General features: G+C 45.8%; 4 protein-coding genes across 8 annotated transcripts; 2 read left to right on the top strand and 2 right to left on the bottom strand.

Annotated features, from left to right (window-relative positions):
• The first annotated feature begins 40,585 nt into the window (after positions 1 to 40,585).
• On the top strand, positions 40,586 to 53,226 carry Smpd3 (sphingomyelin phosphodiesterase 3). The gene is made up of 7 exons (XM_051169067.1): positions 40,586 to 42,279; positions 46,992 to 47,067; positions 47,169 to 47,324; positions 49,489 to 49,578; positions 49,764 to 49,827; positions 50,761 to 50,923; positions 51,179 to 53,226. The coding sequence occupies exons 1-7, from the start codon at positions 40,963 to 40,965 to the stop codon at positions 51,278 to 51,280; spliced, it is 1,968 nt and encodes a 655-aa protein (XP_051025024.1). The 5' UTR covers positions 40,586 to 40,962; the 3' UTR covers positions 51,281 to 53,226.
• A 1,511-nt stretch (positions 53,227 to 54,737) lies between these two features.
• Prmt7 (protein arginine methyltransferase 7) lies at positions 54,738 to 97,725 on the bottom strand. Its single transcript, XM_051169083.1, has 17 exons — positions 97,586 to 97,725; positions 94,425 to 94,461; positions 90,666 to 90,815; positions 82,958 to 83,066; positions 74,720 to 74,832; positions 69,068 to 69,309; positions 68,719 to 68,899; positions 64,981 to 65,108; positions 64,112 to 64,247; positions 62,943 to 63,026; positions 62,481 to 62,528; positions 61,575 to 61,664; positions 59,967 to 60,128; positions 58,788 to 58,862; positions 55,867 to 56,027; positions 55,134 to 55,230; positions 54,738 to 54,949 (listed from the first exon to the last, which is right to left on the bottom strand). The coding sequence occupies exons 1-17, from the start codon at positions 97,678 to 97,680 to the stop codon at positions 54,779 to 54,781; spliced, it is 2,079 nt and encodes a 692-aa protein (XP_051025040.1). The 5' UTR covers positions 97,681 to 97,725; the 3' UTR covers positions 54,738 to 54,778.
• Positions 97,726 to 99,478: 1,753 nt separating this feature from the next.
• On the top strand, positions 99,479 to 109,016 carry Slc7a6os (solute carrier family 7 member 6 opposite strand). The gene is made up of 5 exons (XM_051169080.1): positions 99,479 to 99,703; positions 99,804 to 100,070; positions 105,516 to 105,725; positions 107,470 to 107,590; positions 108,871 to 109,016. The coding sequence occupies exons 1-5, from the start codon at positions 99,512 to 99,514 to the stop codon at positions 108,999 to 109,001; spliced, it is 921 nt and encodes a 306-aa protein (XP_051025037.1). The 5' UTR covers positions 99,479 to 99,511; the 3' UTR covers positions 109,002 to 109,016.
• A 4,678-nt stretch (positions 109,017 to 113,694) lies between these two features.
• Positions 113,695 to 142,622, bottom strand: Slc7a6 (solute carrier family 7 member 6). 5 transcript variants are annotated; one of them, XM_051169071.1, is made up of 11 exons: positions 142,541 to 142,622; positions 141,116 to 141,242; positions 130,889 to 131,447; positions 120,379 to 120,504; positions 118,237 to 118,381; positions 117,454 to 117,577; positions 117,120 to 117,223; positions 116,432 to 116,528; positions 115,441 to 115,590; positions 114,429 to 114,612; positions 113,695 to 113,965 (listed from the first exon to the last, which is right to left on the bottom strand). In XM_051169071.1, the coding sequence occupies exons 3-11, from the start codon at positions 131,409 to 131,411 to the stop codon at positions 113,871 to 113,873; spliced, it is 1,548 nt and encodes a 515-aa protein (XP_051025028.1). In that variant the 5' UTR covers positions 131,412 to 131,447; positions 141,116 to 141,242; positions 142,541 to 142,622; the 3' UTR covers positions 113,695 to 113,870. The 5 variants fall into 5 exon arrangements, with proteins under 5 accessions (XP_051025028.1, XP_051025027.1, XP_051025030.1 ...); XM_051169070.1 differs by lacking the exon at positions 142,541 to 142,622 and adding an exon at positions 142,343 to 142,449; XM_051169073.1 differs by lacking the exon at positions 142,541 to 142,622 and adding an exon at positions 142,314 to 142,334.
• Between the last annotated feature and the right edge of the window lie 210 nt (positions 142,623 to 142,832).

The raw sequence follows: 142,832 nt of genomic DNA, 5'->3' as shown, positions 1-142,832 counted from the left end.
ACTTGTTTATCTTCCAATGGCAGGGACTTCACAGGTCACCCAAGTCCACATGCTGGCAGAGCCCTGAGTCTGGGTACATAATCAGGTGGCTAGGTGGGGAAGGAGTTCTGTCTTCGTTTGCCTCTGCCAGTGCCCTTCTTAGCCTGTTGGCCAAACCAGGCTCCATTTGGCTCCAGGTGAGTGTCAGGGGGAGTCCCATGTTGGATGGTAGAGAAGACTCAGGCCCTTCTGAAGAACACCTTGGGGAATGTGCCCATTTGTCATACAAAGGAACTGAGGCTCGCAGGTGAGGAAGTTGCTTAGGCTTTATGCTTGGTGTATAGCGGCTGGTAAGGACTCTTATCCAGGCCTCCCTATCAGTACAGCCCACACATTCTGCTCATTGGAAAGCACTTACTTTCTGTACTTGTACCTGAATTTAACACCCATGAGGGAAAGTACAGAAAAGATTATCACCAGCTGCTTCCAAAAGGGGATTAAATCCTTTTTTGGATTCTTCCTAATGTGCAGCCGTGTTCTATGACTAGCCTAGAATTCTCTGAGTCCACTTAGCTTTTTATAGTTTGACCTTTGCACAGGAAAAACTCAATGATTTCTCACTATTTTGAATAAATGGAAATGGACATGTTTTTCTGGATGATTAAAGAATAAAAACCAGAGCCTACCACTGTTCAAGTCCTCTGGAAATAATTTCTCTTGGAAGATGAGGTTCACAAAACTATCTTTCAGGTGAGCCAAATCCTTCCTCATAGCAGATACCTGGTAAACCATTTGTTTATTTCTACTCTTGACACAGAAAAGATGGAAGCTATATTGTGGACACAGAGGCAGAGCAGGGCTTGACCTGCCCTTCAAAGTGGCCAAAGCCTTGGATGTCAGACCAAGTACATTGTTCCTATAGTGTGCTTTATAAAAACATAGAGGGGAGCTGGGCGTGGTGGCGCATGCCTTTAATCCCAGCACTCAGGAGGCAGAGGCAGGAGGATCACTGTGAGTTTGAGGCCAGTCTGGTCTACAAAGCAAGTCTAGGACAGCCAGGGATACACAGAGAAACCCTGTCTCGGAAAAAACAAAACAAAAACATAGTGGGACAATGATAGCATCACCACCACCATCAGAGCTTCATCCACCTGTTGTCAAAGCAGGGCACAGTAGCACACACTTGCTGTCCCAACTACCTGGTAGACTGAGGCAGGAGGATTTCTCTTTCTTTCTTTCTTTCTTTTTTCTGAGACAGGGTTTCTCTGTGTAGCCTTGGCTGTCCTGGACTGGCTTTGTAGACCAGGTTGGCCTCAAACTCACAGCGCTCCACCTCAGGAGGATTTCTTAAGTCTTAAGAAGTTCAGGGCCAACCTAGAAAACTTAGTAAGGCTATGCTTCAAAGTCCAAGAATAAATGCATAATAAAGCAAGCTTTCTTCATACCCATTCACAAAGGACTGGGGGGCAAGCCAAGGGTGGGGGGAAAAAGTACCATTAGTATCATGAGCTGAGATGCTCTCTGCAGCTCACTATTTTTTGGGATCAGTAAAAGTAATGGTTTCTTAAAAGACTGTTAGGAAATCAGTGAATTTAAGATAATGGTTATATTGTTGGTGCTTAATAAAGGTGTTCCCATCTCCTCCTCAAATGCATAACCTTTCAAAGCATATGCTATGCACCACCCTGCTTCTTAGGCAACTAAGATGGAATGTTATTTTAAAATGTCTTGTTGACACCAGAAACCTTATTATGAAAATGTAGGAATTGTAAACTATGGGGTCTAAGTGAAAGTTAGGAGTCTATCCAGGCCAAGTTCTCACTGTGACCTTGTCTATTTGAGATTTTCAGAGCCATTTGCCTTGTGGCTTTTAGTGTGTGTGTGTGTGTGTGTGTGTGTGTGTGTGTGTGTGTGTGTGTGCGCGCGCGCGCGTGCGCATGCGCGCGCACGTGCACTGCGTGCCCGCTTTGTTTCTTAATGGAAACCAGGAAAAAAATGTTTACCAGAGTGCACGGAGGCCTCTCTTTACAAGCCAGCCTGTGGGAATTAGAGGTGCTGATGGCAGCCAGCTTAGAGCTGCAGGATGCTTTCAGCTTACTTCTAGACTCACATCTCTGTTTGGGGAGATAGGTATGGCTGGATATCTGTGGGATTTCCTCATCTTGACATTTGCTGTTTGATGATATGTGACTGGGTCACTTGTGGGACTCCAGGACTGCCAGATGATGTTGGGTTTCCTCCGTGCCACTCTCAGGAATTGTAGACGGCAGTCAGGAATGACACAGTAGACTGGTGCTGGCTATTAGACAGTGGGTACTCTCAGCTAACAGGCTCATGTTGAAGAACCTTGACAGTCCTCATGACCCACTCATTTCTCTAATCAGTGTTTCATACCCTTCCCTCCTTATTTCTTTCCCAGGGAGCAGCCAGGCCCTCCCTAGCCTCATCTACTGAACACAGTGCCTCTGCCTCTCCAGCCTCTTGTACTGCATTTTTCCAGCAAGCCTCCTCCTTTCTGTAATTTCCTGGTTCTAAATTCAGGCCCTCCTCATGGCTCTATCTCTGGGCTCATTTATCTGCTCAGCAACACCAGCCCCGCAGGCCACCCATTCCCTAGTGAACACCTCTCTGACATCTCGCCTCAGCTCTTCAGATCCAGGCCCACATTTCCAGGTGATTGTTGTCTTCTCAAACTCAGTGTGTCACAAACTGCATTTGCTTCTCCCAAATCTACCTTTCGTCTGCTGCCCTCCCAGCCATTCCAGCTAAGCCTCTCGAGCCTCTGTCCCAATGATCTAATCATAACTATCCCTTTACTTGGGTCCTCCTCCTAGCCCTCAGCACTTTTGATAGCCACCAACTCTTAGGATCCCCAGAGTACCATGGCCACTTCTTGGTGCCACCAGAGCAAGTTGAGAGCTTTATTTATGGGAATAAAACATGATAACATATAGGGCTTACTTTAGGGACCTGGCTCAACAAGGATGCTCAACACACTGACTGTTGGTCCTTCATTCCTTGTGTGCCTCATGTTTGATCATTATTTCCATCTGCTCAGGTTCAAGTCCTGTGGGCAATTTGCCATCATCAGCACCAGTTTGGTGCTTTGTTTCTCTGTCCCTCTCCAATCTTTCTCTTTCCCTCCATCATGCTTGTGGGGATCCTACCCTTAAAATATGCAGGGGTACAGCTAGGAACAGGTCAGTACTGTTTCTGAGGTTCCCTTCCTTTTCAAGGCCCTTCTAAGCCCAGATAGGTCTTTTATAGTCAAAGTCCAACATCATATTGCATTTGTTGGGCACTTCATAACTGCCTGGCTCCTACTGAGACGATCCACTGAAGTGTTTGTTTTGGTAAAATGCTGGCAGATTTAATTACTATCATCAAGCATTCCAAAAAACGATCCCTACTAAAGAATAACTGTTGTTTGTTATGTTGTGGATTTTGTTCCTGTCTTTAGTTTGTGAGACATCATCATCCCCACTAACTGAATCCTGACTAGTCCCAGGACAATACCCCATGCATATTGAGAGTGGTGATCTTGCCCTTAGAGCTCTCAACCTGTAGGAGACTCAGCAATGGCTATGTTCTTTGGATGCCAAATGTACCAGGCAGTGTCTGTACAGACCAGTGACATAGAGCACAAACTCTACTTTAAGGTAGACCAGATGTTTTGAATGCTGAGATCTGGGTCAGTGACTTTGACTCAATCACACCCGAAGTGATTCATTCATCAGCAATAAACTAACTAATCTAGAGCTGCCCCATGTCCACTCAGATAGTAAGTGTGTCTATTCTCGGTACTGCTTTTTTTTCCCACTAAAAAATTCAAAATCAGTCTTTTCTTTAAAAAAGTTCTTTTAGATTTTTTTTCCAACTTCCCTGAAGTTGCCACTACCTCACTTTATAAATTCACAAATAATCCAATAGGCTTGAGTGAGCACACTTTGTCCACATTAGTTGCTGGAGCTCTGTAACTAGTTACATTTTCCTTTTACTTTGGGTTCCATGAATCTCCAAGATACATTTAGAACTTGGTAAGATTGGCATTATATGGCTGGGGCTCTAGCTGAGTGGTGCAACACTTGTCTAGCTGCATCAGGCCATAGGTTCACTTTTTGTTTTTTTGTTTTTAATGGCCATGTTGTGGTAGCATACTCTTTTAATCCCGATACTCAGAAGGCAGAGGCAATAGGTCGCTGTGAGCTTGATGCCAGCCTGGTTTAGTTATCAAGTTCCAGGACATCCAGGGCTATGTAGACCTTGTCTTCAAAACAAAATAAAACAAGAGTGGCCGTTGTGCTTAGAAATGTATATATTCATTCTCCTTTCTCTTCAAAATTGGGTTCACTGTCAAATCTTTTGTTACAAGCTTCTACTAATCCAGTTTTGATGAGGGGAAGAGAATAAATCAAGTCTCTTTTAAAAAAAAAAAAGAAAGAGACTCTAAATAGTCTTTTAAAGGAGGTTATTGATCATTTAAATTATTCTTTTCCAATGAAGATTCCTTTAATTTATGGCCATGGGCAGGCTTGCTGCTCTTATGTGATGTTGTCTCAGACATGAATTTTGTAAATTGATGGGGACAGCTCTTGTTGCCTAAGTTGGGTTTTCCCTAAATGCCCTTAGGCAATCTATAGATAAATCAATGCACCTCACCAAGCTACATTTATGGTTAAGCAATAATTATAGTGTGCCCAGATGGAGGCCTCAAATGTTTGCCTCAAGCAAGATGTAAGTCCCCTTTAATATTTTCCTGGTCAAGCTCCTGCCCTATTTCTGGCCTCCACTACTGAGTAGTAATCTAAAGACGTTAATGTAGAAACAGCCTGGAATACCCATCCAATTTTAGAAGATTCCCCTGGCAAGCATTAAATCCTCAGCCTCCACACCCTACCCCCAAAGCCTTGGCGATTTGCTGAGAGCAACTTTCATTCCTACCAGCTGATTGTGTTCAGCAAATGTTTGTAAATGTCCATGGCCGTTTCTCTTCCACACTACAGTGAGCTTCTACCCCCTGAAACTGTGTTTTCAGAGTCTTTTGTGTCTCCTAATGGTGCCTGGAACATTTTGCACATGATAAGGAACTCAAATAAAATGAACAATAAGCGTCCCAACCAGCTTGAGCTTTTTACACGACTCTCAATGAAAACCCTGAACCACATCAATGTCTGATAAAGGCTAACATCTGGAGATGCCAGTGGCAGATGCCCAATTATGCTGAGCCTGACACATGGTGGGGAGTCGTTTGGAACTCCACAACATTGCTCAGTTTTGCCTGCTGCTGCTGCTGCTGCTGCTGCTCCAGGCTATGGGCTTCCCCTTTCCCAAGGCACAATCCTGGTCCAGACAGTCCTGAGACTGCCTCTCAGGTGACCACTGCCATAAGCCTCACACCTGAAGATGAGGAAAGCTGGTTAAGCTTATTTTCTCCTTCACTTTTCCATTTCAAAAAATACTTTCTATAAAAAAACTATTAATTATACCACAGGCACCATCAAATGCACCAAGCGATAACTAAATGTTAGGAGGTTGACATGTATATTGTTTCAAGTCGCTTCATGATTTATTATCTAATTTAGATAAATGGCAAATAGTGATATTATAATAGCCTCTTTTTATTCTAGTTTATGCCTCATTGTCTCTGGGTATAGAATAAGAAATGAATCATCAAACAGGCCCCATGGGAAGATCATTAAGAGCATAGGCTCTGCTGGGCGGTAGTGGCATACGCCTTTAATCCCAGCACTCAGGAGGTAGAGGCAGGTTTGAGTTTGAGGCCAGGCTGGTCTACAGAGCATGTTTCAGGACACCCAGAGCTACACAGATAAATCCTGTCTGGAAAAACAAAAACAAAATTTTAAAAAGCATATGCTCTTAGTGTCAGATCCTTAAGGGTTCAAGCCCATAACAAAAGCTGCCAATACAAGAAAGGCTGGGTATGATTGAAGTACATTGTATACATGTTTGAAAATGTTATGGAAAAATCCCTTATTTTGTATCAATAATATAAAATAAAAAATTTTTTTAAAGGGGATAGGGCTAGAGAGATGTCAGCAGTTAAGAACACTGGCTGCTCATCTAGAGGACACAGGTTCAATTCCTAAAACCCATATGGTGACCCACAACTGTCTATAATTCCAGTCCAAGGGAATCTGGACACGTGTGTGTGTGTGTGTGTGTGTGTGTGTGTGTGTGTGTGTGTGTGTACACATATATATATACAAAATAAGAATGAAAAATGAAAAAGAAAGACAGTATTAAAGGGCTTCTTATTCCGTAACAAGGCTGAGGATTAGTGATATAACTACTTGACACTGGCTGGCACAAAATACGTGTTCCACCTGTGCTAGGTGTCACTCCAGGGGCCAGGCCCTGCTAAATGAGGAACATGTATGTGCCTCCATCACCCTCTAAACTGTATGTGGTGGTGAGGATGGTGGCAGAGTGAGGATTTTACTGCTCCTGAACACCATTTTCATGTAAGAATGGAGTAGGTAGACGTGAGGCCAGGAAACTGCTACTTCTTAGTCAGATCAGTATGAAGTCAATTTGTGCTTTGCCTACTTCACCTCAAGCCAGGCTGTTTTGGCTATCTCACATGCAGCAGTGAAAAGCCAGCACCTATAGTGTGCCATCCTATAGTTCAGCTGATATCTCCAGCGCCCAGTGCCAAACTACCTCATTTCTAACAGAGAAAAGGGGCTTTGGGGCCACAAATTTCAACCAAAGAGGTCACCATTTTCACGTGAGTTTGGTGAATTCCTGGGCCTCTCTCTTAAGGAGGCCTGCAGAGCTAAGTGAACTGAATAGTCCACACAGATGAGAAGATGCAAGACAGTCACAAATCCCAAGGCTGTGATCTCAACTCTCTTCCAAACAACTGCCTAGAAAAGAAACTCTGTTCCTACTCAAAAATAGGTCTGTATTAGCAGATCTCAGAAGAAAATTCTACATGCTATACAGCCCTAAAATTAGTGTGGCAGAAGAGGAGATTCCCACTGCGGAGTTAGCAAATGTCTGGGTAAGAGCCAGATTCTGTCCCAGCATGACCCATTACAAGTCTGAACATTGTATAACTAAGGTTTCAGAGAGCAAACTCAGGTCATCGTTTGGAGTTTCCAAGATTGAGGTCCTTCACAGTGCTGTAAGTCACTGCAGTAGGTTAGTTAGGCCCCAATACGCTCTCCTTTCTGGTTTGGGTGGAAGCCTTTATGACAGCATACTCCCAGATATGGCACTGCTGGCTATCATATTTAGTACTGAGCTGGGCTGCAAACAGTAGCCTGGTGTGGGCGGGAGTTAGTACCTAAATGACATAAAGACTTAAGCACAGAAGGAACTCAAACACATCCTTTCAGCTCTGCTTCTAAAGGTTGCTTGCCAGAAACTCCTTGTACCCCACCCCGTGAACACCCAATTTTGCAATTGCTAAGGTGCAGCCCTCAGGGATCCCAGGAGAAAAGAACAACAAAGTCAGGGATAATTCTTCTCAGGCTCCATTCATACTGCAGCCTCGCCAGAACCTGGTTGTTCCCTGCAAAACAGTGCATGGGCTTTGTGACAGCTCTTCTCCTGATAGGCTTGCCCCACCTCACCCCACGACTCCTGTGTATGTGGTCATCCTCTAGTCACAGGTGCTAAGTAAGTGCAGCCACATGATAATGGAGATCTGCTCTCCTCTGTCACAAGACAACCATCACAGTGATCTTCAGGGATCTGGTTTGGAGATGAGTCAAGGTAAAATCATTGTACAAACAATCAAACCTCAGAAAATCCATCCTAATTCACTTCACTTAAAACTTTCGTTTTCCATAAAGGATTAGACTAAGAAAGAATTTAATCACAGCAAATCCACTTCCAAAATAGTTACAGATCCCAAGATCAAGAAGAGTGATTAGAGGAAAAGACTAAAAACTCCCCGATGCTGAGACTCCTGTTAGGTACATAACTATCAAACTGCCCTTGCAGACACCGAGAGTAGCCCACTTCTGAGGCTGAGGCATGTTCATCAGCATTGTCAAACACAAATGAAGACAGAGATGGAGGTTGAGCCAAGGATAGGCCACTACTCTTCATCAGGGATTAGTTCTGACCTGCAATTAATTTGTATCATCTGCTCTGAGGCAGGCAAAGTTCTGGAAGTCATGTATACAGCCACAACAAAACAGATGTGGCGTTGCTTTACATCCCAACAACAACAACAAAAAAGACAATATAAAGATGCAGACTGTGTTAAGTGGTGATGTTGGGAAAGAAACATGAATCAGGGAAGGGGTCAGAGGGTGACTTAAGAGTCACTGGATGCACAGAGGCGGGGGCAGGGAAGGCAATCCTGAGGAAATAGCAGGATAAGTGACCTGAATACCCTAAGGTAGTGAGTTGGGCTGGGGGAAGGTTATCCCTGGGGCCAATGCAGAATACTTGTCACTCCAAGGCCTCTCTCTGGGAAGGTCTGAGACTGGGGCCCTCCCCAGTAGTGAAGTGAGTTCCCAGACAGCAGGCCTTCTGGAAGTGAGATGGGGTGGGAATGGACCTGGCAGGGAAAGATATCCCAAGAGTAGAGTATTACAAGAGCAAGGCCCTGGGGGCTGCAGAGGGCCTAGGGCTCTGTGTTCTGTGCCCTGACACAGCATCTGCAAATTCACTGTATAAACTCAGGAGACAAACTAGCTCATCATCATTACAGGAACACTGCTATCCAGCAAATCAGCAGAGCACATCTCAGTCCCCAAGAGTCATTCTCGTCCTTCTCAGCATCTTCCTGGAAGCCTCCTCACTCAGCATACCCCTTCCCAGGGGAACAACATTATGCTTGGGGGGTTACTCTCCTGACTGAGATACAACTTCCAATAAGAGAAAGCTCTGGCCAACTGACACCTCAGATACTCAGTTCCAACATCTACCATGCACGTAAGCCATCATTACCAATGAAACCACTGACCCCTTCACCAGAGTAAATGGATCTTCTGGCTCTAATGGATCTTCTAGGTAGGACTTCTCCAGCTGGTTCTAAGGTGAAAATCCCAGCTGGGTTATGATTCTGGCCTGGAGCCTGGTAGCCCTTAGCACTTAAAGGCAGGCCCAAGATATCATGTATTACCCCCATTTTTCTAGGAGATGGAAAATAAAACCTGAAGAGGTGGATGCCTAGCTTCCAGAGTTCAATAGTGGAGGCAGAGCATGATGGAACTGGGAACTTCTTATAGAAATTGGACCTTATCAGCTGGGCTCAGTGGCGTACTTGGGAGGCAGAGGCAGGTGGCTCTCTGTAAATTCAAGATTAACCTGAACTACATAGTGAGTTCTATTACAGCCAGAGCTACATAATGAGATCCTGTCTGAGAGAAAGAGACAGAGAGAGAGAGAGGCAGAGAGAGACAGACAGACAGACAGAGACAGAATGAATTAGAAGAGATCAATATCTAACCCTGTGGGATGAAGGAGAGTCACAGCCTGCAGGGAGAGGTAGAAGGCTGTGTGTCTCAATAAGGGATGCTGGGGTTCACAAAACCTTGTTGCCTCTCAGTGGCTCCCAACTATGAATTAACAGACAAGTGTCTAGTGTGGACCTGGGCTTGCTGTGGGTCAGCTGGGACAGCAATGGGGAAGGAGAGCAGGGATAAACTGGAACCTGCTCCTGTCCTAGCCCTTTGGTTTACTTGCCTTGATGAAATGCTAAAGGTCTTTGGGGAGCAATTATATGATTCTAGATAATCTATAACGTATCTGGCTTAGCAACCTTGCCTCTGTGAAATCTGCCCTAAAACTCCCAGGCAGTACCAAGACTACATTGGCCTTCTAATAGGCCAGGAGGATGGGGGACACAGCACAGGCGTTGGGAATATGGAACCAGGAGTCCTATAAGCTACTATATACAGGTCTATATCCCCCCCCCCCACACACAAAACTTTGCCCCAGAGCCTACCTGCCCTCCCAGTAGCATCTCCCTTATCCCATGATCTCTGCTGTATTCCATAGTCCAGTCAACTTCTATTCCACTTACCAGTGCATTTGCCCAAAGTCAAGCTCTACATGTCTGCCTCTCTGTTAGACATTACCATTGGTGTTCAGCAAAACCAAAAGCATTGACATAATCCACCACTGATAACTGGATAACTGGCTGCTGACATTCAAAGAGCAAGTAAGTCAGCTACAAGCTGAAGGGACCCCCACTCTTCAGCAGTAGGTCCTTCTGCCGACCACTGGGACATCTCAAGTAGACTGGTCAGAAAACAAGTGATACCAAGAGAGTCTGTGGAAAGTACCCAGAATCTGCAGCATGACAATTCAGAAGTCCAATCTCAGTTCTGACACCCACTGACCTGAGTGCCTCAGTTAAGACTGAGCTTCTGAGCCGGGCATGGTGGCGCATGCCTTTAATCCCAGCACTCGGGAGGCAGAGGCAGGCGGATCGCTATGAGTTTGAATCCAGCCTGGTCTACAAATGAGTCCAAGATGGCCAAGGCTATACAGAGAAACCCTGTCTCGAAAAACCAAAAAAAAAAAATAAAAAAATAAAAAATAAAAAAGACTGAGCTTCTGGCCGGGGTGGTGGTGGAGCACACATTTAATCCCAACACTCAGGAGGCAGAGGCAGGCAGATCACTGTGAGTTCGAGGCCAGCCTAGTCTACAAAGTGAGTCCAGGACAGCCAAGGCTACACAGAGAAACCCTGTCTCAAAAAACAAAAGCAAAAAAAAAGACTGAGCTTCTGTATCACCGTCCATGTGATACAGAAAGGTTGCAAGGATCACAGCTCCTGTCTCTTCAGTGCCCTGCACTGTCAATAGCACAGAGTACACCCACTGAATATAACCATTGGGAGACAGATGAGGGAGGGGCATTGAACATGGCCCTCAGACAGGCCTCTCCAACCTGACTCTGTTCTGCCTACCACACCTTTCCTAAAATCCTCTTCCCTATCCCCTTCCACACTAATCTCAGTAACTTCCTTGTGCCTAGACAGGGGCTATTTCTCTGACCTTCCTCCATCTTGGTACAGCTACCACCTGTGATGGTAGCCAGGGGTGGGCTGTTTCTTTTTAAATATTTATTTATTTATCATGTACACAGTGTTCTGCCTGCATGTACACCTGCAGGCCAGAAAGGGGCACCAGATCCCGTTATAGATAGTTGTGAGACACCATGTGGTTGCTGGGAATTGAACTCAGGACGTTCAGAAGAGCAGCCAGTGCTCTTAACCTCTGAGCCATCTCTCCAGCACAGGTGGACAGTTTCTAAACCTTAGCTATGGGTCCCATTTCTTCATCTACCTGGCATTACTATGAAGACAGGAGACCAGGAAGGGGTCACAAAAGTTCAGTCTAGTGCAAAAGCAAGAGATTCACAGGGATTGGAGATCAGGGAGGACTTGGTCAATAAAGTGTTGCTTCGTAAGCACGAGGACCTGAGCTCAGATGCCCAGAACCCACCTGAAGAGTATAACAGCACACATCTGTAACCTCACTGCTGAGAAAGAAACAACTGAATCCCTAATCTCATGCAGCCTATCCAAATCAGTGAGTTTGGTTCAGATTCCATGAGAGACCCTGCATCAAAAATTAAAATGAAAGACAATACAGAAGGACACTCAACATCAACCTATGACCTCCAATTGCACCCAAATATGCACATTACATATACCCTTCCCCAGTCACAACCATCCAATAATCTGATTATCATTTGACCTCTGTAATACCCCTATGCCATAACAAGCTAGAAGACTCTCCCATTCAGAGCTAGCCAGAAGTTTTTTTTTTTTATGTACATATGTTCAGCAATAGTACTTCCACATGCAGGAGGGGCTGGAATGGCCATACACTGGCTGGTCTTTTAGGTTCAGGTTTTGAGGAGTTGGTTTGTTTCAGTTTTATGAGGCTTGTTTGTGCTTTAGTGTTTTGAGGCAAGGTCTCCCTCTGAAGCCGACTTAAATTCACTATGTAGCCCAGGGTAGCCTTGAACTCAACTGTGATTCTCCTGCCTTAGACTCCTGAGTTCTGAGATTATAGGTATGAGCCACCATGCCCATCTAGGTTCAGTTTTGAGCAGAACATCAAATCCAGGCATCTAAATACCTTTGTCATGGTCTGTGGGAGATGACCATGGCAGAACGAGGCTGCAGATTTACATGTAGCTATCTAAAAGATGCTTCCACATGGAATAGAACCTATGGATTCATGTACCTGTAGCATATGGTACAAAGATCATTTCCACTCAAGTCTTAGAACTGTCAGAAAATGCAAGCTTAGTCTTCTTGTCTGAATTCAATCCTACCTTCACAGCTGTCTAGCCACAGAGCAGCTTCTGCACCTTGATAAATGTTACTTAGAGCCACCATATTGAATTAGGAGCCCATTATATCTGATTTACCCTGTAACAAGGTTAGGTCCATTTCCTGGGATGTAGCAGAAAGGCCTAATGGCCACCAAGCTCATCCATAATCATCTTTTAAAATTACAGCCCAAATCGGTCATGCTGACAAGGGCCTTCAACCAAAAGGGACAACCCAACAGGGCTGGCAGGGCTTGGCAATAGGCACCATAGTTGCTGGCACCTCATCAGAGATTTTGCTCCTTATCCAGATTCTGTCATTCTTGACGCCTATATGTAAGGGCGGCTCCTTCTAGAGACTGTCAGAAGCAGGATATAGAACCAGGAGATTCTGTGGCAGAATGGGTTAAGAACAGCCCTGGTTTAGGAATCAGATGGATTCAGGTTCAAATCCTAGTTCCTCCACTATGATGGTGAACATCATGTTTGATCCTTCTGGCATTTCAGGTTCCTCATCTACAAAATGATAGATAGTAGCTGCCCTGCTAAAATATTGATTGGAAGGCTGATGACCTTTGCACCAACGCCCAAAGAGCAGGAGACTAGGGTAGGAGGGGCCCAGACTGATTTAGCATTATCCCTGAGATGATACAGGGCTTCGGATTCATCTTGATGTCCCTGGTGTATGTAGGCTTAGATTTTCTACACCTTAAACACTTCAACCTCACTTCCAACCCACCAATCGGACAAAGAATGCTAATAGTAAAAAAGGGGTTTTGGACCTGTTTAGATGTAGTTCCTCCAGCCAATACCACTCTGCGTTGTAAAGATATGGGCAGTCCAGTCCAAGAGCCAACACCAAACAGTCACACAAATCTGTAGCAGCAGCACAATCCAGAAGAAACTGCAAGGTTCCACTGAATTGGCACAAGTCAGGGGAAGCAGCCAGAATCAGCCGGAGTACCACAAGAAGTTCTCTGGAACATTTCTTTCTGACACAAGAAGTTCTCTGGAACATTTCTTTCTGCGAAGCAAAGACCCCTGAAGACTAACAAAGACCAGTGAAGTGTTGCACGGAAGGGTAGCAATGTAAAAGCCTTTTCCCACTGTCTGTGGAGTTCTAGTTTGCTTGTTTGTTTGTTTGTTTTTCGAGACAGGGTTTCTCTGTGTAGCTTTGGCTGTCCTGAACTCACAGCGATCCACCTGCCTCTGCCTCCCAAGTTGTGGAGTTCCATTTATACTCTTCCAAGTATCACGAGCCCTCTCACGTGTCTGCTCTGAGCAAACTATCACACACCTTCTCACAAGATCTCATCCAGAAAAACAACATGTGATACAACTGAGTCTTCAAAGCAACAAGAAACTTCCACTTCAGGTGTGCTGTATTTGTAACATGGAGCCCCTCCCTAGGTATAGTTACAACAGAAGTAATGTCAATACCTAACTACTGGTACTCAGATCAGTGAAACAGAAAAACCTGGCAGGCTGGGCAAGATGTGGCTAATTGGCTCTGAATCACTCAGTCAGGAAAAAGACCGCTGTGTACCTGCGCTGCACTATATCCACCGCCTCTGGAGAGGAGCAAGCTGAAAAGCCTTTCCATGTGGGTATCTATGTGAAAGGTAGACACTCCATGGGCCAGGAAGGAATGCCTCCAGCTCCTACTCACTTCCATCCCAGTCCGCAGATGGCTGCAGGGCATGCCTGGCAGTGTTACTCGTTCACAGCTACAGCTTGTGGGCCTTGCGTCCTTCATTCATAAACAGAGCAAAGTGGTGACTACTGCAAAGATGTACCATGGGGCATTAGGCAGAAGGGCATTGGAATTCAAATGGTGACCCTTCTGCCTCTCCTACCTTGACCTCTACTTTAAAGCTAGATAAGGAGCTAGGCCGAAGGAGAGGCCAGCTATCCTCGTCTAGGAGGCAGGGCCTCATGCTTCAGTGCTTTTGAATCCTGAAGTGACCCTCCAATGCTTTTACGAGGGACACTTCTCTGGCTTCAGCATGTGAATTCACATCTAAAAAACCCAGAGAAGCAGGCAAAGGTAGGCCAGAGGAGGCCTAGGATTTGCTTTCTTTGTTCAGAGCCAACAACTACAGACTCAGTATTTTCAAATGTTTGAATCAACAGCAGAGAGACTGTTTACCAATATTTAAAAAAAGAAATGTAATTAGAAGTTGGTGAACCCCAGTGTTCCTGACCACAGATGTCAAAGGCTTCCTTGACTTGGAGGGACGAAATGAAAAGCAACCACAGACACCATTGCCATGGCATACTCTGCCACAAATACCACTTGACAGCCGCTCCCCACTGAGACTCATAAAAGATTCTGTGGCTAATGGAATGGCATTTCACATATGGCTATGTCTTTTTATTCCTAGGTAGTTTTCTTTCCCAACTTGGGAATATGGGGATTCTATTTTAAGAACAATAATTACTGTCCAATTTTAATGTAACTAACATGAACAAAAACACAACTTTGAACTGAGGAAAAGAAGCAAAAGCAATTTGTGAGGTACATTTATTTCTGGCCAAGAGAAGTGAAGAGCCAGTGTTTGGGTAGTTTCTGGAGAAGGAGGCAAAGGCTAGCCACACTGCCTCAGAGATGCCAGGCCAGGCCACCTCAGGCCAAGGCTTCCCCCCTCTTCCAGGCTGAAAGAGGTAATGTGAGGTGGCAAAAACAGAGTAAGAGATTTAGCCACAGCTTTGACACACAGTTCTCTCATCCCAAGGACTGCCACGCAGGGCCCTCCTTTTCAGCTATTCTAAGAAGAAAAGAAAAAAAAATGAGAACTGAAGAAGAACAGTGTTACATTTTAGCCTCCTCCCCTGAGATCCTCCCCCTTTCCCAGTGCTCTTTTTGGCTCTTCTTTCCACCCTAAACCAAAACTGGATGAGCCCCAAGTTCTTGACCTTTCCTCCACCCCCTGGTTTTCTACGTGCTGGACCTGAGAACAGATATCCATATCAACAGCTTTACCTGACCTCTGCATGATGCAGCTCTGACACTGTCTAGCACAGCACCCTTGGATGATCTCTTTCTTTCACAAGGCCCTCCCATCACAGAACCAGATGGTACACCTCCCTGTGGAGGGGCATGCTTGAGGCACAAGCATTACTCTCTGCAGTCATTCATCCTCACAGCCTTCCTTACCTGTCTGCAGGTGACCTAGGTAGGAGTGTGGGCCCAGCCCTACCACAGCTCACCCCTGGATAGGGCCTCTCCTCAAAAGAGTGTTGGGGTGAAATTCAAGTGAGAGTGCACTAGCTAGATGAGGTGTCAATTCCAACTGGAGGAAGGGACCTTGGGACAGATGGCCCTGAGAACATATAGATGACAGTAAGATTGGCAAAGAACAAACCAGAGGAGGTGTGTGGCTGCAGAGTCTTACCTGAGGCCATGAGAGTGGGTCAGCTGGGAGTGTGCTCAGCAGTGTATGGGAAGGTCACAATGGCTTGTGCATACAGAGGTAGGGATCAGGAGGCAAGGCTGACAGGCCTGGTAAGTGGTGTGGTGCTTGGCCAGGGTATTGCCTCCCATCCCACGGCCTACAGCAATAGCTCTTCCTGATTTATGCATTCCAAGGTACCCTCCTCCAGATCCCCTAGGACAGCAGAAGATAGAGCTGTTCTCACACACTCAAGAACTAATAATAAATGACATCAGCATCTACCTCGAATCCCTCTTAGACAGACCTAAGTGGCAAGAAGGAAGGAAGGGAAGGGAGTTTCCAGCAAGTTTTCCCACTGCTCTGGGGTGTTTCCTCCTTGCCTGTGACCATTCTGTTTGTTAACCATTCAGAGTCATCAGGATAGGGCTTCAGAGAAGTTTTACCCATGGAGTCTAGGTTGTGTCAATCATAGCTATGTGACTCTGGGCAAGCCACTTGAATTTCTACCCAACTCTGACTCTTAGTTTTCCTCTCTGAGGCTAGGGACAGAACTTCTCAACCACTCCAGCTTCTAAAGCAAGAAACACACATGAAATGTTCTTAGCACATGGTAAGCACCCCCAAAATATTCTTGATGATGACAGTGATCTGAGCAGGCTGCCAGTGCCGATACCACCCACATGAGTTCACATAAGACCTCTAGCCTGCAAGGCTTCACTTTTGGAAGTCTTTCTTGATGACAAGCAGCCTAATTGATGCATTAGTTCCAACAGTCAGGAGCAGTTGCTCATGGTTCCCACTGTGCTCCTGGTATGTACAGAGAGAACTGAACCTTTTGGTGACTGACATGCCACTCTGGCTAGAACTCATTTTATTTCTTCCATTAAGGAAGTTTTTTCAGGGGCTGAGCCTTGCTAGGGTTGGTCATCTGTTCTCAGCTCCAGTAAAAGGCTTAGGGATAGAGCTAGAGAGATGGCTTAGTGGTTAAGAGCTCTTACTGCTCTTGCAGAAATCCCAGATTGCACAATGGTACAACCCTAAGGGCCATCTCCAAAATTCCAGTCCCCAGGGCCCACATGGCTGCTCATAACCATCTGTAACTCCAACTCCAGAGGATCTAATGCCCTCTTCTGGCTTCTGTGGGCAGCAGGCACACATGTGGTACATAGGCATACTTCAGGCAAACATTCACACTCATAAAATAAAATTAAAACTTAAAAGAAAGAAAGAAAGAAAGAAAGAAAGAAAAGACCCAGCTTCAACTGGGTCAGGTGGCACACACCTTTAATCCCAGCACTGGCAGGCAGAGGCAGGCAAATCTCTATGAGTTCAAGGCCAGCCTAGTGTACAGAGGGATGGCACTGTCATTGTGGAGAGCCAGTGGCGAGTGCTCACAGTCAAGCATGTGTGAATACAGCTGGAAACAGTCATCACATAACAGCTGATATGTATCAGAGCATCATCTTAAGATGTGTCTTGGAGCACAGTGGTGCAATCCTAGGGACCATCTCCAAAGTTCCAGTTTTTGTATTATTCTAATGTGCCTAAGTTTTGCACTATCAGTGTTTACAGCTTAGGGTTGGTTCACTAGCAGAGTAGTGCCACCTCCAGGTTCATTAGCACGTCAAAGCCTGCCTTAGGCTTGGCTCATATTTGAGCAACCTTGTGGCTGGCTCCTATCTTGCAGACATTACATTATTCCAAGTCACACAAAATGGTCTTCAAGTTACACAAAATGGTTTCACTTAGGTTCCTAATAGATGCCAAGTGGACCACCCAGGAAAGTGGGTGCTCCTGATATGTCTCTAGGGAAGAGAAGGACTAGGAGGCTAGGTCCACACAGTGAGTTGGTGAGAGGAAAAGAGGGGTAGGAATGATGCTGGAGAGGGCGTGGAGACCAGGTAGAGGAGTTGTCCTGTGGGCAGTAGATCTGAGGAGGCTGGTCAAGAGCAGAAGGTCACACCCCCAAATCATGTAGGGCTCATGGGCTTGGATGGGGAATGATGACAGAGGCCTGATAGAGGCAAACCAGCATGTGTGCAAACAAAAAGTAAAGGGGCCTTGAAAGAAGGTGACCGTTTAGGAAGAATGGAGAGTAGGACTGAAAATGGACTCTGAGCTAACAGTGATTGGCCTCGACTCTAGACAGCATAGGTCGAAGGGAGGGAGGGGCTCAAGGTGGAGTCCACTGCTGAGGTGGATGGACAGCCCACCCAGGCTGGGCACATTTAGAGGGTCAACAGCATTTCACTCTTGCCTTTTTCTCAGCAGCCCCCCCCCTTTTAACTGCTACAATAGGAAACCAAATATTTGTCACCCTTGTGCTGAAGAGCTAATCTAGGGCCTCACCCAAGCTAACCAAGTGTAGCACCCTGAGCTACAGGTTCACCCACCTCAAACAAAATACTACTTTCTTTCTTTTTTCTTTTTTTCTTTCTTTTCTTTTTTTTATTTTATTTTATTTTTTATTTTTCCGAGACAGGGTTTCTCTGTCCTGGACTCCCTTTGTAGACCAGGCTAGTCTCAAACTCATGGCAATCCACCTGCCTCTAACCACTCCCCACACCCCAGTCCTGGGATTAAAGGCATGTTCCACCACACTAAGCTCTTTATAATTTCTTAATATAGTTTCTAATTTTTAATCTGAAAAAAAAAAGTAGGTGAGATATTTCTTTTCCTTCCTCAAACAGAAAAGACAAAGTTACCTATACATGGTCTCTCCTGTATATGAATCTCTAGACTTTTGTTTCCTTTGTGTTAAAACAAACAAACAAAGAAACATAAAACAAAAATAGTTAAAAGGTATGAGAGCTATTGGTTTAAGGAGCCAGGCCTAAGTTCATCTGTCCTGATTGGCTTGCCACTCAGGGGCTTAGGCTAGCCCAGTACTTGGCAGATCTTTACCTGCGGGACTGAGATCTCCCCTCAGAGCTGGAGGACTTGTTCTAATCCTTGGGATGATGACATTTTGATAAGGTTTTAAAAAACGATTTCACTTTGCAAGACAAACAGCTAATAAAATAGATTCTTTTTTGGTAACCACCCATACAGCAATCAATCTGTCACTCGAAAACCTGGCTCCCAAGAAGTGTGAAATGAGGCCACTCTGGAGTTCTGTGGAAACAGAGGGCCAGAGAAACCTTCCTCTCAACCAGATTCCATTTGCCCTCCAAACAGGGAGAGTGCAGATTCAGAAAACAGGAAACACAGCTAATGAGTTGCTCACTCAATACTGACTTTGGGAGGATGTGGTGGTGGTGGTGGTGGTGGGGGGGGCGGTTAGGCAGTACTGTCTGCTTTCAGCCTGCCATCTACCACCTGTGTCTTTCACTCTTTTCTATCTTATGCCCATTGAGCAACAGCAGCAAAAGCATTTCCCACTCAGGGCTGATGGAGTGAGTCACACCCCAGTGGCCTCTTCTGTGTTACAGCCATTCAAGCAGGAACTTAAAACAAAGGGTCATTTCAAAACCACCAGCAAAAGATCAATAGGACAAGCCTCAGTCATAAGATGTATCACCTCTGTGTCCATCTGGGGCCAGCTAACTCCCTCATTCTGTTCCCAACTCTGTCTGGATGCCTCTAGAGGTTTCTGTCTATATTGAGGGAAGAGAAAAGGGAAGACAGAAGAAATGAAGGGGCGGAGGTGCGGAAGGAAAGAAAAAGAAAAAAATGTCGTATTGCACACAGAGTATAGCTGAAATTCTTTCCATTCTTTTTACGAATAAGACAGAACAAATGAATTATTTAGTCAGATACATCCCCCAAAGCAGCCCTAACTGAAGACTCTGGATGTCACTGTCCTAAACAGCTACAAATGCTAACTAATGAGCAGTATCTATACACACTAGGCCCTCAAGAAGTGTCAGTTAACTTAGCGTTAAGTGATGGATTCTGAGCCAGCACTGGGCTCACACCTGTGATCTTAGCACTTGGGAGGCAGCTCACATCTGTGATCTCAGCACTTGGGAGATGGCTCACCCCTGTGATCTCAGCACTTGGGAGGCAGCTCACATCTGTGATCTCAGCATTTGGGAGATGGCTCTCACCTGTGATCTCAGCACTTGGGAGATGGCTCACACCTGTGATCTCAGCACTTGGGAGATGGCTCACACCTGTGATCTCAGCACTTGGGAGATGGCTCACACCTGTGATCTCAGCACTTGGGAGATGGCTCACACTTGTGATCTGAGCACTTGGGAGGCTGAGACAGAAAGATGGCCTTGAATTCAAGGCCGACCTGAGCTAAAGAGTGAGACTGTCTCAGCAAACACACCCCCAAGCGACCAAAAAGATAGATTCTGAAAAGTCTGAGGAACATATAGAAAGAACTTGGTAACAACTTTAAAAGTCCTGAATGAAAAAAAAAAAAAGAGGCACAGACCAGAAAGATGATGGCTGTAATTCCTAGGTGAAAACATAAAAGAACTGAGAAACACCTGAAAGGAGTAACTGAGAGAAAATTTAAACAATAGAACAGAGGAGTCAGTGGTGATGGGGATGAAGTCACACATCAAACCCAAAATGTAGGGGATAAAAACAGAAACAAATAACTGATTTGGAAAATGGGAAGGCACTGTAGTGATAAAATGAACATGCAGGGAGGCAAAGGGCAGCACACAGAGACTGTGGGATCCAGCCCTCACAAGTAACCAGCACACCACACCTCCACCCTAGAGCTAAAGAACATGCATGGCCCTTTCACGTCTGAGAAGAAGAGAGGAGAGTTTGCTGGCTAAATTCTTGAATTGTAAAATACCCACTAAAAGTTAAAATGGAGGAAGATACACTTTTTTCTGAAACTGGGCAAGAATGACAAGAGAGTTTACATCACAGATATTGAAGACACACTGAGCTCAGGGAAAAAGGTGATTCTAACATGTGGGTTTTATCTCAGTTATAAGCCTAAACAAGATCAGATCCGTAAAGTAGGAAGAAATAGTCATGTACAGGGGCTGGGGTGGATCAGTACACAGTTAAGCTTTTCAAAAGCCAAGATAGATGTCTGCCTTTTTATAAAGGTGTAAAAGACAAAAGCTACCTTATGTAACAAGAATTAGAATTAGAATGAACCAACTAAAGAAGAAAGAAAAAAAGATCTGGCAAAATGTTGTCACTCTAAAGACTTCATCTACACTCTAATAACTCCCAGTTTCTGTACCAGCCCAGACCTCAGCTCTGAGTCTTACCGCAGGCACATAAATAATGCATAATGCTCAACCCCTGGGTGGGGAGCAACTGTCAGTAGTTGCCTGAAGTGGGAAAGCTCAAAATTGTCCTCCTAGCTGCCCAGCCAGTTTACCCCTTAGTCCCACCCATTATATCAGTCTGCTTCTCCTGCCATGAAGCTCCTACAGGCAGGGTGGCTTAAACAAATGGCATTTATTTTCTCATAGTTCTGAGATCAAGCTCTAGCTGATTCCAGTGAGGGTTCTCTTCCTGGCTTATATAGACAGCCACTTTCTCTGTGAGCCTCCACAGCCTCCACAGGGTGTGAATATTCTGCAGTATCTCTAGTCTTAAAGAAACAGTAATCTTGCCCATTGGTGGTGGCGCATGCCTTTAATCCTAGCACTCAGGATGCAGAGGTAAGCAGATCTCTGTGAAGCCAGCCTGGTCTACAGAGTGCAATCTAGGACAACCGGGGCTACACAATGAGAAAAACTGTCTCGCAAAAGCAAATAAATAAATAAATTTTTAAAAAGAAAGAAAGAAAAGAAACACTAGTCTTATCTGATCAGGGCCCAACCCTTATGATCTCATTTAACTGTAATTACTTCCTTATCAGCCCTGTCTTCAGTTACAGTCACACTGGAGGGCTAGGACTTCAACCTATGTACTTAAAGAGAGGGACACATTCGGTTTTAGATGTCCCACACGTATGTGACCACTGTTCCTGCTTCAGCTCCTGCACTGGTCTTCCTGCCCACCCCACACCCCACATTCCATGTAGAATTATCTTTCCAAAATAGACAACGGACCACTGGGTACCTACTAAGCACTTCTAATATCATAGCATCTCTTTGCATTCTCCCAGCGAAGATGTCTCAGAGAGGCTAAGTGAAGGCCAGATACTCAGAGTCAGATCTGAACCCAAGCTAGGCTCTGAAATGCATGTTCTTTCCATAGTGCAGTCAGTCCAAGCATCTGAAAGGGTTCTAGATCCAAATACGCAGGGCAATTAATGGTGGGCAGATAAGTTTGTATATAATATAACCTCAGCTTCTCCTTCATCAGTACTTAGAGCAAAACTGATTTATTTTCTGGTTCCATTAAGAAACCCAGGACCTCTGAGTTGCTACTTTTTGTTTGTTTGTTTCTTTTGTTTTGTTTTTGTTTTTTGAGACAGGCTTCTCTCTGTGTTAGCCTTGCCTATCTTGGACTTGCTTTGTAGACCAGGCTGGCCTTGAACTCATAGCGATCTGCCTGCCTCTGCCTCCCTGAGTGCTGGGATTAAAGGCGTGCACCACTACACCCAGCTTGAGTTGCTACCTCTTTGCAAATGACAGGTTAATATTGTTTAACTCAAACTGAAAATCTATGTTTCCTGTTAAAGAAGAGTTCCTATATATGACTTCAACTATGTGTTAATAAATACACTTGTACTTTTAAGGGTAGAAATTTTACCAGAATGAGATAACAAATGAAGTACTGCTTTGTCTTAATTTTCTGCTAGCTGATGGTCTAGCCTCCATTCACTGCGGCAGGGGTGCTGCCTCCATCCTCCCGAAAATCAAACTGAGTCAACCGAGTGAGTCTCTCTCAGTCCCCCCTCCCCCCCCCACACAGAGTTCTTTAGACACTGCTAGATGTGAAGGGCCATTCCTCTCCAGTATTTTTCTAGCAGTTTCTCTGGGCACTTCTGCACACTCAGCCCCCAACAGTCACAACCAAATCACACATAGGCTGCCTGAGTGTGCTCACCTTTCTTCTTGCCTTGGCGTTGAGGTCATTCTTTCTGCAGCCATGACATCAGAGTTATCTTTATTTTGTTGTTGTTGTTTTAAGTACAAACTGAGGCTTGGAGAGGTACTCTGCCTGAGCTGCTGGTGATTCTGGGGAACAGTCCATTCAACTCCAGTTGGTTTCGTTATCCAGGAGAGGCAGAGGCATTCAGGAACCATGATTGGAGCATCCAGGGATCATAGGCTCTCTTGGAGCTACACATGCATCAAGGGTCACCCCAGGTGCTGGTCTGTGGTCTAAGGGCCTGTGGGCTCCATGGCCACCTGGTGGACAGGCAGACAGGCGCGTGTCTAGACCACTGCTCACTCTTCAGACACTACTTTGCTGTGCTGGGTAAATGGCCCACTTTCCATGTGTGCTCCCCCCTCCCAGGCCTGCCCTGCCCCATTCCAGCTGCCTATTTAAGCTAGAGGCCCTGACTACCAGCCAGACACAGCCAGCTTCCAGAACCAGGAGAGTAGTGCAGCCGGCTCCACTCACCCAGGAATGAAAGGTCCTTCTGTTTCGCCATTTCCAACTGATGCCATTTCCAACCGGTGTGTACTAAATGATGTCGCAGAGGGGGGTTGTGGCAAGAACTGATTCTGCCTCTATCCGGGAATATATTGAGATATAGTTGGCAAAGGGGGGCTCTGATTGGATTTTTCCATTTCTGTTGCCTGACTTGACATGACCCCATTTTCAAAGAGGAAGAAAGGCTGTAGTTTGTGAAGGGACAGAGGAGAACGTATTTCAAAACAAGGTCTGACTCAAAATATCAATTATCTATCTCATACATTTTTTTCTTTTCTTATGAAAAGGGACCTATAATGTCAAGGTTACCAAGATTCAATTTCCCTTCAGAAACTTCTCCTTGGAAAATACATGCAGAGAATTTTGGGAGAAGGAAGGAGCTATGCAATTGGTGGGGGACAATTTGGTAAATTATAGGAGGTCAAAGCTACTTGATAGGCATTTTACTGAGAGACATGAGTGGGCTCCTCCCTCTGTGGCTGTCTTGAGTCCTGGGGATTGTTCTGGTCGCCACTGTGGTTTCCTCATCTCCTTTCAGGTCCTAGCTGTCTTGATGTTCCCTCTCCAGCAGGAAGGACTGCCCAAAGGGCAGTGGGGGCTGAGTCACATAGGCTCTGGTGGGTGAGGTGGAGCTTGCCTCCTTTAAGTCTACTTTCAGAGGTTTGCTAGCCTGTGTTCAAGGGGAGAGAGGCAGGATTCCAAGGATAGGGATCAGGGTCTCCTCCAAGAGGACAGATCAGCAAGATAACCTCTCAGTTTCCATTGGGATGGATTCCAGCAAATGGAAGTGGGGCATCTTCTCTCTGACAGAAAAGGCCAGGGTACCACATGGAACTGGGGCCTCTGAAGAATTCAGAGTCATGATGAAAAGCACCTGGAACTATTGGCTTCCTTCTTCCCACCCTGATCTGGGATCACCAAATACTGATGTTCTCTTGATGCTAGCCATGGTGAGCCAAGATCCTGTATTATCCCCCCATGTTCCAGGGAAAGGGCATTAGAGACCCAAAGGCTAAAAGACCAGGACCTTCAGCAACTGGACAGCTGGACAGCTGGACTAGAAACAGCTTTCCCTTGGAGCCTGTATCTTAACCAGAGGGAGCCAAGCTATGAGAAAAGACAGTCCCACCAGAACTTTCAAGATGTACCTGGTCGAGGGATAAAGATTTCAGATTCATTCAATGACAGAGTATGGCCTTGGGGGTCTGTGAAGAATGTGGTAGCCCTTCTCAGGATGTATGGATAACACAAGGGCTTAAGACAGTGCAGGACAGTGGAGCTGAAGAAAGTGGAAGGCAGAAGGAGGGCTTCTCTGGCTGTATTAGGTAGGGGCTGCGCTTGAGAGACTGGGATCAAGAGAAAGGTGGTGACAGCTAAGGATTGGCCAGTGATTTGGAGGCATGGCCTCACGAGGAGAGAGGACAACTTCCCTAGGGCATAGGGCCAGGATCCCTGGGCTGGGGAAAGGGTGTAGGGAGCCTGTAGCTTTATGTCCAAAGGCCTCCACTCACAGAATATCCTCTGAAGACATGTACCCGCAGAGTCTTCCTTCCGCTGTTCTGTCCTCCTTCCTTAACTGCTACAAATCCCTCTGGTTCTTCCTCCCAATTCTGCTTCCTCCTTGAACTCCAGCCAAGGTGGCCACAAACCCTCTTTCCTGACCAGGGTCAGCCTCAGTGCACTCCCCTGTTTCCCCACTCCACCCCACCCCATCTCGGATCTGTGGGAGGCAAAGATTACAAAGCTTCCAGAGAGTGTTCTGATTGTTCTGGCTTCAACTGCCAGATCAAATCTAGGCCCACAGTAGGGCTCTGAATTGGCCTCTTTGCTGCGTCCCTTTCAACCTGCACACCAAGGGCCTGCCTGGGTGCAGCAGTCCACGTGGAAGGGTCATCCATCTAACAAGGAGGCTTTCCCACCTGTCAATCTTCTTCTCACTTTCTATCACATAAACCCCGCCCTCATCCCCTCTGGCTGCACTTCTGCTAGGAGAGCCAGCCCTCACACCCAAGTCCTGGCGACAGTGAGGGTGTGGTAGCACCTCCAGGTGAGGCAGACACTGAGGTCTTTGTACCCCAATCACCTATGTGGCTGTCTTGTTCCACCATGAATGGCTCATTTCCTTTTAGGTCCTGATTCCTTGGACCTCTCTTCTCTATAGGAAAGGACGGACACAAGACCCAAGTGGCCCCTCCTCAGGTAAGACAGACTTCAGGAACTACAGGAAGTGGACTCTAGGATTTGCCTCATGGCTACTTGTTTTACTTTGTGGTATTGCTTTCTTTCTTTCTTTCTTTTTTTTTTTTTTTAGTTTTAAGGTTTTTAGATAGGGTCTCAGCATGTAGTGCAGACTGACCTGGGGCTTACTTACATGAACACACTTGGCAATGGTTATGTATAAATATTTTTATATAAAGAGGTACTAGGTAAAATTAGTTAAGAAAAAGTTCTGCTGTTCCATAAAAAGGGTTGAAATTGATGGCTCTGGGGTAAGAAATTTATGCAGGCTTGCCCTCCTTTGTAGTGACAGCACAAAGCAGGAGTGGCTGCACACCCACACCCGTGGATAAAGTGTGAAGAAGAAAAGCACCTCAGGGTAGAGTAACAAGTGTCCCCAACAATGTAACCAGATATCATTGCCCACCAACCTATAAAATAATAATAATAATAATAATAATAATAATAATAATAATAATAATAATAATAATAACAACAATAACTTTTTACTCTAAAACCCAGAATTGGTAAGGGTATTGTGAAATAATCATTCTCAAGTAATTGGCACACTGACACAACATTGATAGAAAACAGTTTGGCAACATTTATCAGAGGCTTTAAAGTTTACTCATTTGCTCAAATTCATACCAGAGAATTCAAACTACTGAGTATTCAGAATCCAGGGATAAAAGCAGATACTAGGAACACAAAGTGACCCCTATAGTCAAGAAACTCAGGCCAAGAGACAAACAGCAAGACCACTATAAGAACCTTTCCCAAATACTGACAGAGCAAATGTTTTCTAGGCTGCCAAGGAGGTCACCAGGCTGGGAGCAAGGAGATTTAGGGACCCATGTAGTTGTGACTATATAAAAAAATAAAAGTGGAAAGGATAAAGCCATGACCCCACAGAGAGGAATAAAGGTCACTGGAGCCCACACTAGAGGAATCTTTAGGAGAATAAAACAAAGCTGGGATTTTATCCTATGGACACTGAAGGGGAAGGACATGGCAGACAGGCCAGGAGCTAAGTTACTCTTCCCCAGGACTCAGGCTGCATGTGAGGGGCCCGGTGCTGGGTGCGAAGATGTTTGCTTATCATCTATGCTCAACCTTTGTGAGAAAGGGGGATTGGAGCCAAATGATCCAGCTGCTACCTCTCGGGAATTGCCATTTTTTTTCTCCAATCAGTTTCCTCATCCGTACAGTGGGTCAACTGTACCCGTTGGGTGGCTGTGAAGTATCAAATGTACCCTTAGTGATGAGAACATGTTCTCTGAAGTGACAACTGCCCACATGGTCCCAAAAGGCAGATCAATTACTTCTGCTTTCTATGCTTATTTTCAGTCTCCCCCATGTCTTTGCTGTGCCCTGGTTCTTGGCTGTGCCCCATCTCAACATATAGAGAGAAAGGAAAGAAAGAGCAAGAAGTCTGGGGTCCTGAGTGGCTACACGTGGACTCACAGGAGCTGGCTTGCTGAAGCCATTCTAGCTGTGGTTCAAAGTCCTTCGTGCACAGGGCTGTCACCTGTCAGGCAGGTAGCAGGCTTCCTGTTACTTTCCCACTAGCCACACAGCTTGGGGCAGATGGCAGTGGAAGGGGCACTGACCTTGTTCCTCATCAGGCCTCAGAGTTAGGAAACAGCGCCCTCATTCTCTGGGAGGAATGGAAGAATGCCATGTGGGCAAGGAGTCCTGAGAGACAGCCCACCAGACCCCACTTGCTTGAAAGTATGGGATGTTCAGACACTGCTTTAGCCTCCAGTAAGAAAAGGAAAGGAAGAATAGGTGTGTGTGTGTGTGTGTGTGTGTGTGTGTGTGTGTGTGTGTGTGTGTGTGTTCAATAAAGGCCTTCATTTGCTTAATCCCTGTTTCCCTACTCTTTGCCCTATCCTGTGGCATCATCCTCCTTGGCCTTGCTTTGTTCTCAAGACTGCTTCTCCTTAGAGCCCTTGGCCAAATCTGGTTTATGGATTGCAAAGTTATCCCCAAAGAAACAACTGCCAAGACAGATGTGTTTGTTTTAGGCAGACCAAAGGGTGGTGGTGATCTCCAGAGCCATGGATGGGAACTGATTGAGAGTGAGGAGCATCACTGTGCTCTGAAAGCTGACCTCCTCTGCTGAAGCCACATCCGTCTGCACAGATGAAGGCTGAGGCACCCATGCCTGCAAAGGCTCCATGGGAATGTGCTCAGGTCTGAGCTCCTGAGGCTCCAGAAGTAGGAAACATAAAAGTCAGGTTGCTGGGCAGAACTTGCCTTTCCCTGCTAAGTTGATGGAGCATCAGCCACTAAAGGGCTTAAGAAGAAGCAATGTCGTTGATGTAGTCTGTTGTGTAGTCTAGAAAGATCGCAACAGTGATCAGGGGAGCTAGGGGAAGGGGCCAGGCTCAGGGAGGTCACATGAAGCTTCTGTCGTTTGTAGTGGGAGAGGCCAAGGCAGCTGGGCATGGCTGTGGGAATCCAGCCCAAGGGCTCCAGAGGAGTACTGTGGGCTAGTGAGAGGAGGCAGGATGTGAAAGAGGCCCATTGCTCAGTGACTCCTTGATGGATAGAGCTGGTGTTAGAAAAACAGAAGAGGAACTTGCCAAATACACGAGGTCAAAGGTCATGAGGCACCTGGGCTGGCTGTCCCTTAGGAACAGATATCACCTGAGGAGGTTTGGGAGAGACAGGGGCAAGTATGGCATTAAGACGGTGTCAGGGGGGCATCTAAGAGCTTTGAGAAGGAACAGTTGTGAAGGCAAGAAATATGGTGGCAAAGGACTAGGGACAGAAAGTAGGGAAATAGAAACCAAGCCACTGAAAGCCCCTGAGTCTCTCCCTTTCCTCCTCGCTCCCTTCTTTCCTTTTCCTTCCTGTGCAGGGTGTTGGATCCAGGGTCTTGAGCACACAGAGCACACAACCACTGGGCCACACCTCCAGACCCTGGACCTAATTTTTATTGCTGTTTGTATGAAACAAGGTCTCACCACTATGTAGCTGGGCCAGCCTAAAACTGTCCTGCCTTAGCCTCCCTAGTGTTGAAAGTGTGTGTATCATTAACACCCAGCTTCCTGGGATTATTTCTTAAAGCCTTTCTGACCAGAATTGCATGAAATGTGTTTCCATTAATGCTGATGTCTCTTTTGGAGATTTTCTTTTCAAAACTTACCAGCAAGTCCACCCCAGTACACTGCCCATCTTTTTCTAGGGATGGGAGTGCAGCCTCAAGCTGTGCTGTCACCAACTCACTCAGCCAGTCAGAGTGCAGGTTCTGATACCACCAACATGTTGTGAATGCTTCTGTAGGTTAGCCTGAGCTACACAGTGGGTGCCCTATCTGGATAGTGTGTCTTAAACTAAACAAACTGGGGTGTGGATGGAGAGCTAGCTCAGCAGTTAAAAACATTAGTTACTACTCTTCCAGAGGACCTGGGTTCAGTTCCCACCACCCCACATGGCAGTTCATAACTGTCTGTAACTTCAGCACCAGGGGATCCAATTCCTCCTCTGGCCTCTAAGGGTATCAGGCATGTATATAGTACACAAACGTGCATGTAGGCAAAATACCCATACATATAAAATAAATAGCCAGAACATGGAAACAGCCTACGTGTCCCTCAGTAGAAGAATGGATTAAAAAAAAACTGTGGTACATTTACACTATGGAATACTACTCAGCTATTAAAAACAAGGAATTTCTGAAGTTTGTGGACAAATGGATTGAACTAGAAATTATCATAATGAGTGAGTTCACCCAGAAGCAAAAAGAATTAAACAGTATATACTCACTTATATCGAGACACTAGTCCAAGGGGTACGTCCCCATGAAAAACTTTACCTACCAGGAAAGTGGGTCAGAGGGGAGGACATCCTATTGAGACTTTAGGTGTGAGAAGCCTGGGAGAATGAGGAAATAGAAGGATCCAGAGGGTCCTGGAAAACTACAGGCGGGTCTGGGCCCTGGGGTCCTCCTCAAACTATGGCACCAGCCAAGGAAAATATAGGCAGTAAACTTCGAACCCCTACCCAGACTAGCCGATGGACAGGACATTCTCCACTGTTAAGTGGAGAAGGAGATCTGACTTTCACACAAACTCTGGTGCCCCATATTTGACCGTGTCCCTTGGATGGGGACGCCTGGTGGCACTCAGAGCAAGGATAATAGGTCACCAAGAAGAGACTCAATACCCTATGAGCATATACAGGGGGAGGAGGTCCCCCTCAGTCACAAACATAGGGGAGGGGAATAGGGGGGGAAGTGGGAGGGAGGGAGGAATGGGAGGATACAAGGGATGGGCTAACAATTGAGATGTAATATGAATAAATTAATAATAAAAAAGGGGGGAAAAGTAAAAATAAGGTAAACAAACAACGTAGGGGAACTGACTGAGTACAAAGTCCCCTCTCATGCCCACATTACAGAGCTAGCTCTCCCTGTGTCTGTCTTCTTCTTGCCTCTAGGTAGTCACTGTGATCACTGAAGAGGTGGTCCTGCCAGGCAGGGCTTTCTGAGTGGCTCCATTCTTGTGTCCCTGTCTCTTTGCTCTACCTGCCTCTCCCTTGCTCACTGTTTGCCCTGCCCAATACCCAGCACTCTCCTGTCCGTACACCCTCTAGAGCACACCTGTACCTTCCGTACATGCCTGGTCACCAGCATTCTTCACGAGCTTACAGTGTACTACCCCGAGAAGTCATGTCTGACTCTGGCACCCAAGTTTCCTGTTTGCCTTCTCGGCCTTGGCCCTGTCCACCATCCAACAGCACTGACCCCACAGTATCTGGCCACACCCAACATCTTGGCTTTGACTCAGAGTATGAAGCATAGGCTCTTGGCTCTGCCTCAATATGTGTCCACCTGGGAGGACCTGATGCTGCCTCCCACCTGTCTTCTGCAGGCCCTGGTGGCCTCTCCACCAACCTCTCAAACTGACCCCTCACAGAGGTTTCTGTGCATTCACATGGATTTTCTTCTCTGTGTCTATGGATTTATTGTCTATTGGTATTAAGCTGTTTCTCCCTGAGCAGAAAGTCTCCACTGAAAATGAAGAGATTAAGGCTCATAAGTCCCAGCACCCCATGATCCCAGAGGATCTGGGCACAAGGCAGGGGTGGACTTTGTGAAGACTAAAGAGTGGGCCTCCTGCCTAGTCTGCAGTCTGGGCAGAGGGACATGACTATCACTATTGAAATGGAGATGAAGAAAGTGGAGTCCAGAGGTAGATCTGGCTGTAGTCCTAGAGAGCAAAGCCTGTCGCTCTTAAGACTGTGTTCTGGACTCAAGCAAGGAGGTCAATTATACAGCAGACCTTGACTTCCTCAGCTGGTCACGGTGGGATGACCTGTGCTGCAGTCATTAATTAGAATGTGGGTTACAGATTGGCTCAGTTAGTAGAGTGCTAATCTAGCGGGCATGAAGGCCTTGGTTCAATCTCTTCAATTATATATTGTGGTGGCTCATGCCTGTAATCCCAGTATCTGAGAGGTGGAAGTAGGAAGATCAGAATTTCAAGGTCATTCTTAGCAACACAGTAAAGTCAAAGCCAGACTTGGATATAATCTAAAAATTAAAGATGTCTTACTTGTCCCATTACATGGGGATATCTGGGGCCCTTGCCGATGGAGTAGCTTCAAACACTGAAGGCCCATGTGGCAGAAGAAGAGAACTCTATCTCACACCTGCTGTTAAGTGCTTTGTCTCACAAGGGAACTAGGAAATGCAACCTAACTAGAAGTTTGGAGAGATGTGTGGGCAAAGGGGACAGTCTGCCCAGATGTTTACCCAAGTCACTATTGTGTAGAAATGTACCTCTGTCCACACTAACAATCTGAATACATATAAGTGCTGCAACCAGAGCCAAGAATTCCTGCATTATCTCTCATAAGTGCAGGATTTTAGACTCAGTACTCAGCAAGGAGGCAAAAAGACTGTAAGTCAGGGGCCAGCCTGGGCTACAGGGGCGGGGGATGGAGAGATGACACTGGACACTTGGAGGTGTGAGCTGAGCAGAAGCAATGGAGGAGCATTGCTTACTGGCTTGCTCCTCATGGCTTTCTCAGCATGCTTACTTATAGAATCCAGGACTATCAACGCAGGGGTATCACCAGCCATGACAGACTAGGCTCTTTCCCATCAATTATTAATTAAGACAATGCCCTACATTCCTGTCTATGGTCCAGTCTTACAGAGGCCTTTCTCAATCGAGGTTCCCTTTTCTCAGATGACTCTACTAGCTGTGTCAAGGTGACAAAAAACTAATGAGTACATCATGTAAAATCAGCTGTGGCAACACATATCAGTAACTCCAGCACTAGAGACAGAGACAGGCAGAGTCTAGGGGCTCACTGGCCAGCCAGCCTGGCCCAAACTGTGAACTCCAGGTTCAGTGAGACTTAACTCAAAAAAAAAAAAAAAAAGATTGAGGAAAAAATTACGTCGGCCTCTGGCCTCCAAACCTACCCTCATGGACAAGCACACCCACACAGGTGTGTGAGCATACACACACATACTTTCACACACACAAACATGTATATATAAAACAACAAACAAAAATGGAGCCCTGTTGGCCCTGACAATCATAGCCAACACCCATAACTCAACAGTCAAAAGCAAGTATAGACAGGGCCACTGTCACCAGCTGACACTGTTGAAAACCAGAGCCTCTGAAGACCCTTAGTGTTGAGGATGGAACACGGAAGAACCGCAGAGTCTCAAAAGCTCCATTTTGATACAGACAAATGACTGGTTTGCAGTCTTAAGACCACAGCAGCCCTCAGCTTCCTCCAAGTATATAGATTGGTGTAGGCCTTACCTATTGTGTGCAGCCCCTCTTAATGGAAGGGATTTACGGTCGGTTCTCTTGGAGCCAAGGGCCTCCTTACTGGTGTATGCAGGAGTCCCTGAATATAGCAGTGGCCAGGGGTGAGAATCTTTGAAAGGGCCCAAAAGTCCTTGACCCTCAGCAGGGAATGACCTCAGGAGTGACCTCACCCGACTCAGCTGCCAGGGCTGTAGGAAGGTTGGTGATATGCTGCGTAACAGATTTAATTTGCTCAAGGGTTAATCTCTGCATACATTCTCTGGTACACAGTTTGTTAAATGTTCTTTGCATAGAAAAATTTTGGCTGGATATGGAATGATCCTTTGGAAGAATGTCAACAAGTCTGTTCTGCTTCAGGAAGGGCTGTTATCTTCATCAGTGCTCGCAGGGCCTTGAGATGCCTGCATGCTGCTCAGTCAGGCAACCCATTTCAGAAAGAAATTCTGTATTTGAACCTAGGCTGACCACACAGTCTGCAAAAATCCTAGCATTTGTGTGGACTTGTTTAAAAGTCTCCTCCTACAGAGAGCATGTTGCTCTTTCTTCTGAAGCAAAGTATATTCTCTGGCTTGCTTGGCTCTCAAAGCATTGACATTAGCCTTTGTGTCTGGTCAGGAGCTTTGCTGAGAGGACTCAGCAACAGGGTCTGAGAGATTTGAGACTCTTCTTGTCACTGTCCCCCTGACTCCTGGGACTAGATGGGGGCATGCTAGAGCCAGTGGTATTTCCTTCACAGCTGACCAGTTAGACAGCCCCTCTCACCAGGAGGCAGTAACATGACGGGCTGGGGAGTTCCAAGAGCACCTGCTGAGACTGTTCTCAAGTCTGGAATCAGATCCATACTCCAGCATCCAGCAGCTCAGAACTCTAGAGGCCACAGGCTCAGGCCTGGCTACATGCTCAGCTGAGTGAGCTGACCCCTGAATCAGGTCTGCTCCAGTTCTGCCTGTTGATGCCCACGTCGGGAAAGGCCTGTGAGCAGAGTGGTCTCAGAGCCCATCCTCATGGCAGAGAAAGCCTTCACTCCAAGTCTCCTTTGACATACTGGTCTCAGCCTCCCATGGGCACAGGGCTGACAGATGCCCTGTGGCTCTGTTTTAGCCAACTTCATAGGATGGATCTGGGCCAGGCAGGTTCCTACACATAATATCAGGAACCATGGGAGTGAGAGGAAGCTCAGGCAAAGATTTAGGACCCAGCTACATCCCAGCTTCCCTAGCAATGACCTTTGTAGTCACCTATGGCTAAATATGGAATGGTAAGCCATAGAAATTGGAGTGGCCAGAGCCAGGCGTGGTGGCGCACACATGTAATCCCAGCACTCGGGAGGCAGAGGCAGGCAGATCACTGTGAGTTCAAGGCCAGCCTGGTCTACAAAGTGAGTCCAGGACAACCAAGGCTACACAGAGAAACCCTGCCTCAAAAAGCAAACAAACAAACAAAAAACCAAAACAAAACAAAAAGAAAGAGAAAAAGAAATTGCAGTGGCGAGATTGGTTGAGCATGCTTGCAACACTGCCATACACACTGACCTAGCTTGAGATTTGCTTTCCAAGCACATACTAGTTGGCTTCATCTGTGCTTTCTGAACTCTGCCATGGAAATGCCCAGGCTGGCTGGTAGAAAGAACACCTCAGAGCTGCTCCCACCCTGTTCCTATTCTCAGAAACCACATCGTGAATTAATAGCTCCCATGGAAAGTTTCTTTTTGAAAATTTTATAGACCCTTGGCCTGCACTTGGCTTCTACAGAAGCCTATGACTCTGGTTTATACAAGCTGCTCAGAACAGGCAGCTCTATTACAGCCCTGCCAGGTGGCAAGCTTTGCACATCTCTCACAGTGTCCTTACCCCATCTTCTAGAAGAGCAGGTGCTGTCTGTAAGGCCAACTGGCCCTATAAGAAAACTTTGAAGCCTCTGGCTATATCTTCAGCCTTTCTCCCCTCCCCACCCTTTTTGTGCTCAGAACTAAACTCAGTGCTTCAAGATGCTCAATAAAATGGTGGCGCACGCCTTTAATCCCAGCACTTGGGAGGCAGAAGTAGGCAGATCACTGTGAGTTCAAGGCCAGCCTGGGCTACAAAGCAAGTCCAGGACAGCCAAGGCTACCCAGAGAAACCCTGTCTCAAGAGAGAGAAAGAAAAAAAAAGATGTTCAATAGCCCAGTTCTTGAAGGGACTTTGAGGCAAGGAAATCACCATTGTTGTGTTGCTAGTGATAATACAGAAGCAAGACAGGCTCTGCACTTCTAAGTGCTGCAAATGCTCACCATCTCCACCTGGCTCAGCAGCTCTGAACCTGTTGGTTGTGACCCCTTTGGGGAGGTCGAACATCCCTTTGACAGGGGTCACATATCAGATATCCTACACATCAAATATTTACATTATAATTCATAAAAGTATCAAAATTTCAGTTATGAAGTAGCAATGAAAATAAATTTATGGTTGGGGCACCACAACATGAGGCGACGTATTAAAGGGTCACAGCATTAGGAAGGTTGAGAAACACTGAACTAGCCCAAGAAATTGTCATCCACACCTAATATAAAAGTCAACTAAGGCTCAGAGCATCCCTCAGTCAACTTGCCTAACATCCACCAGGACCCCTGACTTCACAGAGCTTGTGATTGCAACCTCTGTCTGTGAGCTAGCTGCAAGGGATGCCTTGCGGCACACAGACCTGCAGGGACCCTCGACTCCAGAGGACAGCTCTACTCTGCCCAGTGCACAGTTGGGGGCTGTACAGGAGTTATGCATATCTGAAAAAAAAACTTAGCTTTAGAAAGATCACATACCTGGTATACATAGATAAAGCAAAGCCTCTCTGTGGTATGTGACAGAAAAAAGTGACTAGAGCAAAGAAAGGGGGTTTGCTGACCCACGAATTAGAAAGTCTGCAGGCTGTGTGGCTTCAGGCAGAGATCAGAGCACAAGCATGTTATGAATATGAAGGCTTGGCCTCTGCATTCTAGCCTTAAGGTCTGTTTCCCTCGGAGCCAGATTCATTCTCGGGGAAGGCTCTAGAAGCTGCAGGCTCTCAGTGTGGCCTTCCATCTCAGAGAAAATCTACACTTCTTTCCTAAGGGGTCTGACAAGAGTTCCAGGGAACACTTAGAATCATCTCAGTGGTGTCAAGGGACTATGATGCTGGTAGGTGTGCCTGGCTGTTATATCACCTTAGAGTAGGGCAGGGCAGTGTGTTTGCCATTGCCAGAAAAGTGAAGCAGACTGGGAAGATGCAGGTGAAGCTGGGTGCTTTGGGTTGAGAACTATGAACCGGTATTTACCTGTGTCTGAGGGAGTCACTGCTACAGCATGTGTTTTTATGCTAGACCCCAAACCCCAATTCTGTCTGGGATATGGATCTTTCAAGCCCCTCTCCCAACTCAGAAAAGCATCTGTCTCTTGTCAGTCTTTCTGTCCTCCTAGCGATGAGCTGATTCCAAGTTTCAGCAGCTCAGAGCTCACGTTGCCATGCCAACTCCTCCCCGGCAGCATCTAGGCAGAATGGGCTGGCCTGATCTCACTGCGGCTGGTGAATGCAGGCACATTCAGGTAATTGGATTGGAGCGATCCACAGGCCTTTCCTGTGGAAACCTGGGGCTTGGTCCAGCTCTTGTTTAGACTCAAAGACTTGGAGGACATTTTGCTCCAAGACTCCAAGCTTATAGTGGGAAAGAGGGCACAGCAAACCTGAAGGTCGGAAGACAGGTAGTACAGGAGGGACAAGCCCCAGGGAGTGTCAAATGTTCAGAGACTCCTCAGAGATGGCATAGGTTTCCACAAGGGGTCAGGACATGCTTTGGCCAGAACTGATCTGGCTTTTTCACCTTCTCACTGCAGAAGAAATTCAAAGTCAGTACCCACCTAGGGCCCTTGGAACTCCTGTGAAGGTGTGTTCTGTGTATCAGCCAACCAGGTCCATCTCCCAGGGCTGCCAGTCTTGCGGCCTGGTCACTTGGTGTTCAATGGGAACAGTACTATTTCCCACAGTTTGCCCAGACAAGACCATTCCTAAGGATTCCCTTCACTGGTGAGGGAAGATCAGCCTCTGGGCCAACATGCAAGTATCTAGGGTGAGCTCTGGTTTAACACAGGTTTCTGAGCAGCCATTGTTGCTTTCCCGTGCTGTCCTCACACAGGTTACAGATTAGGGGTCAGGTGCCTTCAGTGCTGGCAGGCTAACCTGTATGAACAGCCACATTGGAGGTGCTTACTGTTGATGCCTCAGGCTGCTCAGAAACACTTGGGACTATATTTTTAAGGTCCTGCAGAGAATTTGTCCACCTTTCTCTTTTCCACATAGACTGAGGGTTTTCTGGGCTCTCAAACATCCCAAGGCTAAATTCTTCTACCTGTATCAATCTGTGACCCACAGAGCTCTCTGTCCTTTCTGTTCATCCATAGCCCAGGCCATTCCTCATTGCCAAGGAGAGGAGCAAGTTAGTTAAGGCTTCGGCTTTGGCCCAAACAGTGTGAGTGGCACCTGTGGGGATCCTGAAGGCACTCTGGTTTAGTTAGGGTCCTGGAAGTCCTGTGGGTGGGTTCAATTCAGCCCCTTATTAATGCAGAAAACACAAGCTGGGGAGAGAAGATAGGCCACACTGGGTGGCCTCAGGAAATAGGGGGAAGAAAGCAGGAGTGTGGCCCTTCTAGTCCTCATGGTAGCCCTAGAGGTAGGCACTGCTACCCCATATTGCCAGGGTGTCCCTCGGGCTAGCCTGACTCCCAGTCTGAGTGCAAGACTGAGAAGCAGGTAAGAGAAGAAAGCCTGGTCTCCACATTTAGGACAGAGAGGCTGGCTCCCAGGGGTCCTGCCACGGGGCACCGTATAACTCCCAGTCATAACCCCACAGCTCATAATGAAGGGATCAGGGTTCCTGTTAGGATCCCTGAGAACTGAGGGCCGGAAAGTATTCAGCTCAGCTATATAGACCACGGTAAGGAGGGAAAGAGATGTGTTTCCTAGTAACCCTGGGGATAATACATTAGGATTTGCAAACCCTAAATGATCCACCTAATCTAAGAGGCTGAGGTGCAGACGCTCAGCATACATGGCCTTGAAAGGACCCGCTGCCCCCTAAGAGTCCAAGACAGGATGATGCTGAGCATGGGATCCTGTGTCCAAAGCCAGAGTCTGTACCTGACACAGACACGAGTCTCACCCCCCTGGACAGTGTAGACAAGGGAGACAGCACGGTGCGGCCGAGCACCTGCCTGTACTGACTATACAAGCCTGGGAAAGCCACATCCTCCCATGGCCACTCCTCTGAGCACTTGGAAACTCTGGGAAGTTGCCAGCCTCTCATGTTTAACTGCAGCACTCCTCTTTTCATGAGCAAAGTATAGATCAGACTAATTAATGTGTGCTGTTTGTTTACCCTCCTTTCATTTCCCTGAGACAAAATAATTATCCAGAGCTTCAGAAACAACCTCATCTGTGGCAGTCCTTTCTGTGTCTCCTGTAGCAGCAGCTTCTGTGTGTAGACAAGGAAGCAGGGCAGGATAGGGCAGGGCAGGTGATAACAGCCAAGAAGGTCCTCCTATTCAGGGCACTGCAGAGGATCTGCAGTGCCAGTATGGAGGACTAAGGGACTCAAGACTGCCTCAGTTTAAGGGATCATTGTAGTAGCACTGCTCCCACTAGTCGCTGGAGCTACTACCCCAGATCCTTCACTCCACCAACCCTACAAATGGAGACCCAAATCACACTAAGCACAGGACAGGCAGAAAGATCACTGGGGACCAGAGAGCTTTGCCAGAAGGGTTTCTGGGCTCACAAGGGTTTCTGGGAGCAAGTGGCAGCTGAAGATGGATTCTCTCTCCTCCTCCCCTTAGAGCCCTGTCCCAGCCAATAGCTGATCCCAATTAGATCAGTGTTAGGGTTAAGCCACATGTGGGGGGGGGGGGGACAGAATGGGTTATTTTTCTCAGGAAGATTTTGATGAAGTAAAGCCTGACCCACACGGGTGCTTTGGCCACTGTGTGGACACTGCAGTGGCTCTTAGAGGTGCAAACATACCTCCTTCCTGATCCTTTCTCCATATGTCATCTGTGCAGCCCACAGGTCAAACCTGACCCTTACTACAGAAAGACTGACTTCACAAGAGCTTCCCCACTTAAGTGAGCATTCCTATCAGCAGTCTGTTCACTCGTTCCTTAATGGGTTGTTTCTGAATTTGTTATTTCCATTCCCAAACAGGCTGGCTGACAAGCAAGGCTGGGCCTCAGACAGACTTGATTTGCATAAAGCTTATGCTAGAGAGAATCCTAGATACAGCTCCAGCTCCAGGCCAAGTGATAGCCTGGAGTGGAGAGGGGCTGTGGTCACAGAATGCCTTGGACAGGGTCAAGGAAGACTCGCCTGAAGAGAAGTCTCAGCTGAGCCCTGAAGGGTACAGATGGGATGACAGGAGTCAAGAAGAAAGTTGCAGGCCACAGCCATGAGCAGGTGCAGAGGGATCTGGCAGCAGCCGCAGCAGGGAGGAAGACTGGCTGGATTCAGGGTGGGAGGGGGAGGGCCACAGAGACAGGAACACAAAGGGCCCCAGACTCAGAGATTATGAGCCTAGACTTTGTCTCACAAGACAGTGGGGTCAGTAGACGGAGAGAGGAGAGGAGGAAGGGAATAAAGAGAGATGTTAAGTGGATCCTTTTGAGTACTGCACAAGGGTAGGGGAGGTACTGGTGACCTTAGACAACAGTAATGAGGAGGAAGGAAGGAAGGAGACTTGGGAATGGGTCTGCCTAAGACTCTGGGGTGATGTGCTGGGTGTGGGAGGTTGCTGGAGTGTCTTTCATTGAGAAGTCCTTACTTGGCTGTGCCTGTTACTACAAACTCTGACCTGCCAGTGTTGGCTTCAAAGAGACTTACCTTGAGGAAAGCAAAATCTCTGTGCTTCTTGTTCATGCATGCATGAAGCCCTGGCTGCCACTTACCAGTCCACTGATGGTTTTGTGTAGAAACCCACCTCTCCCACCACTGGGGGAAATGGCTGCCTTTTCTTGGGCACTAGCATTATGATTGACCTCTTCATTTATCCTATCTCTGAAGCACCTGCCACTTTTGCCTGTAGGCTCCCTGTGTAGCTCCTTCCCTTTTGAGTCCCCTCATTCTCTGGGGATGTACACATGTTCCAAAGTGCATGTACAGGCTGTTCTGTGGGACAAGCACCCCCAGTGGAAGTACCTATGCCACCTGGGCAAGGAGGTGACGCATCCTCCCTAGAAAGCTAATATTTAAGCTGAGTCATGGAGAGGGTGAGGGAACAAGAAGCAGGGCTATGGGAGATCCTCAGTGTGAGGTCCTGGTACCACTGTCAGACTAGGAGAAGAGTCTAGTAGGATGACAGGTGCACAGACTGCAGGCTGGCTGAGGAAGTGTCCCTCAGCCAGTGGAGAGGATGGAGGCTGACAAAGCTGACGTATTGTGACACTGTCCCATACTGAGATGTTTCATCGGGGGCAGAGGGACAGGTAGGACATGAGGACTTGGGAGAGTAGTATAAATGATATCTGGGTCCCTAGCTTGGGTGACCCAGGTCTCAAGAAAGAGGAAAGAATGCGGGGCCAGGATGAATGCCGGTAGCCTGAATCCAGACCTGCTGAAGTGTCAGGGACAGAATTAGTGTTAGATCACACTGAACTTACCTGGCTGGCCTGGTAACCAAATTAGAGTGCATGCATCCAGGATTTTCCCCTCAGGATGAGCAGTGTGGGTCCCTGGAGGCTGGAGAAACACAAGACTCCTGACTTTATGGACTCATAACCAGCACAGTTCATGTACCTGTCAGCCTACTGTAGGTGTGGCCAGGCCTGCTCTGAGAACTAATATGGCTCAGTACAGGCTGGGGCACTGAGGATAGACATATTTAGGTGGCTGTTGGCTTTGTCTGAAGCTGTATCTTGGAAGGCAAGCTAGAGAGTTAATAAAACTTTGATCTACACAGCCCCAAGAAGCTTCTTCAAGCGTCCAGAAGACGGTCAGAGTCCCTAAAATGGAATAAGCTGTTCAACTGGTGAAGCAGCCTATGCCTGGGCCCCCACTGCCTGGGGTTCTGCCAGAGCACTGTGGGGTAAAGCACAGAGCTCAGTCTACAGCTCAGGAAGCCAGACCATATTGCATGTGGAGGAGGCGTCCTTGTTCTTCTATCCAGCTAGCCACACTGCTCTCTGCCCTGTAACCTTTGGCCCCTTTGTCTTTCCTGGCCTAGTTGGCACTAGATAAAAGGTGAGCATGTTTGCAGTTCCTCTAGCCAAGGCCACTGCCCGCCCATTTTAAACACACCCCTAGCTCCCAAGGGTTTCACTTGCTTCTAGCCAGTGTCAATCCAGGTATACTCTTCGATCCTAACACACCCCTTTGTACCCATAAAGCTACGCTCTTCTGAAAACATGGGCCGTTTTTAAAGCAATTAAGTTACAGAATCAAGACAGCCAGTTAGGGACAATCATACTAAGTTGTTGATTCCAAGAAAAAAATATACAGGCAAATGGAATGTTCTGGGCATTCTTCTGGCCCCTAAACACTCCATGCAAAACTGATTCCCTGGTTTTTAGAACAGCCTAATTTAGTAAAGGCCTCCCGTTTTCTCTTTTCTACAGGTTCTCATCAAGCTTTGGCATCTTAAGCATGGCCCCTTGACGTGAACCATGTCTGTCTGCGGGACACTTGCCACTGATCATCCAGAGTCACATCTCGCCAGGAGGTGATCGGTCCTCCTCTCGTCCCCAGCTTGCCTAGCCCTGCCTGGGAAAGTGCTGCAGCTGCCACAGACACCATGTAGTAGGGCCGGCTGCGGCGCCCAGTGAGCTGCAATGGTTTTGTACACGACCCCCTTTCCTAATAGCTGTCTCTCCGCCCTCCACGCTGTGTCCTGGGCCCTCATCTTCCCATGTTACTGGCTGGTGGACCGGCTGGTGGCCTCCTTCATACCTACCACCTATGAGAAGCGCCAGAGGGCAGACGACCCTTGCTGCCTACAGCTGTTCTGCACTATACTCTTCACGCCAGTCTACCTGGCTCTGCTTGTGGCTGCACTGCCTTTTGCCTTTCTTGGGTTCATCTTCTGGTCTCCCCTGCAGTCTGCCCGCCGGCCTTACTCCTACTCCCGGCTAGAAGACAAGAGCCTAGCTGACGGGGCAGCCCTGCTCAGTGAATGGAAGGGCACAGGGGCTGGCAAAAGTTTTTGCTTTGCCACCGCCAATGTCTGCCTCCTCCCTGACTCACTGGCAAGGCTCAATAATGTTTTCAACACCCAAGCACGAGCCAAAGAGATTGGGCAGAGAATCCGCAATGGGGCCGCCCGGCCTCAGATCAAAATCTACATTGATTCTCCCACCAACACTTCCATCAGTGCAGCCAGCTTCAGCAGCCTGGTGTCGCCACAAGGCAGTGATGGAGCCAGAGCTGTTCCGGGGAGCATTAAGAGGACAGCCTCTGTGGAATACAAGGGGGATGGTGGGCGGCACCCCAGCGATGAGGCTGCCAATGGCCCAGCCTCTGGGGACCAGGCCGATGGAAACCTGGAGGACAGCTGCATTGTGCGAATTGGTGGTGAGGAAGGAGGCCGGCCACCGGAAGCTGATGACTCTCCTACTGGGAACCAAGCCAGGAACGGAGCTGGTGGAGCCCCAAAGGGCCAGACGCCCAACCACAATCAGCGGGATGGGGATTCTGGGAGCCTGGGCAGCCCCTCGGCCTCCAGGGAGTCCCTGGTGAAGGCACGGGCTGGGCAAGATGGCAGTGGCAGCGGAGAACCAAGTGTCAACAGCAAGCTCCTATATAAGACCTCAGTGGTGAAGAAGGCAGCAGCACGAAGGAGGCGGCACCCTGATGAAGCCTTTGACCACGAGGTCTCGGCCTTCTTCCCGGCCAATCTGGACTTCCTGTGCCTGCAGGAGGTGTTTGACAAGCGCGCGGCTGCTAAGTTGAAAGAGCAGCTACATGGCTATTTCGAGTACATCCTGTATGATGTTGGGGTCTATGGCTGCCATGGTTGTTGCAATTTCAAGTGTCTCAACAGCGGTCTCTTCTTTGCCAGCCGCTACCCTGTCATGGACGTGGCCTATCACTGTTACCCTAATGGGTGCAGCTTCGATGCCCTGGCCTCTAAGGGAGCTCTGTTTCTCAAGGTAGGCATCCTCAGCTCTGCCTGAGGGCTATACGCCAGCTGTCCCCAAGTCACATGATAAAGTGGGCCACAGGCCCTGCCAACCCCTACTCCCTAGGAATCCTCACTCAATGGAACTGAACTCAGGGACCCTAGCCTAAGCCGAGAAACACATGGGGTCAGGCTGAGTGACCTGGGCCAGTTTCTCAGCTATGAGTCACATTTGAGTCTCTTGTATTCCATGTGGTAGGCATGGTGGTGATGATGGTGATGGCTGTGATAGTGGTGGGAGAGGAAACAAGCCCACCTCCACTCCCACATGGCAGAGACCATAGTAGAACACCACTGCAGGCCAGCATATGGGCTCTCAGGTTCCCAGGACAAAGGCCACATTCAGCCACTGAGACCTGTAGTTTCATTGGCCAGCACAGCCACCCTTCGGGTTGTCAGCAGCTGCCATGCCAGGCTCTCTGCCCACCAGCCCTTGGCTTCACTTCCATAGTCACTAATTAAAGTGGATCATAATTATTTCTGCTAATTTGGATGCAGTTGGTGGAGGTTTTAGACCATAGTAATTTGGTCATTACACATTATCTTCCACAGAGCCTGAAATACTGTGTCAACTTTTTGTTCTCTATCTATAAGCCACGGTTAGTGAAGCCAGAGTTTTGTGAAACATCATTTGCCATCTGATGCAGATGGGGCTTTCTGCCCCCAGGGCAGAAGCTTTTCTGCCTGTGGCTCTTCCCCTTAAAGATGAGACTTGACTGAGGAGCTGCTCGCAGGGCACCTGTCTATGGTCCTGGGCAGGTTTCTCTCACTTCTCAGTTGTAGTCTTAAGTAACTGCAGGAAAATGCTGAGCCAGTGCCTGTTGGGAGTAAGGGCACATTGGCTCCACTGAGCCTGGTAGAGCCTAGGCAGGCACTCTATGCCCACCCTGGGGTGCTCAAGGCTCTGCATGGCTCTGCCAGAGTTAGGGTCCCCAGATGCAGGTCCTCTGACACACAGTTCCAGCCTTCCTGTTCTCACATGGTTTGTTTGTGATGCATTTGCGGATATCCTTCTGTCTTAGTAGCCAGAGTAGCCTTCTGGGAAGGAAGGGGATATGTCATCAGGTTCAGTATGGAAAGGTGTTTTGTCTCACCCTTGGCCTGATATAGATGGCTCAGACCCTGGAGACATCCACCCCTAGATTACTGCTGTACAGAAGAATCCACATGTTCCCTCCTCACTCTCCTCCTCCATCTGGTACCCTGAAACAACTATCTTCTTGGGACACCTTCTCCTCTGTGGTTCTATCTTCTTTTTGTCTCCCTTCATCCTGTGGGTTTCAAACTAGTCAGTAGATATGTCAGTCCATGCCATTCCAAAACTTTTTAAAAGCTGGCCAGTAATTGTTTTTCCTATCAAACTTGGTTTGCCACATCTTTCAGCACCTTGACAAGTCTGACAAGTTTTCTCATAGCCAAAGGTTGGGATAAGCCATGTAGCCATCTCTCTTACTTTTCAGGGTCCCCTATGAACCTTGTCCCTCCGGTGGTATAATCCCACAGCCTCCTTTTCTGGCCTTGTCCCAGCTCAGACCTCTCCCCAGAGCTCATCTCTGAATCTAGCTGACTGCTGGATACAGCTTACTCCTGAGGCAAGCTCAGCATCTGCCTTGCTGTCCTCACTCACGTTCTCCCATGCTGAAGCCAGAAGAAACCAGCCACCTTGGCTGCACACGGTGCCTGCTGAGTTTATCTCAGACTCTTCATTTTACTACAAATGGCCCCGGTTCTAACTTCACCATCTTAGCATCTTCTCCTTTCTACACTTGTCCACTGTGAACCCGGCTGTCTGACTTCTTCCATTGAGGCCCCCTTCTTCTTACCAACTCTGATTCCTCTTATTGCCTTCAATTTCTTCCCTTTCCCACTGGCTACACTCCACCCTTCTTGGACCACCCGAGGGGACTTCACATCCCATGCTCTTCTGGTCTTAGTCTTGCCAAGCACAAGCGAGCTCTCCCTTTATGGACTCCTTGACTATATGTTTGGGTATTTATTGGATGCTTGTTCAGCCAGACACTGCCTTTGAGAGCAGAGCTGGGCCCTGTTGGACTAGGGTATGACTGTCCTGCCACAGAAGAGGGTCAGGCCCATCTGGGGAGGAGCTGAAAACATTGGGAAGATGCAGCCAGCAGGCCTTCCCCATCACCTCCCTCACTGGGACCTGCTCTCCCACCTTATTCCATGGATCCATTGAAGAAATGGGCATTCCCGTGAAGGAAGAGCTAGGTTCCCTTCGGCCTCAACTCATCACAGCTAATCCTGAGCACTTTATTTATCAACATTCTGTGCTGACAGACTAAAGGGCACAGCCTCTCAGTGTGATTGTTTGTTTTTGTAAGAGAAACACACACGACTCTGTAGGTCGTGCAGACGTGCAGTGGGAATCACTAAGTCCCAGTAAATAATAAAGTGGATGCTGTAGAGATCACACATCTGTTAAGGGGGAGGCAGGATACGTGAGAGGCAACTATGGCCTCGCTACTGTGGTGTTCTCCCTGTACCCTACATGGGTTCTTGCCTGCAGGGCCAGCAGGGATGCCTTTGTCCTGTCCAGAACTCGGCCCAGGGCAAGTCATACTAAGGGAGAATCTGACAAATGGCTGGCTGATCTCAACAAAGACACTGGCAGCCCAGAAAGGAGCGAAGAGCAGCATGCAGAGGCCAACAGGCCTAGCGTGCCCATCTGAGTGCTGTGAGCCCTTCCATGAAATGGTACACACTGAGCACATGAGGAAGAGCTAAACTTTAGTGTCGATGGCTGAAGACTACAGTGGGAGAAACCTGTTGCCAGACGAACACATAGGTGGCCATGTCATGTGACCCCTTGGGCACCACATTCTTAAAACTGTGCTTTTATAACAAGCTGCACCAGTGGTCCATGGTTTCACAGGGCTAATTCCCAGAACAGGGGTGTGAGATGGCTGCACTCTGGGTCTGGTATATGGGCAAGAACTGAACAAGTGAGTCAGAAGCAGCACAAGCCCAGGTGGTAAAGCCTGTTATCCAATGGCCAGACATCCACCCAAACACACTGAGGAAGACTGCCATGCATGCCGGAGGAGGAAGGTAGAGTTGCAGAAATCCAGGGGACAGAGAGGAGAAAGCCAGACAGGGGAGCAGCAGAAGGAAAGCACTCGGGCTGAGAGGCCGGCTGTGTCCTTTTCCATGGGCTGGAACAAGAAGCCCGGCTTCTGTGGTCTGCCTCCCTGGGAAGGGCCTGGGTCTCAGGGTTCATCAGCACAGGAAATCCAATTGGAATGGATTAAGGAAGGCTGGAGAAGGCAGATAGTGTTTCCACAGGAAGATGTGCTACTGACAGAGACCTCTGAGGACAGGTGCCCACAATGGTCCCTGAGGAATATGCAGGTGAAGGACTCAAGTGGCCTCCAGCAGCTAGTGATAAGGGAGAGGCCTCAGGTGGTAGGAGAGGGGTGTGGCCTGCCTTCCAGAGCCACAGCACTGACAAGGGCTCATTCTTGTGCTAGGTTACACATGGGGAAGGGACGCAGCTAGGTTATCTTTGGGACGTGCAGTTAAATTCCCGTTTTTATGAAGCCAGGGTTAGAGACAGCCTGCTTGCTGAGCCAGGCCTACCCAACGTAACTCTGCCTTAGTAAAAAAGGGTCAGGTTTGGGGTGGGGGCAGAGGCATAAACGTGTGAAGGGAGGAGGGCTGGATTCAGGACAAGGCCAGCCCGTGCCTGGGGCTCAGAACCAGGGGACTCAGGGTAGAACTCTGGTCTAAGATTGAGTGGCTGCAGGAGACCACGTCCCATAAAACTCATGGAACAACAGAGCATGCAGCCAGATGGGACAAAGACAGACTAGCAGGAAGCTGGCAGTGTCCAAGACCCTCCAGCAGGTACTGGCTCTGATTTCAAATCAGAAGTACAACAGGAGGTCAGGTTCAGAGTATGGCCAAAGGAGGAAGGAAAAAGTCACTAAGTGAGAGTAGATAAAAGACTAAAACGGGCACAAAGAAGGTGGCTCCATGAATCAGAGCTTGTACAGCTTATCATAAGTGCCAGAGTTAGAAATCCCAGCACCCATGTTAAACAGCTCCAATTCTGCCTTCTGTGGACATGGACAGACAGCTGGATGGACGGGGACACACACACACACACACACACACACACACACACACACGCACACACACACTGATAATGGTGATAAACCAATATTCAAAAGACTGAAGGTTAGACTGGACATGGTGGCACATACTAGCACATGAAAACCAGAGGCAGGAGGATTGCTGTAAGTTTGAGGTCATCCTGATTTATATAACAGTTTCTAGGCCAGCCAGCGCTACATACCAAGATTCTGTCTGAAAACAAAAAAACTGAAAGTAGTGTAGGTGAATGCTCCAGTCACCTGCAGATGCCAGGGACTGGAGAGGAACCAGCCGACAACTTGTGAGTGTGCCTCCACAAAAAAATCCTTGCACAGACTGCTGACAATCATGTGACACTATAGGCTGATGTTTTCTTTTCATTATCTACTTCTATAACCAGCCAGACACTTCTAGAAGCAGGGCATGGGCCCTAGCCAGAGTCTAGTCAGGAGCCTGGCACAGAGCAGGATGCTGAGAACGTGAGCAGAGGGCTTTGGATATTGCCAGGGTCCCTTTGCATTTGGAGCAATAGCTGGCTGGTAGCAGTACTGACGCTCTGCTTTCCCCCAGGTGCAGGTGGGAAGCACACCTCAGGACCAAAGAATTGTTGGGTACATCGCCTGCACACACCTGCATGCACCACCAGGTATGTCCCAGCCTAGGGTTTTCTGGGGATGGGTTTAAATACCTGAGCCCTGGCTGGGGTCCAGGTCAAGCTTCATAGTCTGGTCTCTGTCCTGTCTGCAGAGGACAGTGCCATCCGGTGTGAGCAGCTGGACTGGCTTCAGGACTGGCTGGCTGATTTCCGAAAATCTACCTCCTCGTCCAGCACAGCCAACCCCGAGGAGCTGGTGGTGTTTGACGTCATCTGTGGAGATCTGAACTTTGATAACTGTTCTTCTGGTGAGGCTGCACTCTTCCCCCTCAGGTCTGAAGCTCCAGGCAGAATTGTCTCCAGGCACAGTCACAGACTATAGCTAGGTAGTTTGAAGAACTTCCAGGTCCTCGTGAGTGCATCTGAGAAATTTAGCAAGATTGATGTGTCTGCCCCACACTGAAGTCCTAGCATGGGACAACCCACACACTGCCAAAAGAGCAGAAGCCTCTGGCTGGAGACAAAGATATGCCCTAAAAATGAACTCAGGACAAGGCAGAGTCTTCCAAAAACACTGGCTTATACTGGGCCAGGAAGATGGTTCAATGGCTAAGAGCACTGGCTGATCTTGCAGAGGACTAGGTTCAATGCCCATCACTCACATAGTAACTCACAATTAGCTGTCTGTAACTCCAGTTTCAGGGGATCCAATGCCCTCTTTTGGCCTCAGCAGACACAGTGGTGCATAGACATACATGCATGGAAAACAACAATACACATACAATAAAACAGGCCAAAAGCTGGCTTAGCAGGCAAAAGCACCAGCCTGATGACCTGTGACCTCAACATATTTGCTGTGGCACATGACCTCCACAAACACACACACACACACGAACACATACACTCATAAATATTTTAATATTTTAAATACAAAAAAACTACTGGCTTAAACTACTGGACTATGCTAAGTATGGCAGCCCATACCCATAGTCTCAGCACTTAGGAGGCAGAGGCAGGAGAACTGCTACAAGTTTGAGACTAGCCTGATCTACAATAGTGACTTCTAGGCCAATAGGGATACAAAGCTATTGTCCCAAGATACAAACAACAAAGCCAGGTGTGGTGGTACACACCTGTAATCCCACCAGTCAGGGAGGCAGAGGCAGGTAGATCGCTGTGAGTTCAAGGCTAGCCTAGTCTACAAAGAGACTCCACGACAGGCAGGGCTACACAGAGAAATCCTGTCTTAAAAAACCCAACCCAGGGGCTGGAGAGATAGCTCAGTGGTTAAGAGCGCTGCCTGCTCTTCCAGAGGTCTGAGTTCAATTCCCAGCAACCACATGGTGGCTCACAACCATCTATAATGTAATCTGATACCCTCTTCTGCAGATAAAGCACTCATATGCAATAAATTAAATAAATAAATCTTAAAAAAAGATTTTAAAAAACCCAACCCAAACAAACAAACAAAAACCCAAAACAAAAAAACAGGAAACAAACCTTTTAGGCCAAAAGATAAAAGTCAATCATCCATTAAGTTTTAAACACCTGGTTTAAGTCTGCTCTTACAGAGACCTCCTTTCTGGTAGGAGTAGCTTTGAGCCTTCCTTGGCCTGGAAGCTTCATGGTTCTAACACTCCTGCAGGAGCCACAGCTCCCCCAGGAGCCTATGGATAGGGTGAACTTAGAGCCTATGAGTTCAGGCTTCACCTTAGAACAGGAAACCTCAAGGTCTTGCCTGGCGTCCAGGATGGTGGCCTTACCTGGCGGCGGCGGCAGGTAAAATCCATTACAAGCTTTCATGGCCAGGATGGCATCTCTTGACAACACTGGCAACTCCAGGGTGGTCAAGGAGAATGCAGTCCTCACCATGGAACACAGTCTCCAAGACAGAATGATTTTCCTTCACAGGTGTATGGGATGGCAAGGCTGTTGTCACACCCAGTACAGCAACTCCTGCCCAAGTACAGGTCTCCCTGTTCCGGTCATGACACTCTTAGCACAACACAAACAAAAAGAGGCTTTTGGAGGGGATTCTAACCTAGTGCCTTTCCTTCTAGCCTTGGTGGTGGTGGGGTTAGTCAAAGGAAGCCTCTACTGGTCCAGTGAGTTGGCAGGACACATGGTTCTCTGAGCCATGTAATATTCACTCTTCCCCACGGGCCAGGCATCCAGGACTGTGAAGGGAGCAGGGGTCCTGGCTGCAGCATTATCCATTTCCTACCAACAGTTTGCCATGGAATCTAGGGAGGCTTGGAGGACAGAGCCCAGAGTGTATGTTGGGCATACCCTGAGGACATAGAGAACCAGTGACAGATGAACCACAGTAGGAACCAGGGGACCATAAACCCAGAGTGGTTACCTAAGAGACATGAGCCTAGTGGCATATGGTAGGAATAACTAGATGGAACCAGGGGACAGCAGGTGCCTCAGGCCAGGCGCCTGCCACACAACATTCCTCTCTCCACACAGATGACAAACTGGAGCAGCAGCACTCACTGTTTACTCGCTACAAGGACCCCTGCCGCCTGGGGCCTGGGGAGGAGAAGCCATGGGCCATTGGTAAGCAGGGGGGCTGGGCTTCCCAAGAGGAGGCCACCAGAACCTGCTCCCTGATGAAGAGGACATGCCCTAGGCAGCTGTCTGGAAGCCCCCAAAGTCCTGGTGTTTCCCTAATCCCTCCACGGAGGCCACCCTTAGGGCTGGCTGGACCCTGCTTCAGTTACCACTCTCCACTTCGTCCTCAGGTACCCTGCTGGACACAAATGGTCTCTATGATGAGGATGTGTGTACCCCTGACAATCTACAAAAGTAAGTGCCCACATGACTGCAGGCTGACAGGCTAGAGCCTAACCAGTTCCCAGGTTGTAGAGAAATGGAGACTGGGCGGGTCCCTTCCTTACAGAGGAGAGAAGACAGCTGGATGGAGGCTGTCATCACCTTCATACTCTAGAAATCTCAGAGGCTCGTGGAGTCTGCAGGGGACAAATCCTGAGTCAGTAGACTGGGTCTAGACCCATATTGAAAATAGCTCTTCTTGAGCATGCCACATATAGGAAAAAGAGCCAGAATTTCCAGGATCAGGTCAAGGGTCAAGCCATAGAGAGCTGCTGGGTAAGAGGTGTATGGTGAAGGGAGCCTCGTGGGCTCCACCCACCAACTGACAGGTAAACATGAGCGGTGGGCACATGCGCTGACTGTCTTCAAAGACAGTTCTACCTGGCCAGCTCCATGCTGGAGCCCTGTGCGGCTTCCATAAAGGACCCAGGGAAAAGGCCAATAGCAGAGTGGATTTATAATGCACAGCCCGAGGCTGCACACAGCCACAGCTATGGTTCCTTGCAGCTAATTTGAGCCAATTAATTAGATTGTAGACTAAATTTGAAACATCATCCTATGCCGAGAAAATTATCTTTTCATGAGATGATGATTAAAAAATGACTATCAGTAACACAGATCGTTGATGCTAGAATTAATTATCAAAGCAAAAGACAGTAATGGATTACATCTTTGAACCGTTAACAATGCTCTGAATGTCATTAGTGTGTTTATCTTAAGGCTGATAAAAACCTATAGAGCGCCATGTTTGCCAGCCTGGTCTCTCCAGGCACTTACATCTATCGAGTGTTAACCACCTGGAGGCCTGAGCAGTGTCTCCCCTTCTTCCTCTTACATGGTGGAAAGTACGGCTCCACAGGCCAAGGCTGGCACAAGCCTTCAGCTTGTTTCCTTTCTGCCTGACAGGGTCTTGGAGAGCGAGGAAGGCCGCAGGGAGTATCTGGCCTTCCCCACCAGCAAGAGCCCAGGGGCTGGGCAGAAGGGGCGGAAGGACCTGCTGAAGGGCAATGGCCGCCGCATCGACTATATGCTGCATGCTGAGGAGGGGCTGTGCCCTGACTGGAAGGCTGTGAGTCTAAGGCTGGGCCCTGCAGTTGTGTATAGTCCTTTGAACCCAAACCTCAGCACATGTTCCTGTAAAAGGAAAGCCATCATTTTCACAGCCCAAAACACTCCAGATAAACTCTGCACAGCCCTGGCCCGCTCAGCCCTACCCAGGAACCTCCCACCCAGGCTGTCATTTCCTGCCCCAGAGCTCCCCCTTACAGAACACCCTCTCTCTGGATCTAATCAGAATGTTTTCCAACCCTTTTCCCCAAACTAGGAGGTGGAAGAATTCAGTTTTATCACCCAGCTGTCCGGCCTGACCGACCACCTCCCTGTGGCCATGCGGCTGATGGTATCTCCAGGGGAAGAGGAGGCATAGACCAGCCATGCCATCGGCATCTCAAGCAGTGGGGCCTCTGCCAGCCCTTCAAGCCACAGCCTGTGGGCTGTGCCCCCTCCATTGAGCACCTAGTGCTGGGGGAAGGAGGGCAGGGGACAGGGAAGAGCCCATCAGTCCCCTGCGAGCCTGGAAGCCAGGCTGCTCTGTGCCTCTGGGCCATCTCTGAGAACAGAGGACTCAGGCCAGCCCGGGAGCCCCTGGCTGCCTAACCAGTGCCATTCTTTCCAATCACAATTTCCTACAGAAACACACAGCACAACATAGTTTGTAACCCGAGGGTTAGTATGAGGACCGGGTTTATGTACTCTTTGTATCTCTTCTCAAGCTCTGTCCAGGTTCATTACTTTTGTCTGCTGCCAATGTTGTCTCGCATGCCTGCACCCTCGCATGCACGCTGTCCGCATGCCACGTGCCACACCGTAGCACCCAGACCCCTTGCTCGGGCCTCACCTAAGGCCAAACTCCAAACACAATCAGAACCAGCCAAAGAAGCACTTCCTGGGCACAGCTGCCAGCTCTCCACCTCCAGCTTGGTGGTGACGTGAAGGCTGTCATTACCTGCCAGCCCAGGGCTCTTCCCAGGGTCTTGCATTCAAGGGCGATTACATTTTAAAAAGAAAACAGAAAACGTTAAACACAAAATCACTCTTCTCTTAGGGTCTGTAAGTCACTGGGTAGACCTGTGCTCTTCCCCAGCCCACACAGCAGGGTCCAGTTGGCTCTGGTCACCCCAGCATCTCCTGTAGGAGACCGACACTGGCTGTGGGGCCATAACAGGATCCAAGAGGGCATCACTTTTGTACATGAAGGGGACTCAGAACATAAAGGGGGGAGGGTTCTGATTTTGAAAATGACAGGTTTGTAGCTTCTTCTCTTCTACCCAACACGTCCTCTTCTATGGGCCCCTTGGGTTCAACCTTTTCCTGAGGACTTGAGCTCAGGAACCACTTGCCTGCCTCCGAGTCAGGCTGCAGCTCTGGCCTCCAAGGCCCACCCTTCCTCAGTAGCTACCGCAGCCAGTGCCATGTCTAGAAGGGTACCCTGGATGATGTGGCAGGAAGCCGAGGAGTGAAGAATGGCTTCTTCACCAGTGCAAAGCTCAGGTGGCCAGCCAACAGCCACTGCTTGTCGAGGGCAGGCCTGATTCCAGACAGCTCCCAGAAGCCACTGTGTGGCCAGAGCCAGGCCCAAGCTCAGCATAGTAAGGCTGCTAGAAGCCCACTCTTCCCCACCTTGTCCTGCTCAGGTGCCCAAGACAGCATTGGCTCTGCTGACCTACCTTCAGAGAGCAGAAGCTGACCCCTGACTTCAAAGGGAAGATGTCTGTCTTAGGCAGCTGAGCTCCAATTTGAGGAACTGTTCTGACAACCTCGCTGGTCTCTTCAAAGTGCCCTGATCTTATCCAGCCTGGCTCAAGGCCAGCTCTGCCTGGTGAGGATGGAGGAAGCATCAGGTCCCTGCTGTTGGGACCTCTAAAATGCTGGTGCCCTGAAGCTGTGCCTTGTCACCCACTAAGTAGGAAGAGGGATAAGAGGAGCACACACCCAGCAAGATGCCAGGCCCTGTGCTGAGTGGCGGTCCTTCAGAGTATGGCAGCTTGGCATTAGGGCGTATAATGATGGTGACACTGGACTGTCTAAACCTCTTGGCCTAGAAAGCCCTGCCCATGCTCCAGTGTTGGCTGAGGCAGCCTTGCTGGGTTCTCTGCTATGCCCCTCTCCTGCCAGGACCTGACCTCCCAGAAATCTGGAAAGGCTTCGTGGAATGAAGAGTCCCTGTTCCTGGAAACCACCAGGATTCTGTTCTGGGCAGGCCCAATCCTTAAACCAATGGCACTGTGCACAAGGAGAGCAGATGAGGCCACGGCCAGGGTCCCTAAACCTGGGTTAGGGTAACACATTTGGAGTCAGAGCCACGTCCTTCTCTCCTTCCCAGGGTGGCCTTAGGTGAGTTGTACTGCCCTGTGCCTCTGTCGTTTCTGTTATCACAAGGTCACCTCTACACAGTCAGGTACTGGAGTCAGAGGAGGGACAGCCAGCCTTCCAGCTCCCCTACACATCTCTGCACTGAGACCATGACCATCTGCCACACATTTCACTGTGGTTTGCCTGTGGACTCAGGGCTTGTGTACTGCCAGGCCTTTCCATTTCAACTTTAAAAAATGAAGGGACATTGCCAGGATTCCAGATTCTGTGACATCTGAGGCCACACAGGGTAATCAGGGGGATCACCTGAGTCCTAGCCACAGCTCTGCCTGCCCAGGACCCTGAAGGGAAGTGCTAGATAAATGCGTCAGCTTAGTACGGACCATTCATTCATCTTTATTTGTGCAAAACCACCTGGAGTTTTAAGTATGAATATTAACCTTGATGCTTTTTAACTATTGTATTAACATGCTCAGATTTAGAAATACTGTTTTAAAAGAAAAGAAGAAACTTTTTTAATTTCTGTATTTTTTTCTGTATTGTGTCCTCATGGGACATTAGGGGTTTTATATGGTAAGACACCTAAGGTTTTGGTAAAACATTATCAAACATATATCCAGACGATTCTTCCCTAGAAGAAAAACAATCTTTATGCCTGATTTAAAAAAAAAAAAAAAAGAAAATGTTGAAAAGAGGTGGATTTTTCCTTTATGGTGCTGAAAGGAAGGATGGAGAATGAGGAAAAAATAAAACTGTGAGGCTCAAGACTGGTGTTCTCATTCTGTACTTATTTCCAGGACAAACTGGGGAGGGCCTGCTCATTTCCAGCACTGATCCCAGCCTAGGGGCTTGGGCCAGTCTGGGCGCTACTACTGCCGGGTCAGGACTGAGAGGCCATTAGCAAGAGTATAGGTAGGCAGTGGTGGGCAAGGCTGTAGCCAACTGAGGAGTTTCTGTACTTTCTGGTTCAGCAAGGATGGGCCATCACAGCAAGGACCTTCAGACAGATAGGCAGGAAAAGGCTACACTCCTAGTTTTCTTTCCAGTACCTTCCCATAGGGAGCTCCTTGAGGATGGCCTCTTCTCTGACCTGGTCCAGGTCTCAAGGCTTATCAGACAACCTGCTGGTGTGCACTGAGACCAGTTATCCCAATGTTTATGAATGTGGCTGGGTACAGCTACTTAGCAGGGCAGCCTGGTCCTGTCAACCCAGGCTTTACCAGGGACATAAAGCCTCAGGGAACTCCCTGGAACACTACTCTCCAAGCAGAGATCTAGAAATTCCTTGATACGGACAGGCCAAGTTGATCCCAGCTAAGTAGGCAGTCCTGCGTCTCTGCTCAGTTCTCCTCTAGGTGGAACAGGAGGCATTCCCATGCTAGAGCTTTCTCAGCTCTCGGAACTCTCAATCAGTCACCAGCCTATGCTACCTGTGCAAATGCCAAGCAGGTGTATGCAATGAGATGAGTTCCTTGGCCTTCCTTCCCCACTGAGGCACAAGCCATTCAGAGCCTGCAGCCTATTAGCCATTTTATTTCTCAACAAGAGAAGATCAGTTTAAGGTATCAACAAGCCTAAACTCCATGGTGATGTCTCCAGTGAGGGGCTGAAACTCCACAGCATAGCTGACTGACTGAGGGCCATCCAGAGGCACAGTGGGGTCCAGTGTGGTGCTGAAGAAGTACACAGCTTGCTTGCAGTGGGGGTTCCAGCAGCAGTCCCCCTGCAGGATGTGCAGCAAGAGGGTAGTAAGGGTCCCTGGTACCCAGGCCACTTTCCTAGCCCAGGTAACTAACAGTGGGAAGTAACCTGGGCCACCTGGGAGTTATCTGCCCTGACAGAGCACAAGAGGGTCCAAGTGGCTCTAGGGTGGACACATACTCCGGGCCTGGTGCCTATGGTAATACCTTGTCTTCTGCAGGGTTCATGAGGCCAGTGCTGACTGTGCTGTCTGGAGTCAGCTGATATTCCATCCACAGGACAGCCCCATGGCTCTTCCCAGGTCTGAGAGGAAACACAGAGGCAAACTGTCACACAAACATGGGGAAGTCCAACCAGCACGCTCTTCTGCTTTCCTGAAACCTCAACCTCTCCCATCCCTCCCAATCGGGAGTTTATGTGCTCCTTACCCATGTGGGTAAATGCTGGACAGAAAAGGCTGGACCAGAGCAGCCACACTCTCAACTCTTCACAGCCTGAGCACAGAAACCTCTGAGCACAGCCATGCTGACAATGATGATTCCCTGGGCAGTGGTGTCTGCCTTGCCCTTGCTGCTTGTCCCTGGTGCCGAGCTCTGTGAGGGGAGCTGGAGCTGGGTGGGGTCTCCCACACCTTGCAGCAAGTGGCCCTCACCAATCCTGACCTGCTTTAACTCTCAAGAGAGTCCAGGAAAATGGGCCAGTTGGTAACCATAGTAACCAAACTCATGTTGGTCTACAGCTTGATACAACAAGGTGCTGCTGGTAGGGAGTAAACAAGGCCCATTCACTTGCATATGCCCAGAGGCTGTGGGATGCTCCATAATACAAAAGATAGGCTGGATGGAAGGACTCATCCTGGGTCCAGGATGTCTGTCCTTCACAATTGTGTGAAGTCCCCCGGTTGCCTTCAGCCCATAACTCCCTGCAGCTTCCACTCACCTTCTCAGCTCCATAGAGCCCTTGGCACACAAAGGCTGCTGGGGGATGGGCTGCTGGAAATCAAAGGTCAAGATCTGCTGAGGTTCAGAGAGACTTCGACAGGGGTACTCCCACAATGGGTGAGGCTCGGCCTCCCTGCTCTCTCGGAAATCCAGGGAGTGCTAGAGGAGAAGAGAATATGGAGTCTGTGGAGATGAGCTGCAGCCAGCCAGAGACACCCTTATTTCTATGGGCCAATCCACCCAGGAAACTGCAGTTATGTGGAGCAACATACTGTCACTTAACACTGGCACCTGCTTATACCAGCCAGTTTCTCCCTTCCCTGTCCATCCATTAGAAGGCCACTTTACCTCCCCAAATCTCAGCTTCCTTTTCAAACAGGGAATGACAGTTCCTATTTTTGCCCTCTTCTGAGGGCACACTGTCTTTGTTGGGGGGAAACAGGCATGCACTCCCCTCTCACTGATACTCCCACTACCATGGTGCCACCCTGCTGGGGCTCAGAAGATGATGGTCATGGAAAGAAGCAAGTCCAGAGCCTAGGGAAAGCTCCAGTACTTATGTGAGAAGGGGCTGTGTGGGCAGAAGCAGGACAGGGACACTGCCGAGAGGTGACACTAGGCAAAAACTGGAGACCAAAAGGCTGGAAATGGGCATAAGCAAGAGCCAAGCAGGAAGGAGAGGTGGTGGTGGTAGAGGGAATGCCAAGGGGTTGGGTATGGCCCTCATCTGCAAGAGGATGGGCCCTGTAAGATATGCATTTCCTTGGGCACCATATGGGAGTGGTAGGAAGCCATAGACCAGAGGCTCTGATGAGGTTGGCAGCAGAACCCGGAGTCGGAGACTCCCTGGGAACCTGATGGCGCAGCACTGCAAGGGGAGGCACGACTGGCAGGGAGGGTACCAGGTCTAGATGAGCAGAAGGCTGTGGCACAGCGGAAGCACAAGTCAAGGCCTGATGATGCCCAGCAGAGACGTCCTCCTCTATAAACCATCACTGTTTTCCTCTTCTTTTTTGAGACGGGGTCTCTTTACACAGCTCTGACTGTCTTGGAACTCACCATGCATACCAAGCTGGCCTTGAACCTATGGGGATCTTCCTGTCTTTTCCTCCCACTGGATTAAAGGCAGGGGCCACCATGCCTTGCAGCAATCTTCAAGATTTATTCTTAATAGTTTAAATTATGTGTGTGGGTGTGTGGGTGTGTGGGTGTGTGGGTGTGCATGCATACATGTGTGTGGGTTCCCACAGAGGCTAGAGGTGTCAAGATTCCCCTGACGCTGGAGTCGCAGGCACTGTGAGCCACCCGACATGAATGTGGGACCTGAGGTCAGGTCCTCTGAAAGAGTAGCACCTGTACTTAACACTGAGCCCACTCTCCACCCACAAGAAAAGGATCCATTAGCCAGGCACTAGACTGGCAATACCATATATGCAGGGTCAGGAAAAGGGACTGAGGGAGACCAGAGGCATGACACCTCAGAGGAAGGCAGAGTGAGAGGAGGCCAACACCAAGCCTGATGAGTGGCCGACATGGCAGAGGGACCTAGAGCAGTGAGTGTCTCAACACAGAGATGTCTAGGAGCACAGACAGTCAGTGGTCTGCTGCGGAGAAGGCAAGATACAAATGGAAAATTCCCACGGGACTTAAGTTAAGAAAGAAGGAAAGGAAGGAAGGAAGGAAGGAAGAAAAAAAGAAAGAAAGGAAGGAAGAAAGGAAGAAAAAGAAACTCACATTCATATAGAAAAATGTGACCTAGAAGATCAGCAAGAAGGAGAAAGGTCTCCATCTAATTACAAGCTGTAAGTTCCATTATCATTTCTCTCTGTGAATATGAATTTCTAAACATATAAATGGGCCCATTTAAAAAATTAAAAATAAATAATAAATAAATGGGCCCATTTTTCTGCCCTGCCATTACATGTGAACTCATCCTGTGACTTTTCAACTCTATCCCTACAAAGGCACATAGCATTATTGCTGTCATGACATATTTCCAGGGGACACAGGACCTATGGGACCCCACTCTAGCTGAACACACAGGAAACTATAAACACCTGTTAAAGACAACCTTGCAGAGACCTCTCATAGATCCCTCTAGCATTCTTCTCTGGAGCACTGTCCCCAAGATGAAAATGGCTGCCACAGGAAGGGATATGTCAGTCTCCTCGCGAGAAGGCTAGGAAAGGCTGTCCCAACAGAAAACAAGCTTCTGGGCACTACTAGGGCAGGCCTAGTGCACAGCCCAGGGACACCCAGGTCCTAATCAGTGCTTCCAATCCAGACGTCAGAGATGGGGCTATCACTGAGGCTGGTACCATGCAATGGTTCTCAGGCTAATGGCCATGGTGGGCCAAACAAAATGGCAGCACTGGCCTCACCATCCCAAACAGAAGCTCTCCCTATATACACTATATGTCCTGCCCCCACCAGGTGCATGGCTGTGTGGAAAGGTTGGGCGGGATACATGTGCTACACGCCTGCCTCCTGTCCATGCTTTCAGTGACCCTGGAGACTGAATCTCAGGCTACATCAAGCTATAGCTTTAGTCCCCTGCACCCTCTACCACAGGGATTTGGGTTTTGTTTTTTTATTTTTATTTTATGTGTATGGGTGTTTTGTCTACATACATGTCTGTTTACTATCTGCATATCTGTTACCTATGGCGGCCAGAAGAGGACACCATACTCCGTAGAACTAGAGTTACAGATGATTGTGAGCTGCCATGTGGGTGCTGGGAATCTAACACCAATCTTCTGGAAGAAGCTCAGCCATCTCTCCAGCCCTTTGGGGGTTTTTGTTGTCTTGTTTTTTAAATTTTGAGGCAATCTTTCTAAGTATCCTGGATTGAACTTTTAACCCTCTCATCTCAGCTCCAAGCGGTGTTAAAAGGCAGCAGGTCTAGCTAGTCCTGCCTACCTTAATCATATCATCCATGATGTGCACATCAAAACCTTCGCAGTTACCACAAGGCATCCGGATCCGCCACAGATCCTATGAAGGAAGAACAGTGCCTGTGTTACACACTCGGGCCACAAAACCGGCTACGTGAGTATGGGTCAGGAGGGATGCTGGTCAAGGTGACATAACACTTGAATCCCAGTGCTTGGGAGGCAAACGTAGGTGGACTCTGTGAATCTGGAGGCTACACAGTGAGTTCCAGGCTAGCACTGACTCAGAACCACCTGCACCACTCGCTGTTCCTTTATCTCAGACACAGACACCCCTCCCCCAAGGGGGAAAAAAACTGACAAAGACACTGAAGAGCCAGAGTGGCTTGTGTAACAGACTGGATTAAGAATATGTAAACTGACCCAACAGCAGAGCTGCTAGGCTGAGACTCTTAAAGCAGCCCTCTGGGGCCCGGGGCCACAGCATAAGAGCACAGCAGAAGGTCCCAAAGCACACTCTGGCCAGTCCTCCTTCTGTCCCTGCCTCTTGGGCCTGAGAACAAGCAGTGGCTTTTCTATAGCCACTCTTTAGTCATAGAGCCACAATCCATACTGAAATCCCATCAGGTAAGTAACACAGACAAATGCCCAGAAATTAAGTGATGGAGCCATGAGGCTACCAACAGATAGAGCTGCTCTCATAAAAGGAATATCAAATGTGATTCACTCTCCATTTCAGGTTCAAAGCACTTCAAAATCCTTTTAATAAAAAATGCCTTTCCCAAAATGACTTGGTGACTGCTGTGGTTCTGCTTTGATGAGAGAATTAAAATGAAGCTTTTCAATTCCTTCTTGCATGAAAAAGAGAAGTCCCCATCCCAGACTGCTCTAACAAGCGTGGCCTCTGTTCTCTGCAAGAGCACAGCGAGCTACACAGCGTGCCTCCTGAAACGCTTAATTTATGTTTTTAATTATTCTGATAAGCCACAATTGTGAAATGACAACACACAGTCATTTTCATTTTATATGTCAAATGGCTGCTTTTTAAAAACGCAGCCTTCTCTATTCTGTCCTGCAGCCACTGATGCAGAAAAGAAAGGCCCGTCAGCAGGGCCCGGGCTGTTCCAGCTGCACTCAAGGACTCTGAAGTACACACGTCCCCACCCTCCTGTTGCTGTGGTGTTTTTCGAAGTCCCAGATGGCCTACCCTGAACTCCACAACCATGGCATGAAGTGAGGCAGTCTGGGGCATCACCACAGCTCCAGGTGCCAGGTGCTGGTCCACAGAGGTACGGACGTACCAGAAGTAGAGGTTGTGCCACGGCAGCAGGCTGGTAGTGAAGAAGGGTTCACCCAGGAGGAGAGAGACCTGGCAACCAGAGAAGAGAAACTGAATGTCAGGAGTGAAGCTAGCAAGTGAAAGGCAACTCAGCCATTTCACCAGAACATGTAACAGTCCATCCATTCATTCATTCGTTCATTCTTTCACTCAGTCAGTAAATAAGCATGGCCCTGAAGACACAAAGGGTTGCAGACTGGAGGAACGACACAAACAGGGGAAGGAGTAGTCTTCATGTGAAAAAAGCAGGGAACAGGCGCGTGTGGGGCTCCAGAAAGGGCTTCCAGAATGGATCCTACCAACCCACAAAGTTGTTTCACCCTAGTGCAGCACTACCAGATGAACAGCACGTCACCTGCACTGCACTCATGCAAATGTGGACACTGGCAGCGCAGTCCCTCGAAGACTGCTTTTAGTCAACATGTGTGGAATAGACAGATGCATGGCTAGGAATCAGAAGTCAAGCAGGTGGGCAGAGGCCAAGCACGGCTGAGTAGGAAGGTCACCTGGGCGCTTCCTCTGCCTCCCTGCACTAGTATGCTTTCACCTCAGCATCTGGTTCCTGAGTTTTTATTGGTAAAATCAAACATTTGGGATTTTCTTTTTTTTTTTTTTTTTTTTATAACAATTACTTACTTATTCATTTATTTATTTAGGCTTTTTTCAAGACAGGGTTTCTCTGTATAGCCTTGGCTGTCCTGGACTTGCTGGCCAGGAACTCAAAGAGATCTACCTGCCTCTGCCTCCCAAGTGCTTGGATTAAAGGAGTGCACCACCATACCCGGCCAACAATTTATTTTTATTTTATGCAAATTGGTGTTTTGCCTGATTGTGTCTGTGTGAGGGTGTCAGAAGGTGGAACTAGAGTTACAGACAGGTGTGAGCTGCCATGTAGGTGCTGGGAATTGAACCCAGGTCCCCTGAAAGAGCAGCCAGTGCTCTCATTACTGAGTCATCTCTCTAGTCCTCAGTGGCTTCTAAAGTTAAACACAGAGAGCCATTGTGGCACATGCTTTTAATCCCCGCACTTAGGAGGCCAAGGTAGGCAGATCTCTGTGAGCTCAAGGTCAGCCTAGTCTACATAGCAACCTGTCTCAAGACAAACAAAACCCCACAGGGAGCTGGTGTTCAGTGATCCCAAGGATCCTGGCGAGCAGCTCTGGGGGATGAAAACAATCTGAGCAGGAGGAACCCTTCCAAGAGGACTTTACGTGAAAGGGAAAGGAGAAGTGGTACATCATGTTCCCTACCGCAACAAGCCATTCTGCTCTCAGCTGAGAGGCCTAGCTCTATGCTCACTGGGCCTTTACACAAACCCTTACCCATCCTCACAGTGGTGAGGTCTCGACTAGCCAAGCTAAAGGAGAGACATCACACAACATTTAGCCAAGGTGACAAGGTGAACCTTAGGCTACTTTTGCGTTACTCTGTCCCCTCTCAAACAGCCTCAGTGCAGCCCAAAGCCCCATTCCTTACCTTCTTACCCTCCAGTTCTGCAGATGTAAGCAACTCAGGCCGTTTATTGATGATAGTAATCTTATCATCCAAGTGGTTAACCTTGAAGATCTTTGAAAGGAAAAATATAGCTGTTTTTTACTCACACGTTGTTTTGGATCAGGGTGAAACAACTATCAGTCAGAAGGTAAAGCTCCATGGTAGAGGCTTGCCTGGTGTGCTTGAGGCCTGGATCAATCCACAGCATCATACAAAGCTAAAAACTAACATCTCTCAGAGTTACCTTCTCTGTTGAGTTTTCTGGCCAAATGGTTCTAGGGTACCACTTTATCTACTTGTGGAAAGATCTCTTTGGGGACCTCCTACAGATCACAGAAGAGGTCATGAGCAAATGACATCTCATCAGGCAGGACCTATTCCCAGTCTTGCAGTTTTGGAGGAGTAGGTTATTTCCAGGAACAAATCGCTCAGGTCTATTTACTCAGAGATGTCGGTTTCTTAGTCTTATGTGAAATGAGAAAAGACTAAACTCCTTCAACTACAAAAACCAAAAGCAGAATGCAAACACTGGCTTCTGATTGGATACCAGAAGCCTGGCATGGTGGTGCACAACTTTAGTCCCACCTGGGAGGCAGAGGCAGGCAGACCTCTGTGAGCTTGAGGCCAGTCTGGTTTATATAGTGAGTTGCAGATTAGCCAAGGTTACATAGTGAGACCCAATCTCAAAACAAACAAACATACAAAATTCCTACCAATTAGATGTCTGCCCCAGAGTCCAAAGGCCTGACCTTAGGTAGGAGCTACAGCATGAAGTAGGACTATTTTTACCACTTCCTGGGTGTGATGCTACTTCAAAGTCACCCATCCCAGACTCAGGAAGGTGAGCCCAACAACCCCTTCATGAATTCAGTAACAACTGTCACTTACCCTTCTCATCAGTCTATAGGAAGCAACTGAACTCTCAACTGTAAACACCTGAGGAGAACACAGGAGATAGACTTAAGGAGGGTAGACACTCAAGGAAAAAAGGTTAAGAGGTTACTGAAACAATGGCCTGGCCTTTCTACCTCCCCGAGACAGCAACTATGCTGGGGATTCAGTCAAAGCCCGATGCTGCAGCTACCTGGTAGTAGTAACCATTACTTGGCTCCTGACCACATATGCAAACAGTAAACTTCCTCAGACTCCAAACCAAGTCCATTCCACCTACAAAAGCTGCATCTGCAAAGGGCTTTGATCACAGATTCCCATGGGACCACACCATGCCCTAACTCAAGAGCCAACCTTTAGAAAAGTGACAAACAACAAAATGGCAAAGAAAAATAAATGCAAAAACTGTAAAGAGAAGAACGATCCTTGCAGAGCCAATAGAAAGGCATGACCTGGTACCTGCTCTGCCCCGAGGTGATGGGCCAGCGCGGAGAGCAGACTGCCGTCACTCACACAAAGGCAGATGGTACCTGGCTTCAGCACCTGAGGGAAAAGAACAGGATCAGCGCAGGGCACCTTGCCAAGCGCTTGTTCCTGACCAGTTAGGAGACATGCTTCCCTTCCTCAACTCTACTCAGAGGCTGCTTCTTCTTCTTTTTTTTTTTTTTTTTTTTTGAAGTTTTATTTTATGTGTATGGGTCTTTTGCCTTCATATGGACTTGTGACCCACTGAGGCCAGAAAGGAGCATCAGGTACCTTAGAACTGGAGTGACAGAGTGAGTACTAGAAATCAAATCTGGGTCCTTGGGAAGAGCAACAAGTGCCTTTGACTGTTGAGCCATCTCTCCAGACTCGGCATATTTCTGAATACATAAGCTTTCATCTCATCTTCCTCATGGCCCCTACACTGTCACATCTGCCTCCTCAGCACACACAGTAACCACCCATGGCCCTTCCTCCCTCTTCCCACCAGGGCCCACTGCTCGGAAGACCCTCCACAACCATGCTAGAAGGCCCAGCTAAAGACCTGCTCCACTAACCTAGACCCTCTAGTCTATGATGACAGAATTCTTCACCACCTGGCCCATGTTCCCTTCAAGTGGCTCCCCAAGGGAAAAGGTGCCTTTGTGGGTCATAGAGCCATTGAAGAAGAATTTATGGCAGGTTGGAGTCTTCTCTCCACAAAAAAATACATGCATATGCAGACATTCATGTATGCAACTCCAAGGGGTCCAGAAGATTCCTTCTAAACTCCATGTGGGGACTTAACTCCAGGTCAGAGAGTTCCATGATCAGACTTACATATTAGGAAATTTTATTAAGGTGCAACACATGAAACAGGAGAGGAGTAGCTGAAGGTGAAGATCACCCACACCAATTGCTGGTGATCACAGAGCTAAAGGTATCCACCAGAACAAGTGTGGGCTGCGAAAGGCTTTCAGGAGAGCTCTTACGGGAAAAGAGAACACCCTGCAGACCTCTCACAGAGCAAGGAAAACCCAGGACAAGCTCTCAGACTCTCTAGTTGGAGCCAGTGGAGATATTCCATTGACAAGGAAAGACAAAACAAATAAGAGCAAACCATGCGTAGAACAGTGAGATTCAAGCACAGAGACAGGGCCACTTACAGTCCGCAGGGCTTGGGCATACTGATCAGTTCTGTCCTGATCATTGATCTCTCCAAACCGAGGCCGGTTCCAGAGCAAGTGAGCCTGACAATCACACACAGGTCGCACTTGGCAGACACTCTCATTATCATCAGGGCTGAGCAGGGAGAAGAAAGCCAAACAAGTAATAAATGTTCTGCACTGGAAACCAGAGACCATGAGGGCACAGCCCAGGTGATGAAAATAGCAGACCTGAGCCTGGACCCTAGGAGATACATGCACAGGTCTCTACAGAGTCTAAATGAGACTGGGCAGCAGCACATTGGGGGTTACAGTCCTGTGATTCCACACTTTTCATGTACTTGAGTAGAACTTTCTTACCAATCAGTAACAATTTCTACATATACACAAACATAAACTTTTGATTTTATTTTGTTTTGTTTTTCAAGACAGGGTTTCTCTGTGTAGCCCTGGCTGTCCTGGACTCACTTTGTAGACCAGGCTGGCCTCAAATTCACAGAGATCAACCTGCCTCTGCCTCTTGAGTGCTGGGATTAAAGGCATATGCCATCACGCCTGGCTAAACTTTTGATTTTTGAATTATTATTTTTTACATGTGGGGGGGGGAGTACCATAGCACAAATGTTGAGGACAGCTTTGTGGAATAGGGTCTCTCCCCCCACTATAAATTCTGGGGATTAAACTCAGGTCATCAGACTTGGCTACAAACATCTTTACCAACAAGGCCATCTTACTGGCCCTTGCTCTTATTTTACTCTGTTCTGATATAAATCTGTCCATTCAAATCTCTGCACAGTCTTTGCAGGGAGAGTTTACATCAGTGCAGTTTCTGAGGGCTGGTCCTCCACCCCAACAACAAACAGGCATACCTGGTCCTCTGAAGGCTGTACCACACACAGTAGTCATCATGATGGGCTACCAGGCATCGGGGTGAGCCCTGCACAATGGGCTCCTCCTGCGGCAGGAAGTATACACACTGCATCCAGTGGTCCCGCCACTGAAATGAGGAATAGAGGGCCAGTGTTTACCAAGCTGTGACAGCAATGCTTCCAGTCCAATGGCCCAAAGCCAAGTATCAAGTGCATACAGACATGGCTTAGACTACATGTGCCTACTATGGCCTTAGAGAGAAAAATTCTAATCTGAGAAACCAGTGTCCCAAAAAGCTTTCTGGAACCCTGATGGCTTTAGAAGATGTCATCAACTGGGTGCAGTGGTGCATGCCTGTTATCCCAGCACTCAGCGAGGCAGAGGCAGGCGGGTCGCTGTGAGTTCCAAAGTGAGTCTAAGACAGCCAAGACTACATAGAGAAATCCTGTGTCAAAAAAACCAAAAACCAAAACAAGCAAACAAAAGAGGTCATCATGGGCAGTGGTCTTATGAGGTAGCTTTTAGAAGAAGGCACAAGTGCAGGCTCTGCTCTCTCCTCACAGAGTAGTGCTGCCTTAGTTAGGGCTACTACTGCTGTGATGAAACACCACGACCAAAGCAACTTGTGTTCCTATGGCTTAGGCTTCCACATCACTGTTCATTATTGAAGGAAATCGGAGCAGAAACTCAAACAAAGCAGGAACCTGGGAGCAGGAGCTGAGGCAGAGGGTGCTGTTTACTGCCTGGCTTTTCATGGCTTGCTCAGCCTGCTTTCTTACAGAACTCAGGACCACCAGCCCAGAGACTGCACCATGAACAATGGCTGGGCCTTCCCCCACCCTCACCCCCACTAATCACCAATTAAGAAAATGCTCTACAGCCCAATCTTACGGAGGCATTTGTCAGTTGAGGGTCCCTTTATTAAGATAACTCTAGCCAGCACAAGCGCCAACGCTCTTTCTTCCACCTATTGGACTGTGAGCTATCTTCCATTAAAGGAAAATTTCTCTGGCTCACAACCAAGGCTGACAACCTTGTGGCCTTGGGGAAATTTTGCTCTAAGAGCCCCTTGGGATATATTACAAGGCTTTGAAACACAGAAAGGTTAAATATAATAAGTGTATAATTTTTAACTTGATCCTAGACTAGGAAACCAAAGCTATCAAAGACATTTGATGACAATTAAGAACAATTTATTTTGAACCATGTTAGATGTTATGGAATAGTATGTTGTTCATTTTCTTAGGTGTGGTGATGGTATTTTTGCTAATAAAGAAACTGTTTTAGAGCCAGGCATGGTGGGTGGCGCACGGCTTTAATCCCAGCACTTGGGAGGCAGAGGCAGTTGGATTTTTGTGGGTTTGAGGCCAGCCTGGTCTACAAAGCGAGTCCAGGACAGCCACAGCTACACAGAGAAACCCTGCCTCCAAAAAAAAAAAAAAAAAAAGAAAGAAACTGTTTTATTCTTGTAAGTATTAAGTCAAGTGTCAGATATTTGTAAATTACTATCAAAAGACTGAACAGGAACTGCAGTAAGAGAGGAAGGGAAGGAAGCAGAGGAAAGAGAGAAGGAAGAGATACAGTAAATATGGAAAATATTAACAACTAGTAAATTGAAGTAAAGGCACTATCAGTGTGCATTTCCACTTACTCTGTGATTCTACAATTTTTCAAAACAAAAGTTCTGAAAATGGGCTGGCGATGGATTAACTGGTAAAGTGAGTGGCATGAGGACCTGAGTTTGAATCCCTAGCACCCATGTAAAAAGGTGAAAATCTAGTGTCTATAACCTGGGGGATGGGAGAGGCTGAGACAGAGGCCTCTCTGAGTGGAGAGCCAGCCCAGTCAGACCAGTGAATTTCAGGCTCACTGAGACAGCGTGTTTACAAAATGAAGACAGAGAGAGGGTGACTGACCTCTGGCTTCCACACATACATGTATCAGCACACCCACAGGCACGAATGCAAATGCCAATACTAGCAAGTGCACACACTAATACGCCATAACTAATACACATCCCACACACACCCAAAAGTTTAAAATAACAGAGAAAGTTTGTATATTTATTCCTTTTCATTAAATAGTGGTTTTGTTTGTTTCCAACATAGGGTTTGTGTGTGTAGACTTGGCAGTCCTGGACTCGCTCTGTAGACCAGGCTGGCCTCAAACTCACAGAGATCTACCTGCCTCTGCCTCCCGAGTGCTGCACTAAAACACCTCTTATTAACCCTCTGAGTGCCCCAGGGTGCTTTCGTAAGCCTAAACAAGGAGGCCCGAGTTCTGCATCATTCCTAGAGAACTACCTTGCTTACTCAAAGAACAGGATGACCTTACTCCTCACATGTAGGTGGCCTTTCTGTTGCTCTTTTTCTACTAAGGATACGATGATTATCCTACAACTGAGTCGCTTGGCTCACAAGCAGAAGTACCCAGGGTCCTAACAGGGTTCCTACCAGGCTGACCTCAGCCATGCTGTGTTCCATTAATGTTCTGACAGTTTATGCTCACGCCTTGCCAACAGTATGTCACTAAACTTTCTGAATTTTATTTACTGATAGGTAGAGACAGTATTGCAATGCAGTTCACTTATATTGTTTTATTTCATAGCAGTTTAAAAATGAAAACTTATCATATATTGAGTAGTATTTCCACTTTGTATTAATATTCCTCTGCTTATTTTTCCTGAGCAGGAGAAGGTAGATTTTGAACTAAAGGAAGTGGCATTGTAGTTATCCATTCCAAACTGACCTGAGAGCCCTGGAATTGTTTACAGCAGAGGTGATGAGGCAAGGGGCCATACCAGAATGAAGGAGAACGGGAGAACTAACTCACTAAGACTTCAGCTGCTTACTGTGGACACTGGTGTCAACCATGAACTCACCTCAAGAGGACAGGTTGACCTTATTACACACTGGCAGGCTGTGCTTTCTAATTTTTATTTTTTTATTGTCATTTTCTCTTGTGGTTCTGGGGACGTGCATGTAGTAGAGGGGCTCATGCATGCTATGAATGTGCTCTGTCACTGAGTTACATCCCAGTCACCTGTGCCTGTGTGTGTATGTGTATCCTCCCAAAAGAAAATGTCTTCTTTGTCTTTAACTGATATTCATCTTGGAGTAAAAAGAAGCAAAAATAAACAAAAGTTCCCTGACTTACAGGAAATGTGCTCTGTCATAAGATATTTGATGATCCCATTGTGATCCCTGAGATTGTGAACTGTAAATTGTAAATCCCTGTTTCTTGTGGCTGAGCCCTAACACACACCTTTAATCCAAGAACTTTGTTTATTGTAAACAGGTGATTATGGCTTGGTTCAGCCAATCCTAGTACATACCTTTAATCCAAGAGCTTTCTGTACACAGGACTTAATAAAGTTAACCCTAGGTCAAGAGGCAGAGCAAGAAACCAGCTGACAGGGACTAAAGAGTAAGAGGGACTTTGAGTTGAGGGGTGTTTAAGACAGTGTGTAAAAGTAGAAGGGACATTTAGCTTTAGCTCTTCAGCTCTTCAGCTCCTTGGCCTTTGGCTTTTTGGGGCTTTTTGAGCTTTGAGCTAGCAAGCCTTTTGGGCCTTTTCCATCTGGACATGATCTGAGTAGGAAGGTCAGCTGGGTGCTTTCTCTGCCTCTCTGAGCTAGCGGGTTTTCTCCGTAGCATTGACTCCTGAGTCTTTATTGGTAAAATAGAACAACTGGGATTGTCTTTTAAAACAGTGCTCAGTCAGTGGCTGCCTCTTACCTGAAGCTCCTGTGGGTCTGTATGTGCCCAAAAGGGTGCCATTGTGCACTTGATCGTCCCCTCAGGGTCCATCTCAATGTCCCACCAGGAGAGAACCACCTGCGCTTGGCCAGATGCCAGAGGTACAAACTGCCTGCTGTGGCAGGCCGCCGAGCTACTGACTTGCTTGCTGAAGTCTACGCTGTGGAAGAATATTCGGGAACTGGAGCATAATTCAACGCACATGCTGCTCTGTTAAGCTTCCACAGAGACCTGCCCAACAACGGTACTGATGTGGTTTCTACTCCACAAAAGGAAGACATCCGACCAAATGTCCAAAGCACTGCCACCCAGGGAGGTTCCACGGTACCTGAACATTGGTAACACATCACTGAGGACAGTGAAGTCAGCAGGTGACACCTGATTTAGCTGAATGTCATAGACTGAAGGTGCACCAGGGCACCTCTCCAATTCTGAGGGAGGGACGATGACCTGCTCTCCGAGACTAGTCTGAACACGAACAGGAAACAGCTTGTTCCACGACCACATCCTTCTGGACTCCACCAGCTGGGCATAGACAGTTGCCCTGTGAGGCACTGCTTCACAGTCTTCCTAAGTTTACATCACAACAAAGCAACATCAGCAGCGGTAAGCCAGGGCCTCATCACAAGTGACTGACACCATCAAAGGCTTTAATACTTGACTGACTTAGTAACTAACATATTCCCCATTGGGAAAGTGAACTGTTTTCTGCCCTATGTCTGAAAGAAAAGAAAGTACATCATGCCTAAAATGATTATTATTTTTAAAGACAAGGCCTTCTTATGTCATCTAGGTTAACCTCTTACAATCTTCCTGCCTCAGCCTTGAGTGCTAAAATGACTTAAGAGGAGTTCCTAGCCAAGTGTGGTGGCACACACCTTTAATCCCAGCACTCAGGAGTTTGAGACCAGCCTGGTCTACAAAGTGAGTCCAGGACAGCCAAAGCTACAGAGAAGCCCTGTCTCAAAAAGAGTTCCTAGTTACCTAGAACTATTAAATAGTTAAAACAAACAAACAAACAACAACAACAAAAAAAACACAGTCTGGCCTACAAAGAGAGTCCAGGACAGCCAAGGCTATCTCAAAAAAAACAAAAGAAAAGAAAAAGAAAAACACCCCCAAAAAACTATTTATTGACATGCTGATCAACTACCATACAGACCAAGAAGAGTTTTTCTGGACAAGCAGCCCTTCTAGCTTCAGATTCAAAGTGACCCTTTTAATGCAGCCCTCCTCAACACACCAGGGCATACTGTTACTGTGCACTGTGCATAGTTTACCTTTGTACTAGGCAAATGCTGGTCTCTTTATCCTACTATCTGGTTTCAATCCAGATATGGCTTTGTTATGTTTATTCTAAGTATCTCCTGTCTCAAATTTGTGTAAACATGCTCACCATTTGTTCTCTACCTTGCTAAGAAAATGCTGACCAGACAATGCTGAGTGATAGACAGAATAGGGTAGGATATCCAGGTCCATCGAGGGCGAGAGATAGATAGAGATAGATAGAGAGAGAGATAGAGAGAGAGAGAGAGAGAGAGAGAGAGAGAGAGAGAGAGAGAGAGAGAGAGAGAGAAGTAGGAGATTACGTCACAAGGAGAGGTCCAAGAAACAAGAGAAGTGAGCCAGATCCACCAGAGGATTAAAACTGCAGGTATGATGGGGATTTTGGCTGGAAGGAAGCTAAACTAGCTTGGAGGTTTAGGAAGGAGTAATAATTGCTCAGTATTGTGCTCAAGGCTAATTAAATAAATCACAGTCTCCATGTGTCGTTACTTGGGTAGATAGCTGGCTAAAGAAAAACTGCTGCCATACTAATTTTATGAATTTATATCCACATTAACAATCATTCTACAATTGGCACCCAATTTGGGACAAGAACTTACTTAAAACCCAAGTTATATTACAGATCTTCCCGGTGAAAGATGTACTCTCTCTTTAACATAAAAACTGTAATAAGCCATAATACTGTCTGTCACAGAGCTGTGGCAGGCCACAGAAGAGGTCAAACATCTGGTAAGGTAAACACAGAGCTTGGGGAAAGTGGCAGGATCATAGAGGCTCTGAGTACCCCTGTTGAGAGAGGAGCATACAAGCTGCAGAGCTCCTGCCTGGGACCCACTACCTTCCTAGAGTCGGCAGAGGCCAGAAGCTCCAGCCCAGCCAAACATGGCAGGACACATGCATGACATTGGGATTGTCAGCTGGCAGGAGCCGCCAGATGGCAGTCCATGGCTGTTGAGAGCTGGGACAGCAAAATAACCTAGGGGCTCCCACAGACCAATGAAGTTGGGTATCACATTACTCTGAACAGCCAGCCAGTCTCACAGGAGGACTAATGACAGTTCAGCCTGGCACAATATACAGAACTAAAACAAATACAGTATGCTTAAAAATGTGCTTAAGCACTAAAATAGGAAGGAGCTTAAATAAAGCAGGTACAGGGAAGGATGTTAAAAGAGGGGAGGAAAGGAAAGATAAATAAATCTACATAGAAAGTAAATCTCTGAGGGAAAAAGAAAAAGAAAAAATAAATAAACTTATATCTTTAATCCTAACACTCAGGAAACAGAGGCAGAGTCAGGGCTACACAAAACAACCCTATTTTAATAAAAAATAAAAAAGTAGCATTTTGGGGAGGATATTTGGGCCCCATACAGTCTTGTTTTGATTATCATCATGAAAATGGTTATCTGTTCAGTGGAAATGATAATACTATACATTTTCTTTGAGAGAAACCAAAATGGAGCAGATCTAGATAAAAAACGGACTGCTAAATTAAATCAGTTTATACTTATAATGACTTCAAACTGCAGGACAAAGGAGAGAGATGCTTTAGTTTATGTCAACAAGAAAGAAAAGGCTTTGGATTCCATCCAAAGTAATAAAAATCAGATATGACAGAGGGAGATCTCCTGAAGGTTGCAGACAGGAAGAAAGAAATCAAGAGAGAAAACAAGAGACAGGTGATGTATATGCTGGTCCCTCTATATGAAATAACTCTGAAACTGACTAGGACATGTATATGTCTCCAGCCAGAACTTCAGCTTGCATGGCCAGCAAATCTATGGCTACAAAAGTCCTCATGACTCATCATGTCACCCTGTCATATGGCATGGATGGAGATTCATATTGCAGTTTTGGTTACAATCCAAACTAGCTTATAAGAAAGATGTCTTTCATATACTCAAAGAACAAAAATTCATCTTTAACTCATCTGAGCACACTGCATATTCCACGCATTGTTATTACAGAATTGTATGTTACCTTTAAAAGTTTATGTGTTTACAGAACAAATGGGCCAAATACCAATGAAGTTGAAATGGACCTAACAAGATTCACCCTGGAGGATGCTGAGACGCTAACATCCTACTTAATCCAGCATCACAAACTGTTCCAGCCTGGACTTCAAAGAAATTTACACTTTCACAGCATTTAGAGACTGAACAACAAATGTTACTGCTAGATTCCTTAACCATTCTTTCCAAATTTCCTTAGGGCCCCCAAAAAGGAATCCTATGCCCCAAATCAACAAGAAGAAATTTTAAGACAACAATACCCCACTTCCCAAAAGAAAGAGTGGATGGTTTAGGTGTTTTGATGGGTTATGGATGCTGTCACTTAGGGACGTTGGTTACAAGTTATTAAATGGTATTCAGCAGGAAAAAAATCAAGGTATAGAAACTTAAACTCAGGGATTTCTTTCCTTTTCTTTTCACTATCCTCCTTTCTTTCTTAGTTAAGAGGAAAGGGGTTGAGAAGAAAAGGGGGGAAATATAGGAAAAATAACAAAAAAGAGTAGACTATGGAATCTACTCTTAAACTAAAGAAAATTTTATAAGCCAATAATCTTACATTGGTATAGATTTTGCATATTTATTCAGAATTAAGGTTATTTCTGATACACATAACGTATACATGCTTCAACTCTTGTATAAGTTATTGGACCTTTATAAATACAAGGCTTACTTCCAGTCCTTCTAAATGCTGCTATTACTGTTTAGGATTAACTGCTAGTAATGTCAGGATTAAGCAATGCAAGTTAATAGTCAATTAAACTCACAGTCATGTGATACTAGTCCAGTTTATTGCAGAGATATACATCCTAGGTTGAACAGATAGTAAATGGCTAAAAACAAACATTTGCCTATACAGATTCACTATAGACAGGTACGATTATGTAATATAGGTAGATAGATAAAAAGTCTTCAAAAACCTCAGATACCTACAGAATATGGCATTTAAGGATGTTTTACTAATATAAGGCTTTTTGACTTAAGGCATGTCAGCTCCTGGCAACACACCAGCCTATCTCAAAGATGATGGACACTGAATCTCCATTAGGAGCTGGCTTCTAATATAGGGTGCTGCCTAGAGGGCTGGGGGAAGACAGGATGCTGCCTAAAATGGGCAAACTTAGATGCAGGGAAGTTGACTGTCAAGTTCTGCCAAGACAAGGTAAGCAAGTCCTCACTAGTTCTGTTTCACAAATATGTCTGTCAGACATTCTGGGCCAAAAGGCTGAAGACTGGGGCTGGAGAGATGGCTCAGCAGTTAAGAGCACTGACTGCTCTTCCAGAGGTCCTGAGTTCAATTCCCAGCAACCACATGGTGGCTCACAACCATCTATAATGTGATCTAATGCCCTCTTCTGGTCTGCAAGGATACAAGCAGGTGGAGCATTGTATGCATAATAAATAAATCTTAAAAAAAAAAAAAAAAGCTGAAGATTGATGCTCCAACCTTATAAAGGAATTTGGGTTACTGTTCAGGCAACCGGCTGTCTGTCAATTCTTAGGATTGGGAGCTGTTTGCCTGCACTGCCCATATACCCAGGTAATATTTATTTCCTTATCAAATCTCTGATGGGGTTAAAGACTAGAGAGTATAGTCTTACAATTAAGCTTAGTTGGTTAGGATTTAAGATGTTTTAGGTCTAAGATATTTTTACATTGACAATGCAAATAAGAATAGAAAATGATTTAAGAACAAAACTCTGAACTCATCAAAACAGGATAGAGACTATTTTCTCCTAAGCTGCCAGTGCATATAGAGCAGACAGTGTGAATGTGAAGCTTACCTAAGGGGCTTCACAGCTGTCCACCCCAGACGCTCCTTCCCTAGACCTTTCTCTTTAATAGAGCCCATTCTTTTTTTTTTTTTTTTTTCCAAGACAGGGTTTCTCTGTGTAGCTTGGCTGTCCTGGACTCACTTTGTAGACCAGGCTGGCCTTGAACTCACAGCGATCCGCCTGCCTCTGTCTCCCCAGTGCTGGGATCAAAGGCGTGCGCCACCACTGGTCGGCCAATGGAACCTATTCTTAGGGGAGATGTCACATGTATTTTATTTTATTTTTTATTTTATTTTATTTATTTTTTTTTTTTTTGTCACATGTATTTTATAGCCTGCGGACCTCTATACCAGATGCTAGGCCTTTTAGCTACAGAGCCCACCCTCATGGTCACATGTCCTTCCCAAGGGAGTCTCTACATACTCACACCTTCAGCTTTACTGTGCACCTGGGAACTAGGAATGGGAATGATTGTTGGGGGAAAAAAACCCACTTTTCCCCAAGTTGTACTGTGTTTTAAATATGCTGGCAATGAGCCACCTGGCATTAGACTCTCTGAAATCTGATCCAGGATGACAAAGCCAACAGGACACCCGCAGGGTGTCTTCACCTATTTGGCTGGGGTTCTACCTCCCTGTCTAGTGGTCCTCCCACCTCACTCATCCTTTCATTCTGCATCCATCACCAGGCCCTGGAAACCCAGCAGTGAAGGGGAGTTTTCACAGCTGGGAGTTATAAGCAAAAGTTTCTCCAACTCAGCCCTACCCCACCTGAGCTAGATGCCTGCCGGGAAGTGCAGGGAGGCCCCAGGTGTGTGGATTCTGAAGGGCTGTGCTGAGCATGGTATAGCAGTAACTGTGTATGACACCTACAATTCCAACACTCTCGAGGAAGGCTCGGAACTACTACCTGCACAAGATGCCTGTGTGCATGCTCATAAGAGGGTAGTGCTCCCTCCCCAATCAGTTCTGTGTCAAACAGCTCCGTAACCAGGATGTTAGCACGACATGGCAAGTCACCATCTGAAAGCAAGTGAATAGAGTCAGAAATATGCAACAGGCTCGCACACATGTTTGTTTGTTTGTTTGAGACAGGGTTTCTCTGTGTAGTCTTGGCTGACCTGGAATCACTTGTAGACCAGGCTGGCCTTGAACTCACATCAATCCACCTGCCTCTGCCTCCTGAGTGCTGGGATTAAAGGCGTGCGCCACCACCGCCTGGCAAATGCACATAACTTAAAATAAATCTTTTAAAAAAGTCATGACAGTGAGAGGAGATACACATGTTGAAATGTCTGGAAATATGCCTGCAACTCACTTTCCAGTGGTTAAAAAAAAAAGGCTGACATGGTAACAACCAGTCAGGAAATGGCCTCTCTGCACTGCTCTTTCTGGCTTACTTTTGTTTGGTTGGTTTTGTTTGTTTGTTTGTTTGTTTTTGTTTTTGTTTTTTCCAGACAGGGTTTCTCTGAGCAACCTTGGCTTTCTTGGAACTCACTCTGTAGACCAGGCTAGCCTCAAACTCAGAGATCACAAGTGCTGGGGTTAAAGGTGTGCGCCACCACCAGCCTGCTTGCACTTCTCTTTCAACTCTCCTGTGTGTTTAATAATGGAGGAAATAGCAAGAGGTGGTGGCTACACAGAAAAACCCTGTCTCAAAAAAAAAAAAAAACAAAAACAACAACAAAAGAAAACAAAACAAAACCAAAAAAGAAAAAGAAAGAAAAAGGAAAAAAATGGAAAAGAAATACCTTGGAGAACAAAAAGTCTATAAATGTCTAAAATGGAAACTAAACAATAATGAAAATAGGAAGAAAAATACAGTTTCAGAAATTGGTGAGATAAAATTTCTTTCATCCTTACTAGTAAAATTGAAAAACAAAAACTGGATGAATGGTGGTACTTCAAGGCTACAGAAGGAACAGAAAAAAACAAAACAAAAAAAGAAAGGACAGAAAAATCAAAGCAAGAGAAGGCTGATCTTTAACTCCACAATTATTGTAAGCTCAGCCAAAAAAATTTAGACCTATGACTTAGAACCCCAGATTCTTTCTGCCAAATGCTCTTAATTAAGTTGATCTCTTGCTACCAAGTAATCTCCCAAATACCAGCTGTTCAGGAAAATGTTGTTTCTTGTTTTATTTAAATCATTCATTTATTTATTTTTATACAGTATTTTGCCTGCATGTACACCTGCAAGCCAGAAGAGAGCACAGGATCTCATTACAGATGGCTGTGAGCCACCATGTGGCTGCTGGGAATTGAACTCAGGACCTGTGGAAGAACAGCCAGGGCTGTTTTAACCTGAGCCATCTCTCCAGCCCCAGGAAAATGGTGTTTTAAGGAGTTCTTTTGTCAACTGTTTTCTAAACGTCTAAAATATGTTGATGCTGCAATTTTAATTTTTAATGAGTCAATACTTTGGAAAGAGCTATTTCTCATGGGGAATGAACTGTAAACATTTCTAATGGTTCATGAATTATATTTGACAAAGACCACTCATATTCTCTATACAGAGAACAAATTTCGCAGCTGGCACTGAAAAAGAGAAGCACTGGCATGGGTTAGAAGGGATGAACGCAGTAAAAGATTGAGCTAGAGTCCTACAGAGCGGGCCTAGAGGCTGGAGTTCTAACCATCAAGTTAGTCACCTCAACTGTAAAACAAGGGGGCAGAAGAAAGGTTAGAAGATCACCTTTCCTCTGGTACACACATGAGCCTATAGGCCCATTTTACTTATACATCTATCAAGTAAGCCAGGCGGTGGTGGCGCACGCCTTTAATCCCAGCACTCAGGAGGCAGAGGCAGGTGGATTGCTGTGAATTCGAGGCCAGCCTGGTCTACAAAGCAAGTCCAGGACAGCCAAAGCTACACAGAGAAACCCTGTCTCAAAAAAACAAACAAACAAAAACCCAAAACATATCTATCAAGTAAAGTGCAAAGATAGGATCAAATGCCATCTCTTGGCTTAAAAACTGTATCCAGCTGGGTGGTGGTAGCGCACACCTTTAATCCCAGCACTCGGGAGGCAGAGGCAGGCTAATCACTGTGAGTTCGAGGCCAGCCTGGTCTACAAAGCGAGTCCAGGACAGCCAAGGCTACACAGAGAAACCCTGTCTCAAACAACAACAACAAAACTGTATCCATTCTCGCTAATATGCTAAATCCCAGCTGGAACGCAAGGCCCCGACTTGACCCCACCCCACTCCCACACTTGCTCACCTCTGCCTTGGAGCAGCACCTGTCACACTGTCAGACAGAGGCGTCGCTCGCTAGGTCTAGCACTGCCCTATTCACCACCACACCCAATGCAGCACAATGCCCTAAGAGTCAGCAGACACCAGCTTAATTCTTGAGTCTTCCTTTTCAATCATCATCAAACCTTGCCAATTCTACCGCCTAAATTTTCAGTTGATTATGTGACTTGAAATGATTTACAATCCAAGTTTGTTTCATTAAAATGAAAACAAAGCTTTATGACCCACTGAATTTTAATAAGTACTTCTTAGAGCCTGGCATTTATCAAGAGAGTGTGAATTTATGAGGGGGTGGTATAGAGGAGCCTGAAAAATGGGCAGTGACACCAGGTGTATCCTAATTTATCACATGAATGTCATGAACGGATAGTTGAACAACTGCTATCACAACATACATGGGTTAATCCATCTCTGAGGAACAGGCTCCAAATTTTAGATGCTAATTTTAAGGCCTCAGAACAGACCCTTGGGGAACTTGCATTTGGAATTAGAAGAAAAGTAATAAAGTAATAAATAGCTTAATCCTAACATTCAGTAGGCCTTACATAGCGACTACCAGACTACAGAGCAGATCCACTCCCAATAAACAGAAACAAAAAAAGAGAACCAACGTCAGGAGGCAGAACTGGGGACTGGTAAGAGGTTCAGGAGAAACGGAATGAGAAGTGCCAACACTGGCAGCCAAAGAGGGGAAACAGAGGAAGGCTGCTAACTGGCAACGAGGAAGCCACTTGCGGCAGGAGAAAGCAGTGCATACCTGTAGTCTATCACCTAGGAGGCCGAAACAAGAGGCCTGTGTGTTTGAAGATAGCCTAAGCTATATAGCAAGATTCTGTCTCAACAAAACAAAACAACCTCAGCAAGTCACCTCTTTTTTTGTTTTTTTGAGATAGAGTTTCTCTGTGTAGCCTTGGCTATCCTGGACTCACTTTATAGACCAGGCTGGCCTCGAACTCACAGTGATCTGCCTGCCTCTGCCTCCCGAGTGCTGGGATTAAAGGTGTGCGCTACCATGCCTGGCTGAGCAAGCCACTTCTTAAGATAGACTGTCAGGAATACACAGAGAAACCCTGTCTCAAAAAAAAAAAAAAAAAAAAAGATGGGAGACTAGAAGCCAGGCATAGTGGTACACACCTTTAATCCCAGTGTAGAAACAATTCTGGACTTTTAGTTTCTCTAAAAAACACAAATATTATAAGAATACGTTTTCATTTTAATGCCAGGTGCAGGGCTTTGGGGCTGCTTCAGACTGTTCATAGCAGCTGACTATGAAATCATTTGAGTTGAAATGACTTACAATCCAAGTTTGTTTTTTTGCTTTAGCAGAGGAATGATTTTGCCTGCTGCAGATAGCTTCTGTGTGACATTTGGAATTCTGAGAGCTTTTAAAAAGTTATATAAATGCTAGAGCCCTGATAGGCCAGGGTGGTTGGGTGGGGGCTGTTGTTGGTCACTTAGGGAGGCTGGCTGTTAGTGGGGTTGGCTGTGGTTTGTTAGTAGTTGTGCTCAAAAAAGAAACAAACAAAAAAAATAGATTCAAGAATTCCGTCTCAGCTGGGCGTGGTGGCACACGCCTTTAATACTAGCACTCAGGAGGCTGAGGCAGGCAGATTGCTGTGAGGCCAGCCTGGTCTACAAGGTGAGTCCAGGACAGTCAAAGCTACACAGAGAAACTCTGTCTTGAAAAACCAAAAAAAAGAAAGAAAGAAAAGAAAAAAGGAATGAATTTTGTTTCTCTCTGTCTCTGTCTCTGTCTGTTTCCTAGCTAGTGATAAGAGGTGAAACCAGGAGGACAAAGGACAAGAAGAAGAGATTTTAAAGTAGCAAGACCACTCTACATTCCAGCAGTTGGGAGGCAGAGGCAGGTGGCTATCTGTGAGTTCCCAGCCAACCAGGGCTACACAGTAAAACTGTCTTAGAAAGAGGAGAGGCTTGAAAATTGTTGAAGTGTCATCTGGGGCTGTCTTCGTTATTGTTGGAATGCTGTGAAGACACCATGACTAAGGCAACTCTTATAAAAGAAAGCATTTAATTGGGGGCGTGCTTACACTTTTGGAGATTTAGTCCATTATCATCATGGCAGGGAGCATATGTTGAAGAAGGAGCTGAGAGCTACATAATGATCAGCAAGCAGAGAGAGTGAACCTAGGCCTGGCATGGGCTTTCGGAACATCCAAGCCCAGCTCCACACTTACTGAAATAAGGGCACATCTCCTAATCTTTCTAGTCCTTTTTTGATAGCACCGCTCCCGGTTCCCCGCTCCCCGTTGACTATGCATTCAAATATAAGCGCCAACAGGGGCCACTCTTATTTAAATCATCAAAGGGACATAGCGGTACAACATGGGACGCAGGAGGATCTCAAAATTGGAGCCAGCCTGGGTTACAAGGCAAGACGTTTCAGGCAGGCAGGCAGGTTGGCTTAGAGTGTGGTGGTTTGAGTAAGAATGTCTCCTAGAGATGTTTGGGTAGACGTAGGAGGCGTGGCCTTGCTGGAAGAATCATCTCACTGGGAGTGATCTTTGAGATTTCAAAACCATGTGCCATTCTCAGTTTGCTGTCTGCTTCCTGCTTGCTGTTCAAAATGTAAACTCTCAAGTGTGCTGTTCCAAGCACCAAGCCTGACTACTGCCAAGCTAATTCATGATGATGGTGATGGACTTATCCTTCAGGAACTGTAAGCCCAAAAAAGCCCTTCCTTCTAAAGCTACCTTGGTCATGGTGTTTCATAACAGCAATAGAAAAGTAACAAATATATTGGAGGGGAAAAAAGGCAGTAGCAGCAATAAGAAATGTAATTAATTATGGTACACATATACAATGGCACACAGAACAATGTAAGTAAACCTCAAAAGCATTAAGCTGTTTTCAACTATCAAAAATGCTGAGAAACAAAGACCCAGAAGTAGACATGCTAAAAAAGAGGGGGTGCTCTCAGGCCTTAAACCTACACAAAGAACTACAGGCAACTAAGGAATGCTTGGGAGGGGATGGGTTGGTGGGTGGGGTGATAATCTTCATAAGGGAAGACTCGCCAATTGGGGGCCTCAAAGAATTCTGAGTAGGAAGGGAGCATGACAGGTCATTCTGAAGGATGGTTTACTGTTTTAGAAATCTTGTGTGAGACATTAGAACCTGACCTACAAGATGCGTAGTGGAGGTGAGAGGTGTGAAGTGGAAAACATATTCAGGTAGTAAAATGAATGGTGTTTCAGTACAAAGAGCACATCAAAAACTACTGCCTGCTTCCAGACTTGGGTGATTACATAGCTATGTGTGGAGCAATAAAATAACAAGTTCCATTTTGTATATATTGATTTCTTTTTCTAGATGTCGTTATTTAATTGACATGTTTCCAAAGTCGATTACTGATATTTTTAGAACATCCTTTTGGCAGGCGGGTGGGGGGAGAAGAGGTATAAATGTGCCAGGTAATATTGTCTGCTAAAATTATAAAAATTTCTGAGCTGAAGATAAGGTTCTAGCCGGGCGTGGTGGCACATGCCTCTAATCCCAGCAATGGGCGGCAGAGGCAAAGTGGATCACTGTGAGTTCGAGGTCAGCTTGGTCTACAAAGTGAGTCCAAGACAGCCCAAGGCTACACAGAAAAACGCTGTCTCAAAAACCTAAAGCCAAAAACAAAACCATGTCAAGAAAACTGGGCCAGCAAGCCAGGTGTGTTTGCACACACCTTTAATCCCAGCACTTAGGAGGCAGAGGCAGGCAGATCTCTGAGTGTGAGGCCAATCTGGTCTACAAAGCAAGTTCCAGGACAGCTAGGGCTATTACAAAGAAAAGAACTGTCTCAAAACACCATTAAAAATAAAAAATTAAATTAAATTTAAAAAAAGAAGAAAGAAAGAAAAGAAAAAAGAAAACTGGGTTGTGCATTATGGTGCATGTCTTTAAGCCCAGGACAAGAGAGGTAAAAGCAAGCAGATATCTATGAGTTTGAGGCCAGCCTGGGTATATCAAGTTCCAAGATAGCCAGAGCTACATAGAGAGACCCTGATTCAAAAGGGGAAAAAAAAAAGAGGGTCTGGAGAGATGGCTCAGCTGGTAAGAGCACTGTCTGCTCTTCCAGAGGTCCTGAGTTCAATTCCTAGCAACCACATGGTGGCTCACAACCATCTATAAAGTGATCTGATGCCCTTTTCTGGTATACAAGTGTACATGAAGGTAGAAAATAAATAAATAAATCTTGCCAGGTGTGGTTGCACACATCTTTAATCCCAGCACTTGGGAGGCAGAGGCAGAAGGATCGCTGTGAGTTCGAGGCCAGCCTGGTTTAGGAGTCCAGGACAGCCAAGGCTACACAGAGAGACCCTGTCTCGGGAACAAACAACAAACAAACAAACAAACAAAAAAAAAAAAAAAAAAAAAAAAGGAAGGAAGGAAGAAAACTGGGGCATAGGGGCTGGAGAGATGAGTCAATAGTTCTGGACTCAGGTTCAACTCCAAGCATCCACATAGTGACTGACAACTGTCTTTAAGGGATATCGTACCCTCTTCTGATCTCTTCAGGCAGTGTCCTCATATGATGCATAGAAATACATATGGGCACACAGTTGATCTACAAAGCAAGTCCAGGACAGCCAGGGCTACACAGAGAAACCCTGTCTCAAAAAAACAACAACAAAAAAGGTCAGGTATGGTGGCGTATGCCTGTAATCCCAGCACTTGGAAGGCAGAGGCAGGAGGATCTCTGTGAGTTCGAGGCCAGCCTGCTCTGGTCCAGGACAGACAATGCTTGTTACACAGAGAAACCTTGTTTCAAAAAACCAAAAAAAAAAAAAAAGGATCCTCATCATATGACATGGTGGGCCCAGTGTGGTAGCATATGTAATCCCAGTACTCAAGACCTTCAAAAGAATTCTTTTAGTCAGGAGTTTAAGGCCAGTCTAAACTGAATACACACACACACACACACACACACACACACACACACACACACACACACACACACACAGGTTTTTTAAAATTAGGTTTACATTTATTCACTTTACGTGTGAGTCTCTTGCCTGCATGTAGACAGGTGTGTATCTGTGTACCATGTATATGCTTTGTGACCCCTGAAGGCATGCGATGCCCTGGAACCAGAGTTACAGATGATTAGACCTACCGTGTGGTACTGGGAACTGAACCTAAGTCCTCTAAAAGAGCAGCAGTGCTCTTAAACTTCGAACCATCTCTCCAGCCCTGTATTTGGGCTGTTGTTAGAAAAAGTCTCACTTGGAACCCAGGATCTTCCTCCTGCCTTAGTTTCCCAAATGCTTAGGATTACCCATACCTAGCTTAAATTACTTTTACTTTAGGGTCTTGGGGATCAAGCCCAGGACCTTATACACCCAAGCCATGATGTCGGTGGCTACATCCCCATCACCAAAGTAACTTTTTTAAATGAGAGGAAAAAACAACAACCAACAAACCAAACAAACAAAAAAGCACCCCCGCAAAAGTTGTAGTGATACCCATGCCTGTAATTCCAATACTTAGAGGAGAATCAAGGTCTCAGCTACAGTGAGTTCAAGGCCAGCCCAGACTGCTTTAGATCCTGATGATAATGGCAAACGACTTAAATGGTGACTTTAAATAGATGCTTCAATCCTAGAATACTGCATCTTAAGACATGGTGGTGGCCATAGTAAAATACAGCTTGGCCTTCCCTTCCCCAAATGCTACACTGTGCTCTCTGGGTTTCAAAGAGCGTGTGGGACTACTGAGTTTCCGGCTTCTGACTGTATACTTTCCTTACTACCTCAGGTGTCACAAAAGTTCAGCTACTCAAGAATCCCAGCATGCTTAAAGCAAAGAGTTTCTTGCCTGTGTGTGACAGACTGCCATGACGCTCTATTAGCTCTGCTTCCTACGCAGGCGGTATAGTGCTCACCTGGTCCAACTGTCATCTCAGTGGAATGCTTGTTAATAACTTTAATCTTATCACTGAAGCCATTTTTCTCCACAATCTTCACAGCAGCATCAGCCATAGGCTTAAAAACCTATAAGTCAGAGAAGGGGATGAGCAATGTACTATTAAAAAAAAAATCTTACTTCTCAAACACTCATAGCAGCAAGACAGTACCTGACTCAGGCCCCATGATTTGATGCTAAAAATATTTTGGTCTCCAAAGGTGTGTCATGAAAATGAACATAAAGGGATGAAATTCAGCCAGGTGTGGTGACACATGTTTGTAATCCCAGAATTCGAGAGGGTAAGGCACGGGAGTTATTATGAGTTATAGACAAGCTTGAGCTTCAGAGTGAACCCCTGTCTCAATAGCCTCCACCTGCACATACAAAAATAAATAAATTATACGTTCACTTTCAAGGTACTGTTTAGAAGTTTCCATTTCATGCTAAGTGGAAATGAAGGCATCTTGCACTACCTAGTAAGGGCAGTAGGTGTCGCTGCCATGCTACAGATGCTAAGAACAGTGCTGTTTCACAAACTTGGCAATGTGTGCTTTATTTTCCAGAGATAAGGGAGACTGTGTTAAAATATGGCCAGAGCAGCTTCACGTTCAGAACTGACTCAGACTAAAAGCACACACTGTATTTCCTTTTGATACTTGGGAACCTCCATAATGTAGACCATTTTACTTTCCCAGCTGTAACTCTTTCTTAATCCACACGGTCCTCCTCAGCATTCATAGGCAAATAAAATCTAGCTGGAGGCTGGAATGGTAACACATGCCTGTAACCACAGCCATCTGGGAAGTGTGGATAGGATCAGGAGTTCAAGGCCAGCCTGGGCCACACAGCAGAAGCCTAGTGTCTAAAGCAAACACACAAACACAACCCACAGGGAAGCACAAAGTTTTCCTCCAGAAGTCGTGAGCTCCTCCAGAGCCCTTCACTAGCCCCTCTGTCTCTGACTTTTCCACCTGCCTAGTCTGGATATCCCAGCTCTAACCCATAAAAATACAGAAAATTATTAAATACAAAGTGGAAACAAAAATAAACGATGGGAGATTTTTCCCTTTTTTTTCTAAATCATTTCTGTATTTTCTACCATGAAAATGATTTTGGTTTTTATATCACAGAGAAAAGCCATATTCTTTTGTGAAGAATGTATGTATCAGCTGGGGGAAACAATCATTTCTAAAACCTAGTTTTTCTTTTTCTTTTTTTTTGGTTTTTCCAGACAAGGTTTCTCTGGTTTAGCCCTGGCTATCCTAGACTCACTTTGTAGACCAGGCTGGCCTCAAACTCATAGTAATCCGCCTGCCCCTGCCTCCCAAGTGCTGGGATTAAAGGCATGCACCACCACGCCTGGCTAAAACAGTTCCCCCCCCCACACACACACACACACACAGGGTCTCTGGCCTCAAACCCTGGCTCCTGATCAATCACTTTGTCTGAGCCTCTGAAATTACCACAAACTCAGTGTCATTCTCTCTTTTTGCTGCCTTTGACTTATCACTCAGCCCCTTCCATAAACCTTCCAGCTTTGATATTCACAGCCTCTCTCCTCAGCCCAGCAGGAAGCTTAAGCTCTCATGAGGCTGGAAAGACAGCTCATCTAGTGTGTCATGTTACTTTTTTTTTTTTTTTTCTTTTTTTCAAAACAAGGTTTCTCTGTGTAGCCTTGGCTGTACTGGACTCACTTTGTAGACCTGGATGGCTTCGAACTCACAGAGAGATCTGTCTACCTCTGCCTCCCTGAGTGCTGGGATTACAAGCATGCATCACCATACCTAGCTGATGTTACTTTTAATTGTCACTTAGCACAATACAGTATCAGTTGAGAAGGGCATGTCTGGATTCAATTGGCCTGTGAGGGATTTTCTTAATTGGATGAATAGACTGACCTTGAATTCTGAGCAGCACCATAGGTAAGTCCAAGACTGACAAAGAGAAAGCCAGCCAGGCATGGCAGCACACGTTTAGCACCACCTTTGGGAGACAGAGGCAGGCGGATTGCTGTGAGTTTAAGGCCAGCCTGGTCTACAAAGTGAGTCCAGAACAGCCAAAGCTAGACAGAGGAGTCCTGTCTAGGGGAGAAAGGGAGAAAGAGAGAGAGAGAGAGAGAGAGAGAGAGAGAGAGAGGGAGGGAGGGAAGAGAGAGAGAGAGAGAGAGGTGGGGGAGAGAGGGAGAGAGGGACAGAGGGAGAGAGGTGGGGGGGAGAGGGAGAGAGGGAGAGAGGTGGGGGGAGAGGGAGAGAGGGAGAGAGGGTGGGGGGGAGAGGGAGAGAGGGGGAGAGGGAGAGAGGGAGAGTGGGAGAGAGAGACAGTTGAGCACAAACCTGCATGTATTATTCATTACTTTTGCTTCTTGACTGGAAATATAAATCAACTAGCTGCTTCAAGTTCCTGATACCCTGACTTCTCCCCAGTGATAGACCATAACCTGAAATTGTGAACAAATAAACCTTTTATCTCTTAAACTGATTTTGTCAAAGAATTTTATCACAGCAGCCACAAATGAAACTAAGGTACCAGCAGAAGTATGAAGGCCAGAGTTCAGGAAATGCCAGCAGTTCCTCTGTGACCCCAGACCAGCTGCCTGAGGCAGGGGACAAAATGCTTAGCTAGACAAACTGGACTGGCTAGCTCTGAGTTCAAGTGGCTCTGCGTCAATATATAAGGTGGAGACTGAGGAAGACACCAGTGTCAGCCACTGGCCTCCACAGGAGTGTACCCACCTACACACAAATAGGCATACCCAAATATACAATGTTCTCACCCCAAACATAAACAATGAAGACTTCCCAACATCCACTCTTCCCCCCCCCCCCAGAACAGGGGCAGTGGTGCAGTATGGAAACTGACCTGCTTTAAAGTGATGAAACCATCTGGTTTGAGAGGGACTAAATCCTCTTTGTCAATTATTTTGGGCAATTATAAATACAAGAAGAGGTTTATCAGAACCTTTTTCTAGGAAAAAACTGCTTGCTTTTAAAAGAGAAAGTAAGTTAGGACCATGCTCTTTAGCATCTCTCCTACAGCCAGCAGAGGGATAAGCTTTCAAAGGAAGATGCTATGTCAACACAGAATAATAAGATTCATATAGGCAGGAAAGATAGGTCAGGAGTTAAAGAGTATTTGCTGCTTTACAGAAAACCGGAATTCAGTTCCCAGTACCCACACTGATCATCTTAGAAGTACGTGTAACTCAATTTGATGGCCTCTTCTGGTCTAAGGGCACTAACATGGGTTCACGTGTGAACACATACAAATAAAAACAAACTCTTAAAAAAAATTAGGGGCTCAGTGCTTAAAAGGACATACTGCTCTTCCAGGGGACCCATACTGGGTGGCTTACATACTAGATTAAATGATCTGATGCCCTCTTCTGGCCTCCATGGGCACCTGTACTCATCTGTGTATACACAGACAATCAAAAATAAAATCTTGATAAAAAATTTTTTTACAGGTCATTAATGAACCAGGAGTGGTAGCACACATCTTTAACCCTAACACTTAGGAGGCAGAGGCAGGCAGATCTGTAAGTTCAAGGCCAGCTTGGCTTACAGAGTAAGTTCCAGGATGGTTAGGGCTACACAGAGAAACCTGTCTCCAAAAACAAAAACAAACCAAAACAGGTCATTAATGACCTCCTACTGCTAATTCAATAACTGTTAGTCAAGCCAGGCGGTGGTGGTACACGCCTTTAATCCCAGCACTCTGGAGGCAGAGGCAGGCAGATTGCTGTGAGTTCGAGCCAGAGGCAGGCAGATTGCTGTGAGTTCGAGGCCAGTCTGGTCTAGAGTGAGTCCAGGACAGTCAAGGATACACAAAGAAACCCTATCTTAAACAAAACAAAACAAAAAAACTATTAGTCTTTACCCACCCAAACCTTCACAACTACCTATACTGTCCAACATGTTATCAACACAATGGCTGATTAAAATGGGAGGAAATAAAAAATTCATTCCTCAAGTGCTTGGTAACTGTCATGGTTTGACTAAGAATGGCACCAGTAGGCGCATATATTTGAATGCTCAGTCACCAGGGAGTGGCACCAGCAAGTGGCCTTGCTGGAGGAAGTGTGTCACTGCGGGGTGGGCTTTGAAGTCTTTCTCTCTGCTTGCTGAGATGAGATGTAGCTTTCAAGCACCACACTTGCTGCCATTCTCTTTGCCATGATGACACTGTAAGCAAGCCCCAGTTAAACGCTCTCTTTTGTAAGATTGCCTTGGTCATGGTGTCTCTTCACAGCAACAGTGACTAAGACAGTTACCTCAACCACATGTCACTAGGGCCCCTGTATCGAGCAACACTGTGGCACTGACTGTGATGTTGTCTCACCTATACCTGTTGAGAACTGCCTCCTTTCCAAGGTTTCCATAAACTGCTCTGTTGGCTTCCACAGCACTCTACCCTCTAGGGTCATTTCCTGTCTGTCTACACCTGACTTCACTGGCCACATTTCCTCAACATTGAAAGTAAGCACGTTTCCAAGTATAGCTCTTCTCCTTTCCCTCCCTGAGCAATCTCACTGCTAACTTTACCAGTTATATGTTGGCAAGTGAGTACCAAGTCTACCTGTATATACCATTTTATGTGTGCCTAGAGAACACAACCAGAGGCCTGCCTTCATGTCTAGTGCTGAAGATCAAGCTGTCCTGCAAAGCTAGGACATGCTTACAAGCTCACTCTGAGCTTGTAATACCCAGTGTAGACACTGGCTGACTAATAAAGACTTTCTACTGGCCTAAATCCACATCCAAGCAGCCTTCTCTGGAAGATAGTCCACAACAGCTTTTAACAAAGCTATTTCTCCAGCCTCTAAACACCTTATTTTTTAAATTAACTCTACTCATTTTAGTTATTATTTCTTTGCTCATGTTTGGGATAGCCTCCATACATAGACCAGGCTGGCTTGAACTCACAGACATCATTCAGCTTCTGCCTCTGCCTCCCAAGTGCTGGGATTGAATGTGTGTGCCATCATGCCCAGCCTACTCATTTTATGTTTGAGTTTTTTGCCTACATATATGTGTACCATGTGAGTGTTTAGTGACTGTGGAGGTAAAAGGGACACTAGATCCCCAGAGCTGAAATTACGGATGGCTATGAACCACCATGTGAATGCTGAAAATTGAACTCTGTAGAAACAAATGCTGTTAACTTCTGAGCCATCTATCTAGCCACAAATAGGTTATTCTTATTCCACATTAAATATATGCTACTTAGGCCAGGTGTGCTGGCAATGCTTTTAAAATATGTGCATATGTGTGTCTCTGTGCGGGTTATGTACATGTGAGTGCCAGGACCTACAGAAGCCAAAGATGTTGGATTCCCCTGAAGCTAGTAGTTATGAACTAGCAGCCATAGGTGCTGGCTCCCTACAAGAACAGTACAAGCTCTTAACCATGAGCTTTGGTTAAAGAAATTGACATAAGCTGGGTGTGATGGCGCATGCCTTTAATTCCAACACTGAAGTAGGGGGCAGAAGCAGGCAGAGCGCTGTATGAGACCAGCATGCTCTACATAGCAAGTTCCAGGACCACAGGACTATGTAGAGAACCTGTCTCAAAAACACTAAGTAACTGTTCTTCTTACCGTGTGTGTGCAATGATGTGCATGCGTAGGTGAGCACGCATGTGCCACAGAGTGCATACATGGAAGTCAGAGGACAAGCCTTGGGATTCTAGTCTCCTTCTCCACTGTGAGATCCAGGGGCCAAACCTGAGCTATCAGATTTTCAGGACAAGTCATATCTCTATCCACTAATCCATCTATCACACCATCCCAAACACTTTGAGATTAGGGCCACGCTGTAGGGATGACAGGATAGGCAGCCAGAAGGAGCCTAAGTAGACCACATTCTACTGTTGACCTCAGGACTTTACTATTTGCTATTCATTTACCACATTTCCTGTTAAAGTGTATACTATTTACATTATCATATAAATAACATGTTTAATATTTTATTAAAGAAAGAAATGGTGGGGCTGGAGAGATGGCTCAGCAGTTCACTGGCTGCTCTTCCAGAGGTCCTGAGTTCAATTCCCAACAACCACATGGTGGCTCACAGCCATCTATAGTGAGATGTGGTGTGCAAGCATACATGCAGGCAGGATACTGTATACATAATAAATAAATAAATTTTTAAAAAAAGAAAGAAAGGAAGAAGTGGTAAGGATGGCAAGATGGCTCAGTAGCTAAGGGAGCCTGCTGCAATGACCTGAATTTAATCCCTCAGACCCGTACAGTGAAAAGAGAAAACCACTTCCAAAAGTAGTCCTCCAACTACCACAAACACCCCCAATACAAAATAAACAAATACAAATATGATTTAAAAAAATATATATGGGTATGGTGGTAGACATTTAAGTCCTAGCTCTTGGAGGACAGAAAAAGTGTATGTCTATGAATTAAGAGACCAACCTGGTCTACATAGTGAGTTCAAGGCAGGCAGATCTCAGAGTTTGAGGCCAGTCTGGTCTACAGAGTGAGGGATCCTGTCTAAAAAAAAAAACAAGAAAAAAAGGATAGGCATAATGACACATGCCATTTATTGCAGTACTTGGGAGGCAGAGGTAATAGTGTCTCTGTTAGTTTGAGGCCAGCCTCATCTACATATCGACCCCAGGACCACACAGAGTGATCATGTCTCAAAAAACAAGAAAGCCAGCACTCAGGAGGCAGAGGCAGGCGGATCGCTGTGAGTTCGAGGCCAGCCTGGTCTACAAAGTGAGTCCAGGATGGCCAAGGCTACACAGAGAAACCGTGTCTCGAAAAACCAAAAAAAAAAAAAAAACAAGAAAGAAAGAAAACAAAGAAAAAAAAAAAGAGAGAGTCAAAATATAAAAAGCAGATAGTTCTATAGGGACAATAGGAACACTTAGCCTTGTTGCACATTTTAAAAATCCAATGTCAAAAAAAAAAAAAAAAAAATCCAATGTCAGGTCACATTCCAGGAAAATTCAATAGAAAATTAATTTTTAAAAAAACCAACCTGATATTATTTTAAGACAGTGTCTGTGGTAGCTCACATTTGGCGAGACCTGTCAGAGGCCCAGGACGACCCGGAACCTCGATTTCCCCAATTCTACTTCTGGAGTATGAACATCCCAGTTTATGCAGTGCTAGTGATCAAATCCATGCTAAATTAATCTCTAGAGACTCAACTACATCCCCGACAAAAACTTTAGTGGAAATTCCAGCACAAAACAGAAGCCTTTCTTTTCTTTTTCTTTCTTACTTTTTTTTTTTTTTTTTAATATGTATGACTGTTTTGCCTGCATAATATACGTCAATGTATCACACGTATGCCTAGTGTCTGAGGAGGTCTGAAGAGCATGTCCCCTGGAACTGGAGTTACAGATGGTTTACACACCATGTGTGTGGGGAATCGAACCTGGGTCCTCTGCAAGAGCAGACCTCTTAACCACTGAGGCAAGGTTCTAGCCCACATAACTATTTTTTAAAGTTCCTCAGGGAGTCTAACACAGACAATTCTGAGAACCACTGTTTTAGATGGGAAAAAAAAAAAACAGATCTTGGAGAAAGGAACCCTGTCTGACTTGTCTCCATCATCTCTTGGGTCATGTGCTTGGCATGTGTTTGCCAACAGACCAGGAAAACCCAAGGACCTAAAGGCCATCCCATGTAAGATATAGGACGCATACCCAAACAGTATGGCTTACCTCGACAGCGTAACAGAAGTCAGCCCCTGCAGTAACTGCCATCATTGACAAGAGGCCCGTGCCAGTGCCGATGTCGAGAACCAAGGCCTTCTGTCCTCTACCTTTCACCCTGCTCACAGCTGCCCGGATGCCCTGGTAATACTTTATATTCTAAGAGAAAGGAAAAACAGCTGTCACATCACATGCTCTATGGCTGGCAGCCCCAGCATGGCCAGCTGAGCTAGACATGTGCAGGCTCCACAATCACTGAGTTTTCCTCCTGCCCTGTATTGAGTGACTCACTCTCTGGCGCACTCTGCTCTTTCTGCTTAGGAATGCTGAAGAAACTGCAAACCATTGTCCTTTTAGCTGTTAGGCGTCGACAATAGAGAAATTAAGAGGGTGAATGGCAGGTGGGAGCAGGGAGAAAGAATGTCCTTCCTGGAGGAATGCAGCTCTCATCAGGTTCCTTTCAGAAGCGGTGGCTGACTCTAGGCCTCTTCCTAGTATCCCATAGCCAGCCAGCCCCCCCCCCCCCCCCCCCCCCCCCCCCCCCCCCGTAAGCTCCTCTCCTGCCTGCAGAGACAGCCTCAGAGCAACACCAAAACCCAAGCGCTGACACATCTGGGAGGTGAAAACGCCAGTTCACAGGCCCTCCTTGCCAACTTCTGCTTCTGTCAGTCCTAGACCAGGACTTCCTTCCTGCACAGATGACTAAGTTTGTTATGTTTGCCCTGAAAACTCTCCTAAACCAGGATCCTCTGGAGTGCTGTAGCCACTGAGCCATCTCTACAGACCCAATGAAGACCCTTATTTGTTTGTGAGGGTTGGATGCACATATGTACATCAAAAGATACCTGCAGGAGTCAGTTCTCTCCTTCTACCCTGTGGGTTCTAGGGACTGAACTGAGCTGTCAGGTTTCCGGAAAAGCAGCCCTACCTGATGAGCCATCCTGCCAACCCAGTTATAAAAATGGTTTTTGTTTTTTGGGTTGAGTTCTTGTTATTGCTGTTGTTTGTTTGTTTCTAAGTTTAAAATATCACATGCTGATTTCTTTTCTTTTTCCAGTACCAGGTGTCACTCAGGACCTCACCTATGCTAGGTAAGTATACTACTGAGCTATATACCAGTTTCCTTTTTTTTTTTTGGTTTGGTTTTTTGTTGTTTTGTTTTTGTTTTTAGGTTTTTCACAAGACAGGGTTTCTCTGTGTAGCCTTGGCTGTCCTGGACTCACTTTGTAGACCAGGCTGGCCTCTAATTCACAGAGATCTGCCTGCCTCTGCCTCCCCAGTGCTGAGATTAAAAGTATGCGCCTCTTCTAAAATAGCAAATGTTGAAAAAAAAATGTGAAGAAACTAGAAATCCCATGCATCAGTCCTGGGAACATAAGATTATATATCCAGCCGGGCGTGGTGGCACACATCTTTAATCCCAGCACTCGAGAGGCAGAGGCAGGTGGATCGCTGTGAGTTCGAGGCCAGCCTGGTTTAGGAGTCCAGGACAACCAAGGCTACACAGAGAGACCCTGTCTCGAAAAACCAAAAATAACAAAACAAAACAAAAAAAAATTACACATCCACCCTAAAAAAGTTGCAACAACTTAAAATGTCAAGCATACACTTACTAGGGCTAGAACAATGGATCATCAGTTCAGAGCACTTACTACTTTTGTGAAGACCTGACTTAATGGCTAGTATCCACATGGCAGCTCTCAGTCAGACTGACCCTTGGGCTGTCATGTGGGCTGAGTAAGGATTTGAAGATCAGTAGAATTAGATGACCGATTTCAGGTTCACAGAAAAGGGGAAGCTATCTTTTATCTTCTTGGCTTGACTGACTGGATGGAATGTCATTTGGCCAACTTCCCTCTGAAGTAAGAAAGACCCTTTCTATATGGCTCACATAAAATCAGAAAATCTGATCAACACAATGCTCATCAATAATAAGATGACAATATTGTTATCTGTCTATTAAAAACCAGGACTGCCTTTTCCTAGTTAGCTTAGCAAACACACTCGGATATTTGATAAAATTAGCAGATCCTTGAGAAGCTAAGGACCAACATGAGTATGAGTCCAGCTAGGCTATGTAGTGAGTTCATGGCCAACTTGGAATACTTGTTAAGATTATTACCTTTAGCCAGGCATGGTGGCACAAACATTTAATCCCAGCACTCAGAGGCAGACACAGGCAGTTGGAGGCCAGCCTGGTCTACAAAGCAAGTCCAGGACAGCCATAGTGACACAGAGAAAGCGTAGCTCAGAAAAAGAAAAAAAGATTATTGCCTTTAAAAGTAGGAGTGGCAAGGGCTGGATTGATGGCTCAGAAGTTAAGGGCACTGCCTCCTCTTCCAAAGGTCCTGAGTTCAATTCCCAGCAACCACATGGTGGCTCACAACTATCTATAGTGAGATATGGTGCCCTCTTCTGGTGTGCAGGCAAAACACTGTATACTTAATAAATAAATAAATAAAATTTTTTTTTGGTTTTTCGAGATAGGGTTTCTCCAGGTAACCAGGCTCCCGAGTGCTGGGATTAAAGGCGGGCACCACAACCACTCAGCTATAAATAAATTTTTTAAAAAAGGGGTGGGGGTGGTGGCAAGTTCATTAACATTTTCATGCCTATGTATCTATATACCTTGCTCACATCTGCCAGCACCCCACAGCCAAAAACTCATTGTAAAACATGAAATGTAATTCTACAATGATTGCTTAATGTACTTTATAGTATGTCCTTAGGAACCTCCACAAATATGATTTTATGGACTCAGAATTTTTACCCTCTTCAGCAGATTCATTTTAAAACAGAGCAAGGAAAGTTGACAGAGGCTGCATTCTTTTCCCCAGGACACAGATCAATGGTAGTCATCATCACCAAAATAATATACAAAAAAAGTATTCTTCCCAAATGGCATACTACTCTTTAGTCTTAAAGATGGAAGAACTCTAGTCACTTTGACAATATTGATGGTCCTGTTAAGTGAACTAGTAATAAGCATGTCACAGAGAGACAAACATTGGATGTTGTGACTGGCACGCAGAGTCTGAACAAACTGAGCTCAGAAGCAATAGAATGATGGCTACTGAAAGCCGAGAAAGCTGAGAGGCCCTGGTCAGCGTGCAGAAGGCTTCTGTCACCATGGTGACTACAGTCAGATAATAATACATTACATACTCTACTGAGAGTAGATGTTAAATGTTCTCAGCTTATCACCAAAGGAAAAATGTAAGTCTGTAGATGATAGAAATCGTAAGCAGTTCAATTAGATCATTTCCTAGTGTGTATATATGTACATGTATATATAGATATGCACACACACAAAGTTAAAACATTACATCGTAACAATAAATATACAAGACCTTTAGCTGTTAATTGTACTATATATGTGGTAGCTGTGCATGTGCCCGCTTTCATGTGTGACAGGCAGTGGGTGTCTACTTCCATCAACTTCCACGGTAGACTGGCTGGCCAGCAAGCCCTCACTGCTTGTCTCTGCCACCCCTGCTGGTGTCATCCTGATTCCTGGGGAGTTTCTGACCTTAAAATCCAAGATTCCAAATACCACATCAAGATTATGGTTTCCATCAGTCATGGTGGTGCACACCTTTAATCCAAGCACACAGGAGGCAGGGAAAGGTGGCATCTCCAAGATGGAGGTCAGCAAGGTCTACACAGCAAGTTCCTGCCCAACTAGGGACTATCCAGTGAGACCTTGTCTTATTTTTTTTTCTTTTTTTGTGAGACCCTGTCTTACAGTACTATTTACTTTGCACTTACTCTGTCTTTGTCGTGCAGCATATCAGCATAGGATGACCTTAAAAGACAAAATTTTAAAAAAAAGGTGAGTCAGAAATCTTTGCTAAAGTAGACATGCATAAACACATCAAAGAGTTCCCACCTATAAATGTAGCCCTCAACTGGATCCAACAAGTATATCATCCACTTTGAAATACTTTCTAATTTTTTTAATTTTTAATTTTATGTGCATTGGTATTTTGCCGGCATGTATGTCTCTGTAAGGGGGTCCGATCGTGATGCTTCACACCGTTCTGAGCTGCCATGTGGGTGCTGGGAACTGAACCTCAGGTGACACTAACTGTGGTAAGTTAACATTAAAACCAACCATAACAAACACGAAGCCAGGCTCATTTGCTTCATCTACAGTTAATTCTCACCAATTTCCAGTTCAGTCTTCTAGTACTTCTTTTTGTAAAAACTAAAATAAGCAAGACAGTTCACCTTCTTTCTGGCACAAACTTGCTTTTTTTCATGTAATATATTGTGAAGATCACTCTACCAATGGAGAATGAATGAAAATAAAGAGCTTCGTTTCCATTTTCCCAGTTGCATTGCATTCCTCTATACAGATACACCACAGGTTTGCCTAATAATGTTGATGGGCATGTTATTTTCAATGTTTCGCTATTTCTGACTGAGAATAAAACCAACCAAGCTAAAAATAAAGAAGACTCATTTGGTGCTAATTAAGACTGCAACCTAAGATAAAGTCATGCACTGTTGACTTACCCACTTTGTATGTTGTGTGAACACTCATGTGTGTATGGGTGCACAAGCACATTTGTTCAGACATGTTAAAACTGGAGGAAAACCTCCAGTCACCCTCTTGAATACTGTGCACCTCCTTACACTGGCCTGGAGCTCACCAATTAGACTAGACTGGCTGACCAGCAAGCCCCAGGGATCCTGCTGTCTCTACTTCCCCAGTGCTGAGATTACAACCAGGTGTCATCGCACATATTTTTTGTTTTGTTTTCTGTTTTTCCTTTAGTTTTTGAGACAAAGTTTCTCTGTGTAGTCCGGGCTGTCCTGAACTCACTCTGTAGACCAGGCTGGCCCAGAACTTGGAGATGCACCTGCCTCTGCCTCCTGAGCGCTAGGATTAAGGGTATGCACCACCACCACCCAGCTGAGGCTGGCCTTGATCCTCCTGTCTCCACCTCTTTCAGAAAATCCTACCATCCAGTGACACAACTGGCTTATTTTGTTTTTAATGTGAATTCTAGGAGCTAGAAAATGATTCAGCAGTTAAGAGCTCTTGCTGCTCTTGCAAAAGACCTGGATTTGATTCCCAGCATCCACACTGTGGCTCACAACTGTCTAAGTTTAGTACCAAGAGACCCAACATCCTCTTCTGTCTCAAAGAAGCAGATAGATAGATAGATAGATAGATAGATAGATAGATAGATAGGCAGGCCGGACAGTAGTGGCGCACGTCTTTAATCCCAGCACTCCGGAGGCAGAGGCAGGTGGATCGCTGTAAGTTTGAGGACAGCCTGGTCTACAAAATGAGTCCAGGAGAGCCAAGGCTATACAGAGAAACCCTGTCTCGAGAAACAAAACAAAACAAACAACAAAAAAAAGATAGATAGATAGATGATTGATAGATAGATAGACTGAATCTAAAATATATTTTATTTTTAAGTATATCTATGAGTGCAAGTGCCCACAGAGTCCAGAAAGGATCTTCTGGAACTAGTTACAGGAGGTTGAGCTGCCCACCCTCTTAATTGCTGAGCCATCTCTCAGGTCCCTACCCACTTCTTAAGACATGTCCACTCACCAGCTCCCTGGCTTTATCAGCCACTCACTTCTCACCACTGTGCAGACATTACTTACCCTCATCACCTCCTGCTCACTATTGCTAATGGTCACCAGCGTTCAGGACTTCTTAGCAGCCCCACCTTAACAGTTACTCCATCTTTCCAAAACTTCCCCTCCCTTTCCATCCTAACTTTCCTCTGGGTCCACTTCTGCCTCCTCAGCTAATTCTGTTTTTACATTCCATAACCCCTTTCATTGAGTTGCTCTCAATTTCACCTTTACCACCATCTGCAAATTCTGTATCTCAAGACCCATGTTTCTTTCTAGCTACTAGCATCTCATGAACGTCCTAACCCTAACCTCATGTCCCATTGTTCCTGTAATCCCTTCTATGGGGGGATGACATCTCCATCTGTTGCAGGATAGTTGATCACACTGTGAACCCCAAGACTGTATTATTTACTGGAAAAAGCCGTTTCTAATTGTGCGCATCAGCCCTAGCACATACCTATAATCCAAGAATATTTTCTGCTTGAATAAACAGGATTAAATTAAGTCAACCAGGGCTGGGGAGATGGCTCAGTGGTTAGGAGCACTGTCTGCTATTCCAGAGGTCATGAGTTCAATTCCCAACAACCACATGGTGGCTCATAACCATCTATAAGGAGATCTGGTGCCCTCTTCTGTTGTGCAGGCAGCAGAATCTATCAAATCAAGTCAACCATAGATCAAATCAACCATAGATCAAGAGACAGAGCAAGCAACCAGTTGACAGGAAGTGAATATAGGATTATTAAGGAAAAAAAAATAGAGAGGAAGAAGTCAGGAGGACAGATAGAGATACACAGGAAGTAGAAGGGAGGGACAATGAGTTTGAGGTTTTTTTTGAGGCAACATGGGGGAAGGGGATTCCTTCTGGGATATCTGCTGAGGAGGAAGGTTAATTGGGTGCTTTCTCTGCCTCTCTGAGGTAGCAGGCTTTCACCCCAGCATCTGGCTCCCAAGTCTTTATTGGTAAAATCGAATGATTGAAATTTTGTTAGAAACAACATCCATCCATCTAGTCACTCTAACCAGGAGAAATCTTGAAGCTTCTTGAACTTTGCCACTCTTACTGCATACAGTGAGTAACCAAACTCAAGCTCCTCCAAGCGGTTTTACCTCTCTCATCCCCTGCTTCTACTTTAGGATTACAGTAACCACCCACTGTCCTTTCTCTCCAGCCCACTTCACAAACTGCTGTCAGCAAGCATTCTGTTCTCCTATTCAACATCTCAACTGCTCATAAAAACAAGTCTCCAGAATCTTCCTCAAAACTTAACTAACGTCGATAAGCCCCACACACCTGCAGCCAACTGAGAAGCAGCCCATGTTACCTGGCAATTTCCTGGTGGTAATCATAGTGTTCATCCTCCTCCAGCCATTCCAGGGATCCTGTGGTTGGATTGGCACGACCACAGAAGACCTTCATGGTGCCAACTGGAGCTTCAGTGTCTGCGCAGAAAGGTGGCCTCGTCAATTTACTTCTTAGGAACAGATCTGGGTATCAGAAACCTAGTCAATTATAATGCCTATAGCGGAGGCAAGGAACGAGCAAAAAGAGGAAAAAAAAATCAAGAAACATACAAAAATGTCAAAGTCACTTAATTTTTTTAAAGATTTATTTATTATGTATAGAGTGTTCTGCCTGCATCTGGTGCGGGCCAGAAGAGGGCACCAGATCTCGTTATAGATGGTTATGAGCCACCATGTGGTTGCTGGGAATTGAACTCAGGACCTTCGGAAGAGCAGTCAGTGCTCTTAACCTCTGAGCCATCTCTCCAGCCCACTTAAAACGTTTTATTAACAAAGACACAATCTTCAATTTCAACTCTGGGGAGGCAGAGACACGTGGATCTCTGTTAAAGTACAGAGTCAGCATGGTTTACATAGCAAGTTCTAGGCCAGTAAGAACTACATAGTGGGCTGGGTGGTGGTGGCGCACCCCTTTAATCCCAGCACTAGGGAGGCAGAAGCAGGCGGATCTCTGTGAGTTAGAAGCCAGCCTGGTCTACAAAGCAAGTCCAGGATAGCCGAGACTACACAGAGAGATCCTGTTTCAAAAAAACTACAACAAAAGAACTACAGAGTGATGGTATGTCTCAGAAAAATATTAATCAGCATTTTAATATTTCTAGTAAGAGGGATTTCATCTTGTATACAGCATATACCATCAAACACTACAATAAAAGCCAGGTGTGGTAGCACATGTCTACAGTCTCAATGCTTAGGAAGCTGAGGCACAAGGCTCTGAAGTTTGATGGCAGCCAGAGCTACGCCATGAGACCCTGTCACAAAACAAGAACAAAACACAACACCGTGTTGGCGCACATCTTTGATTCTAACAGCAGAAAGGCAGAGGCAGCAGGACCTTTATGAGTTCCATGCCTGTCAGAGCTACACAATGAGATCTTAAGAAAAAGTAGAAGGGGGAAAATCCCATAGTAGATATAAACGGTGTCTGCAAATTTGACACTCTTCAGAAAGCATCTCACAAGTTTATCTGGGTCTAGCCCTCAGGTGGATGAAAAGTGAGACGGCTAGGCAAGCCAAGAAATGAGTTAACAGAAAGCAGCAAAAGCGTATATTAAACACGTTTATCTGTGAGGTCGGTAGGGTTTAACTGATAACACACTTAGAAATGCACTGGAGGCTATTCTAGTGTTCTCATCAAAGGCTTGTCTACGTACAGTGCACACATTTTCAGCACTTGTGAAAGCCTATCGGGAATCAGAGAACCGCTGAACGGCTGAAGGCTGGAGGGCCACACAACTGATGTCTGCCTTTGAGTGGCTGAAGCGAGGCTCCCGGCACCAGTAGTCTTACGCCCCACACCCTGCACTGTGCTCCGCCACAGTCGGAAAAAAAGGCAGTCACCCAAGCGGACTGCTGTCGAGGGGCTGACTGTCCGCCAGGGTGCTCGAACAACTCCACGTGGACTCTGGAAAAGTCCAGAAGTATCCCGGGAACCCGAACACACCCACGCCAGGGTCCTACGCCAGATCCCCTAATAATAAGGGTAGAAGGCTGGCTGCACTCAGGACTAACCACGACACTACCTCCCCAGCACGCCCAACAGGCTCACCCGCCGTGGGAAGCACTCCACTCAGCGCCAATGGCCGCGACCATTTTGCCTCACCCACCGCATGGGGGCGGGGCCTCATCGCGTCGGTGTGACGTCGCACGCGGCGCGGCCCTCTGCGGAACCGGAGCTGTCTCCCGTCCCACCCCGCGCCTTCCCACAGTACTCCGCGACTGCAGCTATGGAGGCCGGCAGGACTGCGGTGCTGCGCGTGAAGCGGAAGCGCGACGCGGAGCCAGCAGAGGCTCTCGTGCTGGCCTGTAAACGCCTCCGAAGCGGCGAGGTCGAGTCGTCTGATCAGGAGACGCCAGGGGATCAGGAGACAGCGGCGGAGAGTAATGTCTTCCAACTGGTTGCTACCGTGCGCTCCCAGGTATGAGACGGGCACGGACTCTGCATGGAAGGGAATCTTTGGATGTTGCCTGTGTACAAACAATTGCTGAGGCGGTCATCCTTTTCCTGTCGACCCTCAGGAGGAGCCAATCCAGCAGCTTGTGCGTGCTGCCCTGCGCCCGTCCCGGAGCAGCCAGCTGCGAATCCGCCGCGATCTTCGTGCCTCGGTTCGCGAGGTGCGTAAAGAAGGCCGCTACAGGATAGTCTCCAGCCACCGATCCTCGGGAACGTCTAGCAGTTTGGAACCCCAGTGTGTGTCAGAAGCTGCCGGGGACGCAGGCTTCCAGCTGTTGGACCTGGTCCACGAGGAAGGAGACCCAGAGGTGGCTGCCACAGACTGCTGCAAAGTGAGTACTCTGTCTCTGCTCTGCTCTCAAAGGCAGCAATTAAGAGACAGCATACGCTTTAAGCTTAAAGATGGATGGTCCAGTCTAAAGGATGGCTTCGTTTTATGTTTGATTTTTGCTTTGTATTTGTTTTGCTGAGATAAGTTTTTGCTGTGTAGCTTTGGTTGACAAAGTATAGGCCATGCAGGCGTCTGATGCGTAGAGGTCTTCCTGCTTCAGCAGCCCCAGAGCGGGGAAAACAGGCGAGTACCACCACACCCTTTATAATTGGTTTTCTTTCTTTTTTTGTCAGTTGGGTGTAGTGGTACACACCTTTGATCCCAACACTTGTAGATCAATGTGCAGGGTGATCTGAGTTCCAGGCCAACTAGGACTACATAGTGAGACCTTGTCTCAAAAAAAAAAAAAAGTTTAAGTATGGTTGCCCAGGCCTTTGATACTAGCACTCAGGCAGAAGTGGGTAGACGTCTGCATCTAAGGCTAGCCAGAGCTACACAGTGATACCTTGTATCTAAATAAATAAACAAAATTGATGTAGGCCTTTTTTTTTTTGGATTTTTTTTTTTTTTTTTTTTTTTTTTTTTTTTTTTTTTTTTTGAGACAGGCTTTCTCTGCGTAGGCTTGGCTTGGCTGTCCTGGGCTTGTTATGTAGCCTAGAACTCACAGAGATCCTCCTGCCTCGGCCTCCTGAATGCTGGGATTAAAGGAATGCACCACCATGCCTGGCTCGATGTAGGCCTTTTGAAAAGTAGATTTGGGCCTATTTAAAATGTATGCATTATTTAGAGGTTGTGTTAAACTCTTGTTGCTGTGACAAATGAGGTAGATACAGAGGATTGATTTTAGCTCACGATTTCTGAGGTTTTGGTGCATGGCTGGCCTGCTCAGTTGCTATGGGTCGGTATTGCAGGGGAATACTATAACAACAGGAGTATGTACCGGAGCTCTCACCCTATAGTGCCAGTAAGCAGGTAAATAAGAACGTTTAAAAAAAAATAAAAATTGCACACACCTTTAATCCCAGTGCTTGAGAGGCAGAAGCAGGCGAATCACTGTGAGTTTGAGGCCAGCCTGGTCTACCAAGTGACTCCAGGGTAGTCAAGGCTACACAGAGATACCCCGTCTCAAAAAAACAACAACAACAAAAAGAAAAGGGTTTTTTTTGTGTGTGCGTGTCTTCCTAATAATCATACTCCCAAGACTTAACCTAGATAAATAACTCAACAAAAGTAAACAGCTATGGCATTAATATCTACTTTGCTAAGTATTTGTTTGGGGCTTTGTTTTGCAGTGCCTAGGGACCAAACGTGGGGCAGGTGTTCTTCCATTGAGCTATGACCTTAATTCTGTATTTTCTTTAAATTATTTAATCTTCACAAATACCATTTTGCTTTTACTTTTTCAAAAATGTTTTTATTAGCAGCATTAGTCATTCAAAGTGATAGGTTTTTTCATTAGGACATTTATGTACATGTATACTGTCTTTGATCACATCATTCCTATACCCTTTCTGTACTCCTCACTCCTGCTGAACCCTGATTATTCTACTGTTATAACTGTGGTATTAATCTACTTGAGATTGCTTATAATAGTGTGGGTGAGTGTAGCTGTGTTATCTGGGCTTTTCTATACCTGCTTTTTTTTTTTTTTTTTTTTTTTTTTTTTTTTGAGACAGGGTCTCACTATGTAGACCAGGCTGGCCTTGAACTCACAGAGATCTGCCTACCTCTGCCTCAAGTACTGGGATTAAAGGCTTGTACGGCTACCCCTCCCTTTTTGTGTTTAATTTATAATGCCTAACCACATGGCTGCTTTCTAAAGAAGTAAATCACTTGATATGCAGGAAAGCTTAGAACAGTGCTTCTAGTGAGGTATGGTAAACACTCCTTAAAGTTAACTACTGATACTGGTGTGCCTGGAATGCTAGTAGCCACCCGCTGGCTTGTGTGCTTGCTAAAAGTTGTGTTGGTAATTAGACGTAACATAAACGGATGAAACGGGAGCTTCTTGCTGGATGTTGTGGTGCACACCTTTAATCCCAACACTCAGGGAGGCAGGTCTCTGTGAGTTTGAAGCCAGCTTGGCCTACAAAGTGAGTTCAGGACAGCAAAGGAAAGCTACACAGAGAAACCCTGTCTCGAAAAACCTGAACAAACGAACAAACAAAAAGAAAGAAAGATGGCCGGGCGTGGTGGCGCATGCCTTTAATCCCAGCACTCGGGAGGCAGAGGCAGGCGGATCGCTGTGAGTTCGAGGCCAGCCTGGTCTACAAAGTGAGTCCAGGATGGCCAAGGCTACACAGAGAAACCCTGTCTCGAAAAACCAAAAAAAAATAAAAAGAAAAAAAAGAAAAAGAAAGAAAGAAACTGGAGTTTCTTATGAGGTGGTCCATGAAAAGCAAGCATAGTACTTTGGAAAGAGCAGATAACCTTAATTTGTGGAAACATTGTTACCAAGCTCTTTAGACTGGTTGTTCTCAACCTTCCCAGTGCTCTGACCTGTTAAAACAGCACCTCTCGCAGTGGTGATCCCCAGCCATAAAATTATTTCACTGCTACTTCATAACTGTGGTTTTGCTACTGTTATGAGTCATAATGTAAATATCTGACATGCAGACTGCCCCCCTCCAAGGGGTCATGGGTTGAGAATGGCTGATTTAGAGTCAATAGTCTCTGCATTACATAGGTTACAGGTGACTAAGCTTTGTGTTATTGTGAGGAAACAAATCTAGTGATGGAGGTACCCACATGTGAGTTTGTTTTTCCCAGGAAACATACTTTGTACCTATAGTCAGTGGAAGAGAGCAAGTTCCTTCTCTTCCATTGGCTGATTGACATGCAGCCCTCAGAGGGTGTTAGGTCTTGGTGCTTTTCAGGGTGATCTGCTTTTTCAGTGGAATGACAGTGGTGAAGTTGGGTAAGGACTTGTTTTCTCCAAGGTTATCCCCATTTTTCAAATGCAGAAATGACATATTCATTGCAATACTGCTCATGATTACTTCAAGAAATAGGTGTACATGGGGCTGCAGAGATGGTTCTGCAGTTTACTTGCCATTTCATCATGAAGACCTGGCTTTGGTTCCCAGAACCCACATAAGCACCATAACACTGCCTGTTACTCCACTCAGTTCAAGTGGAATCAACACCTTAATAACCCAGAAGGTTGGCAACATGGGAAATCCTGTGTTTAACAATAGAAAGTGCTCTATGTAATATAACTGAAAATATGAGTAAGCATATATGCTGGCGGGATTGTTCAGCAAATAATTGTTGTTTTGGGTTATTTTGTTTTGTTTTTGAGACAGGGTCTCACTCTGATTTTCTTGGAACTACTATGTAGATTAGGCCAGCCTTAAACTCCAGATCTGCCTGCCTCTGCCAGTTGAGTACTGGGATGAAAGGTATATGCTACTATCCCCTGTTGAAAAATGCTCCCAGGTTTATGCTTGGTTTCTTTTGTAGCCCTACACCACCTCCTCAGGAAAAGTACATCCTTTAATTAAAATTGTCTTCTCTGTGACTCTAGGCTATAGCAAGTTGAGAATTTTTTGTTTTGCTTTGCTTTGCTTTGTTGACTTTCCAGACAAGGTTTCACTATGTAGCCTTGGCTGTTCTGGCCTCGCTTTTGTAGTCCAGGCTAGTCTCGAACTCACAGCAATAGGCCTGCCACAATTGTAATTTTTTTAAATTAATTTTTATACAAAGTATAGTGGTAGCCAGGCGGTGGTGGCGCATGCCTTGAATCCCAGCACTTGGGAGGCAGAGGCAGGTGGATCTCTGTGAGTTCGAGGCCAGCCTGGTCTACAAAGTGAGTCCAGGACAGCCAAGGCTACAAAGAGAAACCCTGTCTCGAAAAAACAAAAAACCATAGCAACCTAAAAGTAGACTAGGAGTTTAAGGATATAGATCATTGATAAAGCATTTTGTCTAGTTTACATAAGACCCTCAATTCAAATTGCAGCACTGGGGGGAAAAAATCACGTTACCCACAATTCAAAGGTAACTAGAGGGAATCTGGTTAATTTGAAGTCTTAGAAATATTTTTGGGTTTTTTTGTTTGTTTGTTTGTTTATTTGCTTGTTTGTTTGTTTCCCAAGACAGGGTTTCTCTGTGTAGCTCTGGCTGTCCTGAAACTCGATCTGTAGACCAGGCTGGCCTCAAATTCACAGAGATCTGCTTGCCTCCCAAGTGCTGGGATTAAGGAAGTATGCCACCACCACCACCATTTAGTCTTAGAAATTTAATAGCTACATAATTTCCTGATCTGGGTGGGACCTGTGAGGTTGAGCCAGAATTCTCCTTATAAAGAGCTTTGAGGGTGGGGTGGGTTCAATTCCCAGCACCCCCATGGCAGTTCATAACCATCTACAACTCAGATCTCAGGGGATCCAGCGCTCTCTTCTAATCTCTGAGAGGACCACACATACAAATGGTATGTATACATACATATAAACAAACCATTCATATACATTAAGCAAAAGGGGGAAAAAAGCCTTGAAGAGCAAAAACCAGTACAGAAACTTGTACCTCTAATTCCTTTGTGATTTCCTGAGTACCGGAAAATCCCTCTTGATTTGTATGTGAAAGCAGCATTCTCCCTGTGTGTGCTTTGGTCATGGAACATTCCTACTTTTGTATAGTAGCTGGTTTCAGCTAAGTAGCTTTCTGTGATGAACTTGATGAGAAGGACTATCTGTAGTATTTCCCTGGAGCTTTACATTGACCTGTGCTACCAGGGCCCTGTATGTAGACACTGGAAAATATCTTAACGTGGACTAGTTCTTTTCTGGGGCCTTTGTGTTTTCAATGAGCTCTTCTTTCTTTCTTTCTTTCTTTTTTTAATTTTATTTATTACCATGTATACAGTGCTTTGCCTGCAGGTATACCTGCAGGCCAGAAGAGGGCATCAGATCACATTACAGATAGTTGGGAGCCACCATGTGGTTGCTGGGAATTGAACTCAGGACCTCTGGAGGAGCAGTCAGTGCTCTTAACCTCTGAGCCATCTCTCCAGCCCGAGCTCTTCTTTCTAGCTTAGACTATAGGTTAGTCTTTTCTTTATTAAATGGAGTTTGGTCAGTTATGATGAGCCAAATGAAAGATTTCAATAGGTTTATCAGGAAACTTATGTGGGCCTATGGATCCCAAAGGAAGAACATAATAGCAAAGAGTACTCAAAGAAGACCTGTAGAAGCTGGTAGAAAGAAACAAGGAGTGTGTGAGGATATGAATCTTGAATACTGCCTGCAATCTCGGTATTTGGGAGGCAGGGACAGGCAGAGCTTTGGGAGTTCAAGGCCTCCCTGGTCACATAGCAAGTTCCCCACCAGCTAGGGCTATAGTGAAACCCTGTCTCCAAAACAAAACAGTAACAGGCCTTCGTTTATGCAATCCTTAGAAAAAATCCTTATCTGAGTCTTATCTCTGTCATCTGGTTTCTTTATAGACATCTGATCCAGACGTGATCCTCTGCAATTCCGTGGAGTTGATCCGTGAGCGGCTGACTGTATCTGAAGATGGATCACAAGTCGACCATCAGGAGGAGGCAAAGCACAAAGAGGACTACGTATATGACATTTACTACATGGAGATGGCCCCTCCGGGGTGGATTGACAACATCCTGTCTGTGCAGCCCTACAGCCAGGAATGGGAGCTGGTAAGGCAAGGGGTCCAAGACGGGAAGGGCAAGGAACAGGAAACTTTGACTTCCTGGACCCACTCTTTATTGGTTATTTGATTATTTTTAAAATTTACAATTAATTTTATTTAGTGTGTATACCATGGTGCTGTGTGGAAGTCAGAACAATTTGGGGTTTTTTCTATCATGTGGGTTCCTGGGATCAAACTTCTTAGGTCATCAGACTGCATTTTTTGTTGAGCTGGGGTCTCATAGTCCACTGAGCATCTCCCCTGAAGCAGGGTCTCTCACAGAATCCAGAGCTCGCCAATTCTAATCTAACTAGGTAGCTTACCCCAAGGATTCCTGTCTCTGACTCCCATGCGCTGGGATCTCAGACAGGCTCCCCAGCCCACCCAGCTTTTACGTGGGCTCTGAATATCTGCACTCTGGTGTCTCAGCCCGTACAAGTACTTGATCCACTTGGACCATCTTCTAGCCCCTTTTATTTTTGTGAAATGATATGCCTATGTAGTTTAGGTAGGCCTTGTACTTAGCATGTGGCCCAAGCTTTTAACTTGTGGCTATCTAAATTGCCTCAGCTTCCCCAATATTGGGGTTACAAGCATGTACCACCAAACCTGCCTATGAACTCCTCTCTTGATAAGTATTATTCTCGTTCTTGTTTTCACTTGCAAGAAAAATTCTATTCCAAATCCTTTCTGGAAACCCTGATTTAATTCAGCAAATATGTTGGAGTACCTACACTGAAAGCTTTGTTCATAATGAATCTTGAGACAATAAAACCAGACACTAACAATGAATAAGAACAAAGAACTTTATGGGTATTTTGCCTACATGAATATCTGCACATCCTTTGCATGCTAGTACCAAAAGAGGAGAGAAGAGTGGTAGATCTTCTAATCTCTTGAGTCATCTCTTCAGCCCCCAAAGAACAGAAAGATTCTAAATGTTATAAAAAGAGCCAGGCATACTGGTACACATCTTTAATCCCAGAGGCAGAGGCAGGTGGGTCTCTGTGAGAGCATCTTGATCTGCAATAACAAGCTCCAGGCCAGCCAGGGTTACATAGTAAGTCCCTGTCTCAAAAGAATACAGGAAAGGTAAAAAAAATCTCCTTAACTCCATTTTCTAAAAATGTTGAGAGGTTTGTTTTTAAATTTTTTGAAATATTTATGTATTTTATGTACATGAGTGCTCTGTCTTCTCATGAAGGGCTAGAAGAGGGCATCAGATTCCATTATAGATGGTTGTGAGCCACCATGTGGGTGCTGAGAATTGAATCAAGAACTCTAGAAAATCAGCTAGTGCTCTTAACCGCTGAGCCATCTCTCCAGCCCCCTTGTTTTTTAATTTATGTGTATGCATGAGTCTGTGTGTGTGCCTGAGTGGATGTGCATGTATCTGTGGGTGCCCACTTTAGATCACTAGGTGGTCTCTATCCCTCCTTTCCTATACCGCTCACCCTGAAGTTTTTGATCCTAACCTTTGGCGTTGCCTACGTCCCTCTCCCACCTGGCAGGCCTTCAGGAATTTGAAGATGGACGCCACTACCTTCTCTTTACAGTCATTCCCTTCTAATGGCATTGGGATGTGGTATCTGCAGCTAGAATCTTGAGGGGATCTTCCTAGCCTGAGTCAGACAACTCCTACTCTGCTGTTTTCACATGGTGCCTTTACTTGAATTTCCCCAATAGTTTCCAATAAGGAGCTTCACTTAGAGGTTTTGGACTTATACTCATGTTTATATTGAGATGCTCAGGTGAATGATGAACAACAACCAGAAGATGTTTATGAAGATGAAGATGATGAAAATAGTGAAAATAATTGGCGCAATGAGTACCCAGATGAAGAAAGCAATGATGAAGAGGGAGATTCCAGAGGTGGGTAGCAACCCAGATGAAGTGGGACTGATAGGAGTGAAGACTGAGGTACAGGTAGAATTGATGGTGGGTATGTTTGCATATGGCTGGCTTTCCCTCTCTTTATACGGGAACTGCTGGGGCTAAAGTATTAATGGGGTTGAAGAGATGGCTCGATGGCTAAGCACTTGTTGTTCTTGCAAAAGATAGGGGTTCTGTTCCTGGTACTGACATAGCAGCTCACAACCATCCTTAATTCCATTCAGTTCCAGGGGACCTGACTCCCTCTTCTGACTTCTGTGGGCACCAGGCATATATGTGCTCATGCATACATTTAGGAAAAACACTCATAAATACATTTTAAAAATAAGTAAGATAGCACATGCCTTTAATCTCAGCACTTGGGAGGCAGAGGCAGGTGGATATCTGAGTTCAAGGCCAACCTGGTCTACAAAGTTAAGTTCCAGAACTGCCAGAACTACACAAAGAAACCTTTTCTCAAAAAAAGTATTAAGCCGGGCGTGGTGGCTCACGCCTTTACTCCCAGCACTCGGGAGGCAGAGGCAGGCGGATCGCTGTGAGTTCGAGGCCAGCCTGGTCTACAAAGTGAGTCCAGGATGGCCAAGGCTACACAGAGAAACCCTGTCTCGAAAAACCAAAAAAAAAAAAAGTATTAATATATCAGGCAGCAAAGACTAACAACATGAATTGGATCCTCAGAATCCTCTATGGAAGGAAAACCAACTTCTGTAAGTTGTCAATGACTACCACACATGTATATTCAACACACACAAATAAAAAAAAAAATTTTTTTTTTTTTCAGACAAGTTTTTTCTGTGTAGCCCTTGCTGTCCTAGAATTTACTCTGTAGTTCAGGCTAGCCTTGAACTCAGAGACCACCTGGCTCTGCCTCCCAAATTCTGAGATTAAAGGTGTGTCCCATCATAGCCCCACCACAGCCCGGCCTAAATTTAAAGTGTTAACCTGTCATCCCAGTACTCACATGGCTGAGGTGGTAGAGCAGTGAGTTCTAGACAAACCTTGAAAGAAAGTAGGGATGGAGAGATGACAAAAAGCTCTGCCTCCTGAATGTTTGGCTGACAAGCCTAATGACAACAGGTTTGATCATCCCCAGCACCCACATAATGTAAGGAAAGAGCTAACTCCTGGAAATTGTCTTCTGACCTCCACACATGCATCCCTTACCCCCAACAAAATTAATAAGTTTAAGTTCTTTATCATAAATTTTCTTTATGATCAAGTATTTTATAATAGAGAATAAAATCTTTATTTCCTCATAGACTCTGATGACTACAACAGCCTCAGTGAGGAGGAAAGAGGCGGCGGCAGGCGATTGGTGTGGAATAAATACCCCTTGGATGTTCAGAGGGAATTTGGCTATGACAGCCCCCATGATCTGGATTCAGACTGATGGTCTGCTGGTATTCATGAGATTCTTCCACAGGCCCTTGACACAGAGTCAGCTTAGGATTCCTAACTGTACACGTGGGAAGAAAAACTGTACGCCAGCACAGTGAAGACTTCTACTTATAAGATAAGTGAAGCCAAGCATGCTGGCTCATGCCTCTAATAGTCCAACATTAGAGAGTCTGGGAGCCAAGAAGAGCACTGAAAATGCAATACACAATATATTCTAGGCCAGCCTGGACAAAAGCATAATATTCTGGTTTTTTGTTTTTTTTTTTTAAGAAGTGGTCTTACAGTCTGGAAAATAAATGATGTGAAACCTCGAGCCCAGGTAGAAGGAGGGAAATGGCCTCCAGTGGAGCTTATTCCCTTTGATAGAGATCAGATCTGCAAGGACAACAGTGGCTCCTCTGCTGAGTTTTGTGTGCTGCCCATGCCCCACCCCTTGGACTCTAATAATGGTTGTAAAGACTGTTCTCATCTTTTGGCAATGGTGCCAAGGAACAGCCTGTATGAATATAATATTCTTTAATAAAGACTTTTACATGGAAGCAAGCAAGTTTTTTGTTTGTTTGTTTTGGTTTTGGTTTTTTGAGACAGGGTTTCTCTGTGTAGCCTTGGCTGTCCTGGACTCACTTTGTAGACCAGGCTGGCCTCGGCAAGTAGTTATTTTAAAGCCTTTTAAATTTGATTATTATAGTTGTTCTCCCCACAGAAAAGGGAAAGGGTAGTGAGAGACATTTCAGAATTAATTTTATACACTTTGGGCTATGTTGGGCTGTGTTAACTGTTTACAGCTCTCACTAAAGACAAATTAACAGTTATATCCCTCAGGACACAGTTCAGGATTGCCAAAATCTATCATATATTCAAGTCCCTTACATAAAATGACACAGTATTTGCCACATAGTGTATGCCCATCTTCAGATTCTAAAAATATAATGTAAACAATACCTAAACTGTACCATTGTTCTTTGAGGAATGACAAAATCTGTACAAGTCTATACAAAAACACTGCTCCCCTCTTCCCCCCATTCCTTCGAGACAAGTTTTCTGTAGCCCTGGCTGTCCTGGACTCCCTTTGTAGACCAGGCTGACCTGGAATTCAGAGATCCGCCTGCCTCTGCACAAACATACAGTGCTGGGATCACAGGCCCCATATTAAATTCATAGATGCAAGGTTCACATTACATGGAAGACCCAATGGGATACTTCAGCGAGGTGGTACACACCTTTAATCCCAGCGCTCGGGAGGCAGACACAGGCAGATCTCTGAGTTCGAGGCCAGCCTGGTCTACAAAAGGAGTCCAGGGCAGCCGGGGCTTATTACACAGAAAAACCCTGTCTCAACCCAGCCCCTCAAAAAAAAACCATTCCCCCTACTCATCTTCTAAATTTCAGCTGACTTACCCCTAGATGTAGCCATTGTGCAGTAGAACTTCCCACAGCATGCATGTATGTGTGTATGTATGTGTGTACTCTGCAATTCTGTGGCTGTTGAGCACTTGAATTATTGACTAGTGCAACTGAGAAACCTCAGGGATTTTTGTTTTGAGAGGGTGAGTGAGACAGTCTCTGTGTGCCCCTGGCTGTCTTGGAATTTGAACTAGAAGAGACCCACCCACCTCTGCCTCCCTAGCACTGGAATTAAAGGAGTGGGCCACTGTAGCCAGCAGCGAGAGGGTCGCAACTGTAAGTTGCAGTCTTGCCTTAGTCTTCTAGGTGCTAGCATAACATATGCAAGCTATCAAATTGCTTGGATTTTTCCCTTTAGCTTATCTATATGTGGCTAGTAGTTACTGTAGTAGACACTGTAGGTGTAGGGAAATAACAGAACATTTGAGTAGCAAATGCCATCTTGTCCTGTAATAGCTGATCCATGGGAAAGTGAATTGCACAGATGCCTTCTTCCCAGCGCCTCTCTATGCCTCTACTCATTCTTTCACTTTGTCTATTTGATAAGCCCTTACCTAATTTGTGTACTGAAGTAGTTATTGCTACGAATCCAATAAGCAAAACTATTTCAGTGACTCTATACTCAGTATCAACAAAGAAACAATTCAGTATTTCGAATAAAAACCAGCAGTGTTGTATCTAACACCAATCTTGATCTGTAGGCATACAAGCAGGACTAAAATCCTATTTGCCACTGCAGTGTGCTCATTGGTACATATGTGCTCATTAAGTTATGAGCTCATTAAAGGGCCGACAACTTCACAGACTCTACCTACTCCAAAAGGGAACAAACTGTACCACTGTGAATAGGATTAGCACACCAGGAGGTGGATTCAAAGAGACAAAGACTTTGTAGGAAGAATTCCACTGTGAAGCTGAAGTGCTGTAGGAAGTCTGGTGGCTTTCCCACGGATAGGGTTTCTGCCAGGAACTGTGTTCAGCTCATAAGGAAAAAACACTGTCTAGTAAAATAAGGAGGCTAACATGGCTCACTAAGAACACCTTAACTGAGGTCCCTGCTTCTCCCAGAGTCCACTGGAGGGCAGCAAATTCCTGGGATTAGCTAATTAAGAAGCAAACTCCGCTAAAAGCACTACACTTAAAAGGTTAGCTCTATCAGGGCCTTGGAATGGGTACCAACTTGGCTCAGACAGGAATCATGTTTGTATGGTTTAGGCAAGTCAGTCTTTGCATAAAACACCTTAATAGACAGGAATTTACAAATTCCCCAACACATGATAAGTGAGAAGGTCACCTGAAAGCTCTCACAGATGTTTGTCCGGAACCAAAGGCAATTGTGGTCACACTCCCCTAAGTCTTTATTGAGCAAGCAGATATCCAAGATTACTCCTGTGCATTTTGGGCCAGTTTGGTAAGTGAAAAGAATCAGAAGGGGAGATTGTCTCAGTTATCTGTATTGTTCACAAATTCCAAAACTTAAAGATGGAATGTCCATGGGGATGCCAAGACAGAAGGTTCTTCTGTGTCCAAGATGACAGTGTCTAAGGGCATCCCGAGATAGTTGAACATTCCAACGGAGACATACGGCTCACAAAGGTCCAAGCCAGTTGTTTTGGCCTCAACGAGAAGCCTAGCCTGATCACCAGAATTAGCTGTTCCCACCCTTTTCCAGGATCCCACAGTCTTCATCAATCTTCACAGGGGAGAAAACAGCAGGTGCACAAGTACCAAGCACTTCCTAGGACTTCAATTTCACCAGCCGTTGGACAAGAGAAGATAAGCAGGTGTACTGTCCCATGATGCTTCGGAGTGTGAACAAAGCCTGGTGTCCATGTGGTTTTCAGAAAGTTAATGACTACTTCGAACACCTGAGCGGGACTTGCATGAGTCTATGCACAGCAAACCCTCACACAGGCCCTTGAAGAGAACAAGCTATTTGATGACTTGAATCCATGAGATGTTCTCTAGGTCCACTGACTTCTGATAGATCAGGTGATCTACCTGAATTCCAGAACATTCCAGGCCTCTTACAGTTCATAGCAGATATCCAAAATTTCACTATCAACTAGAACTAAGACCTAAGGTCTTAATAAAACAAAGGATTATCCTTCAAAACAGCAGAATTACCAGACTTCTGACTCATGAACTTGCTCATCTCTCCTTGCTTCATCCGAGCCAAGTGATAGTTAACATGTGACTTATCTACATATTAAAGTGTAACAGGTACATGATGATCTTGTTATATAGCCCAGAACGGCTACCTGGAACTCACTATGTAGCCTAAGCTAGCCTCACATTCAAACTCCTCCTGCCTCACTGCCACGTGTTCAGATTACAGGTGTGCCCAGCTAAGGGTTTTTTTTTTTTTTCAAACATAATTCATTTATTGCATCCTGTAGACAAATGATCACTAATGGTTTGCTACAACTGGTGTCCTGGGTTAAATATCAATAAATAATGAAATACACAGATTGGTTTTTGGTGACAATAGTGGCTTGTCCAGGTAGTAGCAAAGATGCTCCATTCAGCTGGAGTAGTGAGGTTTTCTCTCAGCCCTTGTTTCAAGGGCTCCACAGCACCATGGATTCAGCTAGGAAGGGCGCAATCAGGAGGCCAAGACAAATTCTTTTTTGAGCTAGAAGCTCACCCCATTGCCTAAGGATTCTGACCATACTGTTAATATGATCTGAGCAAAGTCAATCAGACAGTCAGCACCTCCTTAGAGATGGGTAGTCTGTACACAACGAGATCCCAAAGATACCCCAACATTCGGACCCACAAATGAGAAGTCCTCAACAGGAGAACTTTCATGCCTAGACCCAGAAAAGTCTTCCATCAAGCTTGTTTGCTTGAACGTGAAGTTCCAGAGCAAGGAGTGATGTTCCTCTTGGGGAATTCAGGAAAAGAGGTACACATTGATCCCTTGTCAGTTAAAGAAAGCGTTGCTGCTCATGATACCCAACCAACAAAAAACAAAACAAACAAACAAAACCAACAACAACAAAAAACAAAAACCCCACAACGCTCTCCCAGGAAGAAATTTCAGCATTTCAGACCTCTAAAAATCAAGCAGCTGGTCTTGGTCAGAGAAAAACTCCCCATGAAGGAGACCACTGTAGACTCCTGGTTTAAACTGCAAATAGCTGTGAATCATCTTCCATAACCGTCAACTTAACATCCCTTCTTTGCCCACTACAACTTACCAACAGGGCCGCACCTAACCACCTGAAATAAAACTAAGTCATTAGTGCCCCGCCCCCACTCCCCCCACTGAAGTCCCCACCTTCAGGCTGGCCTGATCAGTGTCTGCCCATAGCTTACCAATGAGAAAGCTGGCCCTGAGCCCCTTTACAGAATGTGGGCCAACAAGCTCCTTTAATTCAGAAGAGTTAAGTAACTGGTCTTTGGTGGCTGTGGTCACAGCCTTCTGGGCTTCAGGGAATGTCATCGCTGGCTTCTAGTCAGTTTTCCTCTCAACATTTTTCTCTTCAGCTACATCTAGCTCAGTCAAGACGCAAAAGCAAAGCTTCTGGGTTACTCTGGTGACAGTAGCTAAACGAAAATAAGAAGTATGGGATTTAGCAAATATACTTTACTACAGTTTCCATCTGAATACCAGAAGGCTGAAAGCTTATCTAGGACTCCTTCCCACCTGTCCCTTAGGCACAGCACACCTGGCCTTTACAACCAACAACCCTCTCTATTCCACACCCAGCCTTTTCTTCTCAGGTGTAATCCTAGCCGTAATCCTAACACTTGAAAGGTAAAGGCAGGAGGATGAGGAGCTCAGGGTCATCTTCAGCTACATAGTGAGCTCAAGGCTAGCCTGGATTACACAAAACACCACAAACCCAACAACATCAAAACCCAGATAGTGCTTTAGCCCTAGAATGGAACACACACACACACGAAATGATGATGGTCAGGCAGGTTTTATCCTGGAAGAGTTGGTAGTCTGCAGGCACCTGAGCATAAGCACTCATCCAGTGAACAGTAGGGGCAAAGAGACACTCACCCAGAGCATTTCTAATAAAGAGTGGCCTCCGGGACTCTGGCAGGTAAACACCCATGAAGTAGATAGGGACCCCGGAGAGGGCAATCCCAATGCCAATAAGGGAGTTGATGGTATCACTGAAGAGGGGTACGGCCACCAGAAACAAGGAGCATGTGCAGAACACGATGGGGAAAAAGAGGCTCAGCTGAAACAGAGGTAAGTGAGATTTAGTAGGGGGGGATGAAAGAACACAGCTGATCAAATGGCACTTTAAGAGGAAACCCAGGGCTGGAGAGATGATGGCTCAGTGGTTAAGATTGTCCTGTCTGCCGGGTACGGTGATACACGCCTTTAATCCCAGCACTTGGGAGGCGGAGGTAGAGGCAGACGGATCGCTGTGAGTTTGAGGCCAGGCTGGTCTACAAAGTGAGTCTAGGACAACCAAGGCTACACAGAAAAACCCTGTCTAAAAAAAAAAAGTATACTGTCTGCTCTTTCAGAGGACCCAGGTTTAATTCCCAGCACCCACATGGCAGCTCACAACTGTCTGTAACTCCAAGAGCTGACACTCTTACACAGACATACATGCAGGCTAAACACCAATGCACATAAAATGAATAAGTCTTTTTTAAAAAGGATTTATTTATTATTATGTATACAATACTCTGCCTGCATATACACCTGGATGCCAGAAGAGGGCACCAGATCTCATTACAGATGGTTATGAGGTACCATGTGGTTGCTGGGAGTTGAACTCAGGACCTTTGGAAGAACAGACAGTGCTCTTAACCTCTGAGCCATCTCACCAGCCCACAATAAATTTGAGAGAGAGAAAGAGAGAGAGAGAGAGAGAGAGAGAGAGAGAGAGAGAGAGAGAGAGAGAGAGAGAGAGAGAGAGAGAGAGACTCATTCTGCTATTATGCACAAGCTGTGCACACGGAGCCTTCTTTGGCTACATAGTTAAGTTTCAAGCTAATCTGGACTACATGAGGCCCAAACTTTTAAAAAGAAAAAGAAAAAAGGACATGCTGACCTTGAGAGGTCGAGGCCAGTCAGGTTCTTTCCAGCGAAGATAGAGCTGTCCCACAACAGACAAGCCCACAAAGAACCAGTAGCTGAAGCTGAAGTAGTTGATGAGCAGGAAAACATCCTTCACAACGAGGTAGATAAGTGTCATGGTGCACTGTGGGGTGGGTGGTGGAGAAGAGCGAGTATCGTTACTTTCAGCCGTACAAAGAGACTCCACCGTGCAGCAGTCTGTCAGATCTGAAACAGCTTCACCACACTAGCTCTGATTTTCAGGGGCTTTCCATTACCCACATTAGCCTCTACCTAAACTCAGTGCTCCCCTTGTTGCACACACTGTAGTTAACAAGGTAGATTCTTTTTCCTTTCTGATGCAGAATGGGAGGCCCTTAACACACCAAGCATAATGGGAATTACATGTTGACCTAGAGTTCTTTAGGCCTAGGGCCCAACTACCTGGGAAACAAACGGAAGAAATGCCTCCAGAGCCGGCAGAGTGACCTGGAGTGTTTGAAAAGGAATCGGCCAAAATGGGTCCATACCCACTCTGAGAGAGGGATAACTACTTGTCTCTCCTAGGAAAGAATCGTAGGGGATAGGTTTCAGGGACTAGCTTTCTAAGACAAGGTTAGACTTGCTTAAACTTTAAAAACAGAAAAATTTTCTCACCTGTCTTTTTACCCTGACCTATCAACACAGGACTTTTAAAAAAGAAGAAAAAATCCCTTCCAACCAATACAAGGGAAGAAGATCTAAAGCTACAGGTCTTCTTGAGCTTTCTTTTGTTATGTAAAAAAGCCTTGTCTGGGGCAGAGGGCTAGGAGTGTGGGACAGCGGTTGAACGCCTTCCTAATGTAATAGGGCCCTGGGTTTCATCCCAAACGCTACAGAAAAGATAATGAACTGTGCTTCAAATCTTGGAGCAAAACCCAAAGTGTAGTGTAAATCAGGACTCCTCCACATCCTGCCCCAGCCCACACTCTCCCAGCAGAGCTTACATTGAACAATAAAGCAGGCACAGGTGTAAAGCGCTCAATGTGGATCATGGACAGAAGGTTCGGGAGGTGGCCCTCACGAGAGCCCACAAAAAACAACCTGCAAAGGTATGAAATGTGTCACAGCCTTTTATTCAGTCATGCTCCTCAGACAAACTAAGCTCAGAGCCCCAGAAAAAAAAACAGGGGACAGCCTCATAGGCTCCACATACACCCAGATCATTACGCATACTACCCACTGCTAATTACTAGCACCTCACTACTACCCACCATTATGCCTTAACCATTCCAGGCCCCCAGAAATGAAATTTGTTATCACCTACCAACACTCCCACTTCTGAACTAGACCTCTCCAACACTCCACAGATGCTATGCGTTTCCACAATCTAATGGCACCCCCACCCTGTGCCACCAGGTGTATCACTATTCTGCTACCGTACAAATTTATAACTACCACAATGGACTTGTTTTTAAAGACAAGGTCTCCTATGAAGGGCTAGTTAGATCCTCCTGTTTCAGCTGGGATTGCTCAGCCCGTCTTTTAAAAGCCACCACAGGGGTTGGAGGGAGAGGTCAGCAGTTAAGAGCGTGTGCTACTCTTGCACAGGTGCCCCTGCAACTAGAGTCACAAATGATGGTGAGCTGACATGTGGGTGCTAAAAACAGTCTAGTATCAGAAAAGCCAAAGTACCTTGATGAAGCAAAGATGGATGCATTTAGGCCCCCAAAGCAGGACAGAGCAACAGCAATGGGGATGGTCCAGCTGAACATGCCAAATGTCTGGTCAGCAAATGTCTGAAGGCAGAGCAAAGAAGAGATACTAAATACAGAACAGAGTTTTGTAACCTTCCTATATCTACGATCTCTGAGCAAAGGCAGTCACCCTCTGCCCTATCTAGACCCATCCCTCACACTGTAGAGCTAGAGCAGCTACAGGAAAAGACTGGACCATTCAGGGGCTAAGCACCACGTGACCCTCATAAGATGAGAACCGTGCGTAAACAAGGACCCCCCAGAAGACTCACCACGGCCACGGCATCACTCTCATGGACATCCTGAATGTTCAGCACTGTGTAATAGGCCACGTTTGTCAGGATGTAGATGAGTGTCACGATTGGCATAGAAATCCCAATGGCCAGGGGCAAATTTCTGTCAGGACAAGTGAAATAAGGCTACCTAGGACCAACCTCCCCTAAGAATGAGAATTCATCCAGCACCCACTGGAATTTTCTAACACTTGACAGTTCACTGCCTGCCAGGTCTTTGAGATGGGCTCCTCTTCCCCATGTGCCCTAGGGTGGGGATGCTTCCCATGTTCCTGGGCATTTTCCACTGCAAAGTAGAGCACTTTCCCCGAGAAGGGGCTCAAATTACTCTATGCTACCACATTAGGTCCAATCAGCCACACGTGGCTTTATAACCTTCTTGCATGTGTGGTCTCAGAATAAATGCAAGGAGCCTCTGGGAACTAGAGCCTAGGCTGGGGGCCAGGTCAGGCAGAAACAGTCTCAGCACCACAGGGAAGATTCCTGTCACCTCAGCCCTAGCTGGGTCTGCTGCTGCCCATGAAAGACCTCTCCTCTAGGAAGGACCCTGGGTGCTCTCCAATGGAACGTGAGGGTGACAGCCAAGGGCTTTGCCACATCCACTTACTCCCATCCTAGCCCCCGACCCCTCCTAACTGGAGAAGGGGAGCAGGGAGAAGAAGAGGGAGTGAGAGGCAGAGGGAGGAGGTGTGGGGAAAGGACAACTGTGCCCACCATCAGCAGGAGTTCCAGTCAAGATGGTGGGTGTGATCTCGCCTTTACCTTTCTGGGTTTTTGATTTCTTCTGTTACAAAATTAAGGGTGTCCCAACCTGAGTAAGAGAAGAGGGCAGAGTACAGGGCAAGAGAGAGGTTTCCCACACTCCACGAGGAACCCTTAAAGGCGTCCTGAAAGTGCTCAGTGTGTCCTGTGGTGCAAAGGTGGGTGGGAGACCAGGTAAAAGGAAGAGAAGGGAGGAGGAGAGATGAAAGGAATATGGAGAAGATAAAGGATACAAAGATGAAACAAAAGAGAAGGGGGAAAAAGGGCAGGGGAAGAAAAAACAAAAAACAAAAAAAAATCATTTAATACCAAAGTACAACAACCACAAAGTCCCTGAGCTTCACCACCCCACCTATCCCCCAGGTTACGCTTTCCTTAGTAAAACTAGCTGATCAAGAAAACAAAACCATGCCTGGCTGCACTCTGAAGGAACTTCTTCCAAAGCCCTGACGAGTTTCCATTTACTGTGAGTGACCTCAGTTTTTCTTCCTATTTTAATGTCACTAGTCATTTCACACAAGTAATTCCTACTGACAATCAGACCTTCTAGCCGAAGGCCTTGGCTCAGATCACTGTACAGTTTAGACTCTATTTGTATTATATTTTTCATCACTCTATTTTCATGATTGTCTGGGGCAGGAAACCTGGAACTATAGAGTAGCTGAAGTTTTATCTCTTAATGGGCCAACCCCACCCTTCAGAGCACCAACCCAAGCCAAAGCAATAGTCACCCTCCCTGGAGGCCTCTGAAAACCGCAGATTGAAAGCCTACCTAGCTGCTCAGGACAGACATCCAGACAGCACTGTATTTTTAACAAGAGTCAGCCTTCTAAGGTACTTGTCATCACCCACTGCAGAAAGCTTAGACTTAGAGGTAGAAATAAGGCTCTGTGGCCAACCACCTGTAAGTAACTCCAGCTCCAGGGAGACCTAAAATCCTCTTCTGGCCTCCACAGAACCCACACACATGTGGCATATTCATATAGACACACACAAATAAAAGAAAGTTTACACCCAGATATCAATGTGGCAAAAAAGTACAGGTGTGCGGCAAGAGCTTCCAGCAGTATCGGTCACTGCACACAGCAGTGGTTCTCTAAGGTACACGTTTTGCAGGAAAAATTACTCAATAGCCCAAATTTAAGGTGCTCCTGAGACTCCAAGTACATCTAGATGCCTGGCTGTAGTTTAATTTTCAACTTCAAACCAATAGCTCTGAGATGATGGGCTTAGCTCCCTAGGTGACGGATAACACGGAACTGGCTGTTAAACAAGGAAGATACCCTTTGCTAAAAACCTTCCAGGATATCCTGGGAAGCCCATTAGCTTCAGTCTGCTCTGTCACCAAAACGAAAAGCTTTCAAGAGCCAATATGTAGCTGAACATGTTGGTACACACCATTAGTCCCAGCACATGGAAAGCTGCAGCAAGAGAATCAAATATTCAAGATGATTGGGCTATGTGGTAAATTACAGGTCAGGCCAAAATATAATTCAAGAGATTATAAAATTTTTTTTTAATTTAAAAATATTTTAAAAGGACAAGCGGTGGTGATATATGCCTTTAATCCCAGCACTTGGGAGGCAGAGGCAGGTGAATCTCTGTGAATTCAAAGCCAGTTTGCTCTACAGAGAGTTCCAGGACAGCCAAGGCCACACAGAGAAACCCTGCCTCACAAAAAAAAAAAAAAAAAAAAAAAAAAAAAAAAAGAAGAAGAAGAAAAAAAAAAAAAAAAAAAGACTAAGGTTCCATCCCTAGCACAAGAAAAAAAAAGGGGGGAGGGAGTCAAGTTCCCCACTCACTAGTTGGTAATTACAGACTACAACCAGGAGCCAGTACTCTATATCCCTAGGTGACCTATGAACGACCCACTCCAAGTTTCAAGAACTCCTAGGACCTTTGCTAGCTTTCCGCAATGCTCTGTATTTCCACAGAAGCCCTGAGGAGAGCCTGCCTTTCACATGTCCAGTTGGCCAAGCCAGACTTGCTGACAAAGCCCAGGAAGAGATTCGTTCACTGATAACACTCTAGAACATACTCAAAGTGTGTTGAGATGAAGCTAGCTGAGTCCCATATCCTCCTCAGGGAGCCAAAGAGGCTTCAGGAGACATTTACCCTTCTTCCCACCTCAGCCCCTCTTACCCTGGCACAGTTTAACAAGGCCCATGACAATGATGGCAATGAGTGCCAGGACCTTGGCATACGTGAATGTGTCTTGTACTCGTGTGCCCCACTTGACATAGGCACAGTTCACAAATGTCAGCAGACCTAGAAGGAAAACCATAGTATCACTGGCAGGCTTGAGCTGAGCACACAAAACCCCAACCTCTCTATAGAAAGCATTCTTCTGCCCTTCCTGCCTAAGTTATATGAACAATGGACCAGTGAGGACTGAAACAGGTAAACAGAAGGAGCAGCACACAGGACGAATTCATACTGTATCCAAAGATAATAGGGCATGCATAAACACACATATGCTTTAAACTGCCAGAACCAATCTGGAAATGTTCCTTAGCACCAAGAATGGCTGGCCTCACTTCACCCACTCTTCCTCGACCAGACTCCCAAGGTGTCAAATGATGAGAGACACAAGACCTGTCTATGGTCACACCACACAGTAGAGACAAAAAGGACCCATTAACAAATTAGATAAATCTAAATAGTGATAACTGATCAGAACAGTAGGGTCAAAAAGGATCCATTAACAAACGAAGTAAATGTGAATACTGACAAACGATCACCAAATAGGGTGTGTGTGTGTGTGTGTGTGTGTGTGTGTGTGTGTGTGTGTTGACATTTTCACAGGCATCCTTCACTATCAGTTCTCACAAACCCCCAAATATAGACGTCTAGTCCCCATCTTATACATGAGGAAACTAAGGCTGAGAGAGACTGTCATTTCCAAGGTTGAATTCCCAAGTCCAAATGATCTCCCCAACCCATTCCAATACAAACGTGCTAATTCTAAGTGAATATGGTGGAGAATGGGCCTTCCTGAGAGCATCTCAGGCTCATGTCATCCTTGCTACCTTTGAGATACATATTCATGGGCCTTAATAACATCTTAGCCCGGTCAATTACTGACAGTTGTGAACTGCTACCTGATTGAGGCTTAACCCACAGACAAAACTCTACTCCTAAAAAACAAGGACAATTTGACCTAGGGGAGAACATGGAAGCAATTATCCGAGGGCTTCTACAGCAAAAAGGGGCGCAGTGACACCTCTAAGTTAACAGCCAGGTCCCTGGGGCAACTGTCAGAAAAATGGACCTTTCTCCTCTTAAAAGATCAGTGTCCAAGACCAGCTGTGACAATGACATGTGACAGAATAGCCTGGTGTTTCAAGAGCTTCACTTAATATGCTGCCAAATAGGGCTGGAGAGTTGGCTCAGCAGTTAAGAGCACTGGCTGATCTTCCAGAGAACAGGGGTTCAATTCCCACCACCCACATTGTAACCCACAACTACCTACCTGTAACTCTAGTTCCAAGAGAACTGATGCCCTTTGCTGACCTCTACGGTAACCAGACACACATATACTAGCAAACACTCATAGACATAAAATAAAAATAAATATTTCAAAAATATGCTTCCAGGGCTGGAGAGATGGCTCAGTGGTTAAGAGCACTGTCTGCTCTTCCAGAGGTCCTGAGTTCAATTCCCAGCAACCACATGGTGGCTCACAACCATCTATAATGTGATCTGATGCCCTCTTCTGCCTGCAGATGTGCATGCAGGCAGAGCACTGTATACATAGTAATAATAAATAAATCTTTTAAAAAAAATAGGCTTCCAAATAAATAGTACAGGTGCTTACCAGTCAATCATATAAAGTGGGGACACATAACAAAGTAATTATATGGGGTTAGGAATGCAGTGGTTAAGTAGGTTGGTGGGAGAGGGGGACCCCAAAGGAACGTGTACTACTGAAAATTCTTTACAAGGATCAATTGCTGATTGAAGTTCTCTCTCTGGCTAAGCCTGGATCAGGTAATTAACTGCCACCAGTAAACCACAGGCGGCAGCATACAGTAAGACAGTTTGAGGTACTCGTCCATCTCCTTAGGACTTGCTCTCTTTCCCCTGATCAGACTTGCTCAAGCCAAACAATGGATCCAATCTGGGCCTGTAGTCATCTCTCCCAGAACACCAAGAGTAAGTACTCTGCGAGTGTAGAACTGCAGCAAGTCAAAGGCCACACAAGTCCTGAGTAACAGCGGAACAGAAACCACAAGCAGATGAAGAAAGAAGGAAGGACTACAAACAAAGCAGAAGAAAAAAGAAAAGAGCTTATGGAGGGGAAAAAAAAATACAAAGAAATGCACAGAAATGGCAAGAAGAAAACAGGACAAGGGAGAAACTAAAAACTGAACACCACGGAAGAGTCACAAAAGCCTCGCTGTACTCACTAAATATGCTTCTCGCCCCTCAGCCCTAGTGCCAGGCACTAGTCTCAGTCTTGCTCCTCCCACCCCCCCATCCCCACCCCCCTTCTGCAGACTTCCTGCAGGCGTGGTCATTTTGTAGACACAAGTAAACACAGTCTGCAGTAGACTCAACGACTGTATTAAAAGGGTGAACGAAGGCATGCCTCAGGAAGTCCCAGCGGGGCCCACTCCAAAAGCCAGCTGGATAGGCTCTAAGGCACCTGGTCAGTAAAACTGACTCTGAGAAAAAGACTAAAGAGCTGGAAAGGAAGGGAGCCTTTTTCTTTTTCTTTTTTTTTTTTTTTTTTTTTTTTTTTTTTTTTTTTTTTTTGGTTTTTGAGACAAGGTCTCTCTGTGTTAGCCTTGGCTGTCCTGGAGTCACTTTGTAGACCAGGCTGGCCTCGAACTCACAGCGATCCGCCTGCCTCTGCCTCCCAAGTGCTGGGATTACAGGCGTGTGCCACCACGCCCGGCTTAAGGGAGCCTTTTTCTATGGTGTATTCTTTTACATTTTGACTTATTCACCAAGCATATAAGCTCCTTTCTCAACTGAAGTAGTTAATGAGCCACAACACAACTGCCAGAGAGAGTCAGCAAGTAGGATGAAATGAGCCAAATGCCTCGGGCAAGAAACCTAAGGAACACTTTCTTTCAGAGAGTAAATTACAGGAACCTCAACTGGGCCCTAATCCGAGTATTCAGAGAAGCAGAGCAGGTAGATCGCTGTCGCTGTAAGTTTGAGCCTGGTCTACACAGCAAGTCCAGGACAGCCGAGGCTACAAAGAGAAACCCTGTCTAAAGAACAAAAAAAAAAAAAAAAAAAAAAAAGAAAGAAAGAAAGAAAGAAAAGCACAGGATCCTCTGAGGCTGGCCCCGGTTTCTAGTTTACCTCATGCTCTTAATCCTGCCAAAGAACACAGTCTACCAAGCAGAAGCCAAAATGCTGCCTGCTTCAAGTTAGTAAACAAAATTTTACCACAGATCTACACTCTACATGCTTCCAAGATCTCCCAGCCCCATCCAGCTCACCAGACTGAGCCTGGAGGCCAGTTGCCTGGACTTGCGTGCCACAACTCAGACCTCCGAGCCTTCCCTCTTCTGATCATATGTCCATGTTAGACAAGCCAACAGCAATGATCATAGACTCCAATAGTCTCCAAGTCTCTCCGAGAGCTTATTTTTAGTTTGTCCTGGTAGTTCTAGGGACTGAACACAACAAGCTCTGTGTGCTGTCCAGACATTCTACCACTTCTGGGAGCTTGTTACTGAAACCTCACTATAGATCCAGACCAAACAGCAAGACAGAAACAAATTCCCAAAGTCACTCTGTGGCAGACTGATTATCAAATTCCAGTATTCCCCCCTCTTTCTTCTTAATAGAAATTTTAGCTGAAGCCATGGCTATCCCAGACACTTTCCAGACTTTGCCACAGATTAGCCATTTAGATTTTCCCTAAGGATGTTTCAGGTCAGGCCTCAGGAAGTATCTCTAAAGTACAAAGCATGCCTTTCTTTGTCCTAGTGGGCTACATGCAAACAGTTGGAGTTTAAGGAGCCACCCTGGGCCATCGGAAGAAACCACAGACTAGCTGGGTATGGTACCGCATGCGTTTAATCCCAGCACTCAGGAGGCAGAGGCAGGTGGATCTCTGGGAGTTCGAGGCCAGCCTGGTCTACAAAGTGAGTCCAGGACAGCCAAGGCTACACAGAGAAACCCTGTCTCAAAAAAAAACCCAAAGAAAAAAGAAAAAGAAACCACAGACTGAGGAGCATAAGGAAGACAGAGCAGGCTCCCCAAAGCTGCTACCAGGCCACCCTGTGGCCTCATGTAACAAAGGAAATAAATGTCTGTCAGGTCCAAGGAAATCTAAAATGTTAAACCTGTGACTATGATTAATAGTAGCCAGTGCTTTACCAGGGCTAAATTAATAGTTTGTAAGAACTCCATTGATAATATGTTAAAACCCTGAACTTTGAAAGTCTTATCATGTATCATCTTTTAGCCTCATTTCTCACACACTTTTCGTCACTTCCTTAGACCCTCACAATGTCAGTGTTTCAGCCATGCTGCTTTGGGTTTTCTGCTGTATGTTGCAAGCCAAACGATGCAATACATGCACTTCTAGACTGAACCAAGTCTCATACTTTCTTCCCTTGACAAGGTGGCCAGGCAACCTAAACTGAGCCCCATATCCCTATACCCCCAGATCAGGGCTGGGGACTGGGGTTGGGGAGTACCTTCCATATCCTCAAAAAACAGCTTGTGTATTCCTAAGGAGCATCATGGAGAGGGAAATACAAATCTATGTAATAACAAGACAGATCTAAGGCTGACCTGATGGATGCACCTGTCATTGTAGCATTTGGGAGGTAGAGATAGGATTAGGAGTTCAACGGAAGATGGTTCAGCAAGTAACAATACACCATCAAGGTTGATAACCTGAGTTTGATTCCCAGGACCCACATAGTGAAAGGAGAAAATGGAGTCCTAAGAGTTATCTTTTGACCATAGATGGGCAGGTGCCCGCACACAATCTTCCTCCCTGCCTCCCCCACCTCCAAACCCCCTGCCTCTTTCTCTGTAACCTTTAAAATATTAAGTAAGTTCAAAGCCATCATTGACTACCTAGTGACATAGTGAGCTCAAAGCCAGCCAGGGATACATAAGGGTATGGGAAAGAAAGAAAGAAAGGAAGAAAGAAAGAAAGAAAGAAAGAAAGGAAGGAAGGAAGAGAGAGAAGGAAAGAAAGGAAAAAGAAGAGGCAGACATAGTTCAGGAGATAAAAGCACAGCTGCCAAGCCTGAGGACCTGAGTTGTGAAAGAAAGAACACACCCTCTGCTGTCCTCTGACCTCCACACTTATGTGTGTGCACACACACAAATTATGTAATTAAAAAAGACAGTGATGGCACACACTGTTAGTCCCCAGCACTCAAGAGGCAGAGGCAAGTGGACCTCTGTGAGTTTCGATTTACATGTTGGAATTCTAGGACAGCCAAGGCTACACAGAGAAACACTGTCTCAAAACCAAGAACAGCCAAATGATGATGATGATGATGATGATGATGATGATGATTTAAAACTTTTTCAGAAAAAGACAAAAAGAACCATTATTTTACCTTATATGGTAGTGTACAACTGTAATCCCACTACTTGGGAGGCTGAGGGAAGAGGAGATCCAGTTTGAGGCCAGCCTGGCATACACAATGAAACTTTGTCTCAAACAAATGAAACAAAGAGAAAAGTAAGTCATTAGTCTTCTACAGTTGCTTAAGTTGTCTAGAGCCCCTAAGTCTGCTGGGTTGGGTCAGCAGCCCAAGATCTCACCCATCTCCGAAAATTCCAAGATCACAGAAGCACATCTTTAGGATAATTTCCTATCTGCAGCACTATTGATATTTTGAGCCTGTAAGACTATATCCTGTTTGGCAGGATGTTAAATGTCACTCTTAGCCTCTACCCAATAGATAACAGCAGCACTGCTTCCCAGTTATTGTATTCCAAAAATGTCTCTGGATACTGCCAAATGCCACCTTTGTGACAAACTAAGGTCCCACTGAGAACCACAACTTCAAGAGAATAAGTAAGACAACCTGAAATTCCACCACCGCCACTTACTTACATTTCCCTGCTAAGTGTAACCTGAGAATGGAGTGGGATGCGGATGGAAAGACAGCGGCTGAAACAGCAGCAATACATTCAGGGGTTAACAAAGCAACACAAATGGGAAGAGTAGAGAGATGGCACAGTAGGCCTTGCTGCCCTTCCAGAGGACCTGAGTTTGGTTCTCAGCATGCATGGCAAGCAACTTACAACCTCCTGTACCATCAGCTCCAAGGGATCCAACACCTCCTTCTGGACTTTCTAGGCACTGGCATACATGCGGTGCACACACACACTTCAAAAAATTAAAAAAAAAAAAAAAAAAAAAAAAAAAGCAACACGTAGCCAAGATAGCAGTATATACCTTTAATCCCAGCAACAAGGAGGCAGACCTCTCTGAGGTTCAGGCCAGCTTGGTCTATATAGTGAATTCTAGGCCAATCAGGGCTTCAAAATGAGAATCTATCTCAAAAGCAAACAAAACAATAGCTAGGCAGGCATGGTGGCATACACCTTTAATCCCAGAACCTGGGAGGCAGAGGCAGGCAGATCACTGTGAGTTGAGGCCAGCCTGGTCCAGGGCAGCCAGGATGACACAGAGAAGCCCTGTCTTGGGGTGGGGGGGGGGGGGGGGGGGAGTAGCAACAGCTGTTCACATCCAGCTGACTGCCTGAGGGGCAGAAATTTGGGTTCAAATTTGCCAGACCTCTTGATTTCCCTCCCCCCCCAAAATATATATATGTTCTAATTTTTCTTTGTGTTGTCTTTTCTGGTTTTTTTAGAGACCTGATCTTGCTCTGTAGCGCAAGTTGGCTCAGTCCTCACTTCATTACCCAGACTGGCCTTGAACTCAAAGCAATCCTCCTGCCTCAGCTTCCCAAATGCTGAGATTACAGGAATGTGTTACCATACCAGTTTAAATTCTAGTTTTTGAAAAGCTGACAATTAATCCAAATTATTTAAATTTAAAACACTGTGAATAAGAACAGAAAGAGGAATATAGAAATGAATATGATTGAAGTGCATTACATATATTATGAAAACATAATGAAACCCATTAGTATGTACCAATATATATTTTAAGTATTTTTTAAAATATAAAGCCAGTGCTTTATAGTGAAACCCTGTCTCCAAAAAGAAACAAAAATAAATACATGAAAATAAAAATAGAGAAAGACCAGAGTCACATATGTATGTTCTGTATTTCCTGCCATGTGAAATCCTGTGCTATCTTGGTACTGAACAGGCAAGAAGGCCATTACATTTGTAATCCATTAACCTGGGTTGGAACTGTGAGCCTGTTTATTATAAATAAAAAATTATGCCAGGCCTGGTGGCTCAGCCTGCAATCTCAGCACTCAATAGACTGAGGCAGACATTGAATATAGTTCCAGGGTAAGAAATATATATATATACACGGAGAGAGAGAGAGAGAGAGAGAGAGAGAGAGAGAGAGAGAGAGAGAGAGAGAGAGAGAGAGAGAGAGCTGTGCAGGCCTAACAAATCTATCTGTGGGCCAAATCTGGTCCATGAGCCACCATCTAAAAGCCTGTACCCCACGACTGGGACTGAATATATGGAGACTTCCTGGATCCTGTATTCTAAGATAAAACTTGGTCTTTCCTTTCAAGAAAAAAAAAAACACTTAAAGCCAGGTTTAGTAGTACATGCTTTTAATTCCCACACTTGGGAAACAGAGGCAGGCAGATTTCTTTGAGTTCAAGGCCCACTTGGTCTACAAAGTGAGTTCTAGGCTCTTGGAGTTACACAGAGAGACCCTGTCTGAAAATAAAAATGTTTAAATGTGTATATATATATATATATATATATATATATATATATATATATATATATATATATATTTGCTTATATTATTTTTAATTATGTGTATGTGTGTGTGTGGAAACAAGAGGCACTGATTACTCCTCAAGCTGGAATTATTGGCAGAAGTGAGCCACCTGATGTAGGTACTTAGAACTGAACTAAGACTTCCTGAAGAACAAACAGCAAGCAGTAAAGTGCTCTTTTGGAGGGGGGGGACTGGAGGGGGGCAGGTGTGTGTTTGTTTTTCCAGACATGGTTTCTCTGTGTAGCCCTGGCTATTCTGGAACTTACCCTGCAGGCCACCTGCTTCTGCCTCCCAAGTGCTGCGATTACAGGTGTGTGCCAGCCCTGCTTGGCCAGTAAGTGCGCTTAAAGACTGAGCTATCTCACTAGCCTCTGGCTCCAAAGTCTTTGCACATCTCCCAATTAACAAAGTGGACTCCTCTCATGTCTCAGTGTCCACCACCAAGGCGGGCCTTTCTAGTCTTAACTTCAGAGCACCATTTTCCACCCTATCCAAACCTCATCCAGGATCCAGTGCAGAGCTTTCATTTTTTCACCTCAGAAAGTATGTGTCCGGAGATCAAAAAAAATCCATATCATGTATAGCAGTCACCTTGGACGTGGCTACTCTCTGAATTCACACTCCTGATTGAAAACAACATGCAGGTACCATCAGATAGGAGCACAAATACATAAAGCCTTCTCTTCTAAAAAAGCTGCATAATATTGGTCATTCCCTTACACACAAAAATTTCCCTAGTATAACTCAATGCAGATGAGGGCTAGAGAGATGGCTCAGAGGTTAAGGGCACTGACTGCTCCTCCAGAGGTCCTGAGTTCAATTCCCAGCAACCACATGGTGGCTAATAACCATCTATAATGTGATCAGATGCCCTTTCCTGGCCTGCAGGTGTACATGCAGGCAGAGCACTATAGACATAATAATTAATTTATTTATTTATTAAAAAATACAGATGCTGTAAAATAAGCTTTAAATATTATTGCATATATATGGTGTGAGTACTCTCACTTATGGAGGTCAGAGCACAGTGATGAGAGTAGGTTTTTTCTTTCCAGCACGTGGGTCGTATGGCACGAATTCGGGTTATCAACCTTGACAGTTAAGTGCCTTTAACCTACTAAGATACCAGCCTGCTTTTTGTTGTTTGCTTGTTTGAGGCAGGGTTTCACTAGGTAGCCCCAGCTGGTCTGGTACTTGATATGAAACCAAAGTTGTCCTTTTGCTTCTGCTCCCCAAGCAATGAAATTATAGGTGTGAGCTACACGCTTGGCTCGTAAAACTACTCTCTGGTTTTCTTTTGGTTTTGGCTTTTTGGTTTTTCAAAACACGGTCTCACTGTGTTGCCCTGGTTATCCTGGATTCACTTTGTAGATCAGGCCGGCCTCAAATTCAGAGCTCCAACTGCCTCTGCCTCCTGAGTGCTGAGATTAAAGACATATGCCACCATCCAGCTTGCTTTGTTTTTTAGTTTGATTGTTTTGAGATAGGATCTCACTATGTAGCCCTGGCTAGCCTGGAACTCACTATGTAGACCAAGCTACCCTCAACTCAACAGAAATAAGACTGCCTATGCTTCCAAAGTGCTGGGACTAAGGGTGTGCACCATTACACCTACCTAAATTCGGTCTTTAAAGACCTCAACAAGACCAGAAACTGTGCAGTGAAAACCTATCAGACAGAGAGCTGAGAAAAGAAAAAAAAGGACACACAGCTGAGTCCCATCTTTCTTCCTTCTCCCAGGGGTATCTAATTCCCCTGTCTCAAGGAATATGGAGAGATTACCTTTATATTGTTTGCCCTTAACAAAGCCTTTAAAGTCAGGAGGCATGGTACACTGTACAATCAATCATTCTTTTTGCTAACTCCAAGGTATTTTTAAAATTGTCAATAAAGTACACATACAGCCAAAGTTTTTGCAAAACAGAGATAAAAAAAGAACAGAATATGATTAAGTACTTCTGGCAGCACAATGCTAAGAAACACAAGATTGGGTGCTAGCAGAAGACCAGCTCTGCAAGGCTGCCTAAATCCATACCAATCTTCTCTCATTTCCATGTTTTCATACTGAATATCCTTTTGTCCACCTCTAAAGGAAAAGAAAATAAACAGGGATCCCCTGGGATCTTTCACACCCTGCTGTCAAAAACCTAAAGGCAGGGTGGAGACTATCTTTCCCTCAGTGGCAGTGGGCAGAGCTTGTTTACAAAGTCAGTGCAAAGAAATCTGAAACACCAATGGAAAAGGACCATTTGGTGTGGTGCCTAGGGCTTAGAACAGGCCAGAGAGCAGAGTGACAGGAAAGAGGTACCCCCATGAACCAGAGAAGCCTATTTCCTCCTTGATGCCTTTAAACTAGTTCCTAACGAAAAGCCGGGAGCACAACAAGGCCTTAGCTCTGACTTGTTCTCTGAGATAAGTTACAAATAGTGATGTTGACACCATTCAAAACACCTGACCCTCCAAGGGGGAAAAAATAACTTGGCAAGACAAATCCAAGACATGTACCAACCTGTCTCAGAGTAGGGAACAGAAATATTGGACAGCCAAGAAAAGAGGAGGCTACAGCTCAAAGGCCATGAACAGATTCAAGCCTCTCCCATCCCCATCCTTTGTGCTTACTTATCTCTCAGAGCCAAATAAGTGATAAAATTAGTTTTTCAAAAGGTATGATGCTCCACGCCTTCCCTCCTCCCCAAAGAACATTCAGGTATCAGGTACCCACACAAATAATATAGCACCCCATATCGCTCCCTGCCCCACCCCCATACTTACATATGCAGGCAGCAGCAAGGAGCCGGCAAGCCAGATACGGAGGATCACAGGTGGGAAAGGAGGGCTTGATGATATAGTTGGCGAAGGTGATGGCGATGATGGCCTGACTGGTGGGCTCAACAATTAGAAGTGAGACCCACAGGCGGATAAAGGCAATGAAGCCCCCAAAGGCTTCTAGAATATATGCATAGCTGGCCCCTGATTTGGTGATAGTGGTCCCAAGTTCTGCATAACAAAGGGCACCCACAACAGAGAAGAGCCCACCAATGGCCCACACAACTAGTGACAACCCATAGGAAGCAGTGTATTTCAGAACACCCTTGGGTGAAACAAAGATCCCTGAGCCAATCATGTTGCCCACCACCAGGCTGACCCCGTTCAACAAGGAGATCTCCTTTTTCAGCTGCAAAGTTTCTGGAGACTCTTGGGATGGTGAGCTGGCATCTTCTTTTACAGTGTGCTGGTTGGCCTTGGGGAGAAGATGGTAGGTGGGTGTGGGGCTCCCAAGCTCCCTGGCTTCCATGGTAACTGGTTCCTGTACACCTGTGTTTACTGTGGCCTGACAAAGAAAACAAGTATGTCAAGTCTAGGGCAGGAGCTAATGTGACTCTAGCTTAGATTCACATGCCAGACAAACAGATCTCCCTGCCCACCACCTGCTTAGGCAGAGCATGCAACACACACAACACAACAGGCTTGTCTCACTTTCAATCACTAGGCACAGGGAACTGGATGTAAGCAGGATCCAATGCTAAGAAAGACAACAGGAGCACTCAGTCCCAACCCAGTGAAAACTTCCAACAAGAGATCTGTCTTCCTGAGCAAAGAGGCCAGCAAGACTACATTTGTCTACAGTAGACTCTCCCTAGTTTTGCTGCCACAAAAAAACCAAAATATAAACCCCCACCTTACTCTCCATATTACTGCTTGCTGAATCAACACCTTTCTTTTCTCAAGTATCCGAGAGAGAGTACAAGATTATAAGAGAGAGGAAAAAAGGACATCCAGGGGCACCCGTACTCAGAGCTAACCTGCTATTGGCTTATTTGCTTTTCTCTTCTCCACGCTCCTCACTAACATCTGAGGCTACAAATTTTCCCAAAATAATTCCCAGAGTCTTGTCATCTAACCAAAGCCATAGCCTCCTTTTAGTTACAAAGCCAGTATTGGGAAGCATGAATCATCACAAAGAGATTTTGTGTGTGTGTGTGTGTGTGTGTGTGTGTGTGTGTGTGTGTGTGTGTGTACATACACACTCACTCACACCCTTTGGGTCAGAGTTTGGCAAACTCAAAAGAAAGTGGGTTTTACATTACTTTACCTAAGAAGGCTCTGTCAAAAAGACAAGCAACCTCCTGACTTCCTGACTCTACCCAGACTTGCCTTCTCCCTTCCTCAGTTCCTGTGCTGGTCTGGCCATGAGTCAGCACCACTGAGCCTACCTCATCTTTGGGAAATGAAAGGTGGTGGGCCACATAATTACCACCCAGAAGTCAGGTCTTAGGGATAAGACCTCTTCTAGAGGTAAGAATGGGATCAGCTTCCCAAACCCTCTCCTCTGGTCAGTGAAGATGTAAAGCTTTAGTGGCACACACCTGTAATGAGCATCTTAGGTTCAAAGTCAGTAAGGACTACATTGCAAGACCCTGTCCTTAAAAAAAATAAAAGGGGAGGGCTCGGGGTGTGGCCAGAGGACAGAAGAGAAAAAGAAAAAAAAATGTCTATTAGATCCTGGCTTCACAGGCCTCAGAGCAAAACAACCAAGGTCATTTGAGAGTGAAAAGTTCCCAGGGGAAACTCCTACCTCTATAGACCCCACACAAAACCCTTCTCTTACTTGTCCCAATCCCCTCCCAAGAGTCTGGACCTGGGCCCAAGTTAAAAGTCTGTCTGGGGTATGAGAAATCTCTCGAAGTCCAGAAGAAGGGCCCACCTCTATTTAACAGGACTAGACTTTTCAGGAAGTAATTCTCATTCTTGGCACTGGGCTATGCAGGTTTCCCTATGCAAGCATGTGGAAGCATATTTGTTTCACATGTCTGTCAAGTAAGTCCAGGTTTCCATGGGAACAAATCCAGTCAACAGCGAGGAGTCTACACTCTCATGTAAGAGTGAAGTACAAAGAGACCTTCAGGGTACCTTTTCTACCTAACTCCGCACCCAGATAGGCAGCAAAGGCTGGACCTAGACATTGCTCCGATCTCCTCTGTCCCATCAAAACTTAGCTGAGAGTGGGGATTACCAGGTATTCCTTTTGTATCTGTACACCTGGCCCCTGTACATTCTAATGTCTGATACACTAGACAAACTCCCAATGGCTTGTTCTGGAAGGATGTGTTACAATCAGTCACAGCCCTACAAGACCTCTTGCCTAGAATCCCAGTCCCAGCACCTGAATGAGGGACAAATGGTTTAGAAAGGACTTCTCCTTCAACCAAGGAGAAAGTTCTTCTCTTCACACAAAAACCAAACACAGTTATCACTATGAGCCTGTCCTTGGCAAAAGTAATTAAAACCCCTATCTTATTTAACCCAAGAACAAATTTGTGAAATAACTAGAGCGAACTCTGAAGACAGATGGCCAAATTCCAGGCTTGCTTGGCCACAAAACCCCAAGGCCATTCCTTACCTTCTCGCTAAATCTAACCCTCACCTCACATTCCTCTAGAAAACTTTCCAAGAACCTCTTCCTCTAATGTTGTATGTAGACTTTGTTTTTATTTTTGTTTTTGCTTTTTGAGACAGGGTTTCTCTGTGTAGCCTTGGCTGTCCTGGGCTGGCTTTGTAGACCAGGCTGGCCTCGAACTCACAGCGATCCGCCTGCCTCTGCCTCCGAGTGCTGGGATTAAAGGTGTCGGCCACCACACCCAGCAAGGGTTGTATGTAAAGACACAGCGATCAACAAAATAAACATAGGCGTGGATCCCATCCTCAGAATAAAACAATGATACGGCAGCATAGAAACAAGAAAGACTTGCGAGCAGTAATTCCAGTCAGAGACCAAATTCACCAGCTAGCTGCACCTCCCCATTCTGACTTTTAGCTGACCTTGTCAGTAATACCTAAACAACATAAAACTCTTCAATAAGATGTGAAAGTAGACTGCTGGGCAGTGGTGGCGCATGCCTTTAATCCCAGCAGAGGCAGAGGCAGAGGCAGAGGCAGGTGGATTGCTGTGAGGCCAGGACAGCCAGGACAGGAGAAACCCTGCCTCAAGAAAAAACTCTTCTCTTATTTGTCCCAATCCCCTCCCAAGAGTCTGGACCTGGGCCCAAGTTAAAAGTCTGTCTGGGGTATGAGAAATCTCTCGAAGTCCAGAAGAAGGGACCCGGCCCACCTCTATTTAACAGGACTAGACTTTTCAGGAAGTAATTCTCATTCTTGGCACTGAGCCAGAGAGACGGCTCAGTGGGTAAAGACACTTGTCACCAAGCCTGATGACCTGGTTTTGATCCCCAGAACCCACATGGTAGAGCAAACCAACTACCACAAGTTGTCTCTGACCTTTACATAGATGCATTCATATGCACACAAAAATATACATAAACATAATAAAATTTTATTGAAGATGAAGAGATGGAGATAATGATAAAGATGGGCCAGATTCTTGAGAAAGATTGGGAAATAATGTGTACATAGTCTCAAAAACAGAAAGAAAGAAAGCTAACAACAACAAAATCTTTTGTGCCTCAAGAACGAACAGGAGGAAGCTGGAGAGATGGCTTAGAGGTTAAGAACACTGTCTGCTCTTCCAGAGGTCCTGAGTTCAATTCCTGGCACCCACACAGTGGCTCACGACCATCTATAATGTGCAAGCCTGGCCTGCAAGCACACATGCAGGTGAAACACTGTACATATAACAAATAAATAAATCTTTAAAAAATTAAATACCTCAATTTTCTCCTATGCTATAAACTACAGCAATCACTAATATATTATAAAGGAAAAAATAGCAAGAAAAGCAAACCACTATCAAGAGGCAAAGTAATCAATATGGCCAGACTTAGATAGAACTCAGATAACAGAAACATCACACAGACTGTTTACAATAACTATGAGAGGGATCCAGGTGCAATCAGTGGCCTGTGGTCCTGGCTACTTGGAGGACTGAGACAGGAGGATGCCTAAACACCAGAAGTTCAAGATACTCTCTGTAACACATTAACATCTCATTTCAAAAGAAAAAGGAGCTGGGCATGGTGGCACATGCTTTTAATCCCAGCACTTGGGAGGCAAAGGCAGGTAGATTGCTGTGAGTTCAAGGCCAGCCTGTTCTACAGAGCAAGTCTAGGACAGCCAAGTCTATACAGAGAAATCCTGTCTCAAAAAACTGCGGGGGGGGGGGGGGGTGGGGGGAAGCAAATCAAAAGAAAAGGAACAAGAGCAAAACATTGCGGGGCTGGGCACTGAAGAGACAGCTCAGTGCTTCCTGTATAACCCTTAGAGACACTTTCTCCAAAACACAAGGGCACAGTGTCTCATGGCACATGGCTTTAACCTCGGCACTGGGGAAGTGGAGGCAGAAGCACAAGGCCAGCAAATTCTATATAGAGACCACTTCTCAAAACACAAGACAAAAATTGCAAGGTGAATGGATCCTGAGGAACTACACCCAAGGTTACCACTGACCTCCATACACACTGCCCTTGCACAGAAACACACATATGTATACACACGAAAGGAAAAACATAGTTAATTACACTGAGTCTTGGAATATAGCCCAATGGTTGGGTATTTCCAGAGCCTGCATGAGACTCTGGGATTAATCCTAGACCTGCCAAAAAGTAGAAATAAAGTAACTGTGATTAATATAGTAAAGATTCGAAGGCAGAGGCAGATGGATCATTGTGAGTTCGAGACCAGCCTGGTCTACAAAATGAGTCCAGGACAGCCAAGGTTACACAGAGAGACCCTGTCTCAAAAAAAACAAACAAACAAACAAACAAACAAATAAATAAACTCAAGAGTAAGAGGAGCAAATGTAGAAAACTATGAATCTGGGGGCTGGAGAGATGGCTCAGAGGTTAGAGCACTGTCTGTTCTTCCAAAGGTCCTGAGTTCAACTCCCAGCAACCACATGATGGCTCACAACTATCTATAATGGGATCTGGTGCTCTCTTCTGGTATTCAGGTGCACATGCAGGCAGAACATGGTATACATAATAAAAAAATCTTTTTTTGAAAAAGCTATAGGGGCTGGAGAGATGGCTCAGAGGTTAAGAGCACTGATCAGTTGGGCGGTGGTGGCGCACACCTTTAATCCCAGCACTCGGGAGACAGAGGCAGGTGGATCACTGTGAGTTCTCAGCCAGCCTGGTCTACAAAGTGAGTCCAGGACAGTCAAGGCTACACAGAGAAATCATGTCTCATAAAACAAAAACAAACAAACAAACAAAAAGAGCACTGACTGCTATTCCAGAGGTCCTAAGTTCAATTCCCAGGAACCACGTGGTGGCTCACAACCATCTGTAATGTGATCTGATGCCCTCTTCTGACCTGCAGGTGTACATGCAGATAAAGCACCGTATACATAATAAATAAACCTTTATAAAAAAAAAAAAGCTATGAGTATAAATAGAAAAAAAAAAACAGGGCAAAATATATAAAAGCTGTAGGACAATCTGTATCAAATGGTCTTAAGTGGGGAAAAAAAAAAGACTATTTTAAATTTATTCAGACTATAAATAAAGCCAGAAGCTGAACTGTACTATTGGTTTATAGCATAAAGAAAAAATGCCTGGCAATACTATCATAGGAGGCAAGCCAGGCGGTAGTGACGCCCACCTTTAATCCCAGCACTTGAGAGGCAGAGGCAGGTGGATTTCTGTGAGTTTGAGGCCAGCCTGGTCTACAAAGTGAATCCAGGAAGGCAGTCAACTCAGGCAGGTGATTTGGTAAACTTTTGATGACCCATTTTTTTCCTATTCAGACAGAGGTTTCTCTTTGTAGCCTTGGCTGTCTTGAACTCTCTTTGTAGACCAGGCTGGCCTTGAACTCACAGAGATCTGCCTGCCTCTGCTGCCAGAATGCTGGGATTAAAGGCCTCTGCTACCACACCCAGCTTGATGGCCCACTTCTAATATCAGGCTTGATACTGGCTTAAAATAGGCCCTTTGCCAGCAATTGTCATCCCATTGTTTCTGAGTCTGTAGATCTCTTGTGGGGAAGGGATAAACAATGCCTCTGACATAAATAGATATGGAGTCCTTTTTTTTGTCTATGTAGTACTGTGGAACTGATTAAACACAATTTAAACCATTACTGTAGTCCCGATATCTTCCTTCATCAGCTTTTCCCAGAAACAGAAGTACAGTGGCAGAAAATGTCTGGTGTTAATCCTAGTCTACTCTAAATACTGAGCTCTAGGACAGCCTGGCTTCTGATTCAGAGTGAAATATTGTCTCAAAAGGAAAATCAAGAGGCTGGAGTGGTTGCACACACTTGTAATTCCAACACTCCGGAGATCGAGGCCAGCCTGGTCTACAAAGGGAGTCGAGGACAGCCAAGGCTACACAGACAAGACCTATCTTGAAAAACCAAAAAAGGGAGCTGGAGAGATGGCTCAGAGGTTAAGAGCACTGGCTGCTCTTCCAGAGATCCTGAGTTCAATTCCCAGTAACCACATGGTGGTTCACAACCATCTATAATGTGATCTGATGCCCTCTTCTGGCCTGTAGGTGTACATTCAGGCAGAGCACTATATATAATAATAATAAATAAGTAAATCTTAAAAAAGAGAAAAGAAAGACAAAAAAAAAAAGAAAGAAAGAAAAGAAAAGAAAAGAAAAAGCCAGGCACAGTAGCGCACACCTGTCATCCCAGCACTCGGGAGGAAGAGTCGGGCAGAACTAACTGTGAGTTCGAGGCCAGCGAGTCCAGAACAGCCAAGGCTACACAAAGAAACCCTGTCTCCAAAAAAAAAAAAAAGAAAGAAAAAAGAAAAAAAGGAAAAACAAACCAATATTAATGTGTGTGTGCTTTAGATGACTTTTAACAAAGGGATCTTTTTTGTTTTGTTTCATCTATATATGCTGTTTTTGGAGGTGGGGTGAGGTTCGAGACAGGATTTCTCTGTGTAATAGTTCTGTCCAGGTTGGCTTTGAACCCAGAGCTTTCTGCCTCTCTCTGCCTAGAGAGTGCTAGGATTAAGGGCGTGGGCCATAGCACCTGGCCTATCTATGAATGCTTTTTTTTTTTTTTTTTTTTTGGTTTTTGGAGACAGGGTTTCTCTGTGTAGCCTTGGCCATCCTGGACTCACTTTGTAGACCAGGCTGGCCTTGAACTCACAGCGATCTGCCTGCCTCTGCTTCCCGAGTGCTGGGATTAAAGGCGTGCTATGAATGCTTTTTAAATTCTTTTTTTTTTTTAATGTGTATGTGAGTGTGGGCACATTAGAGCCATGGAATGTGGAGGTTGGGAGAACAATTTTTGGGCAGTGGTTCTCGTGTTCCCCTTGCTTGTTACTGTTAACATACTCCCGGCTATCTGGCTGACAAGCTTCCTGCTGGTTTCCTATCGCAGCCTCCCATCTGGCCATATTGTCAGTGCTGAGATTACAGACATGCGTCTGGTTTTCTTCATGGCCTCTAACTCACAGCAATCCACCTGCCTCTGCCTCCCTGAGTGCCAGGATTAAAGGCGTGTGCCACCACACCCAGCTAATTTAACAGTATCTTTAACTGAATTACAATCTGCTTTCTTAGACAGACTTGACACAGTCCCAGTACAGGACTCCCGCAGAGGCAGGAAGATGGCTACGAGTGTGAGGCCAGCCTGGTATATAGACATGCGCCATCACACCTAGCTCTTTACTGTTGGCTTATTATTTATGCCTCTTTTTAATACTTTTTTAATTGTTGCCCTAATTTTACAGTGTAAATCTTTTCCTGGCCTCCAGGGTATAGAGCCATAATTATGTTTGGCAAGTTCTCTACCACTGCGCTATACTTTAGCCTCATGAGTCTTTAACCACAGTCTACTCTTAAATAATACATTCTTTCATTGTGCTGTAAGGACCTTATGACAGTATTCTCCCAGCTATTGCACCCTTTTTTTTTTTTTTTTTTTTTTTTTTTTGGTTTTTCGAGTCAGAATTTCTCTGCGTAGCCTTGGCTGTCCTGGACTCGCTTTGTAGACCAGGCTGGCCTTGAATTCACAGTGACCCACCTGCCTCTGCTTCCCTGAGTGGCTGACTGCCTTCAATTTTTATACAACACTTAAATCTATATAAAACAACCATACATAGTTACTAGTCTCGTCTCTGACTCGCTGATATCTCTAAAATCACTGTTGAAAGCAATTTCCAGAAATCATTCAGTGTACTCCCAGAAGATCCTATCTTGAAGAAAATCATTTTACATTCACTCTACTTGTAAAGACACATCCCTGGGGCTGGCAGTGTGACTCACCGGGTAGAGTACATATTTAGCAGGGTCGACGCTTGAGACCCTGGATTGAATCCTCAGCACAGACAAAAAAGAGAAAGAAAGAAAGAAAGAAAGAAAAAGAGAAAGAAAGAAAGAGCAATTTCTTACAGAATTTCATCCTATTTTCCAAGTTCCTGCAGCAAGCAGGCAGTAAAATGAGTTTATCAGACCCCTAAAATTTCTTCATGAAAATTTAACAAGAAAACTATCATATATAATTTTCTAAGAAAGAAGAAAATCTATATAAAAATACAATTACATGTCAGGTGTTGTGGTACACACCTGTAATCCCAGCATTTTGGGGAGCAGAAGCAAGCAGATCTCTCGGTGTTCAAGGTCAGCCTGGTCTAAGAAGGAGTCCAGGACAGCCAAGGCTAAATAGAGAAATCCTGTCTCAAAAAACAAACACAAAAAAAGACAATTACAAAGAAAACTGTAAATATAGTTACTGTAACTTTTTTTCCAAGTAACAAATATTATGTTTTATGAGACTAACAGGTAACTTGGATACAATTTACCTTCCAGTCACAATGAAGAAGATACTCTTACTTCAACAGTATTTGCTATATATTCTTTTCCATGGCTCTGGTCTCTCCTTTGTTTTTCTTTCTTTCTTTCTTTCTTTTTTTTTTTTTTTGGTTTTTTTTTTTTGTTTTTTTTTTTTTTGGTTTTTTGAGACAGGGTTTCTCTGTGTAGCCTTGGCCATCCTGGACTCACTCTGTAGACCAGGCTGGCCTCGAACTCACAGCGATCCGCCTGCCTCTGCCTCCCAAGTGCTGGGATTAAAGGCGTGTGCCACCACGCCCCGCTTGTTTTTCTTTCTTTCTTTTTTTAAATTTCCTTGTTATGTATACAGTGCTCTGCCTGCTTGTACACTTACATACCAGAAGAGGGCACCATATCTCATTACAGATGGTTGTGAGCCACCATGTGGTTGCTGGGAATTGAACTCAGGACCATTGGAAGAGCAGCCAGTGCTCTTAACCTCTGAGCCATCTCTCCAGCGCCCTTATTACTTTTTCTTGACATGATCTCTCCCTCTCTCCTCTCTCTCTCTCTCTCTCTCTCTCTCTCTCTCTCTCTCTCTCTCTCTCTCTCTCTCTCTCGTTTTTGGAGACAGGGTTTCTCTGTGTAGTCTTGGCTGTCCTGGACTCGCTTTGTAGACCAGGCTGGCCTCACAGTGATCCACCTGCCTCTGCCTCTCTCGGATTAAAGGCAAAAGTCACCATGGGTGGTTTCAGGATCTATCTCTTGCAAGCTCAGGCTGACCTGGAATTCATTGCATAGCTCAAGGGAATCTTGAATTCTAGAACTTTTAACCTCCCTATTACTGTGATTAGAAATCATATCTTAAATTATAAGCCATCAAAACGTACCCTTTAGAAAAACATAAAACAGAGCTCGGCATTGTAGCTCATGCCTATCATCCCAGCACTTCGGAGGCTAAGTCATCCTCTTTAACAAAGAGAGTTTGAGGCCAGCCTGGGCTACATGAAAACTTATCTTGGAAAAAAAATTAAAAAGACATAAATATGCAGGGCACAGTGGCACAGACCTTTAAACCCAGCAGAGGCAGGTGGATCACTGTGAGCTCAAGGTCTACAAATGGAGTCCAGAGAAGCCTGTTCTTGAAAAAAAAAAAAGGGGGGGGGGACTGGAAGGATGGGGAGATGGGACTATGACCATGATGTAAAGTGAATAAAAAAAATGAATTAAAAAAAGAGATATCACTAAAGAAAAAAAAAAAAAAGAAGAAGAAGAAGAAGAAGAAGAAGTAAAGAACAGAGTAGTTAATACTCACCTGTCCAAAATACAAGAAAATTCACAGTTTTTAAAGCTGTTTCACTACAAATGAGCCAGGTATCACGAAGAAAATAATTCCTTACAGCAAGGACTAATTCCACTTCTTGGTTTGGGCCATTCAATCTCTGTAAGGAAGAGTAAGGTCTTAGTTACTTAACAAAAAACAAAACAAAACAAAAAAGCAACAGGATAATATTTCCTCCCTTAAACGGAACCTTAACAATGTAGGAAGCCCAGTCAGCTTCCTGAAGAACATCACCAGGTAAGGAGGTAGAAATGACTTCAAAAAACAGTTGCAGGCTTCAAATCAGCCCCAGCTAAATCTTAAAATCCGGGAGCGGCTCTCTGAGATAAGGCAGCAAACAGCCAAGCATACTGCCTGTTAGATTAGTTGCCCAAGACTAAGGGGTTTTGTTGGTTTGTTGGTTGGTTTATCCCCCACCATCAACAGAATTCTTTCCAACACATAACCCAGGGTTCTCGGTTGGTTCCCCAAGACCTGTTAAATTAGATGTTGACTTCTATTTATACTGACACATTACACAACACGGTGACCAGCCTTTTGGCTCAGTGCTCGGTACAGAATTTTCAGAATGTTTCACAAATATTTCCTGACATTTGTGACATGAGATGGTCAAATGAGATGACAAAAATATGGAGACACTCAAAAGACCCACAAGAGCACCGTGTTCCCAAACGCCAATAGCTCAACCTTTTAAGTCCCAACACGAGTCAGAAGTTTCAACAGCCTCAAGAAGCTGCATTCCTGCATTCACACACCCGCCCTGCAGTCTCTGCCCTCCTCACACTCACGGTCCCTCGCACAACAGCTTCTTCCTCGCTGCCTCTCTGTGCTCCATGGGATCACTCAGGCTCACAGGGTCACTGACTGGGAAGGACACGGGTTTTCCGTCCTTACACCCTCCTCTCCCCTCACTCTCAAACCTCCTTCACCGTCTCCCTCTCTCTCAGGGTCGCATGCACCTCAGAGTCATCCTCACACCCACGGTTTACACACACACACACACACAGTCTGGGTTTTTCCGTCACACACACATGGTCTCCCTCACACTCACCGTCGAGCACTTTTCCCACACACAGCCCCCCCCCACACACACACACTCAGGATCTTGCACACTCACAAAGCCACCCAGGGTCTCTCCCCCACCCTCTCTCTCTCTCTCTCGCACACGCACACACGAGCGCGCGCGTGCGTCTTCCTCACATCACGGTCCACTCAGGGCTCCACGCTCCCGGCGTCCTCCTCTCAGCCGCCGCGTCTCTCCCGCGCCCTCCGCCCCACGCGGTTTCCGGCCCTCATCCAGCACGCGGCGACTGCTGCCCCCCACCCCCACCCCCTGAGCGTTCCGCCTCACGCCAGACGACCCGGGCAGCCCGTCACCACCTCGACCCAGCCAGCTACCTCCTTGTGGCCCCCGGGGCTGCCAGGATGCTCTGTCGCTCGTCCGCAGCCGCTCAAGCCCCGCCCACGCCACGTCACTCGCACCGGATCGCGACAGCGCGCGCCGCCTGGGGACCCGGCCGGCCGCGGGGGCCTCAATGCGGCGTTGCTTCCGGACACCAGAGCACGCCGGGGCCCCAGGCGATCCGCGTGCAGTTACTGAGCGGCTTCCCGTAGGCCGCGCCGAGGGGGGGTGGACCCCGCGAACTGTGACTGGGGTCCGGTCACCCTCACCTGGCATGGCCACTCCCGG

Source organism: Acomys russatus, chromosome 26 (assembly GCF_903995435.1).
Source record: "Acomys russatus chromosome 26, mAcoRus1.1, whole genome shotgun sequence".
In the NCBI taxonomy this organism is placed as follows: domain Eukaryota; kingdom Metazoa; phylum Chordata; class Mammalia; order Rodentia; family Muridae; genus Acomys; species Acomys russatus.
The sequence above is the reverse complement of the archived record's forward strand: the minus strand, read 5'-3'. Positions and strand labels throughout refer to the sequence as shown.

Coding starts and splice junctions, on each gene's coding strand:
- Slc7a6os (XM_051169080.1), top strand. CDS start 99,512: ATGGAGGCCGGCAGGACTGCGGTGCTGCGCGTGAAGCGGAAGCGCGAC. Junction 100,071..105,515: donor CTGCCACAGACTGCTGCAAA/GTGAGTACTCTG, acceptor GTTTCTTTATAG/ACATCTGATCCAGACGTGAT. Junction 107,591..108,870: donor TGAAGAGGGAGATTCCAGAG/GTGGGTAGCAAC, acceptor ATTTCCTCATAG/ACTCTGATGACTACAACAGC.
- Smpd3 (XM_051169067.1), top strand. CDS start 40,963: ATGGTTTTGTACACGACCCCCTTTCCTAATAGCTGTCTCTCCGCCCTC. Junction 42,280..46,991: donor AGGGAGCTCTGTTTCTCAAG/GTAGGCATCCTC, acceptor GCTTTCCCCCAG/GTGCAGGTGGGAAGCACACC. Junction 49,579..49,763: donor GGAGAAGCCATGGGCCATTG/GTAAGCAGGGGG, acceptor CTTCGTCCTCAG/GTACCCTGCTGGACACAAAT.
- Slc7a6 (XM_051169069.1), bottom strand. Junction 117,578..118,236: donor GAAATCAAAAACCCAGAAAG/GTAAAGGCGAGA, acceptor TTGTCCTGACAG/AAATTTGCCCCTGGCCATTG. Junction 117,224..117,453: donor AGAGTGATGCCGTGGCCGTG/GTGAGTCTTCTG, acceptor CTCTGCCTTCAG/ACATTTGCTGACCAGACATT.
- Prmt7 (XM_051169083.1), bottom strand. CDS start 97,680: ATGAAGGTCTTCTGTGGTCGTGCCAATCCAACCACAGGATCCCTGGAA. Junction 94,462..97,585: donor TACCACCAGGAAATTGCCAG/GTAACATGGGCT, acceptor TTGTCTTTTAAG/GTCATCCTATGCTGATATGC. Junction 69,310..74,719: donor CACACAGGCATCTTGTGCAG/GTAGTAGTTCCG, acceptor ATGTAAACTTAG/GAAGACTGTGAAGCAGTGCC.